Here is a 142,913-nt window from a genome sequence, read left to right on the forward strand (position 1 = left end):
CACCAAACCATGACATGAAGTTCAGCTTTAATAACACTCCCACAGCTCTTGTGCTCTTAAGTTGCAGAAGTGTCAGTCTTTTTGCAGTATATACATGTTACTGCTGGTTGCTATAATTAAGCAAGTATTTTGAAAATTAGGTAGGGAGAAAACCACATCAGGATTATCAAGCTGTAACTACCCAGTATTTTGGATTTTCATGTATCTAACTGTGAAGCAAACGATGGGGCTGCTCAGTACAACAACAGCTTTAACTCCAGCCTTTGTTTGCACAGCCTGGTACAGATGGTCCCTCTGTGAGCAATGCAGCAGTGCTGTGTGTGCTCTGTACCACTGCAAGCACGTTTATTCCACCTGTATGGCCCACACCTGGGGCTGTACTGCAGACAAATGTGAGTTTCTTCCTGTGTGTGACAGAAGAACAGCTCCCTGGTGAAGAGGGGCCAGAAGCATTGCCCCTGCAGCAGGTACAAGATGGGAACACGGGACCAGGATGTCACTCACCAAGCATAAGCTTTCTTACAGTAAAAGTGAGTGATTTTTGCCATTTGATCCACACTGCTTACTAAAAAGGGCCATTTCCTTAGACTCCCCTGTATGTTTTTCCCATGAGTTCATACCCAACAAAGTCCATGCTTTTATGACTCAAGTACCAATAGACTTAGTGCAGAAACCTGCTGGCAGCAGAACCAGCACAGAAACTGAGTGGCCTCAAAAGGCAGAGCAAGGGCAGATATGTGGCTCAGAAGGACAGAGCTACAGAAAGACACTGGTGCTCTAAGTGTGAGCTGCAGCTTCAGCTCTGCAGTTCCTGCTGTAGGGATACCTGCCCAAAAGGCTTCTTCACATAAGCACATGGCAGGGCTTCCCAGCATGTCCTATCCTCTCTGTCAGATTAGTAATAAAGCTATCAAATGTTGTAAGGTTAAATAAAAAACCAACCAGACAAAAAAAAAACCCAAAAAACCAAAAAAACCAAACAAATAAAAAAACCAAAACAAAAACACAAAAACAAATGAAAAACAAAATAACAAAAAACAAACAAAAACCCCCAAAATAAAACAAGATGCCCTTAAAACAGAGTACATTTTCTTGACATGTGCTCTGATGGGCCAACCTCCTCCCAAGCTGTGCATGAGCTTCTCCCAGTTTCTCAGGAAAACAACCTTACAAAAACGGACACTAAGTGGTGCTAAGTCGGTAACAGGAGAGAACAGCCTCACGCAGGCCCCAGGAACGATGGAAGGAGTACACTGTCTGCAGCAGTACACTGGAGGGCAGCAGGTCATGAGGTGCCCACTGCCACAAACAAACTTCATCCCAGGTGGGGCAGCTGAAGGCTCAAGGTAAAGCTGGTGTCCGTGTGCTCTGTGGGAGGGAGCTCTCTTTGTTCATGGAAGGGATGTGTCCATGTGGAAGGGATGTGTCCATGTGGAAGGGATGTGCTCAGTCTGTGTCTCTGCTGACCGCTTTACCAGGGTCTGTGGCTTGAATGGTTCAGGGACTGGAGCTGCTGCTGGGATGCCCCCACAGCCAGGGCACATTCCCCGGGCAGTGTTTGCTGCTCATCCCAGGAGCAGGAGCAGCGAGGGACTGCACCAGGACACCCTGCTGCACAGGTGCCTTCCACCATCACACACCTGCGGGCTACAGCTGAAATGTAACTTGTTCCACAAGTACCACACGTGGTAACAGCTTGTTTGGGAGATGGGCAAAAAGTGTAATGAAAGACATGAACACAGAAAAGAGCACTCGATTCCCAAGAGTGGTGGTGTTTGCTTATGTACATCCGCATGGATGTGGACTGCCTCTGTCATGCCTAACAGGTTTGTTTTTCAGGTCTTGCTCTGCACATTTACATGGTTTGTTGGATTTTTTTCCTGCCACCCCTGCACACACAAAAAAACAGATTGCCAACGAATTGCCCTCCACTGCTGGGGACCTTTTTGAGTACACAGTTGCTTTTAACGTTTAATTAGGTCTGATAATGGAATAAAATGTTCTTGGCACACAGAGTGCCTATAGCTCAAACCTGAGCCGTATTTCTCTCCTTGCAGGGTGTCAGCACCCAGCAGTGTAAGGACACCCGTCAGATACCTCTTGTTAGGGCTTTGTCAGCATTTCTGCCATCAACACAAATGATTGCCAGGGAGCTGCAGCTCAGTTGCAAAAAAAAAAAAAAAAAAAACAAAACCAACCAAAAAAACCCACCAAAACAAAAAAACCCCACAAAACTGTAGGCTACGTTTTAGCATCGGGGGTCTCGTTCAGTTGCGGTTCTGAGGGTTGTTTTCTGACAGCCTTCCCCGTGAGCACACAGATGCAAATAGCAAGCGGCGCCGGGGTGTTCGTCACCGATCAACAGATGAAGCTCTTGCAGTCACACGCACAGTAGCTGCTTCTTTACACTCCCGTCAGCTCACAGATTGCTTTAGGCCACAATAATATGTTTATCATATGTCTTAGCGCTGCCTTTTTTTTTTTTTTTTAAGACTTAATAAATAACTGGCAACAACCCTCAGCTGCCGTGCTACAAACACAAGTCCTTTCAGCTGAGACACCTGGCCGGCGCTGGGGACTCCGCACAGGTGCGGGGCTGCTCCCGCCGCTCGGCCCCCGCAGCGATGCCGGTGTTCGTGCGGGGCAGCCCCGGCCGCAGGTGGGGCAGAGCCGCCCCTTCCCCACGCGGGACGAGGCCGCGGCTCCTGCCGGGAAGTTCCAGCGAGGGGCGCGGGCGGCGGAGCCCCCCCGGGCCGGGATCCCGGGCGCTCCGTGCGCGGCTCCTCGGGGCCGCCGAGCCCTGCGCGGGGACCCCCGGCGCGGTGACAGCCCCGGCACCGCCGCGGCACCGCCCGCCGCCGGCCCCGGGCCGGGCGCGGCCGGCCCAGCCGAGGAGGGAGCTGCCGACCCCGCCGCCGAGCAGCGCCGCGGCCGCCCTCTCCCTGACTGACTCGGGGAAAATCATTGTTTGGCTCCGGCATTAGCTACATTCCAGCGGGACGCAGCGCCCAGTCTCCTTCCTCGCATTCCTGCCCCACACAAAGGAGTCCCTGCCTCGCCGCGCCCCGCGCCGCGCTCGCCGCGCCGCAGAGCCCCTCCGGGCCGGCCGCCGCCTTCGCCCCCGCCCGGGGGTGCGGGCGGGCCGCGGCCCCAACGCGGGGCGGCCGCCGGGGGCGGCGGGGGCAGGGACCCGCCGAGCGCAAATTCCTCCGCGCAGCGCGCCATTGACTGGACCGAGCAACTTATTTAAGGCTGGAAAGTGACACAGGGGCGCCTCGTCTGCGCCGGCCGCGCTCCGCCGGGCAGCCCGGCCGCACCGAGCCCAGCGCCGCGGCGGGGATGCCGCCCGGGTGACCGCCCCGAGCCCGGCCGCCGCCTTGCAGCTCTCCGGACGAGGAGCCGCGTCCCGCCGCTGCCCCGCCAGGACCGCGGGAAGGGGCTTTCTTTTGGGCTGCTTTTTGTGTTGCTGGATTTGGGGATTTTTTTTTTTTTTTTTGCTTTTTAGCTTTTTTTTTTTCTTAGCTTTTTTTTTTTACTCTTCTTTCTCCGCTCCGGGCTGCGCTTTCGCGGAGAGTTCACCGCCCTTCCCCGCCCCGCGCCGCCGGGCTCCGGCAGAGCATGGAGAAGTACGAGGAGGACATGGCACTGAAGGCCACCAAGTTCATGGAGGACCTGTCCCTGTACGAGCCCTGCCCGGAGGGTCCGTACGGCCGGGGCGGCCGCCGGGACCTGGTGCTGCACCCCGACCTGGAGGAGACCAAGCGGGTCATCGCCGCCCACATGACGGCGGAGCAGCGGGGCCGGAAGATGAACGGCACCGCCGCGCCGCCGCCGCCCGCCGAAGGCTTCCCCGCCGCCGCCCCCTGCGGCAAAGCCGCCCCGCTCCGCGCCAACGGCCGCGCCGCCGCCGAGCCGCCTCCGGGAGCGGGCCCGCCGTGCTGCGAGGAGGGGCTGTGCACCCGCTCCGAGGTGGCGCTGCCCTGCTACAGCGGCTTCGCCGACAAGGGCAAGCGCTACTCGGCCGAGGGCTACCGCTACGCCGCGGGCAGCGCCTACGAGGGCGGCTACGTGGCCAAGGGCGGCGGGCGGGCGCCCGGCGGCCCGGACGGCAAGTTCGGCGCCGCCAGCCCCCGGGCCAGCCTGGCCGCCGCCGCCTCGCCGGGCCCCGGCGCCGAGCACGGCAAGTTCTCCAGCCCGCGCTCAAGCCTGGGCGGCGCGGTCGCGCTGCCCTACGAGAAGTTCTCCAGCCCCCGCTCCAGCCTGGTGGTGCCCGGGCAGGACAAGTACGGCAGCCCCCGCGCCAGCCTGGTGCAGTACGACGGAGCCGCCCTCAGCCCCCGCTCCAGCTACGCCAGCACGGCCAGCGACACCAGCAAACACTCCAGCCCCCGCGCCAGCCTCACCGGCTACGACGGCGGCGGCAGCAAGCCCAGCAGCAACCGCACCAGCGGCATCAGCATGGGCTACGACCAGCGCCACGCCAGCCCCCGCTCCAGCACCGCCAGCCAGTACTCCTGCACCGCCAGCCCCCGCTCCAGCTACTCGGACTCCAGGTACGGCCCGCCGGGCAGCGCCGAGCCCGAGGGGGCGGGCGGCACCGGGCTCGCCCTGGCCAGCCCCCGCTCCAGCCTGTGCGGCCCCGAGGGCCGCGGCTCGGCCGGCCCCGCCGTGGTCAGCCCCCGCTCCAGCATCTCCAGCCAGAGCTCGCGGAGCTCCCGGGGCTCCATGAGCGCCTATCCCGAGCTGCAGCTGCCGTCGCCCCGCTCGTCCCTGCTGGGGCCCGGCCTGCCGGAGGACGGCGCCGTGCCCGAGCTGGGGGACGTGTACCACCGCATCCATGCCCAGTCCCCGCCGCGGCACGACCCGCAGCACCCGGCCGGCGCCCCCGAGCCGCCGCCTCCCTACGCCTACAGCCCCACCAAAGGCTCCGCTTCGGCTCCCAAATTCAAGCTCCCCTACCAGGTGACGCCGTGCCGGGAGAGCGGCCCCAGCCAGGCGGAGAGGCGGCTGGAGGCGCTGACGCTGGAGCTGGAGAAGGAGCTGGAGATGCACATGAAGAAGGAGTACTTCGGTGAGTGGGGCGGGGGGAGCGGGCGGCTGGAGGGCGGCGGTGCGCGGGGCCTGCCGAGCCGGGAGAAGGCGGGAGTGCGATGCCCGGGGCTGCTCTGGACCAGGTGCCTGCTGAAGTCTCACATGGCCACAGACCCTGTCTGGTGTCCGAAGCGCTTGCACCGTAGTTCACTCCCGGTATGTGAACTCTATCCCGTCTCTTCCTAACGCGCTTTGCCGGGATGTTTGCTGCTTCCCTTTCCACGTGCGGCTGGGAGATGAGTGCCTGACGTGTGACGAGAGCTGCTTGTGTACCGAGGCTTACAGCGACTCTCGTTTGTCTCCCTTCCTCACGGGATGCTGAAGCTTCTCTGCTAGCCTCCACCATCCAGAGGATGTGGTGTTTGCGATCCTCAATCTGTGGTAGCGTTTGTAGATGACGAGTATGGCTGGTGGGGCAGTTCTTAGTGCCTGGTTCAATGAAATCTTTGTGCTAGTTCAGAGTACCTGTGGGAGCCCAGCATTGTTCCTGCCCCACGAGGCCTTGCAGGGTGTGCTCAGCACACAGGGACATCCCTGGGACCACAGGGAAGCCCTTGGCCCTTGCTGAGGTTAAGTCGGCCTGTTGGTCGCCTCCTGAATTTTTGTTGCTTTTTTTATGGAAGAAAAGTAACTTCTTGAAATGTGTATGTTCTTGAAATGTGGATGAGTGCACGTGTTTTATAGCCACAGTAGTTAGATTAGGCTCTGCTGCCTTACTTTGTACTGGATGGCAAAGGCTAAAAACCCCTGTGAAAAGCTGATCCCGGGGTGTGCGATCCTGCCCTGGCTCACAGAGCTGATCCCGGGGTGTGCAATCCTGCCGGGCTCACAGAGCTGATCCCGGGGTGTGCAATGCTGCCCTGGCTCACAGAGCTGATCCCGGGGTGTGCAGATGCTGCCCTGGCTCACAGAGCTGATCCCGGGGTGTGCAATCCTGCCCGGGCTCACAGAGCTGATCCCGGGGTGTGCAATCCTGCCCGGGCTCACAGAGCTGATCCCGGGGTGTGCAGATGCTGCCGTGGCTCTCCTGCGCAGGTCGGGCAGCCCTCGGGAGCAGCTCGATCGTTCGCTGCCCGAGCGTGGGGATGTCAGAGCTCCTGCAGCGCAGGGAGGGAGAGGCCTGGGAAGGTGAGGATGAGCCAGCCCCATCCGAGGCCTTTGAGGCAATGGTTACCTCCGTGCTTTGTGTGCTGCCGGCCCCGTGCGCTCCTGATGAGGATGGAGCCGTGTGTCACCTCGGTCCCTGACTCAGTCGGTGCTTTTGGCGCAGCACTGGGTGCTCTGCAGGGAGGGAAGGAGCTGCAGGGCTGCCTTCATTGTCTGGGAGAGAGACCTGGGCCGGCCAGTGCAGGTAGCTGAGTGAGCAGCAGCCTCTCTAGCAGGAAAACCTTTCTGTAAACTGCAGCGGCAGAGTTTCTCCGAGCTTTTGTGCCCAGACAAAGGGGGCTGAACGCAGTGCTTTTCCTGCCTTCCTTCACCCGTCATGGGCTGATAAGGAAGCTGATGGATCACCCGCGGCATGTTTGCAGTGCTGGCACCTGGCTCGGTGCTGGGGGACGCTGCTGAGGGCAGCTGTGGCTCCCTTCGGAGGGGGCAGAGGCTGCGTGGGGCTTGTAACACACGAACTGCTGCAGGAAATGTTACCCTCAACATTCCCACGGTCTGCGGTGGGAGACTCAGGAATAAAATGTGAGAGTAAGAACAAGTTACCTGTCCTGAGCCTCTGGGAGGTGTTTGCAGTGGCCTGGGAAAGCTGAGGGTGCGATCAGGGGCTCCAGGAGCAAACGTGGGGAGTCTGTGCTGGGGATTGATTTTTGTGTTTCTCAGAGTTTGGCTGTTGCAGGTGCCCCTGCTGGCAGGGATGCTCCCAGTGCAGGATGAGCAGTGCCTGGGCCTGGGCAGCCTCTGTGCTGCTCTGGAGGCTCCTGCTGTGGCAGCACCGAGGAGTCACTACTGTGACTTGCACCCTGGAAGCAGATGAAACCCAGAAAACTGGGCTGCTTTGGAAGAGAAACTTGATTTCTGTGAGCTGCTGAGGTTTTGATAAATCCTGGTGGATTTGATCCCACCTTTTTGGTTCAGATGATCCATGTGGGTTTTGGCTGAGCCAGTGCATGAGAGGCTGGCAGGGCTGACCATAGGCTGTTGGGTCAGGGTGAAGGAGAGTGAGAACAGAACAGGGAGAAGTCTGGTTTTAGTTTGACTTTGAGGGTGTCTTAATAAAATGAAGCAAGGAAAATGCCTTGGTTTTCACTGCAGTTTGTACATGCTGAGCTGTCTGCATAGCACTGGTGAGTGGCACCCCAGAGGCAGTGGTGGGTGTTCTTTGGTGCCTGTGGAGAGCAGAAGTGTTGAGCCAATAGGTCCAACAAAGTAGAAGGGACAGAGATACTTTACTGCTTCTTAGTTAGATGAGCTCAATTGTTTAATGAGTAAATGCTGATTTGAGGACACCAGGTATTTACTGTGCTCTGTGTCCTGTCATCATGTTGTGTTGTTGCCTGCCCCCACACCCCCAGTAAAATTAGAAATTGAGCAGTGTGCTATTTTAGAACTGAGGTCAAGGGACTGGCCAGCTCTGCTTGGAGGAGGAGCAGCCCTGCCCTGCCTCCATGCTGGCTGTGGGTCAGTTTGTGTGAGTGTGGTTGGTGCTGGCAGGCCCTGGCTGCTTTCCCACCCCTCCCTCTCTGCTTCAGGAGGGAGCCATAGTCTGGGACAGATAAATAGGAGAGGGGGAGAAGTGCAGGGTCTGATCTCCAGAGAGGCTGTGGGGCAGCCAAGGCAAGCAGGGTGCAAGCCCTCAGGTCTCCTGTGCTGCTCTGCAGGCTGACAGTGCTGTGCTGGGAGCTTTGTTTTACTGCTCCAGCTTCTCCACCCTCCCCTTCCTTCTGCCAGGCTGCAGTGCATCTGGAGGAGAAGGAAGATGCCCTCCTACCCTTGGTTTAATCTGAATAAAGATGCCAGTGCTGCCAAAAGCAAGGCTCTGCACCTGCCCAGTTGCACAGGTGAGGCACAGCACCATTCCACCTCCCCGTGCTCCCTCCAACACCTTGCAGCCACCTGCACTCACTGATCTGACAGAAACAAAGCCTGCAGAGGAGGAGGGAGAAGAGGGAGGGTTGTTGGGGCTGGATTGGTGAGCTGCTCCAGCTCATCCTTGTCAAAGAGATGGCTGGGGCTGACCCAAGGGTGCAGACAGGGCTCCAGGAAGCCAAGACCCTTCCTTTGGCAGCAGCTGAATTGGGTAAAGCTGTGAGACTTTGTTCCCTTGTAGCTGCTTCCTGTGCATTCCCTCCAAACCTCTTCCTCCTCCACCCCTGAGACCTCCTGTATGACAGTTTGGTAAATGTGCTTGGTTTAGTGGGAGATGCTGAGAAGTGAGGTAATAAAAAAGTACTTTCACTCATTTTCATAACTCTTTTGAGCTGAACATTGATATGAGGTGAGGTAGAAGTTGTTTCAGGCATGTTTTTTAAATGGAATGTTCATCCTGAGGTGTCAGCAGGACATTGGTGGGTGTTGGAAAGTCATGAGCTCAGGCACTGTCTTAAAATCTGTTTTCTTTGCAGAATGCATCAGTCTGATGTTTAGGTGTTGGAAAAAAGTGTGAGGTTAAAGTTGTATTTTGGCACACCCATCCAAGTCATGCATCCTTGTGGGACTGACTGTAAACCTGTGGCTTGTCACCTGCCAGGCAGGGAAAGGTCCCAAAGCACTTGGGCTGCTTGGCTGCTATTTTTGCAGCAGATCTCTCTGTGCAGTGGTGCCAGCAGTGCAGGGTGGCTGCAGGGCTGCAGTCAGACACTGCTGCAGCCATCCCCCCGCCAGGGCTCTGCTCACCTTGGCCCTGGTGATGGAATCCAGCACCAGAAGTGACTTCATTGTCACCTTGGCCTCTCCTGAAGCTGCAGGAGGTGCCTGGTCCTGGGGAGGTGGGGAGTGCAGCTGCCTCCCTGTGCCAATCCAGAGAGAGCAGCAAGGCTGCGGCTCTGCCTTGTCCTTCAGCTGCCCTTGTGCAGGCAGTGCCCTCGCTGCTCCCCATCCCTGCACACCCCGAGCCTGCCCCAGCCCTGGCTGCCAGCTCAGCCCCCTGCCCTCAGCTGAGGTGCAGAACAGAGCTCAGACACGTGTGCTGCTCCCCAGTGAGAACAGGAGATCCTGTCCCAGAGCTGCCACCTTCCCTGCCTTCCATGGGCAGCTCTGTGCTCATCCTGCAGGAGCTTTGCCAGGGGAAGCAGGGCTGTCTCTGGGGACACAAAGCCTGGATTCTGTTAATAATGCACTCCTCAGTTTGGCACAGCCCTGGTGGGTGGCCTGGACTTTTGAGAGCTCTCTCTTGCCAGAAAGCCACCCAGCAGTACCAGCACATGTTGGCTGGAGCACCACCAAGAGGCAGTGCTGATAACACGGGGCTGAAAAGCCTTTGGCTTGGCAGGTGAGGGAAGGGAAGACTGGGTGAAGGGAGGAAATAAATCTCTAGACCCATCCAGGCTCTCTGCCCTTTTTGTGCATAGTCAGCCATGTAAATCTGGATTTGAGCCCTACAATATGCTCATGGATTCAGAGTTGTATGTTTGTGCTTGTTCTGTGTGTGCAGGTTGATGTGATGGAAGGGTGTTTATGCAAGTGAGATCAAAATTAAGACAGGTAACAGTGGTAAGTCTCTAAAAGCTTACACAGAGATGAAATTTGAAAATTTGAATGAAATTTAAGATAAGCTTGCAGTTGGTGAGTAGAACACTTGAGAGATTTGCTATGGAGTTCTTTTCAGTCTTAGGAATTCCTGAAGGTTTCTCTGTGAAATATTAGTTCTTTCCTGTTTCCATCAAAGTAAAGGTGTAATCATTGATACATCATATCATTTGGGGGATAAGCAGAGGTTTATTGTCTGGTAATTACTTTATATTTCTCTTTTGCTGGGCTTAGAAATTCACTCAGTGTTGGTAAGCAGTTGATGTCCTTCAGCATTTGCAGTTGGGGCTGCCTGGGGAAAAAGCAGCCTTTGACAGGCAAACATTTAAACAGAAATAAACTCCCATGGTGGGATCCCTGAAATGCTCAAACAGGCCGTGTACCTCAGAGCTCTGCTTTTTTATAATCTCCCTGTTACAGCTGGAAAATCCATTGCTGAAGCTGATTTGAGAGTGGTCAGGCTTTTCTGGCCAAAGAGCAGGAAAGGCTCCAAGGAGGTGCTCAGGGGGAAGGGGCAGGAGGAGCTGCTGGGGTCCCTGTGGGGTGGCAGCATCCTCGGGGCCACCAGGAGCCTGTCCCCTGAATGAGCCAAGGAAATCATGGTCAGAGTGATAAAATCTGTAGCTGGAACATCATCCAAGGGAGGAAGAGTAGAAAGGTGAGGAGAGAGAAAGTAGAAGGAACTGACATGGAAAAAGCATGGGGTAACAAGTGTACAGAGCTGGGAAAAGGGCATTTTGTCTGTGGCATTGAATGTACTATGAGGGATGCTCCTGAGATGGTTTCTTGCAGTCCCTGGTAGCCATGCACATCCTTATGACTCTCCTTGAAGCTGGGAATTGATATAATAACAGCAGGGGAGAGTTGTGGAGTATGTGTGGTTTTGTTTTATTAGATACTGGAAAATGTAACATGTACAATTAACATGAAATGAGAATTTGGATGGCTGTAACTTGGATGGAAGCCTATGTTATGAATGGGGACAAACATTTTCTTATCTTCAGTTGCAGGACACTTGGCTGTGGATGGGATATGGTTTGATAGCAAATGGTCTTTTTGTTTCTTTTTGTTTCTCATGCTTTTACTCTGTTAAAAGTAAAAGCACTGTGTGTAAGAGGGCAAGGAAAAAACCCTTTTTCCAAAGAACTGCCACGTGTTTGATTGGGGTGAGGTCCCAGGACAGAGGTTTGTGGGGTGGTGCAGGTGTGAGCGCTGCCGTGCTGTGCCTGGTTTGTGACCCCTGCGCTGCCCCAGGTCTGGGGATGCTCCTGTGGGTGCCCAGCAGGGTGAGGGGAGGGAATCTTGGCAGGGGCTGAGGGGAGCCTGTGCTCAGCTGGGTTTGGAGTGGGAATGCTGTGAGAAACACTGAGCAATTCATTGCTCCTGCTCAGCTTTTTGGGCTCTCACAAGCTCCAGGCCAAGGCTGTGGTGCTTCCCTCAAGGATAAATCCCAGAAGTAACATCAGGTTTTTAACCATGCCCTACCCCCTCACCCCCCAAAAAACCCCAACCCAATCAGCTCTGCCCTCTCAGGTGGGTCAGGGAAATCCTGAGCAACACTGGAAGTCAAAAATGGTTCTGTGGCAGAGTGGAACTTGCATTGGCAGTTGTTTCCCTCACCTCCATGCTGGATCTTCCCCAGAGATTTTTGGGTGTGAATGTCCTGTTTGAGCTCCAGTCACTCACTGGGGGTTCATATGTGCTGGTGTGAAAACTGGGAGGAAATCCCAGTTGAGTGACTTTAATGGGTTCAGTTTGCAGAACAGCAGTGCTACCCTGCTGTGGAGGAACAGCTAACTGTCAAAGTAGCTGAGTTTAGAACTTGATTGAAGTTGGGTTTTTTTCAGTGGAAAACATCCCTGAAGTTGTATAATTTTTACATCTAAAATGTGTAAATGGTACAAGTTTGTGTGCTACCACTGATGGCTTCATGGCAGCAGGTCTAGGCTGAAATCCTTAATATCCACAGTTAATGAATTAGGATGTAATGGCTCTTAGCTGTGTGGATATTGGGTGCTTAGAAAACATTCTCCATGGAAGAGAATTTGCCTAATCCTAAAGTGATTATTTTTTAAAAATGATAAAATGATTATTAAAAAAGTGCCCAAACTTGGCAAAGTAATTTTCAGGTATGTAATAGGATTGTTCAGCAATGGAAAGAAAATAAACTGGCAGTGATAAGCCAGGTAGTTTTACTAAGATCAGAACGTTTATGCAGGTATTTAATAAGCTCTACACTTGGCCTTCTACCTACATCATATGCCCCAAATATCTCAGGGCAGCTTCACAGCACTTTGGTAGAGTCTGGTTGATTGTTAGTATAATTGTTAAATAGTTAATATGATTGTTCAATAATTTCCTCTTCTGTGGCTGGAGAAACTGAGTGTCTTGGAGTGTGATGTGGTGGTTGATTTTTGTGCCCACCCTGGACAAAGGGCCTCCTCTGGGACAGGGCTGTGTGCAGTAAAGCAAAGCTGAAGCAGCCAGAGGATGGGATGCAGGAACGTGCATGGTCTGTAAGTTTTGTTATGAGCTTGGAAGGGCTCCCTTTGGAGGGCTGTGTTCAGCTGCCTGAGGGGTCCAGGGTACCTGGGGCTGTGATGTGGCATTGCCTGGAGCTGCTCCAGGGCTGTGACAGTTCTGGGGCTCCAGCAGGATTCCTGCTGGCTTATTAACTTCAGCTCTGAATAAAATTAGCAAATGTGCCAATGATCAACCAATAAATGTGCTGTTTGGCTGGACTCTTATGCCATTTTCAATGTGCCTGTGTGGGTGCTTTCTCTGGAAGTGGGTTTTCTGCTTTCTTTTTTATTTTCCACTGGAGCAGATAGCTCCATTCTGTGGTATGTGTTATCTCTTCTTATTAACCTCACTGGGTTGTTCTGGCTCCCTCTCAGCATAGCCCTGCTTGTTACTGTGCTGAGACTGAGCACAAAAAGCAGCCAAGCAAGTCATGTATCTCTTCCAGCTGGAGTATTTCACATTGTCTGAAACTTCATTCCTTGTTTCTTGGAGCAGTTTTTACTGAATCTCTAAAGTCACATTTATGGTTCCAGCAAACTTTTAAGAAAAGGCCTGTGACTGATGAAGGAACAAACCCTGCACCCAGAGCACAAACACTCAGTGAAGCTCAGCTGAGAACTCCTGTGCACAATGTGGAGGGGCTTGCACAGGGACTTGGCTGGGGGTGAGGATTTATTATTATATATATAGGGTGATATATGTGTTATTTATTATATATAGAGAGATATGTGTTATTTATTATATATAGGGTTATATATGTTATTATATACATAGGGTGACAGATGTGTTATTTATTAGATATGGGGTTGTATGTGTGTTATTTATTTTATATATAGGGTGATATATATATAATTATATATATATATATGTATATGTATAGGGTGACACTTCTTCTCCAGCATCTCAGATTTGGAAATTTCTTATTGGCAGGCTTTGCATGAAGGCCTGTGGGCAGTGGGGTTTGAGCTTCTCTTCTGTGTGGCTGGGGCTGGGCACAAGGGCCACTGTGCCATTGTCCCCCTGTCCCACCCTCTGCTGCTGTGGAAGGGGCTGCAGTGGCAGCTCTGCCTGGCCTGGTAAAAACCATCATGGGCTGAGCTGCCCTGGGGCTGCCCTTGTGCAGGGGGGCTCAGGGACCCCTGATGGGCTTTGAGCAGAGAATTGGGTTCCTCAGGTCCAGGGATGGAAACCAAGTGCCTTGGAAAGAGGGATGGGATTGGGCTGCAATGACAGCACAAATACCCAATGATCTCCCCCAGGAGATGGTCTCCAGCCTTCATTGTGAAGTGTTTAATTGCAGGCAGCAGCAGTGAAGTGCATTTGGTGCCTGTGAGGGTTGATGTGTGTTTGGGAGTGAAGGCAGGGTGCAGTGGTACAGAGTGGCAATATCAGAGCTTGTCATGAAGTAGGGAGTGCATTAAATGGACAACCAGGAGGTATTTAATAGGTTACAAAAGGTCTTGTCTCATGTGTGGTATTGCTCTTTTAAGAATTTGGCTGAACAAAGCTTGTTTCAGTTCAGAATGTATTTACAGTTTTTTGGAAAAGTAGATGGCTGTTGTGGAAGGACTGCTAGGGACTTTCATTGTTTCCCAGCCATCCAAACATTTATTTAATTGGTGAACTGTTTCACTGCTGACACCTCAGAACTCCTGGAAAGAGAAAACAAGACGTTTTCTTCCTTTAATGTGGTCACTTGAAAAAATTAGAAAATTTCAAAGTTAAAATAAAGAGAAACAAAAAGCCATTCCTAAATGCAGTTTGACAGTTGTGCATGTTTAGATGCTCCAGCTGGCTTGGATCAAATTTCCTGTGGTCTGAGGAGAGCCTGTGGCCTCTCCCAGGCATGGGAAATACCCTTTTGTTCTGGTGGCCACAGCACAAACCTTTCCCTGTGCTGCAGCTCCTGGGCTGGGTGGTCCTGCTGCAGCTCTGAGCCTCCCTGGGTGCTGGCCCTGCCCCAGGGGGCACAGGCAGGGCCGCTCCTCCTGGGGTGTGGCTGGGTCAGGTGCTGGTGCAGGACAGCTCAGGGATGTCCCCAATCTCAGTGCCACTGATCTGAGGCTCCTTTCTGTGGGCGTCTCTGCAAGGGCAAAACTGCAGCATGTGTGGGTTGGAAACCTTTGGGATGGAGGGGTTTCTGACCAGGTGGGAGAGGAATGATAGTGACTGTGATAAAGCAAGCATGGGCTTGGCTGAACTGAGCCAGCCCAGGGCTCTGCTGCTGTGGCTGTTCTGCTCTCTTGCCCTTGTGGATGTGGCATTGCCTTCAGTAGTGTTAGAGCAGGATCTTGGTTTTCTGTGTTTTGCTGGTGTGAAATTCCTGCTAAATCCATTTGTTTGGGTCAAATGTTGAATGACTGGAAAATAATCACTGACAGAGTGGTTCTGAGCAAGGGGATAGTGACTAAACTTTGTCACTTAGCTCTGGTTTCCCCTGCTCACAGGAGTGTGTTGACCTGGCCCGTGCTGCTCCTGCTGCCCTGCCTGTTCCTGTCACCACCCTGAAATGCAGCAGGATCAGACCCTGTCTGTGGATGCTCTCACCTGTCCCTTCCCTTCCCTTTGAACCAGCAGAGTTATGGAGAGCATGTTGATTTTGGGCTTTGTTTCAGGAAAAAGGGAAGAAGCAAAAGATACTGGAGTGCAATCTCAGCTAAGGCAAGACAGCTGTGTAGCAGGCAGTGGAAAGAGCTGTAATTGGTAAAATCTTGGACTCTCTGTGTTCTTCTGTGTTGTGGCAGTTGCTGTTTACCTTGAGCATCCCAGATGTAGGTGCATTCTCAGGTGTAGGTGAGGCAAACTGGCAATTCCTCAGGGAGCAAGGCAGAGGTTTTGATGAATGGCAATAACTGTTGCAGCTCTGTTTTTTTTGTTTTGGTTTGGTTTTGCCAGGCAGTTATGTGAAAATTTTCTGCAGTTGGGGCTTTGCCTATTTTTAATCAAAGCCACGTTTCCCAAATCTAAACACTCAATAGAAAACAGACCTGCACACCAATCAAGTGTGTTAGAGCCCATATTTGGAGCTGGTTTCAGAAATAAGCATGTAATTTTTTTGAAGTGTATGTCAGTAGCTGGTTGTTTTGCAAAGTCTCTTGGCCTGCTGTACCTGTTCCTGGCTGGAGCAGGGCTGGGCCTTGGCAGTGCAGCCCTGCAAAGCTGCAGTGGTGCAGAGCAAGTGATGCACTTGCTGTGCTGGAAACCCCCCATGACCTGGGGGCAGACCTGGGGGGCTCAGCAGTCAAGACATCTCAAAATAAAATTAATGCAAGGTATTTGGAATTCTTGCAGTTTTATTTAGGAGATGGAGCACATCTGATAAACCCAGGGCTGCCTCATGAGTGACAGTCCTGTTGAAGTCATGGGTGGCATGATGGATTTGTTTCTGACAGCTGGGAGTCATCTGGAGCTGTTTCCAATACAGCACAGAGATCAGGCAGTGAGGAAATTCACACCAGTGCTTTTCCCTGGCCGTGTTTGTCTGCCTGGCCCCTGCACCTCCCAGCCATGCCCACATGGCGTGGTCCCAGGTGTCCCCCCTGCTTTGTGCTCTGTACAAGCTGTGTGCTGTTTGCCTGGGAACCTGGTACTGCAGCAGGTGAATACTTGAGGCACAGTTTGCAGGGAATGGGTGACTGTGAGCAGGTGGAGCCAGCCCTGTGGGACTGTGAGTTCTCCAGCTTGTACAAAGTCACTTCTGGGCCCAGAGCTCCCAGACTGCTCCGCTCTCAGGCTGGGGTGGAGGCTGTGTCCAGATGTGAGTTGTGCATCCTCTGCTTTTCCTCTTGTCATCTGCCCAGAACAGGGGTCCTTAAAGGAATCCAGAGCTGGAGAGGATGTACAGCTCAGCTCCAGGCACAGACAGGGCTGATGCACATGAACTGCAGTTGTTCCTGTTCTAGGGATCCCCCTGGCACTGCCTGTGCTTAGTGAGGTGCTGGGGCTCTAAGGGCTCTTTCCATTTTATTCCTTTGGTTTCCTTTTTCTTTTTTTGCAGCAAAATAAAAGGTCCAGCCTATTCTTACTTAATGTCTGAAATGCTGGCAGTCACCAGGTGCTAGACTCAGGTGCTGTTTCACAAACAATTAGAAAAAAGCTTGTTTTGCTTTGCTGGAAAGAGAATCTCCCAGTCTTTCCATGTGTTGGTTTTGAGGGAGAGCCTCCTGTGTGAGGGTGGTGGCAGTGACAGTGCTGGGGAGTTGGCTGCTCATGGAGAGTGGGGCAGCAGCATCTGCAGCTGATCCCTGCCAGTTCAGAGAGAGGGCAGAACTCAAATCCACAGCATTTTGTTTTGTAAATGTTACTATATTCTAAAACCTTCAACTCTGAGTTTTCTACCATGTGATGTTACATACTTCTATTTAAACTACATAGCCATGATCTTAGTTCTGTCATTCCATTTTGGAAGCCTTCTCCACGTCCTCAGGTCAATGCAGTGTTCTCCTGGGGGTCAGTGCCAGGCAGCACAGAAAGTCTGAAATTCTCAGGAGCCAGGGCTCCAGCAGCTTTGGGCCTGGGGCTTTGAGCCCAGCATGGATGAGGTTTGCCCCTTGCAGGAGTTTCTGGCAGAGTGCAGATGTGGCCATTCACTCACCAAATCCCACATTGCCTGAGAGCAGTGGGGCAATTCCACATGGGGTGGAATAACTGGAGTGCCAGAGCACACCTTTTAACAAAGCAAACCCAAGAAACCCCCCTGACCTATTAGGAAAATGTATAAAGAGAAGGGATGGCTTGGGTTAGGCTGGAATAGCCTTGCATGCTGTGTAAGAGCACAGAGATGGTGGCTCCTTTGGGAAAAGGCTTTCCCAGCCCCTCTTTCCCACCTGGGAGGAATCCAGGCTGGTGAAGAACCAGCCCAGAAAGGGGAGGTGCACAGAGCCCGTCCCAAAGAAAACACTCTGAAGTTGTGCCAAGTGCAGACTTGCAAATCAGCTTCCTGGTGTGCCAAGTGTGTGAAGCTCTGCCTTTCCCTGCTTCCCACCCTGTTCCCACCTCCAGGGGCTTTGTCTGACTTCCCCATGGGGGCGGCAGGAGGATGGAGCAGGGAGCAGCTCAAACCCATGTGGTGGCCCAGCCCTGGCTGGACACCACATCTCACTCTGACTGACTTCTGTAACTCACCAGAGGGGAATAAATGAACCCCACAAAACAAAACCCCTGAGCTGAAGGACAAATCCTGGACTCCTTTGTGGCAGAGCTTCCTTTGAAATTACTGGGTGTTTTGCTTGGTTGGACTGGCAGAATTGGGAAGCCTGGGGTGAGATTATTGCAAGGTCAGAGAAAAATGCATTTCAAGTCAGGGGGGAAGGACTTAGTTTCGTTTTTCTGACAAAGTACCCCTTGAATAGTGAGCATTGATTTAGAGCTCTGCTCCCAGCTGGGTCAGTGCCTGCATGGGCAGTTCCCAGCCCTGCCCCAGGTGTCACTTCCTCCAGCTCTCAGCCCCTGTCCTTGGTCAAGGGTGACGTGCACTGGCTAATCCCAATGGTCAGAGTTCCTCTCTTCTGCTCTTTGGGGTGGGATTGTCCCTGCTTTGACTCCTGTTCCCTCTCAACATCCAAGTGCAAGGTCTGTGTGGGCTTCTTCAAGGACTTGGCTGCTCTGGTCCTCAAGGTCGCTGTGAACTTTGCTGTGATATTTGAAAGCAGAGAGGAAGAGATGTGCAGTGTGTGTGTGGAGGAACATCTCTTCAGAGGGTCAGTCCCTCTGGGAGTGCCCACTGCAACTGGCTGCTCACTTGGGGAGATTCTAACTTAATGTTCCCATACAGTGTGGAAAAGGCAAGAGAGAAGTTTGATTAAAAAAAAAAAAAAAGAAAAAGAGGGAGTCTGCTGAGAGTTCTGGCAGGTACATGGTAATATTTGCTTAAGTTTCTGAGAAATGCATTATTTCACTTTTATTATGAAGCTTATGTCTGTGTATTTGCATCCCCCTAAGTGTTCTCTGGGGTTTTGCCATTTCAAGGCAATGTCTGTTGGTCCAGAACTGCCAGCACATGGCTGAGCTGAAAGTGGAATAAAATCACTTTGTTTTTAATTTGGGCCATTTTCATTTTGATCAGGGAACCAAATGATGGGGCGCTGTGAGGGAATGTTAGGTCATGGCTTCAGTTTTGCTTGTGCATGTTGTAAATTTGATTGGGAGTGCAGTGAGATGAATGAGAGTGTGCCCTTCTCCAGAGACAAGAGCTGCATGCCCAGGTGACAACCATGTCTAAAAAAATCTCCCTAAAGAGTAGAGTTAATTCTTGCTTTGAAGGAAGATCTGGGAGCTGGATGTGCTGCTGGTGCAGGCTCAGTTCTTCATACATCCTTTCCTGCTGGAACTCTACTGTTCTCCCTAAAAAACCAGCCAGAAAAAGTGCCCAAAAGTGTCCAATTAGCCTGCAAATCAATTGCTATTTGAATTTTTGGACCATGCAGCTTGCAGTTGCTCACCAAGCAGTTGACTTAAGTCAACAAGGGTAGGTGTTGTCTCGGGTCTGAATTCAGTCAGACTGACTCCAGGCGCAGTGTGACCACTGGGGAGCAAACAGTGCCATGTTTGTGCTCATGCTGCAGCCCAGGGCAGGGCACAAGCTTGGAAGCACCTAAGAGAGGGAGGAAGGGAGCTAAGGATGTTCTGTGCAGGCTGGAGAACAGAGGTCAGAGCAGGTGACAGTCCACAATAGGACTAAAACAGTTCAGATGTTCTGTGAGAGCTCCGGGATCAGGTCATGAAGAAGTGGTGGCAAGTGTCGTGCAGGGGGCAGAGTGTGGAGCCTGGGGACAGCCAGGATTTCAGGGCTGAGCTGGAGAGCTGCAGGTGCTCCTGCTGCCAGCTCTGAAGGGCTGGGTGCTGGCTGGGATCTCAGCCTGGCTGCAGAGGACAGGGAGCAGCAGCTCCTCCTTGGCCACTCCTGTGCCTGCTGGGCCAGGGAAGGGATGTGTGTTCCTCCCTGCACAGCCATTCCTGCCAGCCTGAGTCACAGCTCCACTGCAGGACAAAAGCTGTGGCTCCACCAGATGAAAACCAATGGGGAACAACCATTTGGAGTGATCTCTTCAGGGTTGATTTTTTTTTTTTTTTGCTTTTTGCTTTGCTTGAAGAAACATCTCTCTTGCAGGGGTGGGAGACAACCAGAGAAGACGTTTTGTGACTGGTACCAGAGTGAGGCACAGTCTGCTGTAATTGAGGATCAACAATGATTCCTTCTCTAAGAGGGACAATTGGCTCCTCTGGAGGAATTATAAAATCCTTCATCTCTCAAAGGCACCAGTGGGAGAAGCAGGGGATGTGCAGGCACCAGCTCAGTACCAACTCTGTACTTCACTCTTACAGAGAAAGCACAGTAAAGAGTTTCATCATTGATTTTGGTAAAAGCTGCCCTTATTTTCATGGATATAATTACAGAAGAGGTTACAGTCATCTGCAAACAAAGGCTCTAGTATTTTTTTTAAGCAGAAATAAATTTTAAAGCCCCCAACAACTAAATTAATTCTTTTAGCTAGTTTTCAAAAGATAAGTTTTGTGGGTTGTGTTAGTTGCTTTGTTGGTTTTTTTGCAAGGAAGCCTTGAGGAACCCATTTCTTGGTGAATACAGTGAAAGGAGAGATTCCAAAAGGGCTTTTGTGCAATTAAGGGAATGTTTGCATTAGGTTGTGCTGCAGTGATTTAACACATGAGAAGGAAAAATCCCAGCTGAGTGATTTACACATGGATCTTGAATGTTCTGATCAAAGGTCAGACTCAGAAATGCATTTATGCTTATTTTTGAGTCCAAAGAGAACCCAGTGGGGAGTTAAATCTCTAAGTAGGCATTTAATGTGTAAATATTCACAGGTAGCTCTTTACTTAGCCATGTCATTTTGCTGTGAGTTTAGACAGGGCCAGATTTACTTGGAAGCTGAAGCCCAGACTCTCTAGTACCTACAACAGGAGAGAGCATTTCTGTGGACTGAACTGACTTTGGATATTTCATATATGAATTCTGCATTTTACTGGCTTACAGGAGCTCTAAAGTAGGTTGGGAGAAGTGAAAAGGGGTCAGGAAAACTGGCTGATTTTTCAAGGCTTGCAGTCTCCAGGTTCAGGAATGGTCCATCCTGACATGCAGGAAGTGGCAAGAGGCCTGCATGGGTGAGCAAGGGGCTCTGAAGAATGAAATGGAAAGGATTTGTGTGATATGTGAGGGGTGGAAGCAGGGACAGCTGACCTGGGGGAATATCCAGAGACACAAGGCTCAGCTGGAGCTGGCCCTGGTGAAAGCCAGGGAAGTCAGGGAGTGCTTCTGCAGGTATGTGAGGGGAAGGAACTGCAGGGAAACATGGCCAGAGGTGCTGGGTTGGCTTTCTGGGATGAAAATCTTGGGGAATTAGGGGACAGCAGTGGTGCTTGATCTCAGCTTTAGTAAAGCTTTTGATGCTGTCACCCATAGCATCCCTCTGGACAAACTGGTGAGTACAGGCTGTGAGAGGGACTGAAAAGTGGCTGAGCTCAGGTGTGACCTGCAGGATGAGGCTGAGTTGGAGCCAGACACTGGTGGTGTATTGCAATGTTCACAGAGGTCCCAGGACAAGGGAAGAGATGAGAATCTTGCCTCCCTGTTTCAGAAGGCTGATTTATTATTTTATTATATATATTATATTAAAAGAAAATGATTTATAAAAACTTACTAAAAGAATAGAAGAAAGGATTTCATCAGAAGGCTAGCAAGGAAAGGAATGGAATGGAATGATAATAAAATCTGGTGACTGACCAGAGAGTCTGAGACAGCTGGACTGGGATTGGCCATTAATTAAAAACAACCACATGAGACCAATCAAAGATGCACCTGTTGCATTCCACAGCAGCAGATAATTATTGTTTATTAGTTTCTGAGGCCTCTCAGCTTCTCAGGAGAAGAAATCCTAACAAAAGAATTGTTCATAAAATATGTCGGTGACAGTGGTGCACCTCAGCAGTCCATGTTCTGCAGCCAGCAGTGTTTGACATCTTCATTAATGATGGGACAGAGTGCCCCTCTAGCCAGGCTGTGGATTGTACCCCCATGGAGTGGATGTGCTGGTGCTCAGCAGGACCCTGACAGGCTGCAGAAATGTGGGAATGGGAACCTCAGGAAATTCAGCCCAGGGAAAAGCCAAGTCCTGCAGGTGGGGAGCCACAGCCTCATCCAGTGCTGGGAGCAGCTCTGCAGGAAGGCCCTCTGGAGTCCAGGCTGGGTGTTTGGCAAAGGAAACCACAGCAACTGGAGCTGGAGTTCAGGCTGACCACCCTGGGTCATGGATCAGAACCATCATGGATCAGAACCATCATGGATCAGGACCACCCTGGATCATGGATGAGGGCCACTCTGGGTCATGGATCATGGATGAGGGCCACCCTGGATCATGGATCAGGACCATGCTGGATCATGGATCGTGGATCAGGACCACCCTGGGTCATGGATCATGGACCAGGACCACCCTGGACCACCCTGGGTCATGGATCAGGACCACCCTGGGTCATGGATCATAGATCAGGACCACCCTGGGCCACCCTGGATCATGGATCAGGGCCACCCTGGGTCATGGATTGTGGATCAGGACCACCCTGGATCATGGATCAGGGCCACCCTGGGCCACCCTGGATCATGGATCAGGGCCACCCTGGGTCATGGATCAGGACCATCAAGGATCAGAACCATCATGGATCAGGACCACCCTGGATCATGGACTGTGGATCAGGACCACCCTGGACCATCGTGGATGAGGGCCACCCTGGGTCATGGGCACCCTGGAGCTGCCTGCATGTCCTGGTTGCCCGTGGGCTTGGTGCAGCCTCGGTGTGTGGGCAGTTTGCCCTCAGCAGCTGTGTCTGAAGCAGGGGCTGGGAGTGGGGTGTGCCAGCTTTGGCTCTGGTGTCCTGGGGGGACACTCCAGCTCCCAGCCAGTGCCCAGTGGAAGCTCCCTCTGTGTGCTGGGAGCCTGTGGGGAGCTCAGCTCTCATCCAGGCTTCCCAAAGGCAGCCCCTCCAGTGCCCACCTCTCAGGTGGATGCCCTGAAACCTAAAAGGGCACCAAATGACTACCACATACTTCATAATCAGATGTGAATGATCCTTTATTGCTTGTGGCATGATCCTAGTGGGAACCCCTGCTTTAGCCCTGCCATTGCACTGGGCTCTCCAAGGATGGGTCACAGGCAGCAGCTGAGGTGGAAAGGGTTGCCCCTCTCCATCACTTCTTTGTTCTGCTGAGTGTTTTAATTAAAACCAGATAGAGGAAAATTTCTCACAGTGTTTCCAATTTTTAGTGGTTTCACCTGCTGTTGAAAATTGCATCAAGACAAAATGGTAAAGGGATGATGCAAAGAGGAATGAATGCTCCTTTTAGTGGCTATGAATAGAGCTTCTCATATCAGTTAAGTGTTGACTTATAATTATGAAAAGATTATAGGTTTCTGTTATTTTTTAGCCAGTCCTTTAACACATAAATTAACTAACATTTCATCACTTCATGTAACCTTTCAAAACAGAGGAGGGAGGTTTGGCTGATGAAATTCATAAGATCACATTTATTTGGAGATGTTTACTGTAACTAACAAAGTGAAAAATTACCCTTTTCTATATGCTCACTCTTTCCCTGGTTATGCAGTTGAGGAGGTGATTTTTGCTGTTTTTCTAGAAAGACTTTTAAAGAATATTTATACCAGGGGAGTTTGCTCTTCAACTGTGCTTTAGTTGTGTTTTTGTAGGAGTTGCTAGAAATTCAGCCACAACTCCTTTGCTGTCTCATGGCTGTGGGTGGTGGAGCTGATGAGTTACTAAATAAGAGCTGTTTGGGTGTTGGGGTGCCAGGAATGGGTGGGAAGAGCATTTTGAGTCTTGTTCCTCCCTTGGACTGGAGTCTGGCATTGAGCTTCCAGGAAACAGAGTCCATCTTCCAAAAACCCTCCTGAGGAGAGGATGCCTGTCTGCCATCAGTGGGGAGGGTGAGCCTGGAGAAGGCACCAAGGTAATTCTGGGAGCTCCTGTGATGTGTGGCTGGGTCCTGCAGCTGCTTTGTGAGGACAAGGCTCAGTGCACAGGGATCATGAGCAAAGAGAAATCCTTCCCCCCTCAAGCAAATTGCTCTTTGACAGGAGCCACTGAGGCCAGGGTGGTTCCCTGTTTGCATCTTGGTGCCAAGGGCTCTGTGTTCTCTAGCAGCAGCAGCAGCAGCTTAGCACTTCAGCTGGGTGGCTGCAGGTTTCTCTGCAGGGCTTTGGCTGTGGAAAGAGCAGGTGATGCCAAACCCTGGCACAGGTGGGGGCTGCCAGGGACTCTTCAGGCTAAGTCAGTGTCTTGGAAGTTTGTCCCTCAGTGTCCAGTTTTGCAGGGCAGCCAGGCACTTGTGTCACTGGTCTGGTCAGTCTGTGAGAACAGAAAAGGTGGGTGGCAAAAAAAGTCTGCCAGCTCTGCCTGCTGGCTTGTCACTGGCAGGGAGAGAGCTCATCACTGGGGGCACAAGCAGGTTCAACATGTGCTTCCCAGCTGGGTGTTGTGACCATACCCATTTCATACCTTTTTCATCAGAGAAAACTAGCACTGTTGGTTTTCCTTTTTTTTCCCCCAATTTTTGCCCTTTTATACTCACTTTGCTCCTGTTTGATGTCAAGATGACAGTCTAGGTCAAAGTAGGGGAGAGGGATGGTCCTGGGTGTAATATTTGTGCATTTCTGGATCATTCATTGATACTGTTTGGATGTGGATCAAGTGTGTGTTCACATTTGTGTTGAATTAGCCAGACAGACACATACCTTGGAGTTCATTCCAGCTGCTGGAGAGCAGACTGTTACCTGATCCAGGACTGACAATATCTGATCCAGCAAAAAGTCAAAGCAGTCCAGACAGAAGATACCTGACCTAGTAGAGATCCCACCAAGATGAAGCTAACTATCAGTACTTTACACTGTGTGGCATCTTTTTCTATGGTACTGAGGGTTGTAAAGCTGGATTTATTCAGGTGCTGGATTTATTCAGCTGCTGGAACATGGCCTCCCGTGCTGCTGCCCGTGTCAGTGGAAGGTTCAGTGTCAAAGGGAGAGCTGTCCACTCCTGCAGCTCTGGGTGGTGCTGGGGGGAGCCAGTCCCTGAAGGTGAGAGTGGAGCTCAGGCTCTCCCATGGCTGTGGGAAGCTCAGAGTTGCCCTCTTGCAGGAATCATTGCAGACAGGAGTCTGACAAAAGCCTGGAGAGCCCCTTGCCCACCTTGGGTCAGCCTTGCAGAGCAGCTGAGCACATGGGCAGTGTTGATTTTCTGATTTTTACTTTTCCCCCCAGCTGAATTCACAGGCAGGAAATGAGCCCACATCTACAGCATTTAGTGCTGCTGTTTCCCAAAGGTAGAGGAGGCAAAATTAGAATATCCTGTTTACATGTCGTTCAAGCTGTGTTTGAGCAGCTGTCCCAAGGGTTTTCAGCTTGCTGGATCAGGACAGGCTTCTCCTACAGTCTGAGCATCTTCCTGTGTGAGTGGAGAGAGTGGCTGCCTGCTCTGAGCACCTCCCTACAGCTCAGAGGGGCAGCTTCTCACTGTCACCAAGCTGAGGCTCACCAGGTCCTTCAGGACTAAAGGTGGGAGAAACCTGTGGCAAATTACTTTCTGAAATGGTTGTTCCTGTGCCTTACAGGAAGGTACATTCCTCCTCCTGATGTTCTCAATGCATTCCTGAGTCACTGGACTTGAAATGTCTGAGAAAAAACTGGTTCAGAGGGTTGAGGTGACAGATTTTTAGTTCACTTCCAGCTTAAGTGAATAGTTCAGTCTTTCTCACTATTACCTTGGTGTAATACCTACCTACAGCATGTTTGTGTTTGAGCAAACCCATTTATGCTTCTGGGCATGCTGAAGGGCCTCCCTGGGGCAGGTGTGACCTGGGAGAGGTGTCAGCACCTGTGTGGGGTGGGTGCTGGCCCTGGGGGCTGGGAGCTGCTTAGTTTGTAGCGTGGTGGTTACGTAATTCCTGCCTTTTCCAGGCTGTCATGCTCCTGCTGGAAAGAGAGAGTTATCTAAGAAAATAGCAAAGTGCACCTGGAAACTTTTAGACTAGTCTCCTTGTTTAACCATGAGCCCATGTGAAATAGCAAGGCAGCTGTGATATATGACCTTTTTCTGCCATATATTACAGTGATGACTCATCTGCAGTGTCAGGGAATGCAATGTGCAGTCTCCAGGCTGCTCTGTGAGCTGAGCTCTGCAGCTCTGACATCTCTGGAGTTCAGGGTTTTTGGGCTGCATCCTCCCTGCTTTCAGTATCACTGTTCTTACCTGCTTGCACAGTTTCTGTAAGCTGAGGTATTTAAATTGTTTCTGTCTTTTCCATGTCATCTCAGAAGGTTTTTTGTCTGAAGACCACAGAGGTGTCAGTGACACATTTAATATATAAAAGAGCCAAGACAGAAACTAAAGGTGACTAAGAACATCAAAACTGGAAAAGGGGGCTGGTGCAGTAGGTTTTGTGGCTGGTTCTGTACTGTGAACCCTGTCACTTACATAGAAAAAATCTGCAATATGTGGGCAAATGTACTATTACAGGTAGGAAAGACAATGGCCATATGAGCTCTAAATATTTAGTTTATTGTTATTTGCTGTAATAAAACTGTCTCAATGTCTCTAAACCTGTCACTGGGAAATCAAACTTAATAAAAGCTTAAATAATACATAAAAGGTCTATAATCTGACTTTGCATTGTGCCAAAGTCTGAAGTAATGGCATGGCCAAGCATCTCACCCCAGAGTTCAGGTGATCCCAGCTGGTTTAACCAGCAACTGGTATAAATTGCAGTATCCATGATAATTAAAAACCAAGTACAAGTTTTTTGGAAAATCTCTTCTATCTCCCCCTCTGTGAAGCTCCACTTCTTCTGTTGCCCATAGTATTGGGATGTGCAGAGTGAAGGTCTGCCCTCTTCCTTGTCAGTCTGAGAGATGAGCTGGGCTCAATGCCCCTGGTGCTTCACACCAGCTCCCTAACAGGAATTTGCCCAGGAGCACTGTGGAGCTTTGGCTGGTGGGATCTGATGAGTCTGGAGTGCTGCAGGAGCCTGGCTCAGTTCTGCTGGCTCTGGGCAGCTGTGCTGCTGGGTCCTCCTCTGCCAGCAGCTGGACCAGCTCCAGTTTTTGGCCATAGCCTCTCCTCCTCTGCTTGTACTACCCTGCTGGAAATTCAGCACTCCTCAGCTGGCTGCATTATAAATGTCATTACACTCACTGTGCTCCAGGCAGAGTAAGTGTGGTTGGAGCTGAGGGTCTTGTTGGCTGTAGGAGGGCTCATGTTCACAGCAGGACACTCAGGTGCTCAGTACTGGAGGGGCTGTAGGACAGGAAAGTCTGATTTACAGGCTTTCCCTGCAAGTTATTCATTCCCAGTGGTGCCCTCCCCAGCTGTATGTCTCCTTGCTTTGACAATCCCAGTCATCACAAGGTTACTTTTAGAAACAGGATTTTTTTCTGTCTTTATTTTTGCTTTGGTGCTGAAGTTATTTGCAGGTCCCCTTGTGCTGTGATTGTCAATGTGAGCATGAGCCTTGATCACTCAGCTGAGCTCTGAATCCCAGACAAAGCCACCCAAAGTTGCACAGCCCGTGGAGCAGCCAGGGGAACTCTTCTGTCTTCTGCTTCAGTGCCTCAGTGGCTAAAGATTTCTCTGTAAATGCCAGATAAGGAGTATGAATTACCCTGGAACTGCCATGCAGTGAATGCAGCCAGAGCAAGGAATGAATATTTTAAAGCAAGCAGAGTGTAACTGAGGGTGTGGGTATGGATGGGCCGTGCTCGGCCTTGTGCCATCGCTCAGGCACCAGGGCTGGGCCCTGCAGACACTGGCAGTCATTTCATGCCTCAGAGCAGTAATTTCACATTCTGTAGGAAGCAATAAGCATTTGCTGTGCTGGCTTTGGGCTTTCCCTGTGTGATGGGTGGCTGGACTTTAGCAGCAGCAAATCCCCTCTGGTTTGCAGCAGCTGCTGCTCGGGGCTGAGAGCGGCTCCGTGGCCTCTCCCTCTGCGCTGCTGGCCTGGAGCTGGCTTCACTCACCAGCACAGACATGCCCTGGCCTCAGAGCTGCTGAACCAGGGAGGGTGGCATTTGTGAATTGTTTCTGTGGCCCTCTGTGCTCCCAAACACTTGCCCATTACCTCACCCTGTGTGTGAAACTCCAGCAGGGTTAAGGACAGAGCAGGACAGGCAGCACCTATGGCTGCTCTCAGGTGAGCAGAGTCCTGCTGGCAGCGCTCATCCCTCAGGCAGGTAGGGCTTGGCACTGTCACTCCTGGAACTGCTCCCAGGGCCTTCCTTTGTGGCCATGACCTCTCCCAGCTGCTTTGTCCCACACAAGCCTTGTTAAGCAACAGGCAGAGTAGAGGTAATGAAAGGTTTTCCAGAACCTAGAACTTTGCTTCTGCAAAACTTCTAGTGAATGTGAACTTTGCTGCACTTGTAACCAAACATAAATTATTTCAAATTTTGATTTTTCTGAGTAAAGTTCTACACATGCATCACTCCTGTGTATTAATTGAGTAAAGCCTCCTGTAGCACGCAGGCACTGAAGTGATGGAGATCTTTTTAAGTCAGCAGATGCATATCTCAAGGGCCTAAATAGTTTATTTATTATTCCTTGAGGACGAGAGTAAGGTTGGGGGCAATCACAACAAGGTTTAACAGTAACAACCAGAAGTTTCACAGTGCACAGGCTGCTTCTTGCCTTGCTTTGCTTAAGCTGTGATTTGTGTTAGGTGCTGTGGCCCCTGTTCCTCCAGTGTGGTTCCCTCCAGCACAGTCACTGCAGGGAGCACATGGGGACTCCAGCCTGGAGCTGGGGCTGTGTTGCTGGATGGGGTCAGGTGTGCATGGGCTGGGGCTTGGCAGGAGAGCCTAAAACATTTACTTGAGCATTTCTCACTGTTCTTAGCCTGTCATTTTCAACCTTAATTCAAGCTGTGGTGTGTCCTGCTCTTCCTGGGGCAGAGGCAGTGCTGGTAGCTCAGCCAGGCAGTTCCTCCATCACTCCCAGCACAGGGTGTTGCTGCTGAGCATGTCCAGGTATTTATTTATAACTTGTGTGTACCAGATTTCACATTAGATACCGAATCCTTGTAAGGACTGTAATCCATGTGTATGTTTCTGGCAGGTGGCAGATGCAAGCCCTGCAGTGAGAGCTGCCCACGGTGAGAGGCTGGGCGGGTTCCTGGGCTCCTCCCCGGCTCTGCCCCTGCAGGTGCCTCGTGTCTCCTCCCTGTGCCTGCCGGGGGTGACGTGTGTGTGTGTTGGAAGATCCCTCCTCCCGTGGTTCTTGGAAGGAAAGGAGCATTTTTCTCCCCTGAAGTCACCTCTTGGATCCAAGCTGCCCGGGAGCTCAGCAGGTGCTGCAGCAGCAGGGGCAGAACTGCCTGGGCTGGGGGCAGCTCTGGGGCTGCCCTGCTCACCTGGCTTCTCAGCAGAGCCCATCTCACAGGAGAGCAGCACCTGTGTGGGATCACAGGCTCCAGGCAGTGTGGGAGCCCCTCCCCTGGCACCTGCAGGTGTCTGACACAGCCCCTCACAGCCCTCTGCTCTTGGTGCAGTTTGGCATCTGGTTTGCAGCTGAGGCTTCCCTCCTTGTTTGCTCTCCCTGCTCCACGGCAGTGGGTGTCCATCTCCCTGCCCCTGTGCCATGGATGGGCTGCAGGTGTACAGAATCTTGTGTGGGGCTTGTGTAGAGATGGTTTTCCTGTCTGAAAGAAGAAAAGGGGATTTTGCAGTGGCTCAGCACGATGTTCATCCGCCCTTTTCCCAGCACGGCAGAGGCAGGGATGGAGTCATCTGTGCCATGTGTTAGTTGTTAATTTTAGCTTTACCATAACTCTTGATGACAGGGCTTGGTTGTTTCCTACTGTAGGCAGCATGTAGCAGTTATCCTGAGATATGGTGGGGCTGCAGAGCAGGGAGGCTGCAGCTCATCCCTGGGCTGTGGGGCTCAGGCTGTGGATGCTCCCACAGCTGCTGCCTGCTGCAGCTCAGAGGCCACGTGGTGCCATTTCTCTTGCATTTGTGCTAAACCTTTCAGGTTATAAAAGGATGGCTTCAGGCACAGGCTGAATTCCACCTGTGTCTGAGATCAAAGGTGGTTAAATATCTGCCATGATATGCATGGCATTTATCAGGATATTTCCCTAATTCTGGCTGCCTGGTAAAGTCTGTATGAAGGAGCAGCCTGTGCTGGCATGGCCAAAAGAGCATTACTGGATCTGATGTACAGGTCCCAAACTGAACTTCTTGGAATGCACAGGCTACTGCAGGGAACTCTTACTAGTACCAGCAGGCTGAAAAATAGGTTGTTGCTGATACCTTTGTAATTATAATGCATTGCATTTGGTCTCAGGTCCCTGAGCACATCAGAAGGTCCCAGTGTGATCTGCTGTGCTGTGGGAGCTCCCCAGGAGCTGTGTCTGTGCTGCCATGCAGGGCTGGAGGCTTGCTGCCCCATGTCCAGGGATATGTTCTCACTGATGTGATCCAGCTCAGCCAAGTGCAAGGTTGAAGATGTGGGGAGCCCTGGCCATGTGCTGGAGTGCAGCAGGGAGGCTCTGGGAGCTCCTTCTCTTCCCAGTACCATTTTGTTGGTGGTCCTTTGCTGTGCTCCACAGAGTGTTTGTTCAGTCTCTGCTCTGTTTGGCTCAGTGCTCAGTGAGGGTGTGAACCTCTCTCCACCCCAGCCAGGACTGCTGTGACCCTGCTCCTGCCTCAGCCAACCTCACGGCAACTTTGAGTAAATGCAGCATCTTGTAATGTATGTTTCTGGGTAGACACACCAGGTCTGTTGGAGAGCTGATGACCTGGGCAGAAACAGCAGCTGCTGTGTTAAAGATCTGGGTACAGCTGACTGCTCAGAATTGAGCTGTCAGGAGGGGCAAGGAATTGTATAAAGGCAGAAGTTGCTCTGAAATCATGTCAAGGGAAGTGTCAGAAACCAGACACGGTTGCTCTGCAACAGAACATTCTTCATAGGTGGTTTAACAAGCCTTGGAATTAAATCTGGGGAGGGGGGAAAAGTGATGTAGCTGTTATGTCAGGGCTTCACAAGCCCACAGTGTGCAGTCTGGGCTGTGGCTGGTGGAAAAGCAGACCTGAGCAGCCATGTAATCAGGGCTTCTCCTTGGCAGCTATGAGCTCACACTAAACTCACACTGCAGCTGCATATATATTTTCCAAAATAGCCTTTTGGAATTTTACATACACTTTTTTAGTATGCTAATCATCTCTGTGGTCATTCCTTCCTGGAGTTAATGACTGCTCTCTTGGAGAAAACAAGTTAACAAACTGACAGCTGCTCCTAACTAATCACTTGCTTGGAGAGGCCAGTGCAAGTTTAGCATCCACAATAAATCCTTCTTTTGCTTCTGATGGTTCAGTGCAGCAATGTCAGAGAAATGAGGTAATAACCTGCATTTATCAAAGCAGTTTGGGCTGCAGTAGATTTGTGCACAAGAGACCAGAGACAGAATTGCCAGAGTTACAGACTGTGGGTTCCTGCTCTTCTTTGAAAAGTTTTAAGCGTAGATGGGAAAATGTAGTTGAGTTGGCATAACCTACCAGGCAGGCAGATCATCAACAGCTGCCAGGGCTGGCATTCAGAAGGCGGCCAAGGAGTGCCCAGGGAGCTGGGGGGCTCTGAAGGGGCTTCCTCTGTCCCCACAGCCAAGAGAGAACCGAGACTCGGAGCAGGGTGTGGTGCTGAGGTGGCACCAGCTTGGCCCAGGTGTGACCCTGGGGCTGTGCAGCCCCTCCTGGGCAGGGCCCTGCAGAGCCTGGGATGTGCTGGGACAGAGAGCAGGGCCTGGGCTCTGTGCTGCTGCCCAGAGGGAGGAATTCCTGCAGCTGCTGGCTCACAGGACACCTCTGCCAGGCACAGTGTCCACAGTACCCATCTCTGATCAGTTAACCTTTAACTCATGGCAAATAGAGGATGTTGTCCATAACATTTGGTTACAAATAAATGAATAGACTTGGCAGCCTTGGATAAGGCAACAAATGTTCTGAAATTTCCATTTCTTGTGTCAGGGCTGAGCTCACCCAAGGACTGGCATTTTCCTAACAAGTTTGCAATAAACTGATGGATCTGGATGGCAGCTAGTTTGTCTCACTAGATTTAGCTTGGGTAAACTTAATGTTAATCTTAAAGTTATAGTTTTTTCTTCCCTAAATTCTGACATCATGTTTAAAATTTTAAAAAATATTAATGGATGTATTGAATTTTGAAATTCATAATTTCATTTGACAAATAGTCTAAAATGGCAACATTGTGCCAGAATGTTGAGCTAGCTAAATGAAAAGCTAATCTCCCTTCATGGCATGAAATGAGGCAGTTAAAGGTATAAACACCAATAAACCCTGGGATTTAATGAATGGTCTTTCCATTTCAGTATTGGAATTTGTAGTACAGGAAAACTGCTTTTTTTAAACTTGCCAGTGTCCCAATTAACCTGATCCCACTCCACAGCTCACACTGATGGCTGTGTTGATGCTGCTCTAAACTGAAGCAGTTCAGTTTTGGAAAGGTTGTGTAGCCCTGGGCTGGCATGGCCAGGTTTAGGTGCTGGGGGGCTCTGTGAGAAGCTGCCAGAAGCTTCCCCTGTGTCCAGCAGAGCCAATTCCAGAGGCTCCAGGACTGACCCACCCCTGGCCAAGGCTGGGCCCCTCAGTGACAGCAGCAGCACCTCTGGGGACACTTGGGAAGGGGGAGGAAACCCCCTGGAACTGCAGCTGGCTGAGAGCAGGGAGGATGTGTGAGAGGAGCAGCTCTGCAGAGCCCAGGGCAGGGCAGGAGGGGCAGGAGCTGCTCCAGGGGCTGGAGCTGAGGCTCCCCTGAGCCCAGGGTGCAGCCCAGGGAGAGGCAGCTGAGCCCCCCCTGCAGCCCTGGGGAACAGCAGGGACCAGAGATCATCCCCTGCAGCCCTGGGGAACAGCAGGGACCAGAGATCATCCCCTGCAGCCCTGGGGAACAGCAGGGACCAGAGATCATCCCCTGCAGCCCTGGGGAACAGCAGGGACCAGAGATCATCCCCTGCAGCCCTGGGGAACAGCAGGGACCAGAGATCATCCCCTGCAGCCCTGGGGAACAGCAGGGACCAGAGATCATCCCCTGCAGCCCTGGGGAGCAGCAGGGACCAGAGATCATCCCCTGCAGCCCTGGGGAACAGCAGGGACCAGAGATCATCCCCTGCAGCCCTGGGGAACAGCAGGGACCAGAGATCATCCCCCTGCAGGCCCCACACAGGAGCAGGGGGTGCCTGGAGGAGGCTCTGACCCTGGGAACCCCACACTGGAGCAGCTCCTGGCAGCACCTGTGGAGAGAGGAGCCCAAGCTGGAACAGCTTTGCTGGCAGGAGCTGTGAGCCCACAGGAGAGCTGGGCTGGAGCAGCTCCTGAAGGACTGACTGCACCCATGGGAAGGGACCAGGCTGGAGCAGCTCCTGAGGGACTGACTGCACCCATGGACAGGACCAGGCTGGAGCAGATCCTGAAGGACTGACTGCACCCATGGGAAGGGACCAGGCTGGAGCAGCTCCTGAAGGACTGCAGCCTGTGGAAGCTCTCACACTGGAGAAGTTCATGGAAAGATGTCTCCCAGGACAAGAGAGGGATGCCTGTTCATGATATCCTGATCTTCCCCCATAGAACTTGCATTTTTATTTTGCATGTAGTTACACAGAATGTGCACAGCAGGGGAGAATTCTGAAAAATAAAAGCCTGGTTTTGTAGTTCTGCAGTTCTTAGGTGTATTAGCAGTTTTGTGGGTGCCAATGATTAATGCCAAGCTTGTGTATGCACTTGTAGAAATAGAAGAACACAGCAGTTTCTTTAGACCCGTTTGAAACAAAAAAAAAATCTTTGTCTTTATTTTCTACTGTAGTATTTTAAAAATATCACCAGCCTTGTCCTGATGGGCTGTCCTGCTAGGATTGAATAGAGACCTGTGGACACCTCAGAGGAACTTAAAAATCAGTAGTCCCAGTTGTGTGAGAGGAAGACATGGATTCCACAGAGTTTAGGTTCTTCTTCATAGGGATACAAAACCAAAGTGATCCTTGAATTAATTCCCTTCCTTGGTTTGAATTTAGAGAGGGTATGAATAGGTAGAAATAAGTGCACAGGCAAAAGACTCTCAAAAAAAAAAAAAAACAACCCCAAAACTTCAAGGAAATAACTTTAAATAGTCCCCAAAACCAAACCATTCCCAAAAAACCCCTTTGTAGAGCTGACTAAAATCATGACCTTCCCTGTGAGTTTGCCATGTGTAGAGCTGAGCTCTGACTTGTTGGCTCCTGGTGCTTTGGCCTCCTGAGGACTCCATGGGAGTCATCCCTGGCATCCCCGGGAGCAGGGGTGGGCATCAGGGGGAATTTCTGAGCCCACTGAAGCACAGCCTGAATTTCTGCCCTGGGACCAGAAGGAAGGCAGAGGCTTTGCTGCTGGGGGTGTCAGGTGCCAGGTTGTGTTGATGAGGTTACATCCTCTGCCCACAGGGAATGAAACAATTCCTAGGTGTGACTGACAGATCCATTTTCCCAGTGGCTTTCACTGCAGTGCTTGGTGTTGTGTTTGTGGAGAGGGCCAAGGAGAAATCTTTTGGGTTGGACTGAATTGTTGTTTTATCAGTGGTTGTTGAATGTCATGTGGAGGAGCACTTTGTTGTGAAGGTCTCACTGAATTATTCCTTGGGCTGGCAGAGTTGTTTGCAGAGTGTGTGGATTTCTCTGTCCTTTCTGGCTGCACCTGCCTCCTCTGGGTTTCTGTCTGCAGCCAGCCTCAGCCTCCCTGCTTTGAAACACCAGCAGAGGCTTGGCCCCCCCCTTAATTTTGGGTTGATTTCCATGCATTTGTTTCACTGCAGCCGCCTGCTGCTCTCTTGGGTACTTGAATCTATTCAGAGTGAGGAGCTCATTGATTTAGGGTATCAATGGTGGGGGTCTCCTGGGTGTTGTGAATCAACAGCCTGGAGCTGTTCTTAGGAGCTGTGGAGGATTTTAACTTTGATTCTCTTTCTGCTTTGTAGGTATTTGTATAAAATGTGGAAAAGGTGTGTATGGAGCGAGCCAGGCTTGCCAAGCAATGGGCAACCTCTATCATACCAACTGCTTCACCTGCTGCTCCTGTGGTAAGTCACATCTGCTGTGCCCTTCTTCTGTGCCTTCCTTTTGAACCAGTGGGCGAAGTGAGACCTCATCCTGCCTGCTTCCCCAGGCACATTTCCCACACAAGGCTCCAGCTTCAAAAATTGGTTTTTATTTGCCATCTGTAAGTGCTCAGTGGTGTTTTCCTAAGCAGCAGCCCAGAAAAGGAGTGTTTGGTTGTTTGAAGGGCTGCATTTACAAAATGGCTTCAACCTGGCTGTTAGGAGCACTGTGTGCTTTAAATCACTTGTGTTTATGGAACTGTACTGTGCATGTATCATTTTTATAGAAAAAAAGGTAATTTTGTTTGGCCAAAACCATATTTTTGTCACTTTCATTTGCAAATGCAAGTCTAGTCAGGCATGTGTATTTGTCATTTCTGTGTATACACAGTGCTCAAAAATTGTTCACTTACGGTTGAATGTGACAAGAACAAATAGAAACTGTGTGTTGAAATGTCTTATGCTATTACAAGATTTTATTTTTGTGGGGGAAAACCAGATGATAAATCACTGTTTCCTCCTTGCTGTTCTCAGGACCTTTTTAGGTTTCCCTTTTAATCTGAAAGAGATGTTTCTGTGTGTGATTTGGGGAAACCCTGGCTTTGCCAGGGGAAATGGAAAATTCAGGGCAGCATTTTCAGAAGTGTGCCTTAAGTCAGGCATTGTGAACTTAAGTTGGAGATTTCCTCAGTGTCTTGTCTGCAACTGCTGAGAGCTCACAAATTCCCACCAAGCTCAAGGGAAGTGTGAGAGCTCAATTTTCAGGAGTCAGGTGATTTTTCTTGTTTTATGCACTCATCTAGTGAGGTTCTTTATATATGAAAATATTTGCCTGGATTTGGAAGATCTTGTTATGATAAAGATACACAGCAAAGGATTTATTCTAAGCAGAATGTGCTGAACACAGATTGTTTCTAAAAAGGATTAATTAAGGATTAGAAAAAGAGTAAAGTATTATTGGCATAGAACCAAATCAGTTGATAATCAGAAGAACATTGTAAAGTTCACTTCTGACAGGAGAATTTTTGTCTTTTCTCCTGAGATTTGTACTGATAAATATTGGTTTAAAGAAACCTTCAAGCTGAATGTAGAATTTAGTGACTTTTCTAAATGACTCTGGATCATTACCAGCTGCAGGGCTGAACTCATCTCAGCCCCTCAGGGACTGCTCATGGCTTTGCTCAGGTCTGACTGTGAGTTAGCTGTTTTGCTGGCTCCCAAAGTGAGCAGCATCCTGCTTAGCAGAGGATTACAAAATAGGATATCAGATAATGTCTATCCACAGCATTAACCTAACCTAATTGCATGGGTGAATTCCAGCTTCCTCTCTGGGGCAGAAATGTTGTTTTTAAGTACTCAAGCTGCATGTTTGCTACCATGGGGTTCTGTGTGCAGGTCACTGTTCCTGACAAAAATGTATAAGGGACAAGAAGTGTATTTTAACAGCAAAATACAAACACAACTCAATTATTGAAGCACATAACAACCTTTTCTGACTGTTGTGGAGAGGTGTGTGTGGCCAGTGCTCACCCACCACGGGGCAGCTTGAGACATGTCCACCTGAGGCATTGCCTGCCCCACCCTTGGCTCCCTGGAATTTGGTGATTCAGGCGCTTCCCGTGAGTCACCCCAGCACAGGGAGATGCTCCAGGTTGTCTTCTCAGCCTCTCTCTGTGCTGCTCTGGGCTGGAGGCCCCACCAGCATAGTTCACCAGTGGAAGGGCTTGGATTGAATGTTTGCAGCCTCTGGTACAGCCCTGTTGGCAGGGGAGAGTTTGGGCACTGGAGAGGGGCTCAGGCAGCTGAAACATCTGAGCAAAGCTCAGCTCAAGGGTGGGTCCAGAGCAGAGCTTTTCCTCTCAGCTCTGAGCTAGGATCAACATGAGCCAGCTGGGAGCAGGGTGTTGCATTAACTCTTTCATTTCTCACTGTGTTTTGGGCTGTGCAACCCATGGAAAGCCCAGAGTGGTTTGGTACAGTGCCAGTAGAGCCAGACCCTGGGACCAGGGTGTGCAGGTTCTGTCTGTGGGAGCTGCACCCTTGAGAATGGGGCTGAAAGGGCTTTGCAGGAGCTCAGAGGCAAAACCAAATGGAAGCTTCTCAGAGGACTGCACTTCATGACCAGGGAGTTCATTTTGTGACATTGCTGGGACCTGTGTGAGAATCCTGAGCTGTAGGTTTGATGCCCACCTTTGGATGGGTGAGAGTAACCAGAGAGGGCCCAGAAGAACTTAAATAGATGATTAAAGGCTGGAGAAAAGCTAATCATGAGAGCTCAGTGTATTTTGGGTATCTGAAATTGTGGGAGGGTCATGTGGCTGGAGCTTGTAAGTATATGAACCATAAAACAGCATTAGAAAGTGGCCTCATATGTACTAGAGACAAACACAAGAGAAATCTTTCCTGGAGGCTGAAATTACACAATTCAAATAGGAAATCAAAGACAGTTCGTCTGCAATGAGGATGATTAACTGCTGGAACAAAACAGCAAAAGAAGTGGCAGATTCTCTATTCTTTTTTGTTTTTAAATTAAGACCAAATGTCCCTTTGGAGAATGTTTTAAGCTGAGCCAAGCTTTAGGTAATTGGGTGATCATTAATGATCTTTGTTAGGTGAGAGGTCACAGCACTCACTGCTGCTCCTTCTGAGCCTTGACAGCAGAGTAGAGAAGCCCATGGGTTCTCTCTGCCTGAACCTGTCTGTGCTGTAGTTCTGTGTGTGTTTATGTGGTGGTTGGACCTGGCTGGACTCCAGGTGCCCACCAAAGCCCCTCTGTCCCTGCCCGCCTCAGCTGGATGGGGAGAGGAGAGATAAGGAAAGGCTGTGAGTCAAGATAAGGGCAGGGAGAGCTCCAAAAAAATCTATTAACAACCAAATCAGAGTAGGATAATGGCAAATAAAAACTGAATCTTAAAACAGGTTCTCCCCACCCCTCCTTTCTTCCTGGGTTTAACTTTACTCCCAGCTTTCTCCACCTCTGCCCTGAGTGGTGCAGGGGGATGGGGAATGGGGGCTGTGCTCAGCTCATCCCAGGTTGTCTCTGCTGCTCCTTCCTCCTCAGGGCAAGGGCCCCTCACATCTTCCTGTGCTCCAGTGTGGGGTCCCTCCCACAGGGGACAGTGAGCTCCTTGAGCTTCTGCAGCCTGAGAGCTTCCCATGGGCTGCATCCTTCAGGATCTCTGATGATCTCTGGTCCATGCTGTTCCCCAGGGCTGCAGGGGATGATCTCTGGTCCCTGCTGTTCCCCAGGGCTGCAGGGGGATGATCTCTGGTCCCTGCTGTTCCCCAGGGCTGCAGGGGATGATCTCTGGTCCCTGCTGTTCCCCAGGGCTGCAGGGGATGATCTCTGGTCCCTGCTGTTCCCCAGGGCTGCAGGGGATGATCTCTGGTCCCTGCTGTTCCCCAGGGCTGCAGGGGGGGCTCAGCTGCCTCTCCCTGGGCTGCACCCCGGGCTCAGGGGAGCCTCAGCTCCAGCCTCTGGAGCAGCTCCTGCCCCTCCTGCCCTGCCCTGGGCTCTGCAGAGCTGCTCCTCTCACACATCCTCCCTGCTCTCAGCCAGCTGCAGTTCCAGGGGGTTTCCTCCCCCTTCCCAAGTGTCCCCAGAGGTGCTGCTGCTGTCACTGAGGGGCCCAGCCTTGGCCAGGGGTGGGTCAGTCCTGGAGCCTCTGGAATTGGCTCTGCTGGACACAGGGGAAGTTCCTGGCAGCTTCTCACAGAGCCCCCCAGCACCTAAACCTGGCCATGCCATCACAACACAAATTAGAAATGTGAGAATACAAGCACAAGATTGCCTGTCTGTCCTTTTTTTCAGTCTGTCTTTTTTCCCCTCAAATAACAAGAATGATCTGAGGTCATCTCCAGCAGTTTTCAGTTTTACTTTCAACTGAATGGTTGTAGAAAATAAAAGGCAATAACCAAAGAAAAATAATTCTGCACCTGAAGATATCTGATTTAGATAAGGGCTCAATACTTAACCAGCTACAATTAAAAAATAAATAAAATAATATTTCAAACCCTTGGGAAAAGTTGTGGTTTGGAGACCACTCAGGCTGAAATGTGATAATGAATGATGGAGCCTCCAAGGCCTCATTTCATCACTTGGCAGGGAATGTTTTCAACTCAGCAAAGACAAGTGCAGTTGTGCAGAGAAGTGGAAATTCTGCCTGAGTCAGAGCCCTTTCTTAGGCACTTCTTTGAGTTTATCTTCAGTTCCAGTGCCAGGTGCCATCTGTCAGGGTGTCCTGGTTGAAGAGGGCAGCGTGTGCCAGGCCAGCCCTTCCTGAGCCTCCCCAGGAGCTCCCAGAGCCCTTTCCCACTCAAACTGATGCCTTGAGAGGCTGCCCCAGAGCAGAGGCTGACAGAGACAAAGAACAAAGCAGGGATTTATTAACAGGATCTCCTGCATGGATCCACCTTGGGCAGCACAAGAGCCCAGCCAGGGCTGCACCCAGGATGAACCAAAATGGTCCCAAAATGCACGAGCGCTCCCGGGGTCTCTCCCTTGGATCAGTTCTGCTCCATTTGCATCTTGCAGTTCATTGTCCAATTCCAGCTTTAGCCCATGCAGTGCCATCCTTGTTTTTCTCTCTCCAGCCCACGGGGTTTGTGCTCTTGGGCTGAGATTTGGGTCATTTGTCCTTGGTCCCCAGCTGGAGCAGGAATTGTTTTGTCTCCTTGCTCTGTGCACAGAGCTCACCATCCCCTGATGTGAAGCTCAGAGTTACACACCAAAGCAGCACAGAATCTGGAATCTAAGGCATCACCACCATTGTTTATCACATCATTGCTGGGGGGTTTGTGTTGCTTGGAATTAAGAGGAAACCCAAACCCAGCCTCTCAGCCTTGGGCACATCTGTGGGGGCTCCAGCCTCGCCAGTGTAGAGGTGTAAGGATGGAATGGGGGCTATTGGGGTCTCCTGCAGTGAGGGTGGGTCCCTCTTTGAGGACATGGATGGGGAAAGAGGAGAAAGTATTTCAGGTGCACAGTAAATAAGCAGGAGACTTCTGTCCCCTCTAGACCTTTTGGTAAAATGTCTCAGATGGAAAGTCTCTTCATTGTCTTCTGAAGTTCTGGCAATGTTGGGAAAAACCCTCAGTAATTTATTGATTCAGAGTTGTACAGGATCTCCTCACAAAAGGAGAGTTCAGCAGTAAGCTGAGGTTAGAATTAAAATGGAAAGGAGGAGTAGATGACTTATTGGACATGTTCTGTGTGCTGCTTTTCTGCCTCTCATTGTGTTCAGTGGGTGCTGGATGCCTGAGCCTTGCTCCTGTAACTGAGCAAGTTCAGCATCTCAGATCCTTGCTCTGTCAGGAGATTTTTGCCAAATCTCTGTGAACTCTACAGCATTCTGCCTAAAGCCATGCTCCTCAGATAGCTTTTATCCAGAGGTCAAAGAATTCTCTTCAGGTAAGGTAGAAGCCAAAGTGATCTGATTTCCTGAGATCAAGTATTTCAATGTAGATCTTTATTCACAATCTCTTAGAAGAAACAACTGAAGCTTGTTAGGATGGTTTTTAAATGCAGATTCTGTCTCAGCCCTGACACCAACAGAATCTCTTCTAGGCCTTGATTCAGCAAAGCACTTAGATTTGTTTAAATATGTTATATTAGTCATATGTAAAATTGCTTTGCTGAATTTTAAATAACAGATATTAATTCAGGCAACAACATCATCTGTCCCTTCTGCTAAGTATGAAATCTTGGCTTTGGCAGGAGTTCAGTTGCAGATTTTGCTTATGGAAGACAAGAGCTGAAAAATATCTGCCTGAACAGCTCATCATCTAATTCCTCCTGGTAGTATTTCAGGGCATGACAGGATTTCTTGAAGGATAATTGCTGTAATGCCAAACTGCTTGTGTGATCTAAGTGCAGGTGAACAGTTGCAGGAATTAATGCACTTTGGTTGATCCTCATTAAAAAAGAGAATTTCCCAGGCACCTTCAGTGTGCAGATCATAAAGTCATCCACAGTGTCTTTTCAGGCTGAAAATTTTAATCCAGAGGCAATGATGGCAGAAACTACAGTAAGAGGAATCTTTACAATGAGGAGTATCAGTTTGCTGTTTGTAACTCAGAGGGTGTGAGGGAATGAGCTTTGGTGAGGGAATGCACTTTGCAGAGCTAAGGGTTGGAAGGATCTACTCTCAAAGCTGAGATGTATTTCACCATAAACACCAGGACATGTTCTGCTCTCCTCTGTGGAAGCAAACCCTTGAGCATGCGATTCATCTTAATTGGAGCTTTTGCTGCTGGTTTTGAGGCACAGAAAATCATGGTAAGATCAAGCAGAAGCTTCAAGCAACCTGTAGCATGTGAGGGGGTGCAGCTCTCACCTGGTGGCTGCTGGCCAGCCCAGAGCACCCACAGGGGTCAGGCAGCACTGCAGCTTTGAGGGACACCTGGTGAAGGTGTCACAGTTCAGGTGATGATGGGCAGTGCTGCTGCCTTTGTTCAGCCTTTACAAGCTCATCCAGGTCTCTGGGAGGGGATCCCAGGGAAGGCTGACAGAGCTGCTGGTTTCAAAGGCCCACGTGGGACAACCACAGTGGCAGTGTTGTTATTATTGGTATTATTACCCTGAGGGTATTGGGAGCACTTCTGAACCAGCCCGTGCCCCCAGCTGATGGGAAAAGGGAGTCAGTTCATGGCCACAGTCACAACCTGCCTTTTCACTTCTGTCTGAGGCCACTCAGTGCTCCTGGGTGTAGATGTCTATTAATAGGAGGTTGCTCATGTCCCAGAGAAGTTCCTTGTGACACTGGAATTGGTCTCTTGCGTATTTGCTGCCCCAAGTTGAACCTTTGTTTGCTCTTGGTGGCAGTAAGGCACAGAACATCTTAAGGAAGCTGTGTCCCTTTGGTGTATATTTCCAGCAGTTGGTGAGTTTTTTAAATACCCAAATTCCCAGTGGAAGGTTCATTTTCAATTCCTATTTGTTCCGTCCCACAGTGTATTTATAAGTTTGGCATGAGTCGCTGTATCCAAATTGCACACTGCCAGTGCTTGCTTTGTAGCTGCAAATTAAACTGTCTGTAAATGTGACTTTCCCATAAAATGAAACAAAATTCAGTGTCAAATCAGTGAGCTCTGCAGTGTCTGTCCACCAGCGTTCAGGTTGGTAATCACAGTGGTACAAACGTGTGTGTTTGTGTCAGTGGTTCACCCTTGGTGCCTCATGGCTGACTCTCCACTGACTTACTGCAGGTTCAGAATCTGCTCATCTTTCTGCAGCCACTTTGTGCAACTCTTCTGGGCATCAGGGAAACCCAGCAGGAGCCCTGGTGGAGAGGGGCTCGTGGGCATTGCTGTGAGGGCTGTGCAGTGCCAGGCTGCTGGGTAGCTCATGTCCTTGTGTGCTTTTCCTGCCATTTTCAACCGCAGTTGTTGGCCTGGAGCAGGCTGACGCCTTGGGGTGTTTGGCCTGTGATCCTGCCAGAGGCACTGGCTCTGGTGCTTGGGGGCCAGGCTGAGGAGGGGCTCAGTGCTGTGTGGAGGAACATCCCTCCCCACCCCTCAGCTCACACCCAGCTCATCCAGCTCCAGCCCGTGGCTGGAGAATGGAACCTGGGGCCGCCTGGGGGTTTGGTGGTTTCCAGGCTGTGACTGGGGCTGCCAGCAGGGCTGCTGTGTGTGGGGCAGATCTTTAGAGATGGGATTCCCAGGAAGAGCCGAGCGCTGTGCAGAGCTGGGAGGTTGGGTTTGGTGTCTGTGCCCTGGCTGTGCCTGGGGCAGGCACTGGTGTCACTGAGACAGCTCTGCCTGAGTCACTCTGCATCTCTGGGGTGAGTTACAGCCTGTGCTCAGCCCCACACTCCCCACCTAACCCCCATCAGGACGGATGGATGTGAAGCCATTCCCAGTGTGTCTGCAGCCCACCCCAGGGCAGAGCTCAGGACAGGGAGGTGCTCGCTGTGAAAAGGCAGTGGATGGCAGAGATGGCAGCTGCCTTCACATGGTTGGGCTCCCCTGTGCAAGACTGTGAGTCTCAGCAAAGGAATATAATCTTAATTTGAATTTAAAGTCAAACTTGGATACCAGCCCATGTAAGAGCCCAGGTACCTCTGGGTACTGATTGCTAGAAAAATGTTTTATCTTGTTCTTTGGTTAGTCTGATATTATCCCAGGCTTCAGAACAAAAACAACGGGAGGGAAAAGGGTCATCAAAACTGTTTGAGATGGGATAGACACAAGAAATTCTCCTTTATTTAAAATTCATGTAGTTGAGTTTTACATTTTAGGATGTATTTTGTATTTCTCTGCATTGCTGTCTGAGCTACCTGGGGCCATCTCTGGCCCAGCAGGGCACTGATCTGTGTGCTGGGCTGGAAATAAAACACTCATTGCTGGGTCCCTTCTACATACTATGCTGGAAACATTATGTCATGAGATGTTTTCAATTCTGTGTCTAATTTAAATTTAGTTCAGCTCTGGGAGGGAACCTGATTTTTTAGGGGTGGCTCATCTGATTGCTTCAGTTCCATGGGGGCATCCCAGATATTGAAGATGCATGTGCTTGGCTGGGGGAGGGTGTCTCTTGGTACAGTGCCACTCTTCTCTTTAGCAGCAGTGGGGAGAGCTGGAGGCTCAGCCCCAGGGAAGGGTGGTGGGATCAGTACCTGGCTGCCAGGGAACTGGGAAATGCTTCTCTATTTCTGATGATCAGAGGGCATGTGATCAATAATTGGCTGCTGGTTTGTCTCTGTCTCTTTGTTTCCTTGAAGGGCTGTAATTGCATTCTGCTATTAATGATTCCAGCAGGAAATACATGGCTTTTAATGGGTGGGGGTTGCCTGGCAACTTGTGATGGAAACTTTCTTCTGTGTTCATTGACTGACCATAGATGTATTCCTTCCACAACATTTTGTACTCATAATGTGGAACCATTCACTGATGGCACCTGTGATCCTTTCAAGGGCTGGAAAACACGTAAAGTACAAAAAATATGCTCTTATTTAACAAGGTTTCACTCTTTGTTTTTTATTTCTGTAAAAATTCCAGAGAATCTAATCATTTCTTTGCATAGTTTTGTGGGTCTGAAATGTCACCTATGGTCTAGAGTAACAAGATGTCAAATTTCCCCATTTCCTTATTGGCATCTTTTATCCAGGTCTCAATGGTCTTCTCTTAAACCCACATCTTTTGGGTGTTTAGTCTTCCCTTCTACTCTTTTTTTTTTCCTTTCTTACTTTCCCCTCTACCCATTTAAAATGTTTTCTTGGAACACACCTCAGTTTCTACAAAGGAAGAGATTCCCTTGGGCTGCTGTTGAGTTGGTCTCTCAAAAGGGAAGAAATCCAGATAATCCAGAACAGACACAGGCAAGTCACTGACTCTGTCAGCAGATGTTTCTGTTTCCCATTTCCAGGTTCTGTGATCTCTAATTGTTACAAAAAAACAGGTGGAAGGAAAAAGTGGAGAAAGGAATGAATTAAAGGAGAAACACAGGGTGGTTTCCTGTAGTTCTGTTGAACTGTTTCTCCTGTATGTTTTCCCTCTATATTTTGCCAAGTGCAAAAAATGCTTCAGTGGTGTCCTTCATCTTTACCCATCTGAAAACTAAACCTTCAAACTAAACTCTGAAATAATTTCTTATGTAATATAGATCATCATCAGTTCTTCACCAAAAAGTTAGTTCCATGTCCACACATGCAGTTTATCAGTTTTGTCCTTCAGCACTTTGGGAATCCATTCTCCTGCCCGCAACCAGCTGATGGTTTCTTGCCTGGTGCCTGTCTCAGTGCATTTTATCCTCATACAAAACCTGTTTATGTGTATAAACACATTCAGGCTCCTGTGTGTTTAGCCTGTCCTAAAGCCATGGATCATCTGGGTCTTCTCCTGGCATTTGGGTGACTCTGCACCTTTCCTTTGCCCAGAGCTGATCTCACCATTGCTGCTCCTGACTGACCAAACTGTGGGCCACCATTGCCTGATTGTGTTCCTGCTGGGTTGGGAGGATTGAGCTTCAGTTTTTGTCTCTGAGGCCAAACTGTGGGAAGTTTTCCATTCCCCATGTGTTGTCTTTTCCTTCTTTGTGCCTGCATTTGCTCTGCTGTGTCTGCTCTGCTACTGAAGAATTCAAATTTTCTCACAGTTTTACATCTTTTGTTTTCCATCTCAAACAGGCACAATGGATGACTTTAGTAAGATCTTAACTGCATGTCAGTACCTTTTTCTCCAGAAAATAGTGAGCTCCTCTGGCACTGTTTGAAATCTTACTGTACCCTGGTAATTTCCTGTTTTATGAATATCTTTGGCTTTTCCTGGAATTCCCAGTGCCTAAGGATTGCTGGGAGCTCATCATCCCCATATTAAGGAAGCAGGATTATACCACTTTGCAGCTATGGAGACTTCAGTCTGTCCTTCCTCACCAGCAAACCTGCTTTTCCAAACTTCAGAAGAGTTTCCTGTTCTTATTCCTATTACACATTTTCCTGCTGTTTCTAGTCTTGGCCTTGTTGCTGTCATTCCCTGTGGCAGTGCAGGGACAGGACCTCTGCCCTCCTGCCAGGCCAGCTCTCAGTCCAGGCTGCAGGCCCAGCCTAAGGAGGACTGGAGCTCTTGGCAGAAATCTGGTATTTGCTGCTTCTGCTCCTTCACTTCCCGTGCTGTCTGACAGGGGGGCTCTGGCTTTGCTCCTCAGCCATGCCCCCTGTCCAGGCTGGGTTCCAATCTCATCCTCAATTCTTGTTAACTGCTTATTTCCAGGGAGAGTTGTCTGTATGGCCTGGAAACACATTAAGTTCTCACCAGAAAGCAGCCTGGGTTTCACCTTGCAAATTCATTTTACAGATCAAAGGTTTCCACTGCCACTCTTCACCTTAAGGATGCTTTGACTTCTTGTGGGTCTAGAAAAGCTCTTTCCCATAAGATTCTTGCCATGTACAAAACAAAACAAGATTTATCTTTTTTCTTGTTTTGCTTAAGTTTGTCTTCACACTTACAAAATATACAGTTGCAGCAGACTTCAGCACTTTGTGTTTGAGGCTTTCTTCTGGCAGAGGACATTGGCAAACGACAGAGGAAAAATTCTTAGCTGAGAGGATTGGTAGGTTGGTGGTCACCAGGGGTGGATCAGCCCAGAGAGGCAGAGGACAGGGTTTGGCCCCACTTCCTTGTCCCCTTGGACAGATCACTTCTCCTGTCTGGCCTGGCCCATGTGGGCATAATCCTGCTCACCTCCCTCACCTGGGTGCTGCTCTGCTGCTTTCCATGTGTTGACATTCTATAGAGATCCTGAGGTCAAAGCACTGGAGAAGGGAGAAGCTTTGTAAATCTTTCAGCAATTATTGTTATATCACAAATGGATGCATTTGCTGGAGGAAACACTTGCAGTGTCTGGCAGCCAAACCATACAGCTGCTACTGCATGCTACTGAAACTAATTACTTGCTCAAATAATGCATATTTACAGTTTATGGGGGACCAGTTTGAGGATTATATATCATTAAATAAATGTACTAATGCAAGATTTTTAAAAGCCTGCTTTCCCAGCACTGCTCCCAAGAGCCCTGAGTGCCTGGGCCACGTCAAAAGCGTTCCCATTCCTCTGTCCAAGCCCAATGTTGTGTTTTTAATTTATTTTCAGTATCCAAGGAATGCTGTCTCCAGTATTCAGAGGACTCTAAATCGGATGTGAGACACAAATGCACCAGAGAAACTTATCAGAGAAACAGGCTTGGCGTGAAGCCTACATAAACAACCATAAATTTTTCTCATTTAAATGAGAGGACTCGGGAGGATTGGCCCATTAAAGCAGCAGTGGGCTGGCCTTGGGCACCAAGGAAAGTGCTTTGGTAACCCCTGGTATTTGACATGACCTGAATGCTTTGCCTGCCTATAAACTTACTGTTACAGACTAACCAGCTTGGTTCTGGTAAATTCACTTCTACAGGTCAAAGTTATTTACCAGCAGGGGATGTTTTCTCCTCTCCTTGGACTTCTCAGAAAATTTTAGTTCGTGTTAACCCAGGTAACGAAGAGCTCTTGTTTCCAACCACCCCTCGCTGCCTCACTCCCTTGAAACACAGAACAGGAAGAATCTCAGTAAATTCAATCTTGGCCAGAAAGCTATTTTTCTCCCTTGCTTCCAATAAATATCTCATTTCCTGAAAATCCTGACTTTCACCAAAACTTCTGGGACTTTCTAGATTTATCATCACTCATGGCTAAATCCAGTTTCAGTTGGTGTAGGGTAGTCAGAGTTCATGGAGGGCAGTGGGAGCTCTGAGCTGGGCAGCAGGAGCTTCTCCCATCAACTGACAGTAACCCTGTGGTTTGCCCCAGGTGAGTCTCTTCCCTGTAATTTTGCAATATGGCTTTGATTGTGAACACCATGCCAGAAACAGTAAGGAACTTTTTTTTTTTTTTTTTTGGTGAATTTTCTGTTATTTTACCAGCATGAACCCTCCATGTGGATGCCCTGCACTGAGCTGACACAAGTAAAAACAGGCAACAGCAATGCTTGCAGACTTGATCCCCCAGTCCTGAGTTAGGTACAGTAAATGCTTTCTGAAAGGGAACCTGCAGCAGGCCCTGCTGTGCCTCACCATGCTCAGTGCCCAGCCCATCCAGACCCAGTGCTCCTCCCTTTATGGGGATCAGGCTCCCTGTGGCAGCTCCCAGCACTGGTGTCTGATGGAGCAGAGATCATGGGCTGTGCTCCTGGTGCTGGGCTGGAATCAGTGCTGGGCTGTCCCCTCTTGCTGACCCACCCTCTTGTGGGGGCCCACCTGCTCTCCTGGCTTCAAATTAATGAGAATTGTTTTCTTCAAGCATGGAGAGAGCAGGAGTGCAGTAACTTCAGGTGTGGTTCTGTGTTCCTTGCCTGTCCCAAACATCCCTGCAGGCTCAGGGCAGGCAAGAAGTGAGGAGGGAATGGTGTTGAGGCTCCTCTGGAAATGGTGTCGAGTGTTTGCTGGACACCTGGGCCTCCCACTCCCTTTCTCACGGACATTGGGGACTTGAGAACAGGTTTTGTCCTGTGGTCATGGGCCAGAATAACCTCTACCATTGATTTGGGGTGCTGGGTGCTCAGGGCTTCAGCATTTCATTTTACTTGTGTCAGGCTCAGTGCAGGGCATCCATGTGGAGGGTTCACACAGGTAAAATAACAGGAAATTCACCAAAAAAAAGAGTAAAATAGTTCCTTACTGTTTCTGGCATGGTGTTCACAATGGCTATTCCAGGGCAATGAATAACCCACCCTTTACACCAAAGTGGCAAAGAGCATTTCAGTCCCTGTCCCGTGTCCTGCAAAGCCAAGTGACAGGTGAAGATGTGGCTTCAGTGTGGCTTTGTGTTTGTGTGTGACATGGCTGGAGGGGCCTGTGGGGCAGGAAGTGTTGCTCATCCTCCCAAAGCATCTTCTGCCCAGTGGTTTGTCGAGTGCTCTGGTTCCCTCGTGCTGTTTGGGAGAGGCACTTTGGGGCACAGGGTGCCCGGGAGGCTGGTGACCATCACGGCCTCTGCAATGGGCTTAAAAACCCCAAGGTGAACTCCATTGCTTTTGAAGTAACTGGGGCCCTGTCAAGCCATTCCCAAAATCCCCCTTGAGTGCTTCCTGCCTTGTGATGTTGGGGGCAGGCCTGGAGGACCAGGTTTCAAGTCTGACAGAGACCCTGCCTCTCCTCTGCCCGTTCATGCCATGGGGTGCCAGTGGCACAGCAGTGCTGGGTGCTTGGTGAGAGGATCCCTCACTGCTTTGGGCACTGTCCTGCTCTAATTGTGTCCACAGGCTCCTTTGATGGGTGCACAAACCCTGTGTTCCTTCCCCTTCCTGTTCAGGGCCCTGTGCACCTCCTGACGTGCTGTTACTGCTTCTGCCTGTGGCCCATCCCCATCCCTGGCCCTGCCATCCATCCCTGCTGCTCCTTGTGCCTTCCCTGGCCCTGCCATCCATCCCTGCTGCTCCTTGTGCCTTCCCTGGCCCTGCCATCCATCCCCTGCTGCTCCTTGTGCCTTCCCTGGCCCTGCCATCCCTGCTGCTCCCTGTGCCCTGCCATCCATCCCTGCTGCTCCCTGTGCCCTGCCCTGGCCCTGCCATCCATCCCCTGCTGCTCCTTGTGCCTTCCCTGGCCCTGCCATCCATCCCTGCTGCTCCCTGTGCCCTGCCCTGGCCCTGCCATCCATCCCTGCTGCTCCCTGTGCCCATCCCTGGCCCTGCCATCCATCCCTGCTGCTCCCTGTGCCCTTCCCTGGCCCTGCCATCCATCCCTGCTGCTCCCTGTGCCCTGCTCTGGCCCTGCCATCCATCCCTGCTGCTCCCCCATCCCCATCCCTGGCCCTGCCATCCCTGCTGCTCTCTGTGCCCTTCCCTGGCCCTGCCATCCATTCCTGCTGTTCCCTGTGCCTGCCCTGGGCCAGGCAGGCAGAGCTGGGGAAGGGCTTCCAGCAGTGCTCCCTGCTCGGGATGCCCCCATGGGCTTGGTGCTTTCTCCTCCTCTCCACCAGCCCTCAAGTTGATTTTTTCTTCCCTAAACCCTTCCAGCATTAACCCTTTGTTTACCAAACGCCTGTGAGCTCACACTCTGTTTGGAGTAGGGGTAGTAAAAGTGAATGATGGGCCAGGCAAGAAACAGGCAGGGAATTGGAGGAGAGGCACTTTGAAAGTGTAAGAGCTGTAAGAAGCCTGAGCAGTGGCTCTGAGTCCAGCCAGCAGGGCTGGCTCTGCTGGTGTGGTGACTGTGCCAGCACACAGCCACCAACACCTTCCAGCTCTTCTGGCTGTGCCTGTGCAGAGTGAAAGGTGTCCCATTTAGTGCAGATTTAAAAGCAATCTTTTAGCAGTCATTTTTGATTACTCACTGTCACATCTCAGCAGTTGTCTGTCAGTGTGCTCTGAAACACAAGTGTGCCATGTCCTGCCATTAAATTAGGTACAGGACTTCAGTCACACAACTTCCCTGCCTGCCTGGGTACTCTGCACTGTTGCTCTTCCAACTGCACTGCCTGCAAAATTTTTCCTGGAAGTAATGCAAATAATTTATTGAGTGAGTCACTGGATTACTGACCTTAGGAACCATAGCAGTGTAAATTCAGACCCATGGAAACAATTTGCTGAATCAGTATTAACAGTACAGTGCAGCAGTCTCCAAAGTGGGGTGCAAGCCCCCCAGACAAGTGTTCAAGATGATCCTTTAGGGTGCAGGAAGAAAATACTTCACATGTGGATGTAAATAATTTATAAATATATAAATGTACATGTATTGGAATGCATGTGCAAACAACTTTTACTGGCAGAGGAGCACTAGGGGAAGTCCCTTGGACTAGGGGAAGAAAGCCTAAAGAACACAACAGCCACCAGAACTTGTTCTGCTGATTCCATGAGTTATTTAACAAAGCAGAATCTATGCACTTGGGAAAATAAGGCTGGAAATCATCTACTTAATCTCTTAAGAAAATATGTAGGTGAAAGCCAGAGATCATGTTTCCTAAGCCTTGTTTTTGAAGGGATGTTATTTTTTTATTACCCTGTTTAGATTCAAGTAGCAAATCATGCCCGTTGTTCCAGTGTGCTGTTCAGGCCCTGCTGTGTGAGCCTGGTCCATGGACAGGGGCCTGTGGCTGCTCTCTCTGGAGTCCTGTGGGCTTTGGGTGATGGTGGTGAAGGTAATTTGGTTCACATACAGAGATGGCAGCACAGGAGCTGGCAGATTGTACATTGAAACCTTGAGGAGGTTTCAAAATTTGCACAAAGGGGAAAGTCCTTTATCAGTGCAGTTCTGCAGCTGATCCTGTGCAGTTGTGAGTGATGAACTTTGGGGTCACAGGAGCATTTGATGTTTGTGGTTTGTTGTATAGCTGCTTCTTCATATTTGCTTCTAGAGCCTTTTTCCCCCAGCCCAAATATTGAGCAAGTGAACAGGAAATGCAAAACCCAAAAAGCAGGGGAAGCCAGAAAGAGTGACCAGCTTTGATAGGAGCATGGCTGAAGGCAGGGGTTTGCAGTGTCTTAGTCACCAGTGGCTGTAGTGGAGAGCTGATGTCTCATGCTGGGTAGAGAAGAGAGGAAGGAAGTGGATTTAGCAGAAAATTGATTGCATCTACTTGGGCTCTTTCCAGCTGAATCCTGAGTTAAGTACATTCATCCTGAACTAATCGTTGTGGAGAATTGGCTGAAATCTCACATACTTCTTAAAAGGAAAGCTAAGCATTAAAGGAACAATATCCTTATTGTACCTGAGTGCCAAAAGAAGTGAGTGTACTGTCAGGAGCTGTACCTATTCAGCCCTCTGGCTTGGGAGCTGCTTGTGGTTTAGTACTAATGTGACCTGTTGCAGGAAGCTGTGGTCAGTCCAGCACAAAATACCAAGGGCAACCCAAGGAGGGCTGATCTTTGATTAGATTTCAAATTGGCTGAGTAAACCCCAGTCCGTTTCAGTAATTGAGTACAACTGTGATTTTGTTTTGTTTTGTTTTTCTTTGCAGTATTTGCAAAGAATACTGGAATATTGTCTAGAACACATATCTAAGGCCCTAGTGAGGTTTTGTTCCAAGTTACCCAGGATAAATCTGAAGTAACATTATTAACATCAATGTAATTGTTCACCAGCGTGGGCAACAGGAGAGTTGTTCTCTGTGCAGGTCTTTTAAATTTACAGCTAAATAATCTAAACCCAAAGAATGTCCCTCAAAACTAGCAGATGCCTTAATACTTTGTCATTCTGAACTTTTATTTTTCACTGTGTACTATCCTCTCCAAGTTTTCTTTGTGCTTCTGGACCCAAGGACAGTCCCTGGCACATTCTTCCATTGTCCCATGAAGAAAAGGGTTAAGCTTTGCTCAAGATGCCATTTCTAGGCACTGTGGCTCTTAACAATCTCGCTTTATTGCAAAGATTTCTCTCAGGGGAAGGGGGATTGAGCACTGTGAGCTGGTGTCAGCAGCATGGGGTGCTGCTGGTGCTGGCTGAGCTCTCTGGCCAGGCTCAGCCCAGCCCTGCTGGCTGTGGAGGAGCAGCGGCAGCGCCTGCGATGCTGCTGGGCTGCTGCTGACTCACACGGTGCTGCCTCTGCAAATCCATTCTTGTTGTGAGACAGCACAGGAGAGAGTTTAGGGGGGAAATTGCTCATCTCCCTTGAGGCTCTCCTGCATGTTGCCACAGGACTGGGCTGTGTCCACTCCTTTTGTTCAGCATACTTTATTGTGTGCCAGGAGAGGCGATGCCGCGGCTCACTGCATGTGAAGATGACACTCAGCAGCCTGCCTGCTCTTCCAGCTCTTGTTCAGATTTCTCTTCATCTGCTCCAGAGCCTGGCTAAGCTGGGACTTTTAGCTGAGGCTGAACTTGAATGGAGAATAATGACTTGCAGGAAAGAGCCTGGTAGCAATGGTGAGGGGTCTGCAGTACCCTCAGTCCAACAACCTCACCCAGAGTTTGGTGGCTGTCAGGTGGAGCCTCCAGTGGGTGCTTGCCCTGCTCTGAATGTCCACAGGACAAAGGACCAAACATCCATCTTCTTCCTTCTTTTCTTCCTTTAGTCTTATTGGAACACAGTAGCATCTTCTTTTGGATGTATTCCCATAGGAATTGCCTCCCATTGTGTTTCTCAGCAGCTCACCCCTCACAAAGGCTGCTCAGGACCTTGGGGCAGTGCAGAGCTCGGGAGGTTGGTCCTGTTCCCCTCAGGGAGATCCCACAGTGTGAACTTTGATTCAGGGACTCAGTTCCATTTGTGTGTCCCCACAGCTGTGTTGTACAAGGAGGACCTGAGCAGAGTCTCAGGATGCTGCTAGGTAAAAACAACAGTTGTGCTGGAGATGTGCATCCCATTCATACCCAGGTGCAGCTGAAGTTTCAGACTTTGACTTGCAGAGCTCTTTAGTCTGGTGGTGATGACTGCAGAGGCTGCTCTGTTCTCTAGGATGCAACAGAAGCTTGAGATCAGCAGAGGTTCAAAACAAAAAAAGAGAACAGTTCCTACAATGCACAGTGAAATTGTGGGGCTCTGCCACAGGGACCGCTTAGAGGCCAAAAATATAAATGATCTCAAGACAAATTTGAGAAGCATTGGCCCAGTGGGGCTATTAAACATAATAGTTATGATGCAACCTGTGGTGCAGGAAGGCCTGAAGTGCTGCTGGAGGCTCAGAGGTTATTCCTGGGAACACTGGAGCTGTGTGAGCCCTGTTTGCTCCTTCCCAATGAACTCCCAGGATGCCAGGACAGAGGGATCCTTGTGGCTGCCATCGTGGTGGCTCCTGCTGGAGGCTGATGGCTGTGTCCTGCCTGGAGGGCTTGGGATGGAGTGGGCTGCACCATGGGGATGGATTTACTCTGTCCTAGAGTGGGCTGGCACTTGGACCCCGGGACAGTGTGATAACACAAGGACTCTTTTAAGCCCTGGCTTACAGGCAGCAGCTGGAAATCTGGAATTCTTGGCTGATAAGGAACAAGAGGCTGTGATGGGATGGTGAAAGCTTCCCACAGTGGAAACTACCTTGGGGGAAGAGCTACACCCCCTGCCCTCCCAGCTTGTTTAGTGCTGGGGAGGCCTCTCATGGTTTGGTGGGGGATTTTGTGTTTGTAAACCCAGCCCCGGGGGAAAAAACATTAAATTGAAGCACGCTTGGAGCTTTATTTTACGTTTTCTTGTGTTGCCACTTGCTGGCTTGTTAAGTAATATATTTTAAGACATATGTTAATATATAGACCCAAAGTAGCTGTTAGATCAATGCAGGCAGTTGTATTTCTGATTTTAAATATATACTTGGCTTATGTTTTGCAAACCCTTTTTCAGCACAAGTTCTTCTGTTAGAGCTCTGTGGAAATAATTTATGTGTTAACCCTGAAATTGATGGGTGGTATGGGATAGAATAAATATGTAAGTGGGAGAGAAAGGAAACATCTGCCAATTTAAACTTTAGCAAATTATATGGAAGCTTGAAAGTATCTGCTAAGTTTATAATACAGTCTGCACAGGAATGGCTTGCCAGAGTGCCAGAGGTCAGAGAGCTTCTTGTCCCTGCAGCTTTAAGCAACCTTTCAGTTAAATAACCTGACCGAGGAGTAGGAGGAGACAGAAAGGAAGAGAGAATTCCACACTAGAGTAAACATGGCACGGAGATTATGGATACCCTGCCAAGAAAGGTGGGGTTTTCCAGCAAGGTAACAAAAGATATTGGCTATCTATCTACACAATCCTGCTGGAGGCTGACAGCTGCAGGCATGCAGCAAGGTTGGGGCAGAAATGTGCCCTCCATAGTTCAGAGTGTGCCCTGCACAGCCCAGAGTGTGCCCTGCACAGCTCAGTGTGTGCCCTCCATAGCCCAGAGTGTGCCCTGCACAGCCCAGAGTGCCCTGCACAGCCCAGAGTGCCCTGCACAGCCCAGAGTGTGCCCTGCACAGCCCAGAGTGTGCCCTGCACAGCCCAGAGTGTGCCCTGCACAGCTCAGTGTGCCCTGCACAGCCCAGAGTGTGCCCTGCACAGCTCAGAGTGTGCCCTGCACAGCCCAGAGTGTGCCCTGCACAGCTCAGTGTGTGCCCTCTGTGTCCAGCAGCCACTGGGGGCTGTGCTGGGCCGAGTCCCAGCAGATGTGCAGTGCAGGGATGCAGGGCTGGATGCAGGGTTGGATGCAGGGTTGGATGCAGGGATGCAGGGTTGGATGCAGGGATGCAGGGCTGGATGCAGGGCTGGATGCAGGGTTGGATGCAGGGTTGGATGCAGGGTTGGATGCAGGGATGCAGGGCTGGATGCAGGGTTGCAGGATTGGATGCAGGGTTGCAGGATTGGATGCAGGGTTTAATGCAGGGCTGGATGCAGGGTTCAATGCAGGGTTGCAGGGCTGGATGCAGAGATGCAGGGCTGAATGCAGGGTTGGATGCAGGGTTGGATGCAGCAGAGGAGCCCCTCCCAGGCACAGAGCTGTTCCCTTCCAGGCTGCCACGGGCCAGAAGCCCAGGGAAGAGAATGAATTTTTTCCCTTGGTCATGGTGGCAGGTTGAGTAAAGTGCAGAGCAGAGTGTGGGGTTTCCCTCGGGCTGCAGACAGGTCAGTGGTGGGTGCTGGGCTTTATGTGCTGGGGCACAGCTGTGAGCCCAGGCAGCACAGCCTGCAGAACAGCCCAGAGGAGATAGATGATAATTGTATGGCACCAGAGTGTGCTTTTGTGAGAGTGCAAGTAAGAGCTGGGCACCGGTAATTGGGAGGAAAAACAGTGAACAACCATCTGCCTGGCAGGGCAGAGCCACGGGGTGGAGAGGAGAATGAATGCTGACTCTGTAGCCACGGCTAATTCACACTGAAAAGCTCAGTTTTGGTGTACAAATATGAATTGGTATAGGGACTTCAACTAGAGAATGTTTTCCAATTATTAAATTGAAAATAATTTATTTAAAATTAAAATTTATGGTTTTTAACAATTTTTATGCTTTTTCCGCTACAATATTTCTCAAAATTGAATCTCCTAATCTCTTTAAAGTCTTCATATCTTGCTATGTCTGCCTACCTGATGATAATATTTTATTAGAATTTGTTCACAGACTCTGAATACTCTTTCCTGAAAGAACCTATGTAAAGGGAGAAAACAATACACATCCTGTACTCCACCTTCATAGGCCTCCAACATACGATGCCACCTTTTGTTTGCAAGAGTTTAAATTTCAAATAAAATCCCAGCATTCTTTTGAAAAAAAGGAAAGGGCCTCTCCCCTGCTTAGATTGTCAAATCCCAGACTAGCCTGGAATTGAATAGGCCAAGTCAGTGACCTCAGGCAGAAAGAATGTTGGTTATTTACGTAGGGCTTCTGCTATTTTAGCAGCAAACCTTTTCTTCTGAAAGGACAATGTATACTGTTTTGTGTTTATGGCCGAGTAAAAAGCTTGTACATTTGAGATTTGCATCGTAATAGCCTTGTAACTCAATATACAGCATCCTCAAAAATAGCAGTGCAAGGCTCTGTTTTGTCTTAGCCAGTGCAGGTCTTTAGAGGCTTTTACAAAAGTTCTCTGAAAAACCGACCTTAAGATTCAGCTGCTTACACGTTTGCTTTGGTGGCTTTTTTTTTTTTCTTTCCCTGGAGTTTTGCTTTTTTTTATAACCTAAAATTACACGTGGTTTCTTTAGGAGCTATCAGGTCAGTGCTCAAAATATTTTGATGCATCTCAAGCAAAGCTGTGCCTGCAGCCTGAAACCAGGAAAACGTGTGAGTGTGTGTGTGTGTGCAGTCCAGACACTGAGCATTTTTCCTGAAATAATGGGAGATCTTTACAGGCATTCTGGCCTGGTGGATGAGCCTGCAATTCCAAATGGTTTTTAAAGTGTGCCTTTCTCAATAGATCGTAACCATGAGGAGCTATTGTGTGAGCAAAGCACACATTTAGGATCCAATCCTGCATTCCTTAAAGTCAATGGGAGTCTGAGCGTGAAAGGAATGCAGGATTGGGTCCTGGAACAGGGGAGCAAAACTGTGTGCCAGATTGCTTTGAAAAGAAGAATACAGCACATCCACAGTAGCCACTTTTAGTGTTTCAGATTTCAAACGGCTGGAGTCTGTGAAAAGTGGCTTCTGCCAACATGCAGTATCTTCTATTCAAAGGAATTTGGCATTGATTTTTTTTTCTTCCCCTATCTTAAAACCCCTGAAAACCCTAGAAATTCACCCCTTCTTTCACAAAGCCTGAGCATTATAGGAGGGGAGGGGGCCCTGGCAGTGGGGGATGGAAATCTCTCCAAGGCCAGGGGCTGGGCTGGAGCTCAGTCCCCTCCTGGCACCCTGGCTGCGCTGGCAGCTCCACCACGGGACCCAGCACCGAGAGCTTGTGCTCCGTGGCTTTGTGTGAGCCCCCCGTAGGAGCCCGAGGAGAAAAATTTAATTAACAGTAATTGAGAGGCTAAAGCAGCCTCGGTTTGCCCTGCTCACAGTGGGTGGAGTGGCAGAAGCCCTGTGGAAGGAAAGCTCTGTGCAAGCCAGAGGGAGGGATGGGGAACTGCAGGCCCAAACTCACATGTGAGTAAAGGAGGAATGGCAACAAATAAAGAAAAAGTATTAGAAGCTCTTATTTTCTTCTGGCACATCCTCAATTCCTAGGCAGGCAAGCCTCCTCTACTGCTGAAAAGGAAACAACTCTCATGAGGGAAATTCTGCTCCTGTTTTAGCCAGAGGTGTCTGGGCAGAGGAGGTAGCAGGGGTGGCTTGTTATTACTTAATGTTTTCAATTATTTATTGGTTTTGTAAAACTTGGTATTTCTCTTGAAGTTTCAGCTCCTGGACTCATCTGGTGATTTAAAATTTAGCTTCCACTGTTCAGAAATGGTGTCTGTCCAGCCTAGAGGTTTGTGGAGAACTGGTTTGGGTTCTGGAGGTTCCACTTGCTCTTCAGCTCTTGAGTTCTGTGTATCCCAGTTCCTCATCATCAGGAGGTGTCACACAGAGGAGGGGACAGGCACTGCTGCAGGTGTGCCAGGGGTTGCTGGGCAGGGGTTCCCACGGGGATGCTGCTGTGGGCAGGACCTTGGGAGCACCCTGGGCTTGGAAAGTGCCCTTGGTGCACCACAGAGCAGCTCAGAATCCAAGCAGCCCCAGACCAAGAGCCAGGGCACTTTGCAAAACAATAGCCAGGTTTGGCCTGGCAAAAATTCACATTTCACTGAGCAGGGATGGAGAGCCTGGCAAGGGGGGCAGTGGGCAGGCAGAAGCATTTGCTCAGCTCGAGCCACCTTGGGTCTCGTTCCACTCGCACGGGGCTTTGGGCAGTACATGGGAATTTTCCTGCACTGTTAAGGTAGCTGAGAAGTATTTGAGCAAATGTTGTGCATTAATCCTCTGTGTGTGTGTGTGTGTGTTTACATGTCACTGTGGTCTGAAGGCTTTGGGAGGCTGTCACTTGAGGTGCTGGGATGAGACAAGTCCTGGTGCTGGTGTCACATCAGTCACTGCAGAGATGGCATCTGAAGCAGTTAACAAGCAATTAGGTCCATGTTTAATATTGCTAACTAAAACAGGCACAGTTCTTTGGTCAGCCAGGCATGAAGAGCTCGGGCTGCCACGCTCAGGAAGCTGAGCAAGTCATGGGCCAGAGCTCCCAGAGCACAGAGATCTCACTGCATGTCCCCTTAGCACTGACAGTTCATCAAGCAGGAAGGAGGAACAATCTCAAGGAGAGAATCTTTGTGAGATGAATTTTTTTTTCCTCCAGAAAGAGCTGTTAAAGAAGGATGCTGTGAATGTGTTGTGCTGCTGTGAGACAAGTCAGGAGCTCCTGGGTGTCCTTTGGCCAGCAGGATCAGGCATGGCCGTGCTGGGGGCTCTGGCAGGGCCCTGGAGCTGTGCAGGGCAGGGACAGCCACCCTGCCTGGTCCTGCAGCTCCCTCACCTCCTCTGTGCTGCACAGCCATGGCCACAGCCAACAGGAGTGGCAGCCTCTGAAGTGATATTCCACAGTGTTAACGTGGGCTGTTCAGACTGTTAATTAGCTCTGCTTTAACGAATTTCCTATCTTTAGCACTGGCACCTACCACTGAACTCTTGGATTGTACTCCATATGGGAAGGTTTAATTACATTTTGTGGCTAAAATAGTGTCCTTGTTCCACACAGCTGTGACATTAGAAATAACAGGACACTATCAGTCACTCCACTCTTTGTCCCCTCTCACACTGAGGCTTTCCCACATGAAGTTAAAGGGGCCCATGGCTGTTGGGGGTGCTGGTGGTGAGGGCTGCTGTGCTGTGGGTTTTTCAGCACGCTGTAATCTCTGGGATGCAGCAGGCATTATCTGGGAGGAGGGCTGGGGCTGCAGCATTCCCATGATGTCAGAGGGGAGCTGTTTGTGTTTGAGCAGCGTCAGGCACGGAGACAATGCAGCTTCTCACATGAACTTGCTTACTCTACAGTGCTACTAAATCATGGTTACCAAAGGGTTGTGTGTTTTCAATCATCAAAGTACTTAAAATATTATAATAATGCTTGGCACTTTTCAACTTCAAAGCATGCTGCAAACAGTAATTAGGTCTAATAACCCTGCTGTGACAGTGAGACATTCCTATCTCCTGTCTTACAGGGCCAGGGGGGTCAGCCCCTGATCCGGTTGCATCCATCCTGTGTGAGACAGGAGATCTCCCAGTGCAGGCTGTGATTGATAAACTGACCTCCCCACAGGCACATAGCCAGGGCCAGCAGCAGCAGGGAGGGCTCAGAGGATGCTTCCCAGCCTAGAGGGGAGGGGGCAGGACACTTGCAGTGCTCTGCTGGGCCGTGTCCCCAGGACTGTAAAACCTGGGCTCGTTCACATTTTCTTCCCTGGAGTCCTGGAGCAGCATTGGAAACAGCATTGGAGAAAAGTTTTTACTCTGTCTTGGCTTCCTGGCTTGGTGTGCTTTCACCACCCAGCAAAGCACTGTGGAGACTGGGGAGAATACTTGTGGACAGCCTGTGTCAACTGGGGGTCATTTTTCCTTTTGCAAGCTGTCTTTGAGTTGTTCCTTTGATAAAGGAGCAGCTCTCTATTCCTTCTTTTTAGTTTATGACATGTAGGAGATAAAAATTGTGCAGGAAGTAATTGATACATTTAAATAGCAGAGACTTATAAACTGGTTAAATGTCCAAACCACTGTTAAACACTTTGAGACGGTTCTGCTTTAATTTTTATTTAAGAGTTCCACAAACCTGCATTCTTTTGGCTGTTTGTCATGTTGGTTGCAATCACCAGTTGTGATCAGTCCTTGGGATAGAGTAATTTCTAGGTTTCATTTAATTATCTGCTAGATTATCTGAATGTTTGCTGGAGTGTTTGTGAGGTCTCTGCCTCCCACCCGAGGTGGTGGAATCCCTCAGCCTGGTGCAAGGTGGAGCTGTCAGGAAATGGAAGTTGCTGGTTTGTCACGGGCAGTGCAAAACCTTTGTGTTCTCTGGGAAAGCAAGGCTGAAAGCACTCAGGGGAGAAGGGGCTTCCCCCCAAGAGCTGCTGCTGGTGTCAGGAGCCTGCCCACAGCCGGGGGCTCCCCTGTGCATTCCCTGCTCTGCTGCTGCAAACTGGTCTGACAGGGAATGCAGGGGCAGGGTTTGTGAAACCCCACCCCGTGAACTCTGCCTGGGCTGCTCATTGTCATTCTAATGAGCCGGCAGCAAGTTGCATCAAGTTCTGTCAGAAGCTCTTGACTTTTTTTGTTTCAATATTATGAAAGCAAATAGTAACCAGGCTTGGCTAGACACAGCCATTCAAAGGGAAGCCGAGCAGCAGGGCCTGGGTGCCAGTGGGCAGGGTGATGTCACCTTCCCTGGCTGGCCAGGTGCTTGGCTCAGCTGGCCAAGGGAACATCAGGGGGGTTTAATTTGTAATTCCTGCCTAATTGACAGGAACAGATTACAGCTGCACAGAACAGGCTGGTGCTGTGCAGGGCCCCCAGTTGCTCCAGGACCCTGAGAGGTGAAGCCCCCTTGTCCAGCACCTGGAGCTTGGGCCAGGCCTCCCAACATTCCAACATCCCACCATCCCAACCTTCCAACGTCCCAACCTTCCAACGTCCCAACCTCCCAACATTCCAACATCCCAACATCTCAACATTCCAATATCCCAACCTCCCAGTATCCCAACATTCCAACGTCCCAACATCTCAACATCCCAACATTCTAACGTCCCAACATCCCAACATCCCAAAATCCCAACATTCCAACATTCAAGCATCCCAACATCCCAATATCCTGACATCCCAACATTCCAACGTCCTAACGTCCCAACATCCCAACGTCCCAACATTCCACCATCCCAACCTCCCACCGTCCCAACATCCCAACATCCCAACCTCCCAACCTCCCAACATCCAACATCAAGGTGTTGCACCCACCCTGCTGCCCTGGGGCTGGGGCCACCAGCACTGCCTCTCCTGGGGTTTCCTGTCCCCCGGCTGCAGTTGCCAGCCCTTTTTCCCTGGCTGCAGTTTGCTCATGATGCCCAGGCACTCTGAGGGTGGTGTCTGACCATGTTCAGTGCTGTCATTTAGTCAACCCTTCCAGAGGGCAGTGGAACCTACACTTTTGCCTTTATTTCTAAAAGGCAGAATGTAGAAGCCAATATAGGCAACCATGGTTGTTTGAGTGATAACTTGCTGTTTCTTGTTTATGAGATAATTATTGTACAGTCCCTGAATTAAATTATTGTAAGGTAAAAGGCCTGTCAATCCTATTAATCATTGCCAGTAATAGTCATTATCATGTGAGCAAGCTGCTTGCCTGCTTTATGAGTTTAGGCAAGTCAGTTCCCTAATAGGTGTCTTGTTCTTTTTCAGCTAAAAAATGGGGGAAATGGTATTTTCCCTCAGTTTTGAAAGGTTTTGCTGGGAGTGCAGTGTGCTGCAGAGGTGGCAGGTGTAGGGCAGGGAGAGCAGCTCTGTGTGCTGGGCAGGGCTGATGGGGACACTCACAGTGGGGCCAGGCACAGGGCAGCTGAGGCCTGATGTGTCTGAGAGGCCCTCCAGAGCACTGCCTTTGCCTTCTTGGTTTGGATCAGAGGCTTCCCCCTCCATCCCAGTCCAGGGAAGCACTCACCCCACTGGCTCCATGCTGTGCCAAGGAAAGAACGGGAGCAGAATTTGTGCCATTCCCACCAACTCAGCACTGGCAGGCTGGGCCTCAGAGTGGGATGTTGGGGTCTTCCTGTCCCATCTGCAGTGTCTTGGGAGATGCTGATGCCTCCTGCACTGGCACCTTGCTCTCCTGCAGAGATCCTTCAGCAGCCCGTGCTGGGATTTGTCCCAGATCTGCCCTGCTGCTTTCTCAGCACAGTGGGTGTGTGCTGGGGTGAGGGCAGAGCTCCTTCCCCTGCAGCAAACACCCAGCTCCAGCTGAGCACAGGGAAAGAGCTGCTCTGGCACATCCAAGGCACCCTCTTCTGGGTGGACACTTCATCTCCACCAGCTGAAGACAAGTTGTGTGCCAAGCCTGGATCTGACAGACACATGTCCTTTACAAAGCCATTCTGGCCTCTTTCCCTTTTTCCTTTCATTCCATGTACTTTACCTTTCCCTAAAGAGGTTTAAAAACAGCTTTGACGAGCAGGAGGGAAGATCTAGATGTGGTTGCTCCTGCATCAGCTGGGAGAGTCCCAAGGTGCTTTGACGAGCAGGAGGGAAGATCTAGATGTGGTTGCTCCTGCATCAGCTGGGAGAGTCCCAAGGTCCCCTGATTGCTGTCCCAGCCCTGTGCCTTGCTCAGGCATGGCCCAGTTTTACCTGAGACTCTCAGAGGGGATGAGCACATTGCCCAGGTCACCAGGGTCCTGGTCCCCACCAGAGCCAGCAGGCAGCTGGAAAGACAAACAAGAGCAGACTCCACCTACCAGCAGTATGGAGACAGCAGCCTGTGAGATCCACAGCCCAAGAATGTGCACACAAAGGAAGCATTTCCCTCAGCCACGACAGTGAAACCACCAGACAGCCACATGCAGCATGTGATTTCCCAAAAGCATCAGCCCAATCCCAACTCCTCTGTGCCACACGCTGTTTCCCAGGATCACATCACAGTGGCAATGTGTAAAAGGCTCTTCCTTCCAAACACTGAAAATTAATCATATTTTCCTCAGTGTTGTTTATGGAAACCATGGGGAGCACTCCTGCCCCTGTGAGCCGGCTCAGTGTGCTGGCCCTGGGTGTCAGAGCCTCCAGGAGATGGAGATGGGTGCTGATCAAACCCTCCAGGAGATAGGAGCTGTTCAAACCCTCCAGGAGATGGAGATGGGTGCTGATCAAACCCTCCAGGAGATGGGTGCTGATCAAACCCCCAATAGAGATGGTGCTGATCAAACCCCCAATAGAGATGGTGCTGATCAAACCCTCCGCGGAGATGGGTGCTGTTCAAACCCCCCATGGAGATGGGTGCTGTTCAAACCCTCCAGGAGATGGAGATGGGTGCTGTTCAAACCCTCCAGGAGATGGTGCTGTTCAAACCCTCCAGGAGATGGGTGCTGTTCCTGGTGAGCTGCAGGACACATCCAGGCTCATTCCATGGGGTGAAGCTCTGGCAGTGATCTGGATCAAGAATTCCTCTTGCCCTCTGCCCTGCCCAGTGTGGCTGCTGGCACAGCCTGGAGCAGCTGCTGCCCTCAGGGGCTGCCCAGAGCTCCCACAGCCCAGAGCTTTGGCCACTGGGACCCTGGAGAGTGGGAATGAGGTGAGCTGGGATGAGCTTTCCCTTCTCACTCTCTGGTTTTACACTGGTGAAGCTGCACTGCTTTCAACAGAGCAGCTCTGATCTGCTGAATCTACAAACTGATTGTGCTTGGTGGTTCTTGAATTCCTGCTTTGAATCCTTTCTGTTGGGACTCTCTGGAGTCTGCTGTGCATTTCTTCACTGTAAAGGGAGCACCAGGTACTGACTGTCACAGGCTTTGTCAGTCAAAGGGAGCCATCAGTTAATGACTGTCACAGGCTTTGAGTTCCACATGGGCTAATGAAATGGCAAATATCAAAACTTGAATACAAACTCTCCTGTTTTCTGTGTGATTTTACTGCCCTTCCCTCCATCATGTGTGCCTTGTATTGCTTTAGTGTTGCAGACACCTGCTGTGGGGTTGATTATTGATATTTTTGAGGGTGGCAGGAACACCCATATGCAGAATCCTTTATGTTGCCCTTTGGAGACAAACGCTGCTGCTGTGGATTGCAGGGGATGTGAACCTGCTGGGATTTTACCTGCCAAGAAAATTGTCTCAATTTGCAAAGGAGCCTTTTCCCCAAAATCCATTTTGAGCCTGGATTGCAAGTTTTTCAGGGATTGTTATCAGCTGGGTTCCATAACCTGCACTCAAAGGTGACATTTAGTAGGCACCTAAGGCAAGGTTTGGTACCTGATTTGGTCAGGCCAGATAGAGCCAAGGCCCTGACCCTCAGCCCTGGCTCTGCACGGGCCCTGCAGGGATGAGAGGGCCAGGAACAGAGCCCAGGGACAGGTACAGGGACAGGGGGTGTGCTTTTCACTTTGTATCCTGAACACCTGGGTTTGGGGATGAAAACCAAAATTCTGATGGTCCTGTGCTTTAACAGGGAGAAGACTGCGAGGAAAAGCTTTCTACAATGTCAATGGCAAGGTGTACTGTGAAGAAGACTTCCTAGTAAGTAAGATTTCAGGCATTTTTTTTATTCTTTCTTAAACAAACTGTGCTTTTATGTTGGCTTATTTGCTTTGAGAGACAGTTGATGGTGTGGGGCCTCCTGGCAGTGGTGGAATGGGGAAGCATCTGCCATGGACTCCTTGGTTTGAGGTGGTGGTTGTAAAACCAAGAACATAATTGTCCATAAGCCATCAGAAAGTGTCAATTGTGAGAAAAAACACTGGAGCTGCTCAGGCCTGGGACTTGAATTGCAGCCACAGAGACTCTCCTGCCAAGGCTGAGCTGGAAGTGCAACATCTGGGGAATAGCAGTGCTCAGAGGAGGGATCAGGGCTGCTCTGTGCTGCATCAGGGCTGTGCTCAGCATTGCTCTGTAGGGGCACAGTTTAATCTCTGCTCTGCTCTGCTCATGGGCTCTGGGGCTGCCCTGGGAGCTGCTGCCCATGGAGAGGCAGCTCAGGCTCCCTCCCTGCTCACAGAGCTTCTGTAAATGCTTTACTTTAATAGAGACTCAGGCAGGAAAGAAAAGATGAAGCCTGTTGCTGAGCTGTGTTGTTCCAAAAATAAAATATTCATGCAATTAAGGGTGAGAATTGTGCAGTGCACCACAAATGATTTGAGAAGTGCAGACCATTTAGAATTAAGATGAAGAGGATGGCATGGCTGGGAATTGCAATTAGAGAGCAATGATATATTTTAGCTTAGAGGAAGATGAATTGGACAATCAGTATGTTGAATTAATGCCACCTTATTTATTGAAATACCATTAATTTGGAGGCTTGGGTCCTCCAGAAGACTTTCCATTTGTAATGAATATATAATCATGCTGTTTGCAAAGGAATTATTCAAAGTATATCCTACAATAAAATTGTTACTGGCAGTTCAAAGTGCACAAATGCATTTGTCATCAATGCAATGTATAAAAATCATGGAAATTCCTAAAATATAAATTGTATTTGCTTTCATGTGTTACACCTTTACTGTGAGCTAGAGCCTGTTGGAAAAGAAATTTTTCTGTTGTGCAGAAAATAAGTATCTTGTAATAATTGAAACTTGTTCTTGTTTTGCTTGCATTCTGGAGAGGAAATTCTTTTTTCTTCCCTGCTTTTTTCAGCTCTTTCTTTACTGTGTTTCTGCAGAAGCACAGGGAGGGGGAGAGGAGATGGAGTGTGAGAGGGAGGGGCTCAAACCTTTGAGATTTTTCATTTGAACTGTGTTGGAATGTACTTTCCCTGTGATCAAAACCTTTCATCCAGACTTAATGACATGATTGTTGTTATTAGCTTGTAATTTCAGCCTAAACACAAGAATTTGAAATCTAAAAATCTTAATCTTTTGGAGAACATTCAGTTTTCATGGGGTGGAGGGGAAACTCTTTAGTTCAGGCATGTTCTGTAGTGGGTTTCTGAAGGAAGATGTTTGCAGAGATTTTCCCAGAAAAACTGACATTAAACACTGGATAGAAATAAACTTTCTGCAAGTTAGGGAACTGTTGGGACACTGAAGGCATAGATTTAAAAGCCCAGGTGTGTTTTAGCAGATCCCAGTAGCAGAGGGATGGGGGAGAAGCAGATGGAGGGACACTGTGTAAGTCAGCAAAGAAACCAAACTCTGATGTGATCCCTGCTTGTGGCAATCCTGCTGCTGCTCAGGAAGTAGCTGCATCTTCCCTCAGATCCCCTGAGCAAATGTCATAGCAAGAATCCTAGGAATTGTATGGTGGCACTAATGAAATCAAACAACCTTGCCTGTTTTAGAGTTCTGTGAACAGGGAAAGCACAAAGCTGTTCTCAAAGTTGAAAGGAAACAGGCTGCAAAATAGCCATTAAAGAGGAAATCATTTTAACTGCTTCATCTTCCCAGGTCTTCCTCTTGAACACTGGGAAACCCAATCCTTTCTAGGAAGAGGCATTTTCAGTCCAAAGCAGAAAATTAAATGACTTTTCTGTATAAGTGAGAATTTCAGTCTCTACCATGACTCAGTTCTTTAGTGCAGCTCCCTTTGGTGCAGCAGGATTCCCTGCTGCCCCCATGGTAGTGGAATGGTAGGGAAGTTAGGGCAGGGGGATAAGAAAAAGATTATTTCAGTTTGGGAATGTAAGCAGATCCAGTCTAACTGCATTAGAATTGTATTGCTGCTAAGAAAATGCTGCCTGCCATGGTGTCCTGCCTCTTTCTGGGCTTTTGTTTGTCTGGGAATCGACCAGGAGAGTGGGATGCTCCTGCTGGCCTGGAGTGGGGTCACAGCTCTGTGCTCCTGCAGCCCCACAGCTGTGACAGCTTCTCTCAAACATGGCAGGGGCTGGAGAGCAGAGCAGCCTCAGCAGCCACGGGCAGGGGGCAGGAGGGGCAGTGCTGTCCCACAGGGCCCTGGTGACAGCCAGGGGAGCACAGGAGGGGCAGTGCTGTCCCATGGGGCTCTGGTGACAGCCAGGGGAGCACAGGAGGGGCAGTGCTGTCCCATGGGGCCCTGGTGACAGCCAGGGGAGCACAGGAGGGGCAGTGCTGTCCCATGGGGCCCTGGTGACAGCCAGGGGAGCCCAGCAGGGGCAGTGCTGTCCCACAGGGTCCTGGTGACAGCCAGGGGAGCACAGGAGGGGCAGTGCTGTCCCATGGGGCCCTGGTGACAGCCAGGGGAGCCCAGCAGGGGCAGTGCTGTCCCATGGGTGACAGCCAGGGGAGCACAGGAGGGGCAGTGCTGTCCCATGGGTGACAGCCAGGGGAGCACAGGAGGGGCAGTGCTGTCCCATGGGTGACAGCCAGGGGAGCACAGGAGGGGCAGTGCTGTCCCACAGGGCCCTGTGACAGCCAGGGGAGCACAGCAGGGGCAGTGCTGTCCCTGGGGCTCTGGTGACAGCCAGGGGAGCACAGGAGGGGCAGTGCTGTCCCACAGGGTCCTGGTGACAGCCAGGGGAGCACAGCAGGGGCAGTGCTGTCCCACAGGGCCCTGTGACAGCCAGGGGAGCACAGGAGGGGCAGTGCTGTCCCATGGGGCCCTGGTGACAGCCAGGGGAGCACAGGAGGGGCAGTGCTGTCCCATGGGGCCCTGGTGACAGCCAGGGGAGCACAGCAGGGGCAGTGCTGTCCCATGGGGCCCTGGTGACAGCCAGGGGAGCACAGCAGGGGCAGTGCTGTCCCACAGGGCCCTGGTGACAGCCAGGGGAGCACAGGAGGGGCAGTGCTGTCCCACAGGGTCCTGGTGACAGCCAGGGGAGCAGGGGCTGTGTGAGCCTCGAGGTCCTTCAGGCATGCCCAGACTGAGAGCTCGATGCTCCCTTGTTCCTCACAGAGCCACCGAGGCAGCAGTGCCTGGATGAGCCCCTCTTGTGCCCCCCAGCAAGAGGGGAACTGCAGTCCTGTCAGTGGGGGACAGAGCTGGTGGCACCTGGAGCAGGGCTGTCCCCTTGCAGGGAGGGCTGTCACTCCTGCAGAGCTCTGTCACCCCACTGCTGCCTCTGCTGATCCCATTCGTGTGCTGCAGGTGCTTCTTCCCTGTCACCCCTGGAGGCACACTGGGAATGTCCACAGTGATTTTGGGGCTGCAGTGAGTAGCACCTGCACAGTGATGGGCAGAAAAGCTGAAATGGCTCTTGAAGTGAACAAATGCAGAAAATTTTAGCGAAGAATGGATATTATTTATGGGTTTCTTCCCATTGTAGCTGCTAGAAATACTGAGCATCCTATAGATGTCAGTATTTTATTTCTCCTGCAAAACCACATTTTGCTGTGCCAGACCAGCTCCAGCTGGAACAGTCTCCAGAGCTGCAGTCAGGGGCTCAGATGGGATACCTGGTTCCTTAACTACCACTCACTCCTCACAAATCAGCTCTTCCACTCAATCAGAGGTGGGATGTGGAATTCACTGCAGTGTCACCTGTGGTCCCTGAAGCCAAGACCTTGGAAAAACCCATTTTCTGATCCTTTCAGATGTTTGGCTCTTAGAAGAGCCCTCCTTGGCTGAAGTGTCTCCCTCGAGGTCCAGCCAGTGCTGGGTCCAGCTGCTACATAGGTCTCTTCTCTTCTCTTTTCTCCTCTTCTCTTCTCTTCTCTTCTCTTCTCTTCTCTTCTCTTCTCTTCTCTTCTCTTCTCTTCTCTTCTCTTCTCTTCTCTTCTCTTCTCTTCTCTTCTCTTCTCTTCTCTTCTCTTCTCTTCTCTTCTCTTCTCTTCTCTTCTCTTCTCTTCTCTTCTCTTCTCTTCTCTTCTCTTCTCTTCTCTTCCCTTCCCTTCCCTTCCCTTCCCTTCCCTTCCCTTCCCTTCCCTTCCCTTCCCTTCCCTTCCCTTCCCTTCCCTTCCCTTCCCTTCCCTTCCCTTCCCTTCCCTTCCCTTCCCTTCCCTTCCCTTCCCTTCCCTTCCCTTCCCTTCCCTTCCCTTCCCTTCCCTTCCCTTCCCTTCCCTTCCCTTCTCTGGCCATGGCTCCTGTGCAGGTGGCATTTGACCACAGCACGTTTGTCACCTTAAGCACAGTGAGCCCCTGAGAGCTTTGGCTGCCCAGTGCTTCCAAAACATCAGGGAGGAGCTGCTGGCATCAACCTTTCCAAATGTTCCCCTCTATTGGAAAAGGGCTTTTGGTTTGTGGACACAGGCCAGGGGTGAGCTGCTGCTGGTGTTATAGATGGATAATGAGATGAATGGAATGTGAATATTAAGAGAAGTTTTAGTGATGTATGGTTATGTTATTGTGGTTTAGATGGCCTCTGTTCTCCCCACAGTTCCCTTTCCCCCTGTATTGCTGCCCTCAGACAGCCTGGGCTGTCTAGCACAGGTACAAAGGAGCTGCACAGGTGTCCCTTGCATGGGGCAGTGGAGAATGGAAAAGCTTGGGGTGCTCAGGGGGTGGGCATGGCAACACCTGAGCTCCAATGCAGTGACAAGAAAGCAGTCTGCACTGATAAATGGCACAGAAGAGCTGACTGACAGACCTTGGGAGGGGCCAGGGCTGGCTGATGCAACCCCAGGGGTATAAAACACTGAGCATCCATGTTGAAGATGAACTGACAACATGGTATCCACAAGGGGCAGTTCCCAGCACTGCAGCTTTTTCCTTACGCAGTCCTTTGTTGTATTTTTGTCAAGGTTTAACAAACCTTTGTAAATTTTCAAAGTGAGCAGTTGTCTCTCACACTGGTGCTCCTGGTGGGTGCTGTGGGGCTGCCCCAGCACAGCCCCCACTGCCCCTGCCAGGGCCACAAGGCACATCCTCCTGGCAAGGAGTTTTCCCATGTTTGCTCCTACTGAGGGCACATTCTCCACACCAGCTGGTTTAGTTTGCTCTGTCTTTGCAGGGAAGAAGTGTCAGAAGTTTTTTTCCCCACTTGTGCAGTTGTAGGTGGGCAGGGGATGCCGCGGTGGGGCTGGGAATGGATGGCTGGGGATCCCCTGCACCTGGAGGATGTGGAATTCCTCTGTCCCCCAGGGTTATTTTTGTCAGCCTCCTGCTGCCAGCCCTGATTAGCTGCACATTCTGTCAGTGCTTAAAGCCTTATTGGCTTATTTGGCTTTGAATGAAGTGAAAGAATCAGATTTTAAAAAATAAATACATGGATAATTCTACAGATAATTCTACTTCTGCCCAAGAGATTGCCTGATCTGTGCTATTTCCAGGAGGATACTGCATGTGTGAGGAGCAAAAAGAACAAAACCAACCCCTCACACTTCACATTGCTTTGCTTTAGCTCTAAGGAAGGTCCAGTTACTCCTTTAAATGCCACCTTGAAGTAACAAGTCCAGCAGTACCCAAGTCTTGCCCCAGCCCTGTTAGGAGCTGTTATTTCATGAAAGGAAATAAAACAAATGACAGTTTAATCCTTTCCTGAAAGCTCTTTGGACACAGATGGCTAACTAGCCATAACAGAGACACTGTTCCTGGTGAAGTGAACAAAAAATAAATGCCTTACTGTATAATAAATAATCCCAGTCAGATGTTCGTGTTTCATTTCGTTGATAAATTGCTGCATAATCAGGGGTGAAGGAAAAATAATTTAAATTTGTCTTTCCTTTTCAATGCTTAAATATCACGTAAAGAATTTTTTTTTTAAATACTGTTTTGCTTGGCAAAAAACACTTTAAAAATGTCATCAAAGCAGCCTGAATTTTAGATCTACTATCTATCTCTTTGCTTTTTTCCCTCTTTTTGATAGGCTTACCCTTCTTCTCTTGAGGTAATGAACATTATTGAGTGGGGGTCCAGTAGAGGTTAAGAAATGAGAGAATTTCCCTCGAGGGAGGAGATGAGAGGGAAAATGAACCTCGTGACAGATGTTAGTTACATTGTTAATGCACTACTGGAAGAGGCTCAGATGCTCTGGAAATAACCTATTACAGACACCACAGGCTGCAGTGCACTGCTGTAAGGTCATCCCAAACCTCCCCTTGTAAGATTTTCTCTTTCACTGTCTTAAAACTTTGCCAAATTTAATCATTTAGGCTGAACTTCTTCGTGCTAGGTTTTTGCCTCTGGCTGACTTTGCTGTCATTAGTTGTTGAAAGTTTCATCTAGAGCTGTTCATCCATTTCAGTGAGTAAGACTGGAGGAACTCTGCCCATAAATCCTCCAAGAGAAAGGCTCTAAAAGCTTCATTTTGCACATGGCAACCATAAAGACACTCAGTGCATTGCAGACCTGCAGGAGCCTTTGGGTGTCCTCTCCCTGCCCTCCCCAGGAGGGTGCCCAGCCCCAGAGGGCTGTGGCAGGAGGGGAGCAAGCAGCCCAGAGCCCCAGCAGAGCCCCAGCAGAGCCCCTTGCAGCCCTGCAGGCTCTCTCCAGCCTTCCTTCTCCTCTCCATCCACTCTGCTGGGGCTCTGGATCCCTTTCTCCCCTACCCAGCCACTGGTTCCCAGCCAGGACATTTCTCTTTGCTGGTCTCTGCAGTGCAGGAGTTGGAGTTGGCTACTGAGGACACAGAGGGCCTGGTCTCACATCCACAACCAAAAATGTCACAGTGAGAGCAGAAATGCAGAAGTTGTCAGGGTGTGCAGGAGGCAGCTGGGAAATGGAAATGCTCAGCTTTTCCTGAGGAAGGGACAGGATCTCACTCAGGAGGCAGGTGGGAAATGGAAATGCTCAGCTTTTCCTGGGGAAGGGACAGGATCTCACTCAGAACAGCTGGGAAATGGAAATGCTCAGCTTTTCCTGAGGAAGGGACAGGATCTCACTCAGGAGACAGGTGGGAAATGGAAATGCTCAGCCTTTCCTGGGGAAGGGACAGGATCTCACTCAGGAGCAGCTGGGAAATGGAAATGCTCAGCCTTTCCTGGGGAAGGGACAGGATCTCACTCAGAAGGCAGCTGGGAAATGGAAATGCTCAGCCTTTCCTGGGGAAGGGACAGGATCTCACTCAGGAGCAGTTGAGGGATGGGCAGCTCATCAGAGCAGAGCTTGCACCTTCATCTCCTGGAGCACCAAACACAGCAAGACCCTTACCCCAGCCAGGGCCCCTGGGCATGGCTGCAATGGAAATATTAATACTAATGAGGCTTTTCTTCTCAGTTTGTGCACATGCTGTTTTCCAGGGCTGGCAGTGTGGGAAATGGCCTGTCCCACTTGCTGGGGCCCTCAGAAGATAGTTTTTATTTAGTGTAATGGAAGCTGGTGTCAGCTGGAGTCAGAGGTTTGATTTTCCATCTCAGTGACTATAAATGTTTGGAAGTCCCCCTTGGGAGGGAGCCCTGGGACTGGTGCATTAGTCAGAGAGCCCATTTCTGCTAAGTGAGACTCAGAAAAAAACAGACTCAGTGGCAGAGGTGAATGATTGAAGTTGCAGCTTGTGTCCATTTCCTATCTGATGGGAATCACAGAGACCATGGGGTTGCAGATAACTGGGAGGATGTTGTATGGAGAGCAGACAGAGAACAGACAGACAGGGGAGTTTATTGATAAGTTTAAAGAATGATGGAATCAAAGCTTAGAAAGGGATTTGCTGCAATATTCCTGATGTACAGAGGCATAAGGAAGTCTGTGAGTGTCTTCAGGGTGCTGGTTGCTCTAGGTTGGGACAGAAGGTTCCAGAGTCAGCGTTGCTGTCACTGGAAACAAAGGCAGACAGTTTATAGCATGTTCCTGATGGGGGCACGAGGCAGTGCAGTCCTGTTGCTGCTTGTGTATCTCTTGCTCCAGCCCCTCCCTGCCAAAAACATTTGAATAATTTTCTTCCTTAGTTTTCCCTAAGTTTGTAATATGCCAGCAGTTCTGGGTGTGTTTTACAAATGAGTTTGACAGTAATGATGATTAATTGGGGTATTCAGAATTGAAGCATTGGGTCAAACCTACAGGTGGGCTTAAAATTCAAGTTTCATACTGTGAAGGGATATTGGTCAAATATTGGTCTGCCTCTGCACTGTGGACTTGGATGTGAATCAGCATGAAGAGTGTGTAGAGCTGACAGTTTGGGTTTGCCTCTTATTGCAACACAACTCCAGGGTGCTGTATCCTGGATCAAGAAGTTTCAAGTCCATTGAAGCTGGTGGGAGAGTCCCATTGTCTGCAGAGGCCATTTGGGTTTTCTCCTGGGGATTCTCCCCAGAGGACAAAGTTTCAAAGCTGGAGAGAAGCTGAGGGTGCAGGCTGGGAGCACCATGTGCAGGACTCACACAGGGCTCACTGGGCAGCCCTGGGGCCACAGCAGAAACCAGCTGGAGTCCTGGGACACCTCAGGTTTATGAAAGAGCAACACCCAGGTGGTGCCTAGGCCCAGGTGATAGCACAGAGAAACATAATGCAGTGGAATTTCAGAGTGTGAGTAAGGTCTGTGCTCAGCCTTTCTGAACTGGGCTGCAGGTTGTTAAAGGAGTTGGAGGAATCATTCTCTGGGACATGGCAAAGGAGACAAGGAGAGGCAAAGTCAGGCTTTTTTCTGAGATGTATCCCTGCTCACTACCTTTTGTAACTCTCCTGTGTGTTACATGTGCTGGTGGAATGTTGGAAGAGGCTTTTACCAACTCCAGTTGGTTTCATGCCAGATAATCACTCCACTATTTCCTCTTGAGATGGTGATCCAAATAGTCAGACTATCCATTTTCCTTAATATTCCATTGAAAAGTAAATTACAATAACTGAAGCACGCTTAAAATAACTAGAGCCCTTTCTAATGATGTCTTAATTCCTGCCAAACACTTGTAAGCAGACAGCATTAATTTTTTTCTATGGGAGGGTTAGAAAAAGACCCATGTGAGAAAGTGACATGTTTCCACTTTGGGAATAAACGTTGGTATTAGCTGCTGTTATGTTCTGCATTGAAATCTCTCAACAACTGTTTTGAATAAAATCCAGATAATTTTTGTTCCAGGAAGGTAGGTTCTTGTGTAAACAGTTTGTTCAGTGTATGTTTTGCAGTAGATGGTAGCAGGGACAGTAAACAACCTGCAGCAGTTACAGCCCTGTGCAGTGTGAAGCTTTACAGTGTGAATCAGGTCAGTAAATGTTGGGCTCTGTAATTTGATCAGAGTTAAAGCTGTTGATTCAGCCTTTTTTCTTGATCATTATCACTGTGATGCTCCCACAGGAGTTTGTTTAAGGAAGATCTAGGTAAGAAAATCATTAGTGGCTCCTAATCAATCACACAGCCTGGGTGAGTGCTCTCTGTAGGTGCTGTAGATGTACATGGCTGGGCTCTTCTCAGGGGCTGTAAAATGGCAGAGATCAGGAGCAGCTGAATTCCTGGCTCAGCTCTGTGCATGGCCTGACCTCTGCTGCCTCTGTGCAGAGCATGGAGCCCTCCTTGCCTGTCCTTGTCCTTCAAACACAACAAAGGGGAAAGACAGAAGCAAGAAGGCAAACTGCTGTGTGGTGTTTCCTCACAGCCAGCAAGGCAGAGTCCAGCTACAGGGTAGGGTATCTGAAGGGGTTTCAGCTGGATGGAGAGTAAAGTTCTGGACTATTTTCCTTTAGTTAACCTGCCAGCTGCCATGAGGCTCCTTTATCTCTGAGCCTAAGAAGGCCCCATTTTGTCCAGTTCATTTTAATCACTGCATTGGAATATGTGTGTAAAAACAACAACAAAACCCCATCTGCATGAAACCAAATTTGATATTGGCTCCCTCTCTTAATGTGATCCCATGAATTTCTTACATTGTTGTGTCTCATGTAGTAAGGGTCCCATGCAGAGAGCAAACAATGCAGCAGTGAGAAGACAGATGCTCTGCTAATGGGAAACCAAGGAGCAGAGAGTCTGTGAGGGATTACAGGCAGCCTGGGGTTGGAATACATTATTAGCATAGCACCCAATTCAGAAATTAGTTTTCAGAATTAAATGCCTGAAGCATTTTGGCAAAACCTCCTTATCATCCCACTCAAAGGCTCTGAAAGTGTGAAAGGGAGGAATCTCAGGCCTGGGCTGGGCAGTGGGTGACTGTGCAGTGCTGCAGCAGTGAATTGGAGATTTTACAGCTTCATACCATTGCCAGGGCAGCAGCTGCCACACCCACTGCAATGTAACCACTGGCTCTGCTTGCACAAACCTTCAGCAGGTTTTGGACATCCTCATCAAAGAAGCACATGGGCCTGAATGAGATTCCAGGCTCTGTTTCCAGGAGGAAGGTTTTGTTTTGTGGAGTGCAGAACAGCAGGGAAGAGCAGCAGCCCCTCCTTGGGCACAGTCAGGCATGGCAGGGAGGAGCTTTGGCTTTTCCAAGGCCTGACATTGCCTAGGGCAGAAAGTTTGGGTCCTGAAGCCTTTTTCAGGAGCGCTATTTTCTGAATGTTTTTCTTTTGAAAATCATGATGGGAACATCAAACTTTAAAAGACCCTGGTAGACAACCAAGGTTTGCTACAGGGCTGAGAACAGGCAGGAGAAATTGTTTCTCATAGTACTTGGTGGGATTATCCTCCATGCATAATTGTTCATTGTATGCTCAAAATTCATTGTTCATTTCTTTTAGATATATTGCATATTAGACAGAAGAATTATAAATCCCAAGATTATCACAGGAGGATACTAACAGGCCTAAATATTCAGGACAGAAGGGGTCTTGTTTTCCTCTTACATTGAAACAAAGACTCTTGGACAGGATCATTAGAGTTTTTTTGGTTTTTTGTTTTGGTGGGGTTTTTTTTTGGTTTTGTTTTGTTTTTTGGGTTTTTTGTTATTGTTGTTGGGGGTGGGTTTTTTTGTTTTTTTTTTTTTTTGTCTGATAATCAAAGTATATTGGACAGCAAACAAAAGAAAAGTTCAGCCAGCCAAGTTTTCTACTTTATTTTTACTCTGCTATTCTAACATAATTAACAAATTTCTCAATATTTATTTAGCTTCCCAGAGTCTTATTTTATATAAGTATCATTGAGGAGGTGAATTACAAAGTCTTCATTTGTGCATATAAAATGAGATTTTATTATCCTGGTAGAGAAGACAAGGACAAGGTAAATAAGGGAGAAAACAGTTGAGACTAGACTGAAGAAATCAGGAGAAATAATAGGCCAGCTCTTCAACTTGCACTTTGTTTTCTTTGCATCCTGGTGTATCCAGCATTGTACTGCTGAGTCACTGAAGGGAGAGTAATTTCATTTTCAGCTTTGAATTTAGAGCTGGTCTTTTAATAACAACTTCTCTCAGTGTTTTTCTATGTGCTCAAGGAGTATCTGTAATGAATATTAGGGAGAGTTCAAAATGACACTTCCCATTTGTTGTGGATAGAGTGTCCATAGGCTTCTGCCTGTTCCCACCCAGACTGACATTGGTCTGTGTTTACATCACTTTACTGCTCTGCCAACAAAATACTTTTTTTAAGAAGCTGGCACAGAGGGAACCCATTTATAGAGGAAGGCTAGAAATGAGCCCCACATTGCTGAAATCCTGAATGGAAACTGTGCCTGTGAATGCCACAGGAGCAGGAGCCAGAGCTGAGATTTGGCTGCTCCATGAGGGTCCTGCCTGCCCGCCTGTGTCACCTCAGTGCTTCACCTCAGCCTGTTTCTCATTCTCCAGATTGGGAATGGGGGTTCTGTGCTCAAGAGCTCCTTGTACTCCTCTGACTCTGTCAGTAATGAGCAAGCTCTGATTCTGTGTAGCAAAACCTTCTCCTCTCTCAGTTACCTGCTCACAAGCTCTGGGGACCAGTGCTGCTCCCTCCTGCCGTGCTGGGAGCCCACCCTGGGAGGCTCCTGGTGTGCTGAGACAACAAAGAGGCTCTTCTGCCTCTTCTGCCTTGGCTGCAGGCTGGAGCAAGTCCCAACTCCTCTCCCATTGCACACACAAGATCTGTGAGGGTTGTTAATAATCAAGTGCTTCAAAGACAGATGATGACAATTTTAATTAGTATTTTAAGACTTTTAAATTCTGCTTCTAAAATTCAAAGCTTAGTACAGTAGCTCTATTTGAACACTCCACGTTAGGATCAAACAATGCAAAGAAGCAGTTTACAGTCAGCTCCAGAAATGTTGAGAAATTGAGCATTTATTGCTTTTAGCAGCAGTGCCCACAGTGCTGCCATCCTGTAGAAGCAGTGCTGCTGGGCTCAGGCTGTTACTCTTTTCCAGCCCAAATAGATTTAAAATACAAGCAGACCTGGATCCAAAACCCTGATGTCTCTGAACCAGCCCTTCAGTCTGTCTGGGATTGACCCTGTGACCAGGACAGAGGAGTGTCATGGTAAAGGACAGCTCCCTGAGCCTGGGAAATATTCTGTCACTGCTGTTGCACTTACTGCCATTTTGCAAAGTCTTCTTAATGGGGTAATCCAGTTCTGGATGTGTTTGACTAATAACAATTCTCTTGTTAAAAACAAATCATGGTTTTAATTTAATAGGGTTACTTACATAAAGAGTGATTTTGTGTCAGCAAAGCCTTTCTTTCTGACAAACAGTATAATTTATGACAATCTAGTTAGCAATAAATGCCATTAATCTGACCACTATGCCATTCTCTTCCTGGGGAATAATGTCCCCTCTTAATCAATAGCTGGGTGAATGCTCCTTTGCATTCCTTATCAAATGACAGCCAGATGGTACTGGTAAATTCATTCCAGCAGGGTTTTAGAATTAGCTGGATTTGTGCTGCTGTTAATCCTCTGCTGTCTGTGTCACTAGGAGCTGCCCACCTGTTTCAGTAAGCCTGGGGCTCCCAGCCCTAGGAACAGCCAACCAGAGGGTGACTCAGCCATGGGGCAGCCAAGAAACATCCCAAGCAGTGAGACCTTTTCCTGCATCAGTAAGAAAAATGAAAAAGCAAATAAAAAGAGGAAAAGTCTTGCAGCAATAGCCAGCTAGGACTGCCCACCTCTGTATTTGTTCCTCAACACCCTGATCTCTTCCAGGGAAGTTTCTTAGTCCTGCACAAGCTGTGTTTCTTAGGGCATAGTGAGATTTGGGTGTGACAGCTGCTATATCATTTACTGACTTCTGGGCCCATCAAAGTGTCTGTGAGACCTTTTCCTACATAATCACTTTGTTGCATAGCAACAATAATTTTGTCTCCAACCTATTGATTGATAACATGTAATCCCCTCACTCCAATAAAAAAGAAAACATATGGCAGCTCCAGGCAGGGAACCACAGGCTTTTGATGTGAGGGGACAGTTAATCCCCACTAAACCAGGGGGGAATGGAGCAAGACACATTCTGTTGGGCTCAGAGGATGCATTAGGTGCCTGAGCCAATTAACCTGTGTTCTGGGAGAGGAGCCTGCTTTACATTCATCCTCCCCTTCCTCATCTTTTATGTCGTGCAACTGAAGCACATTTGAGGTGAGCTGTGCTAGAGGAGCATCGCTGTGCAATGCCCCAGGGGGTGGGCACAGGCAGGATGGTGCTCACACAGCTCTCAGCTGACATGGGCTGCAGAGGCCCCTCAAACACCAGTTTCACAGGGCTGGAGTCCCTCAGAAAGATGTCTCTTGTTTGTAGGTTGTGGTTTGCTGGGTCACTCTGATCACCTGCATGGTTTTTCCATACCTCTAAACAGAGGGCTAAAAGCAGACCTTGGCATCTGAAACAGGATCTTCTCTGGGGACAGGAGCACAAAGTTAAGGTCAGGACTGCTCAGGCAGGGAGCACAGAGCTTTGGTCCCAGGCAGACTCAGCCTCTGGCTGTGCCATGCCCTGGCACTGCAGTGTGGGCTGGCACCATTGTTCTGAGGTGCCTCCTGCTGCCCACGCTGTGCAGCCAGCCCAAGGCCCTGTGAGTGCACTGCTGGATCCTTCCCTGCCTGGAAGGCTTGGTGTCCACAAGGCAGCTAAATCCCTCTTGGGCCTGGGTTCATTTTTCTAGCTTGCAAAAGCACTGAGTGAAATGTGGGTCCAAAGTCTGAGGTGGCTGATTTGAGCAGGCTTTGGGAGGTGAGTCCTCTGTTATTTAAAACAACCACCAAAAGAGTCAATTCAAGCTAATTTCTGCACATCAAACACAAACTTTCCATAAAGACTTTTAAAACATCAAACTTACAATAATACTGTTACATGGGGAATCTCAGTGGAAATATTGCAGTGGATCAGAAGGCCAAACTGCTCTCTGAACATGCTGCAAGAGCTGAGTGAAGGCTTCTGAGTCACTGTCTCCCAAACCTGTGTCATACATAGCACAGCCTTCACCTAAAAGGTATTTCTATGGCTAGAGGAGTGGCTACTAATGATCCTTTCTTTTCTGTCATTTTAACAGTATTCAGGTTTTCAGCAAACAGCAGACAAGTGCTTTGTTTGTGGACACCTCATAATGGAAATGGTAAGAGACCTAAACTCCTAATGACAGGTAACTTGGGAAGTGCACTGTGAGACATCTGCTTCTCCCTGCCCAGTATTGTGTTTTCACTGCTGTCAACATAGGTTTTGCAACTGAGGCAGTAAATAAAAATACCTTCATGCTCCATTACTACTATTAGGGGCAGAAAGTTGGGCTTCTTAGCTACCTAAGAATATGGAAGGCTATTACTCTGCCATTTGTGAGGTAAAATAAAATAAAATTTTAATAATAAAGGGGGAAGTACAGCAGAGCTTTGTATGAGAATAGGTAAAGGAACACAGTGGGTGTGCTCTGTAAGACAGTAGATAACAAGAGCTCAGTCATGTGGGTGGAATCTGGGATAGAGCAGAGAGGGACATTATCAATAGTCCTGAGATTTTCACCTGCTCTGTGACTTGCTTTGTTTACCCTCTGTTGCTTGCTCCACGTCATTTAAAATGCATTATTGCCACTGGGATTTTTAGGGAGCCAGCAATCAGAGTTACTTTTGTAATAAAAATAAAATCAAAGAGCTTTGGGTTGGCCAGATCCTACTGGCATCCTTTCAGGGGGTGAAAGTAAGAAGAGTTATGTGTGCTCTTCCTAAGCAGAAATTCCCAAACCAAATGAAGTGGTTTGCACAACAAAGAAGGGCACATCCTGCAGTGTATCTGTTTCTATCTTGCTTTAAAGTGTGCATCAAGCTCAGTGTGCCTAAGAGAAGTAGCTGGTGTGCTGCACAGACAGAGGTTCAGTCAGAGCTGGAACAGGGACTTCACTAATGAGGATTCTGGCTCATATTCTGGCACCACTGGTTGGACAAGGATATTGCTCGTTTTAGCCCAAGAGCAAATCTCTGGAGTTGTGTCATGCTGGGAGGGGGAGGGTATCCTGACGTGCTTGCTTCAAGCTGGCCCTTAATTGAAGAATCCCAGGCAAGAGTCCATAATATCTCACTGGTGGAACTCAGTAGCTGCAAGCTTGGCAGGTGCTTGCCTGCCTCTCTCCCATCAGCAAGTGTGCTCTGACAAAAGGAAAGAGCTCGGGGAGCTCCAGGAATTCAGCTCTCCTGTTTGGGTAATTCCAGCATGCTCCTGCCTGGGAGCACAGCCCAGCCCTGCTGAGTGCTGGCCTGGGGCAGAGCTGGGGCTCTGCAGGGCTCTGCAGGGCTGGGGAGGAGCTGCCCTGTGCTCAGGGCCTGTGGCTGCACAGCTGTGCCAGGCTGGCACCACAGCAGCAGCAGCAGCCCCAGCACAGGGACCAGCTGCCTCTGGCTCAGAACAGCCTTCCCAGTCAAAGAGAGTCTGATACCACTGAGCTACTGGGCTTTATCAGAGAGGGGAAAAAAGGTTAAATTAAATTGGCCTTTTTTTCTGCCCTTCTTTCCTCTTGGTTTGATCTTTATTCATAGGATCACCTATAGTGCCATGGCACCTTGGTCTGTGCAGATTTTTCACCTCAAACTTCCCAGCAGCTCCAAGCTGAGCACTGTGCTAGCAGCTGAAATTTTGAAATTACCTTCTAAAGATACTTCTTACACCCAAAATGTATGGAATTGATCTTATAATCTGTTGAGAGCTGCCTGAAAGTGATAGCTGTGTCTCACTCTTCCCAGGGGCTTGTTCATGGGCTTGCAGCATCCTCCAGTGCCACACTGAGTGTCACGTACAAGGATGTCAGGAGTGGGGGATCTGTTCTGTAGTAGTGCAGCCAAGGTTGCATCAGACCTTTCCCTGAAACCTTGAAAATGCAGTAGGGTAGGTCAGCATGGGAACAGCCTGGGCAGGTGCATGGATCAGTATCCAAACACATGGATAGTGGTGGAATTTTATCAGAAACCAATGAGCCCCTGTGACTAAGTGATAACCAGTCAGTAACTCTGGGAGATTAGGATCCTTAGTTAATAGAGAGGCACCTCTTTATTTGCTTGTTATGTTATTTAACTTTTTGAGTAATGACCAGTTTGGATTCTGTCTGTCACAGCCTGTCAAGTTTTGTAAGGTAACTGTGTATCCCAGTACCTTGTATTTGGGATTTCCCCAGAGAGGGTCTGTGAAGCCATTTTTAATTTCCATGGGCAGTACTGGCCCTGCAGAGCTAAAGCTGATGGGCTTAGTCTGATTTTCAGCTCTTGCTCTTCCTTGGGAGCATATTGAAACCCACTAAAATAAGCAAGCTGATTGTTTTAAGAGGCCCCTTGCTGACAGATCTGCAGAGTGGTAATTTCATCCTGAAGTGCTTTTCTCACTGCCATTATTAAGAATGAGAGAGACACAGCAGTTTATGGGGAGACAATATCTCATGTAATCATGCATCCACTTATTTTGTTGTTTGCCTCACAAGATCTTACAGGCCCTTGGCAAGTCCTACCATCCTGGCTGCTTCCGCTGTGTGGTGTGTAACGAGTGCTTGGATGGAGTCCCCTTCACTGTAGATGTGGAAAACAATATTTACTGTGTCAAAGACTACCACACGTGAGTACACAAATCCACTGCATGCTCAGCAAACCTACAGTAGTTAAATCATTGATCTAGTTATAAGCCTTGTGATAAGCAAAAAGGTCACTCCTGTTTGCTCAGATGTCCCTCAACTGCTTCTTTCACGTGTTGCATTTGTAAAGTATTTTAAGGTTTGTTAAGCAGTACCTTCTGGGCCCACTATGGCACACAGTGGCCAGATGAGGCTGAAAATCAAATTGTGTCAGAGGATGGGCTTATGGGGCTGTTCCTCTGCTTCCTTCAGGACTACCAACACTAATTACACCAGGGCACTTCTGGAAGTGTTGGTAGGTTCTGCTGGCTGTTACAGGAGCAGAGGCTCTGGCAGTGCTTGACTCAGTGTAAGTTTTGTTAACTGACACAGAACACAGGTAATAAACAGTTACTGGCAGAACAATCTGAGCCTTACCTGACAAAAGGTAGAGGTTTAAGAGATTGCTTTTGGAGTCTTTCCTAATTCCACTCAAAGGCAATGGGATCCTGCTCTTAGCTCAGTTAGCCAATAACTCAGTTATGCAGCAGGAGTAAATCACCCTGAATTCAGCTCTGTTGGTGCCAATCTGGGTGTGTTACAAGGACACAGTGAGTGTTGGCCCAATGACAAAATGCAGCTGTGGACCATAAGCCCATCTGTGTATTTACCTGGGAGAGTCTGGCCATGATCAGCCCCTCTCCTGTTTAGGACCCATGGTTGTGTCTTTCTGATGTCAGAGTCCCTAAGTCAGGAGCTGCTTTGTAGTCAAGCATCAAGGCTCTGGAAGAATTTGAATGGTTTTATAAATAAAGGAAGGAAAGAAAAATGGCATATACAGGAAGAGGGGTGGATTCACTATGCCTCAAGGTTGGGAAGACCTAAACAATAAAGTTGGGATAGATTAGCCTTTCCCAAATCTCCTTTTCATTGAATATCAAACAATTAGAGGCATTTCAAATCCTGTGGATCTCCATTTTACTAAAAACAAGGCATGATTAGAATGGCTCTCTTGCTTCTGCTTTTTGAAGATGCTTTAAATGTGATTGGAACCCTTTCTTCTTGCACCCTAGGGTTTTTGCACCAAAATGTGCTTCCTGTAACCAGCCAATCCTCCCAGCACAGGTAGGTGTTAACATGCACTGACTCCTGGGGAAAACAGCTGTTGGCATATGGGCACTTTCTAAAAACACACTAAAGGCTTCTCCTTCCTCTCCAGAATCTGTACCATGTTAGATACTAAATTAAACACAGTTCAGCAGTGAAGTCACTCCCAAACATTCCCAGAGGTTGTAACAGTCATACTACTCCTACAGCATAGTACTTTTTATCTTTAGGGTGCTTTCCAGGTCTTCATTAATCTGTTAGAAACTTCATTTAATCGAAAACACTGACTGGGGCTCCAAGAACAACTCAGGGAGTAAAACCCTTGAAAAGGCATCTGATGGTTACTGGCCCTGTGAGAAGGTCACACAGTCTGTAGTCCTGAGGTGGCATTTTTGCCATTTCCATTTTGAATGGAAGTTCTTAAAGGGGTTAAAAAGGCAACAACAAAAACGGAACCAGGTGAAACCTGCCTGCCAGCTCAGCCTGTGCTGACAGTGTTATTGGCACAGTTAGCCCAGAGTGGGGCTCCCTGGTGCTCTGGTGGGTGCAGGACCCTCTGAGCTGCCTTTGCTGAGGTCACTGACCAGCTCATTTGTAAGCAAGGGCCTCAGCATCTCCCTGCTTTTCCTCTGTCATATTTACAGCACCAGAGCTTCCCTCCTGTGAGCTGCTGTGCCCCAGTGAAGCCTGATGCTAGAGCCTCTCACATGCCCACCTCCATCACTCTGCACATTAGTCTCATTTGTCATTAGTATTTCTGTTAATTGGCCAAGTAACCAAACCCCAAAAAACCTCATAAAGGCTGAACTGCTGTCTCATGGGTTGTGAGGAGAAAACCTTTGTGTAAATGTCACTGAAATTGGGTCTTAAAAAAGGATTCTTTTTTCTTTTCAAGAAAGAAAGAAAAAGAATTAAAAGGCAGTCATAGTGCTGACTCACCTGACTAGCAGGACACACTCCATGTTCTTACCCTGGGAGATTTCCTGGGTTAGTTCAAGTCTGGCAGTGCAGGTGCTGACTTGCCCACAGCTTCTCTCAGACACAGTCCACATCATATCTGGTGCTCTAACCACACCTGGAACTGGAAACAATGCAAGGCAACCAATTTAATGAGCTCTGTCTTCAGAGTGGATCAGGAAAAGAGCCTGTGAGGTTACAGAAGGGTATGGGCTGCTCTGCAGGCCTGGGGCTCAGCCAGGATTGCACAACTCTGCTGAGGTTTGGCCTGTGCAGGTAATTGCCTGCCAGACTGGTATGTCAGTCCCTGTGGGGACACACAGTGACACGTGCATGTGCAAAAGGGCTGTGCAGCAGATGGTTGGAGAGGAACACAAGTTCTGGAAATCAGAGCAGGATGTATAGAAGGGAAAGTTACCCAATGAGCAGGTTTTGGACTGGTGATTTGTTCAGATCCTGGGCGCCCTTGGAAGAATAAGTGATTTCAAGACTGATTTGTTCCTTGAGCATGAGGCTTTGGCTACACTTCCCAAATGACCTGTGCAGTTTAGATGTGCCAGAGACCCAGACTGCTGGTGCACAGCTGAGGAGTGGTGCAGGGCCGTGGCCAGGGCCAAGGCTTTCAGTGGCCACAGAGCTCTGCTGTGTGGGGGCAGAGGGGATTCCCCCAGGGACACAGCTCCCAGACCAGCTGGGCACTGCATGGAGACTGAAAAACACTTCTGAGACACCGCTGTCACTGTGTCCTGAGACACCACTGGCACTGTGTCCTGAGTCACCACTGGCACTGTGTCCTGAGACACCACTGGCACTGTGTCCTGAGACACCACTGTCACTGTGTCCTGAGACACCGCTGTCACTGTGTCCTGAGATAGTGCTGTCACTGTGTCCTGAGACACTGCTGGCACTGTATCCTGAGATACCACTGTCACTTTCTCCTGAGACACCACTGGCACTGTGTCCTCAGACACCACTGGCACCGTGTCCTGAGACACCACTGTCACTGTGTCCTGAGTCACCACTGTCACTGTGTCCTGAGATAGTGCTGTCACTGTGTCCTGAGACACTGCTGGCACTGTATCCTGAGATACCACTGTCACTTTCTCCTGAGACACCACTGGCACTGTGTCCTGAGACACCACTGTCACTGTGTCCTGAGACACCACTGGCACTGTGTCCTGAGACACCACTGGCACTGTCTCCTGAGATAGCACTGTCACTGTGTCCTGAGTCACCACTGGCACTGTGTCCTGAGACACGACTGGCACTGTGTCCTGAGACACCGCTGGCACTGTGTCCTGAGTCACCACTGGCACTGTGTCCTGAGACACCACTGTCACTTTCTCTGTGCTCCCCAGGGCTCCGAGGAGACCATCCGGGTGGTGTCCATGGACAAGGACTACCATGTGGAGTGCTACCACTGTGAGGTGAGTGCCAGGCCTGGCCTGCAGCAGGGCCTGCTCTGGGGGGGGACCTGCTCTGCCCTGAGGGGGCCCTGCTCTGCCCTGGGGAACCTGCTCTGCCCTTGGGGCCCTGCTCTGCCCTGAGGGGGACCTGCTCTGCCCTGGGGCCCTGCTCTGCCCTTGGGGACCTGCTCTGTCCTGGGGAACCTGCTCTGTCCTGGGGAACCTGCTCTGCTCTGGGGTTACTGCTCTGCCCTGGGGAACCTGCTCTGCCCTTGGGGCCCTGCTCTGCCCTGGGGACCTGCTCTGCCCTTGGGCCCTGCTCTGCCCTTGGGCCCTGCTCTGCCCTTGGGGACCTGCTCTGCCCTTGGGGACCTGCTCTGCCCTTGGGCCCTGCTCTGCCCTTGGGCCCTGCTCTGCCCTTGGGGACCTGCTCTGCCCTTGGGCCCTGCTCTGCCCTTGGGCCCTGCTCTGCCCTGGGGCCCTGCTCTGTCCTGGGGAACCTGCTCTGCCCTGAGGGGAACCTGCTCTGCTCTGGGGTTACTGCTCTGCTCTGGGGTTACTGCTCTGCTCTGGGGCCCTGCTCTGCCCTGAGGGGGCCCTGCTCTGCTCTGGGGAACCTGCTCTGCCCTTGGGGACCTGCTCTGCCCTTGGGGACCTGCTCTGCCCTTGGGGCCCTGCTCTGCCCTGGGGAACCTGCTCTGCCCTGGGGGACCTGCTCTGCTCTGGGGCCCTGCTCTGCCCTGAGGGGGACCTGCTCTGCTCTGGGGCCCTGCTCTGCCCTGAGGGGAACCTGCTCTGCCCTGAGGGGGACCTGCTCTGTCCTGGGGGACCTGCCCAGCCTCAGGGGACCCTGACTCACCCCCTGGGCTGCACTCCCTGCCTCTTGCCCCCCTGGGCAGGCAGGGCTCTGCCCCACAGCTCCTGAGGAAGACAAACAGGTGAATGCTGCCTGGGCTGGAAGTGGTGCTGCCATCACCAGTACCAAATTAGTTTTGGAGGGTTTTTCCCCAGTATATGAGCTTCAAAGCTGGGCTTGGTTTGTTGGGTTGAATTTTCTCAGTATTTCTGGATGGGGAGTGAGCAAAGAGTAGGTGCTAGTTGTCTTTTTCCTCATCTGTACAGTCTGTAGGGCTCTGATCTGGGGAGATTTGGATTTACATTGGCCGTGCAGGGAAGGAGTCTCACTGGAAGGCCTTTCTAGGGGATCTGGTTTCTCCATGCTGAATGAACATTGATTCTTTACTGGAAAAATTGACCAGGATATTATTGACTTTCTGTCACTTTTTTGGGAGTAGTTTCTTATTGTGCAGAACATTTAAACATTTATTACCATGGATCAAGTTGTGGAATTAGCGCTCTTGCTTCAGAGAGGAGACCTGAGTTCATCCTTATCCCACAGGCAGGAACATGAGAAGGGAAACAAACTCACTAAGCTGGGATCAGCCAAAAACTTCCCTTTTGCTGTAGGTTTGGCAGTCTGACACAGCACACAAATATCCACACAGATCTTCCCTGTTAGCACCAGGGGCAGAAATATAACAGTGCTGCCTTCAGGCACTGTTGCATGAAGGTTTTACAAAGAATCTTCTGACTGAGAGAGAAAATAACAAAATTCAGAGCATCTTGAAATGTTGTGTTCCTAAATGTAAGGAAGGCCCCATCCACTCAGCTATCTCCTTTCAACAGACACCTGATACTCCATCCATTTCTATTAATTTTTAAAGAGAAATTGGCACAGGAAATCACAGTATTTTGGAGAGCTGAACTTCCCTCCTCCTTTTCCCAGCTATTGCTTTGTGCAGGCTTCACCTAAGATGACAGCTCCCTCCCCTGCTCTCAGGCTATTGACTTTATGCTGGAATGTCCCACTGGGGGTTTATTTTCCCTTCTGTTTCATTATTCATTTCCCCATTTTGCCTCCCCATCAAGCTGCCTCCACATCTGCCCAGAAAGGCAGAGTGCATTTATGTACAGAAATCAGGAGTTAGCAGGGGTGGGTTACTGCCTGATGCTCTCACATGAGGCTCTCTGCACACTGCTGTCCCCAAATGCTGCTGGAAAAGTGACTGCAGGATTTTGAGGTACACAAGGGAGGCATGTGAAGATTTTAGCATGACTTGGACAGCCACTCCTCACCAGCTGCTGGTGTCACCCTCAGCTGGTGCCACGCACAGTCAGTGCTCAGGTTGGAAATTTGCAGCTTTTCTGTGTCATCTCTTTCTCGTGCAACCACTTGACTTCTGTGGAGGAGTTCAAGCCCTTTTGCAGATCACTGGAGCCCCATTCTGAAACTGGAACCCTCTGACAAGGCAGGCTTCCTGCAGAAAGGGAATTCAGGTTTGGAGAGGGAAGAAGATAGAAACACTTGGCACATCTGTAGGGCATCTGAAATTGGTAAATTCTAATTTTAAATCTTGTATAAATTGCTATAAAATCATTATATAATATGTAACAACACACAGAAAATTACCTTGGCAGATACTTAGATTAAGACCTCTCTAAACTAACACTCCAGTTTTAAAGCTTACTTTAAAACCCATTTTCAGTCTTATTTCAGTCTTGTAAAATTTGAGGATTTAAACTTGAGCTGTGAAAACTGAAAAATTGTACTCTCTATTCAGTTAAAAGTTTAGCATTTGTTTTCAGTACTAAAACCACCTATATACCCAGTTTGTTCTGTTTGGCTTTTTTATTTCTTTCTATTAAACACACAGATAAATACTCAGAATCTCTGGTTTCTCAGAACTGATCACTGTAATCATTTCTAAGTATTTAACATACTTGAAACATTAAACCTGAGTACCAAACTTCAGTGATTTCCAAATGCCCTCAGAATTACAGTGATGGAAATCAGAGTGGTCTCTGTTGCAGTGTACATAAGGGTCAGCAGGCAGGATCACTGATAGATGCTTCTGTTTATCTCTGTCTCTGTCTGGAGTTATGTGTCAGTCCCAGAGGTACCAGCATTTCCACTAAGGGTGGGCCACTGGCCTTAAAGTCTTAAAGTTCTTTTAATTGCAAATTAGAGAAAGTATAGACCTGCTCCAGAAGTAAGCTGTGTCACCTCTCCCCCCTTTTGCCCTCCCCTCTCATTCTCTGCTTATGCTCCCCCCATCTGGCTGGCTGCCTTGCTGCAGAATCAGCTCCTCCTCTGTTCAAGCCTCTTCCAGTTGTATTTGGCAGGGTCAGCCCCTGGCCTGCTTTTAGGCTTTTGGTTTGCATCACCATTTATTAGATGGAGAAGAGAGCAGAATGGGAAAGAGGGGTGAAAAAGGCTGGGCACTGCTGCAGCCTGTCCTGTTGGATCCCAGTGATGTCAGTGGTCAGGGTGCAGATCCCAGGAGCTCTGGGGGCTGCTGGCCTTGGAGGTGGGGGAGCTCTGGGGCCCTGCAGGACAGGGCAGCAGGGCTGGGAGAGGCCTGCCTGAGTCACTCACTGAGCTGGGATGTCTCTCTTCCTTCCAGGACTGTGGCTTGCAGCTCAATGATGAGGAAGGCCATCGTTGTTACCCCCTAGAGGGCCACTTGCTCTGCCACAGCTGTCACATCAGGCGCCTTAATATCAAACTGCCATCACATCCACCTCCCAGCTACCCCATGCATGTCACAGAACTCTGAAAGACATTTCCACGATCAAAAAGCCGCTGGAAAGAAGACAAAAATCTAAAGATTACTTTCGTGTTCCTTTCAAGATGAGGTTCCAGTAATAACCATCTAAACCAGCTATTTATTTTTTGAATCAGAGGTGAGGGGTCCTTTTCTGATCTTGTACATATGCATTCTTTTATCTAAACATTTTCACTGAGACACCGTCTACTTGAACAAATAATTCACCACTAAACTGTAACTGTAAATGGCAGCATTGCTAAAAACAATGGTACAAAGGGCTGTTCTGCACTCCCTGCTCTCTTCCTTCAGTGGAGATTTCACCCGAGTAAGGAGTGTCGAATTACTTTCCAAAAGTTAGCACCTTATCATATTGCAGCAAGCATGATAAGATAAATGCTAGCATTTTAGCTAGTTTTGTTGAATTCTGGTCTTAGAGAATACTTAGATTCCAGAAGCAGGGAATAGGCAGCAAGCAGGTGTTTTAGCCAGGGCAGTTTTCAGCAAGGTTAAAGCAGGGTGTTCTGTGAAGAAGTGTCAGGCCAGCTCTCCATGCTACAGGGTCCCACAGTCATCCAAAGATTAATTATTTGGCTTGTTCAAGAAATGTGGCAAGCCTCTGATGAAAAACCCACAGTACAGAGGATTGTATCCAAAAGATTGGCACGTGCAGGGTCAGCAGTTGCAGCCCTCTGTAATTGCTGGCTGTGTAGCCATGGCTTCAAAATGCATTCCTATCAACTGGACCATTTGGCACTTAGTAAAGAATTCGTCTTTCAAACCTGTTTTTTGTTCAGTAGGGTTCTCTGCAAAGGTACACTTGTCTTTATACTGCTTGTTTTATCCAAGACTTCATTTGTTACCAACTGCTTCATGATTGTATGTTGAGACATTATTAAAGAGAGGCACAGTGGTTTGGTATTACCTTTTCAGCTTTGTGTTCTTTTCAAGATTACTTTTCAACTGATTATGGTGACTGTCTTCATTGGAAAGCAAAGTGCAGTATGGCAGGAATAGTAATTGAGAGAGTCAGACCATGAAACATCAGTGTTTACAACAAGTGTTAGCTGTACATAGACTGTACACACTTTCATGTTTTGCATAAGCTTTTACAGTACCCTCAGACCTCTGGGGAGAAATATATGTCTTCCATATAGGAAGTTAGATGAATCTTTTTTTATGGTTTGTTTTTACCATGTGCTGATGTTTTACATGCAAATCACACATCTGTATGTCAAAAAAATTCCTTGCATTCTCACGAGAATTGACCCAGCCTTCCTGAAGCTGCAATTTATCATTGCTGTCTTTAACTGCATTCAAAGTTACAATAAAATAAAATTCTTCAGCCCCAGAGGAAGTAGAAATACCAGAGTGGATTCTTGGCATGTGTGAATTGGGCCATTTCCATGCCAGTTCCAGCACGGCAGAATCCGCCCGATCGTTCGGAAACGGTCCCGTGTTCAATCCAGCATGCAGACTGATGGAGTGACTTATTTGGCAACACCATTGCAGTTTAGTTTCTTATGCTCCATTGACTTTTTGAAAGCCATTTGTGGTGCTCTTGAAAAGCACAAAGAGCATCCAATGGCCACTAATTCCTAAGTGGAATAATTAACTCCCTTAACAGAACTTTTTGATAGTCTGGAATTTCCTTATGAGGAAAGGTGGGGGAAGGGGAACAGGAAAAATTCCTGAGAACTATTTTTTCTGTTAGTAAGGAACAAAAAGGATGCTTTCTGAACTTCTGCCAGACTTCCATTGGCCTAGATTAACCTGTCCTACTGAAGACTCCTGGGCAAAGTAATTTTGTAGTTAATATGTATCAGTTTGTAATTAACATGTTTAATGTGAATGCCAGGATTTGAAGCAACTTGAGTGCAGTCAGTGCCCCATTTCTGCACTGTGGCCCAAGAGGCCTGGCCTGCAGATGAGAGGCCAGGGGTGCACCTGCACTTCTGCATTTGCAGACACTCCCTCTGTGTCCATAGTCAGCAGCCCAGCCTCAGGAGGAAGTGGAATTACACGTGCCAGCAAATGCTGGAGAAAGGGGAAAAAATGTCTCAAACTGCATTGTATGACCAGGTCAATTCCTTCAGGTTACTACAAACATGGAAGGTGCCAGAGCTTCAGGATAAACTTTTAGCATCAGCTGCAATGGAGTGCATTTTCCATTGCAGGAGGGTGCTGTGGACCACATTTAGCTTTGAGGCATTTTCACTTGCATGTCTTCACATGCAGTCTTTGCCCAGATTAAGAAATCATTAAAATACATAGAGGAGGTTTGGGTATGTTCCTGGGAACAAATAACAGTTACTTGCTGAACTGGAAAAATGCTTTTCTCTACCAGTAGAGAAGCAAAACCTTCACACTGACAGTGGGCAGAGCTGGAGCTGACTTACCCTGGCATTCAGCCCATCCTCTGCCAGCACCTTCCTGAACACTTGGCCTCCATCAGGGCATCAGTTTAAGTTTCCAGCATACTTTCTAAGGGCCAGCACACTTTCAAACATGTACATGCCAGACCATTTCTTCATGTTTTGTTCAAAATGATCATCCTGTAGAACAGAATAATATTTCATTTCATTTGACATGCTGATTTTTCAGTCTCTTGTAGTTCTGTGCAGTTCTGATCTGTTAAGTGTCACCATGGTAAAAATTCTGAAAGGTAATATGTCAATATAGAATAAGCAATTTGTTTAAAACCAGAAAGCAGCAGCTGTTGTTCTAGTATTTTCTATAGACAGATGCATTCCATTACTGTATTACAAAGTGCAGCTTTGCTTTTCCAGCATTTACTATAAAAACTGGGGCTTGAGTGAGATTTGCCAGGTTTGGTTGGGTTTTTTTTTTTTCAAATCAAAGAGAAAAATAAAATCAAACCTAAAATAATGATGTGCTGTACTCTTTAGTGCTAGTGACAGTTTCTGCACATTTTACCTCCTGCCTGGGGAATAATGTAAATGAGAACTCTCATTTTAATGATTTTCTTACAGAATATTCTTACATTAACTCAGTTCAACACAGATGAAAACTTCCTAAGTCCGTTTTACAGTGCAGTTGTTCTTCAGAAGCAGTTACTGTACTGTCAGAATATTTCCATAAAGTCACATCAATAACAACCTGCTCTCATTTGCATCAGGGCTGCCCCTCCCACCTGGGAGGGGAATCCTCCCCAGCCCCTCCACAGGAGCTGCTGCAGGGTCCCTCCCACCCGAGGGCGACTTCCAAAGAAAGGACCAAAATCATCCTTTGAAAACAAAAGAATGCACTCAGAGAATGGAGCTTACACAGAGAGTTTGTTGGGGTTTCTTTCCTTTTCCTTTTACTTGTGTGCACGTGTGTGTATATATTTTGTAAGGTGGAGCTTCAAAAGGAAAACATGGTTAGAGGAACTCTTTAAGACCAGAAATTCCATAGTAGTAAAGTAAACCAAAGCTCTAAAGGAAACAAAAGCTGCTTTCTTGTGTTTCAAGAAAAGTTTAAAAGTTTGTGATTCATCCTGTAACTAATGCCGTAACTAGAGTATATAATTTGACTTAAATTAAGTTTTCATTTGAGAAATATTTTCATTTTCTTTAAAAGAATATAGTTTTCTTCCAAGAACTTGGACCAACGTTGATTTTTATTTTGTAGGAAATATATGAATTCCCAGTTTGTATATCATGTAACTAGTTTACATGCTGAAAATATACATTAGTTAACTATTTTTGTATATATATATCTTTGTAAAACCTTTCAATGTGCTTCTGTCTTTTAGTCTTTAGAGTTACTTGTGGTTTTGTGTTTCAGTGTTTGATTCCCTTGATTGTTGAAGAAAAAATTGGGAAATGTAGATTTATTTATCTAAAGAAGAAGCTACTTGCTATCATCTTAAGTTATTTAATATTAAAGTCAGAAGTTTCATTTAACCTTAGATGCTATAATCTGCTTTTTTCAATAAAGACATTTTGTAGTTATCTCTGGCTTTGTAGTCTGTTGCATGTAAGTATTTTATTTCATCTAGGTGGGCATTAAAACAATTTTCAGGAACCCTTGTATGCCTGCAGAAATGCCTAACTGATATTAATTGATTTCAGCTGCATTCATGAAAGATTTTGGTCCTCTAGTGCAAGTGTTACTAATTAAGGTCTAAAATGTGCCCACAGCTAACGTTCTGCAGCTGCACTTAGAAAAGAATTTAGTCACTCTGGCACTTTTTAATTAAGCTTTAACCAGTCTGGCTAGTTCACATGTCGGACAGTCAGTATTGAGGAACACTTCCTTTTCAAAACTCTCATTATTTTTTGGAGTGTTCCACAAGAGAAATATTTGCCTGGGCTATGAACTTAGCTCGAAGCACTTGGATCTCGGTTTGGGGAATTTTCTCTATATTCTTGCTAAGTCACAGTAATCCAGAAACTGTGGCCAGAGCTCTGATAGGATCAAAGAGATGCATGTTTGTCTGTTTTGCCCTTCTGAAGCTTTTTGCCACGTTCCTGTCTCCAGTTTCATGGCACAGATGGGAGCCTGGTCACCTTTACCTTGCCCAGGCCGTGTCCTGCAGGAGCAGCTGTGTCCATTGGGCAGGAGGTGCCTTGTCTCCAGCTGGCCAGGGGAGAGGACAGCAGAGCTCCTTCCTTGTTTCCTCATGGTCAGTGTCCTTCCTTTCCATCAGTGTCCTTCCTTTCCATCAGGCTGGGCAGGCTGCCCTGGTGAATGTTCTTCCCTGCACTGAGGGGCACACATCAAACACTCACAAGCTGCTCTTGGGGTGTGCAGCCACCCTCCCATCAGAGGGGCCTCTGCAGCTCTGCCACCCTGGCTTGGCCAAGCACAAATGACTTCACAGCTGGAAAAGAAACTTCCTGGAGGTTTTCCCACAACGGCTATTTTGGCAAATTTTCTTCTGCACAGTCAGAATGGAAAGAGTTACAGATGCCACAATTGTTTTAGGGACAGTCTGCACTTTGGTGCTTTGAAACAGATGTACCATACTTCTGCAGGGCCTTCACATACATGCTATTTTCTCACTCATTATTTTCAAAAATTCATTCAAAATGAGCAATCCATGCCCTCCTTGAAGGAAAAAAAAAGGCACAAAGACTGGCCAACTCAAAGCATTTTAGGAGGGCCTTACAACATGGGTGACACAAATGTACTTAATAAAAATTGAGGACATCTTAATGCAGCAGGAATTTACACCAACTCATAACCAACTGACTGAAAAGAACAGAGTACTTAAAAACCTCAACTGTTCCATGTGGGCCTCTGAGCAGAAAGCACAGACTGGAGAAATGAACACTGGTTCATGGCAGGGTGGGTGTGAGTCAGGCCCTGGCTCCTGGGGAGCACCACCAAAGGCTGCAGTGCTGGGTCCCTGGCACTCTGCTGGGTCCCTGGCATGGCAGTCAGCCACAGCCTGTGTGTTCTGGCACTCTTGAACCCCAAGGTTGCTAAACCTGGCGTGCAGATGATTTGGGAGAGCTTGGCCAGCCCTGTTCTCACCAGCCACCCCCAGGGCTGCAGCCCTCACCTTGCAGCTACTGCACAGAACCAGGATGTTGCCAGGTCATCCCAGGACTGAGCCAGAGACATGGAAACTGTTAGGAATGTGTGAACTGGGCTGGTGAGGCTGTCTTCAGTCCCCACAGTTCATAGAATAAATGAGGATGGACAATAAATAACTAAATAACTAACTAAATAAATAAATATATCATTTGATGCAACACCTCACCATCAACATACACACACAGAGCCAAATATGTGTGTGTACACAAATACAGAATTGTTTAGGTTGGCAAAGACCTCTAAGATCATTGAGTCCAACCATTAACACAGCACAGCCAAGGCCACTACTAAGCCATGTCCCCAAATGCCACATCCACACATCTTTTCTATCCACCCAGGGATAGTTATGCCAATGCTTGACAACCTGTTCTGTGAAGACATTTTCCCTGTTATCCTACCTAAACCACATCTAGCACAACTTGAAGTTATTTCCTCTTGTCCTGTCCCTGTTCCCTGGGAGCAGAGCCCAACAGTCCCCGGCTGTGCCCTCCTGGCAGGAGTTGTGCAGAGCCACAAGGTCCCCCTGAGCCTCCTTTTCTCCAGCTCCCTCAGCCTCTCCTGGTGCTCCAGCCCCTTGCCCAGCTCTGTTCCCTTCCCCTCCAGGTCTTTCCTGTAGCTGGGGTCCCATAGCTGAGCACAGCATTCCGGGTGTGACCTCAGCAGCACCAAGGACAAGGTGACAATCCCTGCCCTGGTGCTGAAGCCCACCTGGGCACTCCTGGGCTCATGTTCAGCCACTGTCACCAGCACCCCCAAAGCCTTTCCCTCGGCAGATTTCCAGCCCCTCTGCCCCAGCTGTTGCTGTGCAGGGGGTGGTTGTGACCCAAGGACAGGACCCAGCATTTTCCCTTGTTGCCCCTCACACTGAAGGCCTCAGCCCATCCATCAGCCTGTCCTGATCCCTCAGCACAGCCTTCTACTCCAGCAGGTCAACGCTCCCACCCAACCTGATGCCATCATTGGGTTTAGCTGAATTTGCTAAAACTGTGATCCCAGTTGGTGCAACCAGCCTCATGCTTGGGGCAGCTTGCAGATAAGAAAATTTGAAGGAGGAACTACTAAGGAACATCTGGAAATAGTGAACAAGAGCTACCAGACATGGAGAAGGAGACATCAGTCTTCACTAGGTGTCTAAGCTGGACATGAAAATGTCACTCTCTAAATAGAGGGCATTGGTTTCTGGAATAAATTGCAGGTCACTCCTCAGCCACCATTACTGGGCTCATCAGCAGATGATTTATGTATTTTAAAAGCTATGGGTTTCACTGTAACTTCTGATAAAACTCCAGAAGACAAAAAAATATTTCTTCCCGTTCAAAATTTGAGATCCTATCATAGAGCTTGATACAATTCCATCTCCTTACACTTTGAGACAGCAAACCCAAGTTCCTGTGTTGTTTAAGAGCAATCTCCTGTCTGCAGTACCTGCACTGCCCTGTGCTGTCACTTTCTGTCCCATCTGAAGACAATACACAGCATTAGACAGCATAAATCACTGTGCTCACACAAAGAGCACAGGAGAAGGACAAGCTGAAAACTGTACAAAAAGGGAGAAACCATGAGGAGATCTGGTTTTCCAGAAGTGATAAAGTACCTATCCAGCAACACATTTAAGAGCAAATTCTTAAAGGCTTGCATCACAGCTGAAAAAAGAAATCCTCAACCCCCCTCATTTGTGTGTACATGTCTGGGAAGCCATTGCCTTGGAGAACAAGGTCTGCTTTGGTTAGTCACAGCAATTCAGGCAGTTAAGTGGACTATCCAAAAAACCCCATGTTCATTAAATCTTTGGCACATTGAAACTATTGCAGGAATGTTAAAGCCAAATGATCAGTTAATTACAAGGCAAATGAAAGCCAGAGACACCCTCAGTGGCTGCCCTGGGAAGGGAACAGTGACACCACAGCTGCCACACGGTGACAGCAGGGCTGGCACTGCTGGCCCTGGCACTCTGCTGGGTCCTGCTGCCTGCCAGTGCTGGGGGCATTGGGACACGACAGGAAATCCCTGCATCAAGCTGTGCCTTGTGCCATCTCAGCTTTGCAGCTGAAGACTTTGTGAGTCACATGCAACAAGCATATCAGAGGGAAAAGAAGCAGTGATGAATTCTGCTCTGGAGGGTCAGGTGTTGGGGGGCTCTGGTCTCACCTCGCTGTCTTGACCAGAAGTTCTCAAAGCTCATGCATTATGGATGGATACACAAGAGAGTAGGGCAGAAGATGAAAGTGGCCTGTGTGGCAGGGTGCAGTGCCAAGCAGAGGAAAACAAGAGTTATCTGCAGTACCTGCAAGCCACATGTTTAACTGCACTTACCTGTAGCAGTGGACATGGATCCCAATTTTATTTTTTTTCACAGAGCTTCTTCAGGAAAGATCAGGACAGGCTGATGGATGGGCTGAGGCCTTCGGTGTGAGGGCCAACAAGGGAAAATGCTGGGTCCTGTCCTTGGGTCACAACCACCCCCTGCACAGCAACATCTGGGGCAGAGGGGCTGGAAATCTGCAGAGGGAAAGGTTTTGGTAAGAGGCAAGAGAAGGGGCTGGTGTCCTGCACCAGGCACTGCTGCCTGACTCCCAGAAGGATGGTGGTGACGCCCCTGCACACATGGCTCTGCCTGGGCTCACCTAGGAGCTCATCCTTTTTCTCACCTCTTCCTATGTCAGAAAGGGAATAGGGGAAAAAAGCATCACAGCTTTCTGCACCATTTACTGTCCATTCCTTCTCAGGGCATTTCCCAGCAAGGGAGAGGAAGCAGCTGGCTGGGCACAAGGCTGAAGCTCTCAGCACAGTGTCACTGTCACACAGGAGTCCTTCTGTAAAAATGGCCAGTCTTGGTCCAACAAACATTATGGCCACTTTAGGCACATTCTACTGCTTCTAGTGACATCTTATCTTGTAGAATGATTCATTTGCTACCTACATTCCTCACCCATAAATGTTACAGCTGCAGTTTCTTTGTCTTGTGGTTCTTTTATCACCCCAATACACTGTAGTTAATGGTAAAAGTGACAGACATGCAACTGTATCTAGATCTGCCTTTGCTTGGCTATTTCATTCTCTATTTAAAAGAAAATATTTGTAACCTTTTTTTAAAATTACTTACTCTCCTTGCAATCAGCTGCTAGCTGCTCACCTACCCACAGTAAATTTTCAAATCTCTAGGTAAAAACTTCTTTTTTAAAGCCAGAAAACCCTATTTTTAAAATTAGTAAATGTACTGACAGTTAATATATAACTGGCTCATCATTTTCCAGAAGCCACATCAGCATGGGGAAAAATTAACAAAAATATCTGTATGGAAGAATCCATGAATGCCCCTGAAAAGGAGCAGAAGTCCTTAAAGAATGTGTAATTCAAACAATCAGAAAAAAAGGAAGGTGGAGCAAGACAAAGTTTTCTTTTAATGTTTCTTGGATAAGGCCTTGAGCAACCTGATGTAGTGGGATGTGTCCCTGCACATGGCAGGGGGGCTGGGACTGGATGATCTTTAAGGTCTATTCCAACCCCTAAAATTCTGTGATTCCCATTTCATTCTGCAGCATACAGAAAAAACCCTGCTAAACCAAAGGCTCTGGCAGCCACCAGACAATGCTTTGATAAAAAATGATGTATTTCAGGGTAAAATGTAGCTGATGTTTTTTTCCCCTGCATTAATCATGATATCTTCAGAGGTGAAATATTTTCCTTTGCTGATGAGCCAAAAGATAGAGTGAAGTTAGGTAGCTACTGCACTGCAGTCAGTAGTTTCCATATCACCTTTCCCAAAAGTTTTATGGCTTTATTGGCACTTGGGTCCAAGGATCTCCTGCAGCAGGAATTTGCTTGCAGGCTCAGCAGGCCCAGTCAGGGAGGACAAAGGAGGGGGAACCACAGGCTGGTGTTTTCCTTGAGCTGGATCCTCAACTGCAGCCTTGTGTGTGAAGGTGCAGCCCAGAGAGAGCAGCAGTGCAGGGAGGCTGCTGCAGTGCTCAGCAGTGCTCAGCAGTTCTCCTGTGTGGAACAGGACAGACATGGCTGGGTGTGCTGTGCCAGCTGCCCCTGGCTGTGAGGAACAGCAGAGCTCTCTTGAGGTGGTGCATGAGCAGTCTCTGTGTTCTTTGTCCACATTCTCTGCAGTTTTCATCACTGCATGTTGTCCCTTGTATCTGCTTGTGAAGAGAGCAGAGGTTTTGTTGGTCCTTACAGTGCCTCCCACCTCAAAAGAGCCCCAATCCCAAATATTGAACTCACTGCAAATACTGTACTCAATATATACAACTAAAGATCCCACATGTGGAGGTGTAAGTGGGCTGAAGGGCTCCTGTGTGCAAAATTCTCCTTTTAGAGGGAAGCTGGTCACATCAGATCCACAGACAAAGGGTTACAGAGCATTTTACATGTTTCCCAAATTACTCCTCGGGGGCAGATGATAACACCACTTACATTTCCTCTCACTGTGTGTGACAGTAGTTACTCCTCACTCCCTCTCCAGCTGAAGTGTACCAGATTTCTTGTTTTCCAGGAGGAAATTCTCCCTGTCTGAGCTGCAGATCCACACCCAAGCACAGGCAGCAGAGGCAATGCCCACTGTGGCCATGGCAGGGCACAGCCTGGGGCCAGGCCATGGCCAGAGATGGGGACCAGACTGTGGGGCTGCTGTGGGGGTTCAGGATGCTGCCCCACAGCCTCCCCCAACAAAGCACAGCTCTGCAAGCACAGCAAGATGAGCCCTCCTTGGGTTTGCTGTGTTTGGGTCTTGGGTGGAAGAAAAAAGCTGCAGCAAATAGAACTAAAGGTGGACAAAAGGTGGGAGAGCCAGAGGTGACCCAGCCTGGGGCTGGACTGAGGTGGTCATTGCTGGGCTCAGCTGGTCACTGCTCAGCCTCCTGCATGGTGCCAAGTGCACCAACTTTGAAGGACATGGAAACGTCACCAGAGGCTTTTCCAGCAGAAATAGCAAAGTTGTTTCAGAGCAGATCCCCTTGAGGAGCATCCTGCGTCTTCCCCAGTGCTTCCTGGTGTGCCCAGCAGAGCCAGCTACCAAAGTGAGCACTGGAGAGGCAAGAACAGCACCTCCAGCTCCTCTCCTCCTCTGCTAAAGTGCCTGGGAGCTGAGGACCAGCACAAGAACTCAGGGAGCCCTCGAGGATGCGTGAGGAACCCTCAGAGCTCTGTGGGCTCCTGCCTGAGGAGATCAGCCATGGTTATCTGGGACACCATGGAGTGTGTGAGGGACCAGGCTGTGTGAGGGACCCTCAGAACTCTGTGGGTTCCGGCCTGAGGAGATCAGCCATGGTTATCTGGGACACCATGGAGTGTGTGAGGGACCCTCAGAGCTCTGTGGGCTCCGGCCTGAGGAGATCAGCCATGGTTATCTGGGACACCCTGAGTGTCCCCATGCTGTGTGAGGGACCTGCAGAGATCTGTGGGTTCCTGCCTGAGGAGATCAGCCATGGTTATCTGGGACACCATGGACTGTGTGAGGGACCAGGCTGTGTGAGGAACCCTCAGAACTCTGTGGGTTCCTGTCTGAGGAGATCAGCCATGGTTATCTGGGACACCATGGAGTGTGTGAGGGACCATGGAGTGTGTGAGGGACCCTCAGAGCTCTGTGAGTTCCTGTCTGAGGAGATTCAGCCATGGTTATCTGGGACACCATGAGTGTCCCCATGCTGTGAACTGCAGTGACCTCTGCTGAGCGCCCCCCCCCCCCAGCAAGGCCAGGTTTATCTGGGTAGCTATCTCATTTCTTTTTTTTTTTTTCCATTTTTTGATAGTAGAAGTTTCTGGAAGTCACTAAAAATAAGTTTGTTTGGGTTTTTAAGGCTGATTCGAACATATTTGTGTCGTCTTTCAAGATGGCACCTCCCCCTTGCGCCTACTTGACAACAGATTTGTCAGTCATGAAGAATGCTCTGTATGCACAGAAATATCTCGGGTTACTTTTCCCATAATCAAAAGAAAACAAATCCCAGAGCAGCCCTGGCAGCCACTTCCGGCCAGCACTGCTGCCCCCCCTGAGACACATCAGGCTCAGCTGCTGCCTTCAGAGGGCAAACAGGGGAATTTGCTTCCAATATAAAATTAGACACTGAAACAAACGGACTTCCTCCCCCCCTCCAAAAAAAAACCCAAAAAACCTTCAAAAAACCCAACAAAGAAAAAAACACCAAAAAACAAACAAACAACAAACAAACAAACAACAAAACAACAACAACAAACAAACAAAAAAAAAGAAACCAACTAATAAAAAACCCCTGGAACAAAACCCCAGACTCCAGCCCAGCTGCTTCTTCACTAAGGATATCCCAAGGCATCAGTTAGATGTGTGTGAGTGTGTGAGTGCTTGGCTGGACAAGGCAGCACGGCGGTTCTGTCCTGCCCTGCCCTGCTCCAGGGCTGGCTGGTGCTCCTGGCAGGAGCTGGCAGCCCCCAGCACCCTGTGAGCAGTGCTGGCCCAGCTCAGCTTCCAGGGTGCCCCCTGCCACTGCCTGCTCCCAAAAGGCCCTTCCTGATTACAGAGGATTGGCATTTAGAAGGAACTGCAACGTTTTTTACCTCATTATCCTCCTTTAAATCCCTCCCTAATACCTTCATCTGCTGCTATGGTTAAATGAATGTTGCCAGTTTGAGATGGTAACATGCTATGGCTACAACCTGTGTCTACCTATCCCACTTAAATTTGGACAGTGAATTTGAGAGAAAAAACCCTGGTTTTAATTACAAGAAAGACAGTCTTGCAACTCTACAAGTTTAAAAGTAATCACCAGTAAATCTTTCAGTATTGCCAAAATCTTGACCTAATGTAATAGCAGTTCTGCTATATGAAGAATTTTTCTATCTAGTACTGAAAGCTGCCCTTATTAAAAATGGAAAATGTAAAATGAAAAAAAAATCTATCACAGCCATCCTTAGCAGTACCACTCCTGCAGTGGGTTTACATTGCTAGGTATAAATTAAAGAGATTCCATAGGCAGTTTGCAATAATTTACTCAATTAGCCTTTTGCTTTCCCTGTCCATTTTATGTAACATTGGTGAGAAAATTGCTGGCTGCTATCTGGAATTGTTGAGGAAAGCTTCTGGAATGCTTTGCATTCCTGTGCTGGGGACCTTAGCAGAGCCCAGTGCCGGCACTGCTGGGTCTGCAGGGTCAGATGAGTCACTGCAGCGTCTCCTTTTCACGTCTGATCAACTGTGCAAAATCCTGGGGACAAATACTCCTGCACATTACTCTTATGTCCTGGGGATCTTCATTCAAAACCATTCAGAGAAAACAAGCATGAAACAAGGCTGCAAAGTGACATCATTTAAGAATTTCAGCAGAGTTACAAAAAACATCTGGGGGCCTAAACCAGCCTTTTGCTACCCACATACAGTACCCAGCACAATGGAGACCTCATGTATTACTGTGGCCCTGGACTTAGTGGCTTAATAAATAATTTCAGCAGACCTGCTAATTCATTGGATGTCTCTAGGCCTCTTTCCTTAAATATATGTATCATCACACTGGATGTGCCACCATGGAAATGCAAAATAAATGTTCTGTATCATCACATTTGTTGGTGTGGAGTTGCACAAATTTCACCCCAGAGAGCTCTGGAAAAGAAGAAAATTACAGTAGCTTCAATCACAATAAAATATTCAGAAGGTGAAGCTCAAACACATAAAGGATTCCAGTTGTGAAAGGTTTTTCACTGCTGTTCACTGTGAAGAAATACCCAGAGGCACCACTGAGCATTGTCAAACCCCTGCTGCATCAGCCTTTATGTATGCAGGATTCCACAAACCACTACACTGGGGTTTTATATTCATGTTTAAGCCAAAACCTAGTTCTTGTTCTTTGCTAATGAGACGGGAAGGGCATGGGCAGGGAAATGTTCTGACACCAGAGTATGGCAAAGAGCAAGGAGAGAAGACGGTGCCAAAGGAAAACACCTGCCTGTCTTTAATTTGGAGACAAATTGCTTCTCAGGGCTGGGTTTCATGAAAAACAGCAGCTGAGCACAGCTCCTGTTGGCCTTGGCAAAGTCACAGCCTGGGGACACAGCCAGGTCTTGGGACAACTTAATCCTCTCAAAGCTCTTGGTCCACGAGCAAAGCTTGGTGCAAGTCCCCAGCCCACCCCACAGGACACTTGAGGATCACCAGGAGTCAGGGACAGACCCCTGCCCTGTGCCCCTGGCAGAGTGGACACCCCTCTCCTGACCATCCTCATGTCCCTGTGTGGCCTCCAAGCAGCAGGAGCATTTGGAGAGCTCTGGAGCAGAATTACACAGGCAGGCTCTCCCTTATGTGTTCATGTCCCCTAAGCAAAGAGCAGCAATGCTGCAGCAGTCACAGCCCTTCACCAGCCCCTGTGGTGGGCTGCATGTCTACCCCAGCTCCACACAGATAAGAGTGTCTGCAGCCAGGGACAAGCTTACATAATGAAAATGCCTTCACTCCTTGATTTCTTAACTTTCAAAAAGATGATACTGAGGTGGAGGCGTGAAAACACAGAAGCCTTTCCATTTGAGAATCGCCCACTTCCCAACTTTTGAAATCCTTGTGTACAGGACACTGCAGAATGCCATACAGCCACCTAGTGCTGGAAAAAAATCACTTCCCCACATCTGGGACTGTCCTCTGCAGTCCCACAAGTGCAGTGGAGACCAAGTGTCCAGCAAGGAGGAACAAAAGCCAAGTCTCTGCAAAAGTCATGATGCACTTCCAGCTATGGACAGCAGCAAGTCTGAGAACAAAACTGATGAGCTGCCCACAGGAAACAGCTTTTATCCCAATAAAGACAGGGAAAGGCATCCCACAGATGACACAACTGTGGCTTCTGCTATCTGTGGCACATCTCCTCAGCACTCTGGGTTAGGCTCAGTAATAAGCAGATCTGCTTCTTTTCAAGGGTGCCCAAGCTGCCACCCCACTGCTGGCCCTCCCAACTCTGTCTTACCAAACACGTTGCTCTCTTCAGGGAACTACCAAGATTTTCTTCAGACAAAACCATCTAATTTCACAGCAATTCCCTGCCATGATAGGACTGAGACTCCCTGTCCTGATATCTAATCATGGCTATAAAATGAAAGCACAGCATGCTCCTTCCAAGTCACTTGCCCCCACATTCACCTGCTCAGGTGAGGTGGCACAGGCAGCTGTGCACTGGAACAGATCAGGGAGCTAATCTGAGTTGAAACTCTTCCAGCAAAAAGAAAAAGAAAGACAGGGGAAAAGGGTTTGCATTGAGCCAGATCCATTACCTGGGTCCTGTTCACAGCATGGGGAAACAGATGCTCGTGCCAGCAGGAGACTGGGGCAGCACTGGCCCCTGTATATGGAGCAAACTGCAGCCCCTGTCACCATGCCTGCCCCACCATGGCCAGGAGCAGCCAGCAGAAATCTGCAATATGCCCTGCAATGCCTCCAGGGCATAACCCTGATCAAAATCAGGCTGGTTAGTTAAACATTTCCCTGAAGCCTGTGTCTTTCCATAGCTTCTAGACTAGTTGACTGGAAGATCCCCACTCTGGATGCATGCCATTTGAATGCCATTGGAATATCAAACTTTATTGGGGGGCTTTCCCCTTAGAATTTGAAAATATTCTGCCACACAGCCAGCTAACTGGGTCCTAGAGAGATATGGTTTCTTGTTCTCTTGCTTATAAGGGAAACTTGAAATAAATTAAAATTATACTGGCCTCGTACTAAAGGTCAGCGTTGTGGGGAAAGATGACTTGCTCGGAATTCAGTCAGGAAGTTTAACACAAATAATCCAGCCTGAAGTTCTGTGAGAACAAGCCCCAGCCAACCAAAAAAAAAAAAAAAAAAAAAAAAAAAAGAGTGCTGATAGAACTAATTTAAGTATTAAATCTCTGTTTCCAACATTTTTTCCACTGATAAGCCCAGAGGATTTTAAAGCTGCCATGTGAAAAATTATTTAGCTAGGTGTGAAAGAGATATATATTGGTACCTTCCCAGATAAACACAGGCTTTTATCAGGAGATTTGCACAGGAATGAGCAGGAACAAGCAGGAGAAGGAACAAAGTGTTTTGTTGTGCATTACTGTGGAGATAGATTGCGCTGTACAGAGTGTCACAAATACTTGTGGTAAAGCTTTAGGCTGCCTCAAACTATTTTAGCAAAATGTTCATGCCATGAAAAAGCATATAAATAAAACCCAACAGTTATTTGCAAATAACTATTCTTTGTTAGTGAAGAAATGCCTTGCATTTGTACAGATGCCTTCTGTATCTGTAAAGCAACATTAGTCTCTATAAGGCTCCATCATAAATTACATTTGGAACTGTTCAGGACTTCCCTTAAAGTCTTTCTGGGCTTTCTCTATTCTAATCCCACTAGAAACAGGTGTTTAAAAACAGGTATTAGAATTAGTAAAAAATAGTAGATGCTCTACCTTTAAGTCATTACCAGCCTTGAAATGATGCCTTCAAAAAGAATTAGAAAGCATTTATGTTTTAGAGAATACATTTGTGTTTGTAGCCATGTAAATACCTATGTCCCTGTGGTTTTTTAATAAAGTCCACAGGGATGCAGTGGCTAAGGAGATCCCTCCCACAACTGAGGAAAAGATAAGAGCATGAGTTGATTCCTCACAGATCTGCACCTCTCTGGTAGGTCTGACTGAAGCCAAAGGGGCTATAAAGCATCTGCATCCAAAAATCTGCACCCTGACTCCACCAGACTGGTTTTGTTTTTCTGGCTGACCAAAAGCTGTTACCAGGAAATGAGCCTTTTGATCCCCTCTGCCATTTCAGAGCATTCAGTTCCACCAGTGAGTGGCTGCTCTCATCAAACTGGTTGTACTGGGGCTGGAGGAACATTAAAACCAAATGAGCTGCAGCTTCCTGTGACAGTCACATCACCCAGGGAGTGTCAGGAGTGAAACTGTCCTGCAGACAGAAAGGACAGGAGCAAACCAAGGAGTCTGCCTTGTTCTTAAAAGAACTTCCATTCATTTCCAGAGCTGCAGCAATATTCCATCCCCTTTGAAAGTACACTAGGAAGCTTTAAATTCACTTTCCATACCAGAATCTAACAGGACAACAGACAATCTATCAAATCCTAATAATAAAATAGCTTTCATGTTGTATAGACAAACACTTGGATAATTTTGCAGTTAAGAGTTACTGTGACCCACATGTGAGCAGCAAATATGCACTTGATGAACGTGAATGAGCACAATTCTCCCTCCAGGCTCTCCAGAGGTGTCTGCGGTGTCACCTGCAGCCCGGTCCTGCACGATCGTGACTCGCTGCTGCCCTCTTGATCCAGCAGCAGCTCCGGGCGGGATAAATAAAATACAGAATCCTTCTCCCAGCCGTGCCTCGGTCCCCACTACTCCACTCTCGGGGTCTTTCGGGTCGCTGCGACCCCGAGATTGTTCAAAGTCTCTTTTTAGCTCCAGTGCTTGAAGAATGACTGGGAGCTCTTCATTTCTGGGTCTCAAGGCTGTTTATTGTTCCTTATCTATAAAATTCTTTCTCCTGCCCTGCCAGGCCCATCCAGCAGGACAGTTCCAGGCACTCTGCCTGCCCCAGGGCAGGGTTATGTCTTTATATTAAAAACTACCTGTACAATGGTTACAATTCCTTCCCAATACCCATCACCTGTGTTAGACACTGAGCTTCTACTCTAAACCAATCTGTGAGTGCCACCAGCACAGCAGAAGATGGAGGCCAAGAAGAAGAAGGAGAAAGGCTGGACACACCCAGATCCCTCCATCTTGCCTCCTGAACCCCCATACCAAAAACCCTAAAATCCATTTTTCCACCCCATGATAACTTCACTATTATTCTACCTAAACTGTTGTGGTTTGCTGATCTTCATCTAAGGTTGGTAATTTGCTCCATGGGTCATAATCAAACCCACAGGTGTTCTGGGCTCTGTGCCAGGGTCTCTGAGCCCCTGACAGGGTTCCTGGGTGTCCTGGACAGCCAGAGGGATATGCTGGGTTCCCACACTTGTCTATCCTTTCTTCTCAGCAAGGATAACTCAGGGAAAGTTACATTTGGCTCAGAAGAAAACCCCCATGCCTGTATTCTAGGCTGGGGAAAAGGGGACAGAAAGCAGAAGGGAGCCACTGAGCACTCCCTCCAGAGACACGAGGTTTTGCCACCCAAGGTGCTGTAACCACACCATAACACGTGGCTGCTCCCTTTCAGCTCTAATGAAGCATCAGCAAATGGATAACATATCTACAGCCTCTCCCTTTCCCCCTGTCTCTGGGAGGCAGGTGCAGCCTCAAGGAAAGCTCACAAAATGGATTCAGATGTGACAGATTTGTAAATTCCCAGGCAGCTATGTGGAAAAGCTTGCTGCTGCCAAAAATGTGCTCTTTGGAACATCACTGAATGTCTTCTGTGTTTACAGCAACGGTTTCACTTCATTCAGTTCCTCAAGAGAAAGGATCAGAAGGACATCAAAGGAATATCAGATCACAGGGAGTTTAAATGGAAGTATCAGCAGCAGTGCTCTTGCTCCAGCTGGGTAGCAGGGAGAGCCACCTGTGAGTGCTCCCCCAGAGCAGCCAGGCTGCTTTCCAATGCATGTGGAACACTTCTTCCAATGGAAACCCATTCCCAAACCCCCCCAAATCTCAATTTCCTAGATAAGGTTGTATAATAAAGTATAACCACAATGAATCCAGCTTGGCCTTGAATGGGAGAGATCTTTTTTTAAAAATGGCTTTTGGAAGGTTAGTTTTCCTGTACCATATAAAAATATGAATTTAAGCCATGGTCACTTTATTTTTTGTTGACTTTCTTGAGACTTTTTTTTCAGCTTGTCTTGTTTCTCAAACCAGCAAAAATGAAAAAATTCCCTGAAGTGTCATTTTTAATGGTGAACATTAAAGGCAAATGCTCCTTTTGGCCAAACCCACAAAAGTTCCTTCAACTCTGCTCTTCACTTGTAATTAAGAGTCAGACAGTCTATTAGTTATTCTGTTTCATGATTAAGTCTACAATGTACTGAAAAATAAGAAACAGCAGTGCTAACCCAAAGAGTAACATTCCTTTCAAATCTTCATTTATATATGTCATCCCAGCAAAGCCCTTTGGCATGACTGTAACACAGCAGCAACCCCCCTTTTATGCCCTGTTTTTCCAACAAACCTATTAAACTTCAGGCAAATTAACTAATGAGAAAGCCTGGATGTTTTCTTGCTCTTTGCCTGTGTATAATGGCTGTGAAATAGAGAATGAAGTTATCAAAGATGTCTTCAATGACACCTCACTGCTGAAAGACAGGGACAACTCAAGACAGCAGAATATTTTGGGTTTCCCCCAGAACCCTCTTTCTCCAACCCAGGATATCAAGTAGAGTCCTCAAGTATCAGCTTAGCCTTAAGCCCATGGCTCAAGCTGTAGACAAGCAGAACAATCACCATTTCCAAGCACCAGGCCTGCCAGTTCCCTCCTGAGCACCTCAGCCCTGTGAGCTCTGCCATTTATAACTCATCACATCTGAGACAGTGAAATGAGCAGAGACCTGAATTAATGCCTTTTTCAGGATTCCCTTTGTATCTGTCAAGCTCTCCTTGTCCCCCAGGGAAGGTGAGGCTCCCCACAGCTCTGTGCAGCACTGTTCCTGCCGTGCTCCAGTTAAACCAGAGTGACAGCAGTGACACACAGCAGCTGCCCCACAACGTCCCCTTACTTCCATGGGCCTGGCAGAGTCTCCCATCAGCAGCTCCCTGCTCAATGTCACATCACTTTTCAGTTCACTCAGGGCTTTTAGAATCTCCAGAGCAGCAGTGGAGGCATACAAGGGGGAAATAGTAAACCTCCTACTCCTGGGTTACTTGTGCAGTTTTTAGGGTACTTTTTGCCATCTTGGAGGAATAAAATAGTTCAGAAGGCCTCTTTTCCCATCCTTCCCTCTTCCCCACCAATTACTAATGAAATCTTTCCATAGCTGTGAATGTTTCATAGGGCTTATGAGGGGGAGTAAACAAACAAACAAATAAATAAATAAAATCTAAGGAACACTCCCCTCTTCCACATTCATTTTTTGCCATAGCCACAAGCCCTGAAATGATACAAGGATGGAAAAAGGAATTCAGATATTTACAGGGGGCTTATATAGCTAAAGCTCAAATACCTGCAAGTATAGCCCATGACTATACAGACTGCAGCCCCAAGAAGTCAGTTGCATGTAAAAAGATTTTAGTTGCTAAATCAGACTCCAAGTGAGCTTTTAAGAGTTTCCAGAATTTGTGCTCAGATACCTTCCTCCTTTGTTTTCCAGTCACTTTGCTGCCACTTTGCCATGCCCAGTCCAGCCAGAGCAGCCTTGCAGTGGCACAGATACCCTCTGCAGGACAGAGGGACCAGGATAACCTGGGACATGTGCTGTGAAGGAAGCTCATTGCAGCTCTCCCAGCACACTGCCTGCTGCCACGAGGAGCTCAGCCCTGTGGGCAGTGGCACACCAGGTGCCCAGCCCTGAGAGCCAGATGAGCTGGCAGCACTGCTGGCTTTGCCTGAGGTCCCTGCTGGCAAAGGTCACCATGGCTCATTTGCAGGGCCCAGCCCAGCCCAGTCCTTCTCTTCCCTCCCTTTCAGATCCTTGCATGCTGTCCCTCCTGTGGGCAGCCAGGGAGCACCACAGCTGGCCTCACCAGCGAGGTCAGCAATGCTGAGCCTTCTTTCCATCCCAAAGAGCTTCTCTGGCCATATACAAACCTTCAGTGACCTGAGCTATGCATATCAGTGTTTTCTTGCTTTGCTTGTAGCACAGCAATGTGATAATATAACCAAAATTTGTATTGTGCCTTTTTGGAAATGGGACATTTCTGGCAAGCCAACAGAATCCTCTGGGGAAAAGTCTCCCACATCTCTGCTTGTCTCCAGGGGTGCAGGCACAGACCAAATGGCACATCACAGGTTCCTGTGCAGGGATCACTGGTGTGCTCCATCACAAGACAAATCAATTCCCCATGACTGAGTGGAAAATCCTGGAGACAAAATGGAAAGGTACAATCAGTAATTTCCAAATACACACATACCCCTCCCATACTGGTTTTTATTTGTTTCTGCATGCTTGACCTTCTGAAGCCTCACTTTAGAAATTGAAACTAATTCAGATGTTTTTATGAAGCTTAAAACTCCCTTTGTTATAGAGAGGAGCTTCACAAAGGTCACAAGGATATCCCGTTCATGGATCAAAGCATCCCTTGGCAAGTATTTGACAGTGGGTAAATAATTTCTGAGCAGAAGCCTGGCTGCTAATTTCAACTATATGAATACATTCTTGCAGGATCTAGTCCTCCTGATTTCTCACCGTGAAAAGAGAGACCTGATGGAATCCAGGCAGCAATGAAGCTGTTGGTGTGGGACTTACCCAGGCAACACTGAGCATGCACCTCTCCCAAACAAAGCAAAACCCAGGTAAGGGCTGCTAGCAGCAGAGAGCTGCATTATTTGTAGTTACACTGGCAATCCTCCCAAGGAGCTGGACAGCAGCTTGCAACCCTGATCACTCACCTACACTGGGAAAGAGAATGGGGAGCAGGATCTGTGCACAGGACCAGGAAAGCACTGCAGCTCCACAAATACACATATCAAGTGGATATTCTGAAAGGAATGAAATAGATGTAGAATTCTTGTTAAATAGATCTAGAATTCTTAAGGACTGCTATAAAGTTTCATATGAAGAACATCAAGAACTCTTTATCTCAGTTAAAACTTCTCATAATGTTGCAGGACATTTTGCCCAGGCCTGCACACATACTGAGAAGAATTCTCTGCAGTCTTTTTATGGCTACAAGCAAGCCAACACCAAACCTCAGTGCTGAAGAGTCGAGGAAATGACAACAAAGATGAGAACTGCATTTTGAAACTTCAGCCTCCCTCCAATTCTGTGCAGAACAAATTCCCAAGGCTGAGATTTCCAAAAGGAATAGGGCTCAAAGTGCAAAGGGACATTTGTTTCCTGGTCTGCTATCCTAAAGTTTGGGAGGGAGGCAGTGTGGGTTCCTGTCAGCTGAACACAGAGCACTGCCTGAGGAGTGGGGACAGGGACACAAATGATTTGTTGATGTCTGTATGCTGACTGACTCTGTGGTGATGGACAGAAGGTAAGATCTAGAAACAGATGTCTGTAGAAAGGGGAAAATACAACTCTGGATGGGCAGATTAGAATAGTTACTACTTCTGTAAATCCAACTCTGTCTCACATAGGACTCCTACTCAAGTAATATCAGTGAAGGAGGGTTTCTGAATGAATTGAACTACAACACAAGGTCTTTGTGGCTTTTCCTGGCAGAATTCCAGCCTAGGATGGGCTTTCCATGGCAGTGTCCCCACCAGTGCTTGTGAGACAGCTGAGAGGATATTTTGCACTGGACATTTATTCCCTCCTTAAGAACAATGATGAGGTTAAAAGGGAACCATTCAAGTGGACATAAGCACTGCACTTCAGCAAGCAAACTTGGTGTGAAGATGAACCAAGACCAAGATTTCCTTCCCAATAGCAAAGACCCTCACAAACCACATGTGAGAATCACACAGCTGATACTTAAGAAGGAAAGATTTCTGGTATAAATCAATAAAGTTACAATATTATCAGCAAATGTTAGAAGTGAGATTCTCATGAAATTTCTGTATCTGACCAAGCCTTGATCTGAGCTTCCACAGGGCTGCTGGCCTTAGACACCAGCACATCCCTGCTGTTCCCTTCCTGCATGGAGGATTCAGAGTGGTGTCTTGCTGAAGTCAAATGACACCACAATAACCTGTAAGCTGGCTCTCCAACACCAGAAAAAGATAATATTACCCCACTTAAAACCTTAATCAAGGCTTGAACCTGGCTGGGTGACATGTGCATTTACTCCAATTCCAAGGGAGGTACAACTTAAGAGCGTTACAAGTCCTTCATGTCAGTGAACCAAATAAAAAAGCTTTATGTTATGATTAAGTTTTATGTTATGATTAAGTTATGATTAGTTACTGGTACACTCTTTTTATCATCCCACACCATTTTTTGCTCAGTTAAAGACAGCTGACAACATCTAGGAAGACACAGCTGACAAATACTACAATATTTTCTGCAGTTCAAAATTCAGTGCTATTATTTCACATCTATTTTCCTTCCTGGTTTTCTTGCCTCAATTCTAGCTCCTTTCATGACTTCAGATTCACTCTTTTGGAAAGCAGTCTGGGCAGTAATTCTAATCTCACTCATTTCCCAAAATGACAGCAGAGCAACACAAGGTCTCTTTCTTGACATTTCCAATGGTGGAGGCTGTGGGACACAAGGCTTGCAGCACAGAAATCACTGGCACAGAGGGATGAGCAAGGTGGCTCCAGCCAGAAGGTCCCAAGGAGCAGCTGAGCACTGATAACTCCCACAGAAGTCACACTCAAAGGACAAATCCTCCACACTTCATGAGTAGTTTGACTCAGTCCTAACTGGAACCGATCAAGGACAAGGGGAGTTTCTGTGACAACCACAAAGATCTGTATCTTGCACTTGTTTTTTCTTTTTCCTTAGAACCACACTGCATAAGGAACAAAACATGGATGTTTTGGCAGAATTCCTCTCAACGAACAGAAATGGCCATCAAAACCACAGAGAGCATGATGGGGACTTCACTGGGATGTGGGATCTCCCAGTTCAAGATTTCTCTTGCCATATTGCAGAGACCTGGACTGAAAATCTGCTTTATCTCAGACACAGCAGGCACTTGTTTTCCCATGTCCCAAGTGCAAGCAATCCTTCTTCTCCCAGTATTTCCTCCTCCATCTCCTGGTCCCAGAGATGCTCCAGTAAAGGAATGCATTTTAATTACATTTTTTTTCAGTCCCAAATAGTCTGACAATCTCTAATCTTAGCATTTTTCTTCTCTCCTTTTTCCCTGGGGCCACATCACTTTGAATTGTGCTGTGTGAAAAGTTATTGTCTTGGATACAAAAGCACAGACAGAATATTTATAATACTTAAGAGACCAGTGAATTTCTTGGTTGCTGGTCACGGAGAATCACTAGATAAAATCCACATGTACAAGCAAAACTAGGGCAAAATCTTAGTTTTAAAGTTAGCAAGAGCCTTTTACCATGTATATTAAAATTAACTAACAGTGACTTTTGGATCAGTGAATTCCTTGCAAAGGTACTCCTTGCACGAGGGACAGTGCCTGACACAGACCCACCATGTATTTGGTACAATTTATTGTTTTATTCAGGAGAAAAAAAATCACACTGTGTTAAAAAAGCTGATAAACACACACACTTTCAAAAATAGATTTCTTAAGATGATATTATTATCTTGCATCACAACTAAATTTTAAATGTCACATTTATATGGCCATTTCTCAGGTATTGGTATAACCAAGGAGAAACCATAATACCACCAACAGACAAATATTAGTAGAGAAATAATATTACATTTGGCAAACAGATAAGCATATCAAACAGTTACATTTACTGCAGGAGTGTTTGAATACAGGTTTCCCACATGGCAAAATCTGAAAACACCTTGCATTCCAAGTGCAGCTGTTCTGCTATTAAGTAGGAAATAGAGTTTTCAACTAAAATCCTGTTAGACATGTAGGGAAAGTTTTGGCAAGACAGATTGTTTTCCATCATTAGATGAAATTTTGAAAGCTGTTTCCTAGTGGAACATTTCACTGCAAATATTTTGGACACTTTCATGTGACTTGAAAGTCAACTGAGATCCATGCTTGCATCTCTTATGGTTACAAGATAAATAGCAGAATTCTGAAGATAAAAATAGCTCTCCTTCCCAAGGCAAAACCTGGTTTTCAGAGGGAAAAATGCTAAAATATTTCACAGGAGTAGATGCATCTATTTCTTTTCTTTAAAGAAGTCCTTTATGTAGTTACAGTTATGCAATGGCCTAATTTAATGTCCAAGGTCTAATTTAAATTGAAATTCATCTCCCAGAACATGAAAAAAGGCCAGTGTCTATGTTTGGGTGTCTGGTAGAAGTACAATATCCCCTGAGGACCTATGGTAAGGACCTTATTGTCCCTGAATACCTGAGCAGGGCAGCACATTCCTTGCCTTGGACACAAAGTGATGCTTCTGAAAAGGCAGAGGCCAGCCCGGGTGTCTGCTGCGCTGCCATGCGCTGTCACACACAGCACTGCACTGTTTGCACTGACTGCAGACACCCCTCTGCCCCTTCAGAAGCTTCTGCTGCCACAGGGTGACATTCATCTCCAAGGGAAGAGCCAGGGGCTGCTTTGAAAAATGGGAAATCAACAGCAGGAGCAGATAACTGCCATGAAGGGCTCTATCATTCTGTTAGAAAAAAGCAACCAAGCAAATGAGCAAAGCCAAGACTTGAACACATTGTGTTTGTACAGCCTCAGGATGGGAGGCAAATGAGCTGCTCTTCCTGGGCTGGGAACCTTCCTGGGCAAGGGGGAAAGACAGAGCTGATTCCTTGCTGATGTTCAAGGCACACACAGGATTCTTCTCTCAGCAGTGAACTTTAACCATGAAAATCCACCTGAGTAACTCCTAAGTCAAAACCAGACCTGGAGCTTTCTATAAAGCAATAGAGTCTTTGAAAACATCAAACATAGCCCTCAGTCAGTGCAATGAGAATACAGTAATCTTTCCCAGAAATTTATTGAATTTATCAAAGATTTTCCAAGGATCACAAATAAACATCTTTTTGCAAGTTCAAAATGGGTATTTCCCACAGAACAACTGCCTTTTCTACCAGTTGTGCCCCATTCTAAAATCAGGTGGAAAAAGTGATAAAACCTAGGCTGATCCAGAGATAAAAAATGGGATTTTTTCCCCCAGTAGGGATTTAATTCCTCTCACATCTTAGAGTATTTTTAACAGCCTTTCCATTGCAGGTTTTAAGGGGTTTGTCTCAGATCTCAGGACATGTAAGATTAGCACTGCACTCTCTGAGCAAAAGCTGCACTCAGATGACTGGGAGATGTCAGACAGGGACATTTCCTTGGTGTTTTGGGGCATGGGCAGCTCAGTCTCTCCCCTTAGAGGAGAATACCCACACCCAGGGCAATGCCAGATGGCTGGAAAACACACAAACCTCTTAAGGCTTTCCAAGCAAGCCATCAGAACAGATAACACCAGAGAATGTCACAGCCAGGTGGTTTGCTGGATTCAGCTGTGCTGGGCATTCCCAAGCTGCACAGGCAGCCCCAGCTGTGTGCTGAGGGGTGTCAAGGTTAGCCCTAAAGAGTTCCTAGGAAATGGGGGATGTTTGGGGTGTGCCAGGCAGCAGCTGTGCCCAGGAGAGCAGAGCAGGACACTTCAGCAGGACTTGGCTGAGCTGGGGGACCTGACAAAGAACAGAAATGGAGGTGGTGCCCAGTGTGGCAGGGGTTCACATCACTGGGGGTAGATGTCACTTCTCCCATCCTGTGCTGTCTCAAACAAAAGCTCTGGGGCCAGATTTCAAACCAGACCAAGTACCTGGGTCTTTCTTCAGCACAAAAACTTCTTCATCTGGAAAGAGAAACAGGGAAAGACCTCACAGTTGTGTTTGTCAGACCAAGGAGTGCATCACAGCCCAAACCATCCATCTGTGGAAGAACACCACGGGTTTATTCCAATTTGTACAGACATTATGGAGGCCACACACTGGCAAATCAGTGCTGCAGAGGAGCCCTGTCCTGGGCTACATGAGTCAGGCTGCTGAGAACAGCACTGCAAACACACCCACTCCTGGCCATGGAAGCCATCTGCTCACTTGGGAAGAGATGTTCCTGTGACACCACATTCTTCTGGTGTGCTGCTCAAGGAACTAACAGCAGCACAAGGAGTGGGACTTCTCTGTGGTTTACAAAACAAGAAGGAAAAAAAAAACAATCCCAAAGAAATGTATGACTAATATGATATATTAAAAAAAAAAAAACACACAAAAATCTCTCCATGACAAGGTTTATATAGATCAAAATAGTAAACAAGAGCTGCAGCATTCAAAGTAGATCACAGACTCTGGAAAGTCAGCTTTAGCTCCCAGTATCCTGACAGAAATTAAACATTTCCAGCCATACAGAGGCATTACTGACAATCTGCAGCTAACATTCTCTTTTCTAAGAGATTAGCTCAAACTAAAAACTGTATTATATCCAATATTCATCTCTATAACCACTGAGGATTATGAAGGGCTTTGAATTCTGAGACTACTTGGAATCAAAGTCACTTGAAGGAGCTGGGAGGGAAACATCAGAGCAGCTCCTGCCTCCTCTTCCTCCTCCATGTGTGCTCTCCCTGGCAGCAGAGCTTTCATCACTGGAAAGCAGATTTGGAAGGAAGTGCTCACACACCAGGGATCCCAACACCAGGTGTGGCCGTGGGGGACCCACTGGGAATTCAGTTCAGGCTGATATTTATGGCAGTGTTTGTGCTTATGCTAAATTACAATTCAGAGGGTAGAATTGCAGTCACAAATCTGGGAGCTCCTTGGGAAGACAATGATGGCACCATTCCCATTTGGTGCTAGACGTGACTTCAGTATTCAGAATTGAAAATGTGTCCAATGAAACAAACAAAACACTCACTCAAAACCCACTGCAAACATACAGATGTGAGTCACTATGTCCTAGTGCACTAAAAAAAATCCCAGACATCAACCATAACCATCTAAATACCCAAAACCCATCACAACAACCCACAAAAAGAGAAAGCATGCTGATTAAAGTATGTGCTATTAATTACCCAGAGTGGGACATGATATAAAAAGATTCATCTCAGCCTACTAGGTAACATTACTCATGCCTGCATGACTGTTACAAAAAGCTGTTTGTAGATATGAAAGATTTACCTGGAAATCAACATGATAGCTCCCATAACTCATAGCTATCTTATTGGATTTGGGATGTGAGACAGCTCAGAGAGCAAGAAGAAAAAGACAAAAGAGATCATGTTACTTTGCAGCTCCAGCTGGATGGTAACAGAGTCTTTCAAACAGAAAAAGAGAGAAAAGGAGTCTTACATGCACCTTGCAGTATTTATGAACAGCTGGGCCCAAATAAACTTCTTTATGCAAACAGGCACTTGAATATGTAAATCAGCACTTACACAAACAGATCTCCATGTGTACAGATATTTTCCCATGAAAACTGCTCCTTTCTTAAGCCAAATCTGCTCCCATTTAAACCTATGGCAGAACTTCTTTTGACTTCAGAGGAAGCAAGAATAGAAACCCAACCTCTACAAAAACATTCTCAAGTTTGTTTGGGGTTTGTGTTTGAGTTTGTTTTGCTGTTTTCTTTCAAACAGACCTACATAGGGAATGGTCCATCAGCTCAAAGATCGTTCAGCAGTAGGAATAGATTTATGGGAATTTATTTCTACAAACTTCTCTCAATGTAAGGTCAGAACAGCTTTCACAAGTGCCTGTTTCCTGTAGCCTGCACTCATACTTACATTGCTGATGCACCCAAAGGCCCCAGGAGGTTTGTCTACAGCTTCAGAAAGCTGAGAGCCCTTTGCATTTGGGATTCATTCACATTTTCATTCCAGAGAATACTGTTATATTTTAACCATAAAAACCATCAGGTATTCTACTTCTATAAAGACTTTGGCAGAATTCTGGTGTGTCAAACACACCAAAGCCCAAGAAGGTAAAACCTGGCCATTTGTCACAGCTACCTTTGCTGAAGCTCTGCACACCAATACCAATTTGTTTATTCATTTCATTTCTTACAACCCTTCTTTACTTTTCCAATCTATAAACACAGTTTTGTCAGTGCCTAAAAAGTACCCAGGAAAAGTGATGCATGAAACACAGAAATGCAGCAGGTTTCCCATGGCTACCCAAGCTATGAAGTGTTAGATCAGGTCTGTGGGCAGTGAAATCATAGCACCATTCTCACTGCCTTGTGGGAGCAATAATTCTGGGTGGTCTGTAACACTACAGCTCCCAGCCCCTGAGATAGTATGACCATGTTGTCAAGTAGAGCCTCTCTAGGAGTGCAACTAGGCTGAGGCTTTTTGACCTCATAGATAAATAGGTTTTGTTGAAAGCTGCTCTATTATTTTTCAGATTAGCTTGGACTTGCATTTGGTTCATTCTCTGCCATGGGAGTGGGAGAAAGCGAGGCCTTGAGATATCCAGTACATGTTTATCCAGCTGCAGTAGCTTGATTCTCAAAGTATAACTGTCAACATCTCCACTCCCTCATGCAAATCCAAATTTGTAAACAATCCTAATAATTCCTCCTCCCTGTTGTTCGTTGTAGTTTTGCATTCCTGACTGAGCGGCCGCAGGACGCGAAGCACCGAGAGCAGCGCGAGTCAATCCAGGCTGACTGTGGTGGAAAAAAAATGTACCCAAACCATGGGCTCCCAGAACACACTGTTCAATGCTAATTTTAAATCTTGAAAAACAGTGCCAGTCTGACATCAGTGTGGTATTTTTTCATATTTTCTAAATAATCAAGAGAAACTGTGTTGTTTTGGGGGTTTTTTTAACATTTGATTCAGCTTCCATTCCCTTGTGTAAATAGCCATAGAACATTTATCAATTTTTTTAAACTACGTAAACAGAATTGCACTTTGCAGGCATTTTTCTACCTCCATAATTCATAAAATCAAATTTCTTTATCTAATTTATCCACAGTTTGTTTTTCCCAGCTATGCTCTGCTGGAGCAGAGGGTCAGCAAGTCTCCCTTCAGATCTCTGTATGGTGAGCAGGCTGAACGTTGCCATTTTCCCTTTCATCAAAACCTCCAAAACATGGAGGGCATGGTGCACTGTCACTGAAGACATTTCATTCCAACCACTGTAAAAAGCTCTTGCTAGCATTTATTTAGTTTCAGCAAAGACCTGATATTGCAAGTATTTATACACAGGCTTAATGGGGAATAGCTTTAAAGCCTAATGATCTGCCAAGCCTAGTCTTGCACATAAACATTTGTAGCACAAGGGATTAATAGCCTCAAAATGAGAGAGAGAGCTCTCTTTAAATGTAACTTTTTAAAGATCTTGTTAAGATGTTAAGACAAATAGTTCTTTGAGCAGCAAAATAAAATACTATTTCTCATAGGGTTTATGTTCCAAACTGAAGTCCTCAGAGGATACTTTAATGAATACAGTTTTTCCCTCAGAAAAAGTTAAAGTTCTTTCTTTCTTCTCCGCAGCTATTTTCACATCACTTTTAAGAACAACCAAATTTGGTTAGAAGTTGGCCCAAAATTCAGAAGTTATAAGGGGACTGATAAAGTAATGTCAGAAATCCTGTCTCTGGCATGATTTCCTTAGGAAAAACCTTATTAATGCCATGGAAGTCTAAAAAAAAAGCCCCAAGAAAACACCTGTGTTAGACCTTACCAAACCCACAGTTGTAAAGGAGTTGTCTAGTCTGTGTAAATGGAATTAGCAGGTGAAAACCTTAAATTTACATCCCTATCCTCATCTTCTCCACCATTATTTTCCTTCTTCTGACATGTGATGATAAGGCAGTTTCATTAATTTCACTCTTTCCCCTCTCCCATTATCATATCATAGAGGTTTCCACATTCTCTCTGGAGAAAGCACATTTTGGGTTGTCCATCTGCCAGCAGTCTCTGTTGCTTCCTCTAGAGCTGCCGAGGTCCTGAGCCCCCAGGTGGCTCCCTGTAGCTCATTCCTTCACAGACACAGGGACATCTTAAGGCCACAGGCTGTTCTGCATGCTGCTGTCACCAGATTTGCCATCTGAATAAAACTGCACCATTTGGACCATAAATAATAAAGTAAATACCATATTCACAGAGCTGCCAGAACTGGCATAAAGGGCTGCTGGGGGTTGCATTTCCTCTTTTCCTGGTAAACAGCAAAGGACCTACTGTGCACCAAGCACTGAAACTCAGTCCAGATTCTCTAGAAGCTGAGGAATTGGAACCAAGTCTTGTGGGAAGGAGAGGCAGGATATTGCCTTCTCCTCCTGGACTCAGGGGATTGTCCTGCAGCATTCAGTGACAGTAAGGGTGGAACTCGATATGAAAAGAATCACCTCAAGCTCCCAGGTAAAATCACTCAGGTCTGCCTGGCTCACAAGGACAGCACACAGGGCTGGTGCTGCCCCTGGGGCCTGACCCCTTTGCACTGGCAGAATGGGAAGCCCCATGCAGCAGTGGCTGACAGACTCCACAGAGGAGGAAGGTTACAGCTTCTCCAGTTTCAGTTCATCCTGAAAACAACCTGAAGCTGATCTGTTTACTCAGATATGCAATGGGCCACCCATTCTCCCCAACAGTATTTTTATCTCTCGTTCTTGTCCTTGAGTTCCTTTATTGTTGATATAAATATGGAAAGGAATTTAAATTATTTCTACTGTGTGAAGTTTTCAAATGACTATTTACTGTTGCAACTTCATACTCTGCTATCAGGCCCAATTTCCTGGCAGTATTTGTCACTACTAATCTGAAAAACCTTGCTCTTGGCACACCATTTTAGTAATTGTTGTGAGATTCCACCAGTGATGCTCCCAAAGTGACGGTGGCTGTGCTCTGTAAATGCAGGGTTACACACACAGCTTTAAAAGAGGCATTTACAAAGGGCAGGGACTTGACACACAGATCAGGCACAACACCATTTGCAGACCCACTTTGGCAAGCATCAGGTTGTGTCTTTATAGTTTGTCCCTCACATCTCCTGAGAAGCAAGATCTTCAAAGAAGATTCCAGCCAGGCAGCGAGCCGTGACTCCGCTTCCTGACGCCCTGCCAGCCCTCCAAAACCAAGCTGGGCTCTTCTGAGTCATCTCCTGAAAAATGAAAGATCTCTGTCAGAGTAGCAGAGCTCTGAAAAAATTATTTCTAGGACATTCCCACCAACAGACATCAATCTGGTGGTGCTTCCCTGCACAGGGAGGGCAGGCAGTGTGTCAGTGAGGCTCAGGCAGCTGCTCTGAACTGGACCACGGCAGTGAAACACTTCCTGAAAATGCTTTGCTCCCCTCCTCATCCACCTTCCTGCCCTGGGGAGGGATGGACATTGCCCAAACACTCAGCCCCTGCCTCACCTGACTCAGAGCATGTGACTGGCCCCCAGCAGTGTTCATGAAATGAGAGAACAGCAGCAACCTCATAAATCTTCATGAACATGAACGTGTGTCCTGCTCTGCATCCCATTAGTGACTAATGTTTTTAAATAAATAAAAAATCTCAATGACACCTGGACACCAGCCAGTCCCCATTTTCTATCCCAAAAGGCTGATTCCTTATTCAACCAAATATTCATATATGAAAAACAAAATAAGGGTGTAGATCTTTAGAGAAACTAATCTCAAGTTCCAAAAATGATTTTTAGAATCAGTGAATGGTTTGGAAGGGACCTTTAAAGGTCATCAAGTCCAAACCTCCTTCAATGAGCAGGAACATCAACAAGCTGGGGCATCTCAGAGCCCTGGCCAGCTTGACCTTGAATGGTTGCAGGGAAGGGGCATCCACCCCCTCCCCAGGTATCCTGTTCTGCTGCTTCAGCACCTTCCCCATGAAACCTTTCTGCCTTGTATCTAGGCTGAAGTGACCTTATTTTAGTTTAAAACAATTACTCCTTGTCCACTCACTACAGATCCTCCTAAATGTCTGTTCCCATCTTTCTTGTAAGTCCCCTTCAAGTATTGTCAGGTTACAAAGTCTCCCCAGAGTCCTCTCTAAGCCTAAATATGAGGCAGGATTTTCTTTTTAAAATGTTTTTATTGTACTTATTAATGTAGCTACATAAAACTCGAGTTTCTCTTTTGTAAATAAAATCTTGATGGTTATTTTCAGTAGGACATTTAAAAATTATTTTCCAGGTTCCTACAAATATTTTGGATTAAAATTTGGGATTTCTGTGTTACAGGAAAAACCCAATGCAAAGTGTCAATGGTACAGAACTACATGTATTACATTACAGGAGTTTAAATAATTATTTCCTTTAGGTTCCAAGGTAGGCATACAGTTACTCTGGGAAAAACTCCTGCAGTTCTAGAAGTTCAAGAATTTTCATGCAAAATAAAATGTAAACATTGTCTTGTTCAGATATACTTGGGAGTATATTTATTTATTTATATTAATACTAATTTTATTTTAAATAGCTGTGAAGTCTATTGAGTTGTGACAGAAGCTCTTATGGTATTTTAATGCATTTCTTGTAAGAAGTAATGGGGTGTACAATAACAGGAAGAGATCTTTTAGATTGAGGTATTCCAAACAATAATTTGTGTTTCTAAAGTTACATTCTTCTGAAGATTTATTCTTCTGCAAAGTTTCACTAATGCTCATTTGCAGGGGGGGAAATTCTATTAAGAAATTCTTACAGAATTCAATAATTCCGAAAAGATTTTTCTATTTAGGAAATGGTAAATCAACTAAATTTATTTCAAAGTGCATTTGTAGTGCCGGAGGGGGACAAAGGTCCCTTAACATCAGTGTTTCCTCTGTGGAGAGATGAATTCCCTGCCAATGTCGGTCAGGTTCTGCCGGGTTTAACCATTTCAGGCCGGGGGCTGGCATTGCCCTGCGGCAGCAGGAGCCACAGGACAGCCCGAGCAGGGAAAGGGCCGCGCTGCCCTGCCTGGGGCAAAGGTGCAGCCAAACCTGCACCATTTACTGCAGCACAGCAAGAACCTGCGGGGCCACTGTCAGCTCAGCTGCTCCTGACTCCTTGGGCAACCCGGCACCCTTCCCAAACAAATTGAATGGGGTGGGTTCAAGTTCCTCCAGAGCAAAGCTTGACCTGCTCCGATCCGCGGCAGCGACGGCACGGAGCCGCTCTGCCTCCCGTCCCCGGCCCGGGAGGGCCTGAGCTGCAGCTGCACTGCCAGGGAGCCCTGCTGGAACCTGCTCTGAGAACCTGCTCTGAGAGCCTGGTCTGCTGGAACCTGCTCTGAGAGCCAGCCCTGCTGGAACCTGCTCTGAGAGCCTGGTCTGCTGGAACCTGCTCTGAGAACCTGCTCTGAGAGCCTGGTCTGAGAGCCTGCTCTGAGAGCCTGCTCTGAGAGCCTGCCCTGCTGGAACCTGCTCTGAGAGCCTGGTCTGCTGGAACCTGCTCTGAGAGCCTGCTCTGAGAACCTGCTCTGAGAGCCTGCTCTGAGAGCCTGCTCTGAGAACCTGCTCTGAGAACCTGCCCTGCTGGAACCTGCTCTGAGAGCCTGCTCTGAGAGCCAGCCCTGCTGGAGCCTGCTCTGAGAGCCAGCCCTGCTGGAACCTGCTCTGAGAGGCAGCCTGGCTGGAACCTGGTCTGAGAACCTGCTCACAGAACCAGCCCTGCTGGAACCTGCTCTGAGAGGCAGCCCTGCTGGAACCTGCTCTGAGAGCCTGCTCTGAGAGCCTGCTCTGCTGGAACCTGCTCTGAGAGCCTGCTCTGAGAGCCTGCTCTGAGAGCCTGGTCTGCTGGAACCTGCTCTGAGAGCCTGCTCTGAGAGCCTGCTCTGAGAGCCTGGTCTGCTGGAACCTGCTCTGAGAGCCTGCTCTGAGAACCTGGTCTGCTGGAACCTGCTCTGAGAACCTGCTCACAGAACCAGCCCTGCTGGAACCTTCTCTGAGAGCCAGCACTGCTGGAACCTGCTCACAGAACCAGCCCTGCTGGAACCTGCTCACAGAACCAGCCCTGCTGGAACCTGCTCTGAGAGCCAGCACATCACAGGACAGCAGGCAAACCCTATTCACTGTAAAGTTCCTACAGGAACCCCTATTCACTGAGCCAAGCTGCAAGAAAGGAGATTTTGTTCACTTTTGTTGCTTAATGTGAAGATTCAAACTGACCTTAAGTCTGAGCTATTTAGAAAACAGTTCTCTGGGTTTCAAATAATAATTCATACAGAAGAATTATTATTCTCTATTCTATAGAGAAGAATGGAAAACATTTTGAATGTCATTACCTTTTTCTCTCCATCACTGCCTGCACAGAATTGAAAAAGGGTACAGTAGCACTGTAGATTCTTATTTTAAGCCAGGTTCTTGCCAAAAAACTGTACTGCAATGCTCCTGTTATACTAAAAGTACATAAATGCCAAGAAACAAAGCTGCATGACTGTGTTTGTCCCTCAAAAAAAGGAATGCTTCTTTTGCCCTCCAAAGTTTTGCCCCTATTCCTTCCTTTTACTCTCATTATAATTTTTGCCTCCCTGCGATGGCTGAGATTTCTTTCTAATCTTTCAATTACTCCCCAATATCCATTGTCCCAACCCTCTACATTTGTCCTGCTTTACATGCAGCCCATGTCCTGCAAGCATGTGAGGAGGCCAAATACCAGGCATCTTGGCACAAGCTAATACTTTACACCTATTCACAAAGGGAAAACATTCCTCTTTTCTTAAGGAAGAAGAAAAAATAAAAAGAAGAGGGAGCAGAGCTCCACCAAGTACTCATAGCAAAGAGATGAAGTAATGTTTACACCCACCATTTCTAAAACATGTCTGGTCCTTTAATAATGACCTGTCAAAGCTGAAAATTAAGAGTACACAACCAGCAGCACACTTGATCCATTATTTTTCATTGTTATGTATACTGTAGCTATTTCCTTAGCTCCTGGAGCTGTCCCTTTGTGCTGGCTGCTTCCCTTCCACAGAAGAAGAGGTTTCCTCAGGAAAGGCCCAGCCATTGGAGGGTGGCCCCTGGCCACAACCAGTGCTGCAGCACCTGAGAGCTTCTCAAAGTCCTCCACTGGTTTAGTCCCAGAGCCAAACCCTCAGAGCTGCAGGGAGAGAGCAGAGGAGTCATCAGAGAGCACTGGAGCAGTCTTGGACAAAGGGTCTCCAGCAGGGGAGGGCAGGTGGAGAGTGGCTCTGGGCCAGCCAGGAAGGGGGAATGCCAAGCAGGGAGCAGGAGCAGCGTTTGCCTCAAGAAAGGCCCAAGTGGTAAATGAGGTGGGAGCTGGGGTAAATGGGGTAAATGAGGTGGGAGCTGGGGTAAATGGGGTAAATGAGGTGGGAGCTGGGACCCTGGCCCAGGACTGTGGAGGAGGAGAACTCTGCCCCTGTCCCCTGGGCAGCCCTCCAGGCAGGGCAGCACAGAGCAGCTCTGCCAGGCTCCAGCCTGGCACGCAGCAGGGAATTTGTTCTTCCTCTACCCTACTCTGCCAACAAAGCTACCACAAGCAGCGAGCCAGAGAAAGAGCTTTGTCCCAGAGTGTGAGGGTTTTACCATCAAAGTAGCCTTTTATTGCAGAATTCCTTCTTATGAAAGAATTAATTACCTGCTATCCGGTCATGAGCTTTATTTAGGGGACAGGAAGCACAATGTTATTCCCCAAGATTCAACAAATTATTTTTGAACTTAAACAAAATTCTCATTACCATCTTCATATTTTCTTATTCTTCTTAAAATTGGATACTTTGCACATATGAACCTGGTTAAGGCCTCCCATGGGCACAGCAACATCAGCTCATTGATTGCACAGCTGAGGATGACTTTCTCTGGGCATCATAGACAGGAACCTAAGAGGTGTAAAATCTCTCAGCTAGGAAACCCATCGCAAAAATATTTACTATGTCTCTTTTCAGCTCTGAATTTTCAACCCACTGTAATATCTGATATAGTTTCCTTCCCTTAGATTGCAAGACAGATTAAGCCTCTTGTCTGTAGAATTTACAGTGTAACCAATAATTAGGTGCCTTGGTTTCATTTTTTAACATCACCAAAACATGCACTACTTGCCCTTCTGACCCAAAGCACCATTTGTGAGCACAGATCAGTACAATTAATTTCTTTCATGACCAAATCAATACCATATCAGAATAATTCCACTCACATGTTTCAATCCTCCCAAGCAAACACATTCACTCTCACTGACACTCAGACCTACTGGACAGCAATTATTTCTCTACAAAGTGGGGGAAAAAATCCTCAACACATAGCTGGGAGCAGCAAGGCCTCTGGCCAGGGAGGCAGAGTAAGGCAGGCAGGGACCTCCAGAGGAGCAGCACAGTCCCCCAGGCTCTGAGCAGGCAGAGCAGGCCCAGTGGCACTACCTGGGCTCAGCCACAGCCCTGCAGCCACCAGACAAGTCTGCAGTGATGAGGCAGGCAGGGCCAAGGGCAGGGTCAGCCAGGCACGCACACACACACACACACACACAGTCTAACCTGGGCAAGGAGCTGAGCTCAAGTGGGACTCCTAAAGGGAGAGAGGCCCCAAGAAACCCTCTCACAGGTTTTTTTCACACCAGCCTGAGCCACAGTTACACAGCTGGCCTTGATCCCAGCTGAGGGATGGGGAAGAGGCTGCTGGCCCTGCCACACTCAGCACCTGAAATGCACCTCCTGCAGCCCAGAGTCCCACAGCCCTCCCATCCTTCTCTCCTGTTTCATCATCACCTCAACTGTACTCCTCAAATGAACTCTGCTTCTCCAATTTTTAACCAGGCTAGCTTTTACATTTGTATTACACACCAACTGGCTGATTTTTTGAAAGCAATATGACTGCTGCAATATGAATGTGAAAGAATTTGGCCCACTGATGTTCAGGTGCATCGTGGGCAATTATAAATAGGATTTGCTACTAACATTAAAAAAAATAAAGACAGCATTAATATTTAAATAGGAAAGATACAGTCTTAGTATCAGCCTCACTTAAAAAAATCAAGCAAACAAACAACAAAAATCCCAACCCCAAAAACCTATGTTTTTTACACTAGTCCACGTATGTGAAGTTCAGGTGAATTCTCCTGTACAATTGCCATTTGCCTGTGTTCCACAAATACATGGCAGTGTCTGAGAAAGCTGGTGGTTACATCCTTGACTTTTACAAATGGCATAACCATGCTCTCAAGCACCTTGAAGAAGAACAGCAATGTGAAGAACAAGCCAGGGTTTATTGCTGGGTCAGGCCAAGTCAGCAGAGGGAGGTGTTTCCTCCAGGCTGGCACTGGCTGAGCACAGCTGTGAGAGAGCAAGGCAGCTCTCAGGTGATGCAAAGCAACCAGAACCAGGGCACAGGCACCAGCCTCCTCTCTCCATTTGCCCTTGGCAGCAAACTGAAATTTGAAACACGCTGCCTGGAAGATATTTCTGCCTACTCCTATTTTCTAGTATTGAACGAGTTTTTTTGTTCAAAGAACATAGACTTTGTTCAAACCTGACATTTCTGTAAAGCTCTACATTGTTGTGGTCTTGAAAAGAAATACTTTTAAAAGTTAAAAGAAGAGATTTCTTGCCAGCTGGGATTTATTATTACATGTTTTTAAAAATATTGTCTGAAAGAGTTCTGATAATCTTGTGGCTATAAGAACTGCACAGTTACTATAAATTATACAAATGACAGTATAAGGAGTACACTGCTCCACAACAGTGACCAGTTTTCACAGCCAGACTGACATCTCTAAATCTATTTCAAATTATTCCCTCTTTAAAGGTTTTTACTGCTGTTCTTTCCTTAACACCTCTGTATTATTAAACTGAAACTCAGCTGAGCACAATAAAGGACTGAATTAAAAATGGGGAGTGGATGTCACGTGTCACAGTTAACAACTTATTATCTGGCAGTCAAAAAGCCTCTCCTGGCTCAGCCTTCCCTCAGGATAAAGACTCCTGGGGAGTCCCACCAGTAGATCTTGCAGTCAGAGTTCTCCTGCAGGCAGTGAGGGGATGAGAGTGGCACGAGAGACTGTGCTGCCCCTTGTGCCCTGAGCCCACTCCTCTCACTGGCATTTCCTCCTCCTGCCTGGACGAGGCTTTCTGGGCCAGGCCTTGCTCTGTTCTGAACTGCTCATGCTGGTCACAGACATTGCCCCACTTGGAATGCACATTTTATACTGTTTAACTAGAGGCTCTCTTTCAGTAACAGTGTGGGGGGTTGGATTGTGCACGAGAACTACAGAGCCCACCAAGATTTTAAGGACAAAATGTATTGAATTACTAAAGACAATTTCCACAGAGCTCCAGCAGCAGTGATACAAGTTTTCTCTCCCAGTAAGCTTTGATAATTGCAGGCAGCCAGATAAGGATCACAGAGAGCCTGCCTGCTGCTCCAGGGAGGGGTCAGGTTCAGCACAGCTCAGAGCTGCTGCTGCTGCTGCACAAGTACACACACTCCTGAAACATCCAAGCAGGCACTCATGAAATGCCTCCCTCCAAAACAAGCCTCAATCCTGCAGTTTGCATGTAAGGTGAACAAAACAGCTAAGAATACATGCAGTCTATGCTGAGTGAAAAAATACTGTTTGTCTGCTTTTAAACCAACCTACCTTGTATCAGTTTACAAGCAAAACAACCTCTATAGCAAGTGTTTTTGTTCATACAGTTGTGTCTGCAGCCTGACCTTTGCTTGCATAGGGCCTGACTTGAAGAGAACAATAAAAGCCTTCTACAGTCACCATTGAGGGGGGAGAACTCCAGTTCAGTGGAATAGTATAGGAGTTTGCATTCCTTAATCATATGATTCAATATACAGAGCAGACTGTATTTTAAAATGCTACAGAATTGTACAGAGCAAAACCAGAAAGCTAAATTGGTCCCATCTAAAATCCTTTATGTTGGTGTACAGTCACCTCCCAGCTGACAAACACCTACCACCAATGTTAGCCATGTCAGGAGCTGGGTGACTAAAGGAAACCAGAAAATAAGCATCACACTAACCCAGAGGTGAAGACTTACAGGAACAAAAATTTAATATTTAGTCTTTGTCTTTTTACTTCTGAGAAAGATTTCTAGTACGACCATAATTTCTATATGTCAGCAGAATGCACAGATTGTTGCAACTTGTTATACTTTAAAGAGTATTTGCCAGCTGGGGAAGGAGCAGGGGTGTTTTAGGTTTTGATTTTTTAGAAACAGTAATTTCATTTTAGTACAACAATCTCTGAAAGACAATGAATATGTGCTTGTTAATAAAAAGCTTTGGTCCAAGGACAAGAGCAAAGATGATCTTATGAGAACAAAGGTATATGGAGTCCATAAACCACACTCTGCTGCAGCAAGGCTGGGTGGCATTTGTCATTTTTCTCAGATCTATTTTCCTGTATGTTTGGTAAAAGGAACCCTTTGTAAATGCATTGATAACATGGCCAAATGTATATCTGCATTGTAACAGTAAAAATCCTGGGTTTTAACAATGATATGCCTTTTTCCTCCCAAAAGTGTAAATCAAAATGATTCTTGGAAGAACTTGGCCTTGTGTTTCCAGGTACTGTATATACAAATACAGTTGAAAAACTCCATAGGTCCCTGCCAGATATTAAGTATATATTGTCAACAGATGGCTTTGATAAAACCAGCCCCAGTCTCTACACACACTCACTCAGTACTGGCTGGCTCCTAATACATTTTTATCTTTAAAGTCTGAAGGCCCTTTGGAGTGCATTCTGTACTCAGGGGAGCACATGGCTGCATGAGGCATTCAAACCCCAGTGGCAGTGACCCCACATTCCAGCTGGCTCCATAACCACCCCCTGGCTCTGCCCTTGCACACAGAACACCTGAGCATCACCATCACCAAGGTCACTGGGACAGCTCCCCTGGGCCCTGCCAGCCTCACAGGCTGGGATTTCCACCCAGCCTCTGTGAATTCACCTTTCCATTAGAGTCCAGCACTCACCCCTGGGAAAACAGCCAGCCTGGAATCCCTGCTCTCTGTAAATCTCTTTAACAAGGACCACCTCGGTCCCCAGGGCAGCAGGGGCAGAGCCCCAGGGTCCCCAGGAGAGAAGGGCTGTAAGATGAGTTCTCCAGAGGGACTCTCAGCAAGCAGGAAAAAGCCACAGGCCAGCCTCGATACAGCAATCAGTGGAAATGCTCCCTTGTTAGAGAATTCAAGGCTGGCCTTGGTTCTCTTAGAAACATGATCATGAGAGGCATGCACGTTGGAGTTGCTGTTTCCTCGAGCATTTTCGAAGATGCAGTCTGTTTACTCTTCCAGTGGAAAGATAAGCTTCTTTAGAGCTCCCTCTGTTGAAAAACAGAAGGAAAACACCTAAATGTTAATTCTCACAGCAATTTCTGCAAGGACCGACCATTTTTGTATGGGATAGGAAAAAAGAGAACAGGTTATATGATATAAAATGAGTTTTATTAACTTATTTCAGGTGATAGTAACCCTAGGAGAATATATAGGTATATAGGAATATATAGGTGTCATAAAGAGAGAGAAAGAGATTTGAAGCTCTCAGAATTGGTTTGTTTGGGTTTTATTTCCACAGTTTTCAAAAAAATTTTTCTCAGTGGCAGACTCTGAGCACATTGGGATAAACTCAGCTTTAGTGTTCTGTTCATTATGTGTGGGTTGCACTAGGGGTGCATATGAGCCTGTGTTTGACAGGGCTGGTTAATTCAGACTAACAATTGGAGAGAAATGTTAGCAGAGGCCTGAGCACACTGCAGGTGTACACAATGAGGTGCTGAAATGACTGAGGAACCTCACCCAAAGGACATGAAGAAGCCTGCACTGTGACAGTAACTGATGTGACATTTTAAAAGGACCACGAGGTACCTGATGTTGTGCTTAAGGCAAGAAAACAGAGGCACCACCTTGGCTGTGAAAGTAGTTTGAGCACAAAATCCAACTGGATTGCAGGAGATTTACTACACAACAGACCCAACACCCCGAAATGATATTTTTACCTGTGAATTTTTTTAAAAAATAGTAATTTTATGTGGATTTATGCCACATATGGAGATGAATTATTTTACTCAGTCAAGCCTACCTTCTGTGTTGGTACTTCACAAGCTTCACAGCACATAAGGAAACCCAATTCAACTGTGCTCAGCTCTTGTTTCTCCCTCTGCTCCCCAGGCAGGCTTCCCTACCAAGCCAAGAGCTGAACCTACCCCATCCCAAATAATGCTCTCTACCCATTTTCTCTCCAGAAAATATGGAAGACCTAAGAGTGTCAGCACCTTTCCCATGAGTGGAACCAGAGACAGGCACACTTTAATTTACAGCTATAAACTGAAGGTAACAGCTCCTACTGCATGGCCCAGCCAGGCACACACACCGAGTGCACATCACCATGTATCCAGACAAACCTTCAGGTTAGCTCTGCCAGCTGAATTTAATATTTGATATCATTTAATGTGGAGTTGTTATAACAGTTATCACCCAGAGTTATGACACTAAAGGGAGATACTGTCACTCACTACTATCTCATGACCACAATAAAAGAAAAATGAAGGCAGGCAGAAGAGCTGTGTGGCACCAAAGGGTGGCACTGCCATCTCCATGCTGTTCCACCTGTTCCCACAACACACAGGGACACTGCACCTCCCACTGGAGTCCTGAGCACGGTCCCAAGGGGCTGTGTGGAGTGGGTGCTCTCAAGCACACCTCATCCTATGGCAGTTCCACTGCTCACAGATCAATTTTTCTTCCACTTTCTACCACAAGCTTAGGGTTCAAATTCTCCTTAGTGGTTCACCAACAGTTGTTCACTCAAACACCACATTTTCTATTCTCTGATGAAAGACCAGGAGCCCAGAACCATTGTCCCTCTGGGAAACACCAAGGGAACACCAAGAACTGGGAAACAGGTTTGGTCCCAGCAAACCTGTTTGGTTTGCTGGGACCAAACAGGACCTGTCCAAAAGAAAAAGTGAAGGCCAAACTAGAAGTAGTGTCTGTTTCTCCAAAATGGATGACTCTGGAGATTACAGAGGCTCTTCCAGCTCCCTGAGCAACCTGTGGTGCTGGTGAGTGTCCCTCAGAAGCAGTGTTTGGCCACTGCCACCCAACAGGCCAGGAAGAGCAAACATAAACCCCCATTGCCCCCACAGGGCCAAATTTGACTGGAAAAGCAGCATTAACATTGCTGGTATCCCCAGGTTAGCACAAGCATGTTTTTAACAGGGAAATAATTACCACATCAGAGCATACAGTGCAATTAGCATTAAGGTGCAGCTTGATTTGAAACATATCTATATAGCAAGAGTCACATCTCCAAAACCCACCCCACTTGATTAAGTGATAGGGATATTGCAAGGGTGTAAACAAGGCTCCAAACCTTTACTCTGAAGCAGATCATGCATCAGGTCCCACCACTGTTGTGAAATTTTGATGGTGCTGCATCAGTGTGGCTGCTGTGTTTCAGGGCACCTCCAGAGCTTAGGTGAAAGACAGGGGAAAGAGTGAATGCAAACATTGTGGAGAGGGTTGAGATTTTTTCTCTTTGCCTTGAAAGAGACACAAATAGCTGAAGGCTCGAGGTCACTGGAGCCCCCCAGCAAGTCTTTGTAATAATAGACAGCAATCTCCAGGTCTGCAGGTGATAAGCTATCATTTCTCAGAAATATTTTCTATGCCTCCTGCTGAGCTTTTCTGGCATTCAAGGGACAGATCAATATTTGGTATTTTCACTGCGCTTGAGGTGCTATTGTTCTTTGTATCTGAAAACAGAGTAACTGTTCAGATGTTTATAAAGGTAGCCAGGGCAGCATCAGAAGGAATGCAAACCAGAAAAAAAACTAAAATATATTAAAACAAGTGAAAAAAAAATCTTCAAACTCAAGGTTAGTACAAAGGGTTCTGCCAAAACAAAGAAATACTTTATTTCCTGAGCAACATATAGAGGAACTGTGAAGTGTGCAGTTATGAGCTACTGATTCCCCCAGTGAAATTATATCTAAAAATTGGAAGTGAACCCAAACCAAAGACCATAATAGGGTTTGCTTTATGTCTTCAAGGCAGTATTATTAGAATGGCATTTTTGTAGATTGAAGAACAGGTGTTACATATTCCCCGTGTTATAGCTAATGGCCTTTAGGGATTTCACTCACTTTTGAATGAATGAAGCCTATTCCAGGTTACATGTGACATGTTTAGCAGAGAGAAGGACCAACAATGTTTGTCTGCTTATCAGTTATTATCACACTTCACACTACATTTTATTCAATTGCCCTAAGCAAATGCAACCCATGTTTTCCTCAATGTAAAGTGAAAAGCTCCATTGTTGGAAAAAAACCCCAGCACCAAAAAACCAAGACAAGCAAGGGGGTCTGCCCATCCCAAGCCAGTCATTGAACTGCTCTGCACTGTCTGGGCTTTGCAGACAAGAATGACACCACAGAGGTTTCTGTTTCCTTACCAATGTGCAGCCACCACAGCAGCAATGCTGCCACCTTGTCGGGCAGCAGCCACCACTCAGACTCCCAGTTTCACATGGCTACAAATGCCTTGGCTCTGATCAGCAGTTGCTTCAGATGTTTTAGAGATGTGGCAGGAGTGCACATAACCATATATAAAATGGTCACATACATACATACATGTAGCATGTCTGTAAATTACAGCTCAGCCTTCAGCCTCAGCACCCACTCTAGCTCAGTCTCCTGTCTCCTAGGTACCCTGTTCACTACAGTACAGAAGGAATGAGGTTAAAACATCAGCTCTGAAGAGTACAGACTACAATAGATGGCTAACAGAGAAATTAATATATCCATTTTTAGATATGGCAATATTCCATCATTTTTTGTGTCTGCTTTCAGCTCTGTAGCATATGGAAACACAAGAGCAAAACAGAGTATAAAGGAATTAAATGGTTTATCATAGGCTGCAGGAGAGCAATAACTCAGTCTGCTGAGACCACAGGCCCCTAAAGCCAGGGTCTCTGGGGCTACCCAGCCTTGACCATGCACCTGATGCTGCTCTTCTCTACAGCAGTCAGTGAACTGTTCAGAGAAAGTCCCCTCAGCTATGCAGCCTGGAGCTGCATTTTGTGGCACTGACCTCTCTGGAGGAAGGCAGTGTTTACTCTCTTGAAGTCTGCTGTGCATTAAAGGTGATCAACAAGCAGGTGCACACTGCTGTGCAATCATCAGTCCTCAGCTCTCCCCTGGACATGGAGGAGGTTCATGTCTGCCATGTGCTGCTGTACACTGACAGCACAGGCTGGGGAACACTGCAAACTCCTGTTCTGGATCCTGAGGAGAGCCCCAGCCAAAGGACCACGGAGGTCCCTTGCCAGTGCTGGGGAATGAGCAGTGACAAAGCTGATCCAGGCTGTCCCAGCACCAGGCAGAGCTGGCTGTGTCTCCCAGGGCCAAGGCAGGCACAGCACATGCCCTAGCCTGGTTCTCTGGGCCTTAGCCCAGCTGAGAGGCCGTAGAGATGAGTCAGCCTCACACAGAACAGGTCCTCCCTCTCATCTATGTTTGAGTGAGGGGAGAGCCTAACCCAAGAAGAAACAGTTTGGTGACACAGCTGGGAGCAAGCAGGAAGATCTCACCAGTGAGAAGCAAACAGCAATGGTGCAGCTGCAGCAGCAACAGCCCCTGCAACCAACCTGGCTGCAGTTCAGCCCTTTTAACCATTTCAGCAATGGCTCCACAAACACAATGGTCAATGGAAACTCATCCCTCATGAGCTGTATTTTAATGGCATCACACAGGCTTGGTTCCTGACAGTAGCCTTTTTAGTACCTTTACCTATAAAATGGAAAAAAAATTTCAAGCTGTTTGGACATTAACTCCACAGATGACACATCCATTTGAGAATGGCAAATAGTAATGAGAGCAGGGCTCCAAGACAAACCAGTTGCTTGACAGAGTGGCTGTGTGCACTGTGAGCAGTCAGATGTAAGTCTGTGCCTTGGGCTGAAAGCTGCAGGCCACTCCTCCCTCCTTGCTGGGGTGGTTTGCAGGGGAGGCAGCATCCCATGAAGCACTATGGCCAAAATGACCCAATCCTCTGGTCACAAAGTGGGAACCCTGCCTAAAGCAGAGATTACATATTCCTGCTGCATATTCTGTTGGTATAAACCTTGAAAAAAAATACCATACTTCTGATAACCTTAATTCAAGCAGGAACCATAAAAAAAGGATAGAAGATTCAGGGTTATGAGGCAATGTCAAGTCCCAATACAAGAGAGCAGGTGTGAGGCTGGCTGGTCTGCCTTGTTTAGTCTTGTCTGATTTAAATGTGGTCTTTTAGTGTTAAGGAGCTTGTGGGTTTTGTGCCATATCTGTGCTGTACTCCTGTTGTCCAAAATAAGCTAGGAAATTGCAAATATTTCTCCCTTTTACATACAACTTTTTGGGACTTGTGGTGGAAGAGTGAAAATTGATGGCTTTTCCCCGAAGCACCAAACATTTTATAGAGTCAGGTCATTCATGCTCTTCATGTTATTATATGCCTTTTATGACCATATTGTTAAGGGACAGGATAATAATTGTTTTGTCTTCTTGTGTACTGTAGTGCATAGTTTGCTTTCCAGTTAATCTGGGAATGTCACTTAACAAGTTTCACGTTAATGCAAGAACCTAAGACTAGAATAAAGGTTTCACTCCAGATCTCTTTTCCTGGCACTTCACTGCTTTTGATCTTTTATATAAGATTAACAGTTTGAAGTTTGTTATAGGGCGTGTTTTGCAACCTTGCAACCTGGTAGATAAGTGTGAAGTGGGTGTTCTAAATTAAAAAAAAATTCTAGAAAGAAAAAAAATTCTAGAATTAAAGAAAACCCAAACACATGGTGGCAGTGGTCAAGGCTTGATGAAAATGTTTAAATGTTTTCTGCTGATCTTATGGTCCTGCTTACATGAGCAGAACAGTATTGTGACATTCACTGTGATCACAAAACCTTCAGGTTTTGAACAAGCTGTCTAATTTTGACCTGATTGCTTCTGTGTCCAGTCAGGTCAGGACAAAAGAGTTTCTTTAATCCACAACAGGGAGTGGGATCAGCTAACACTAGTCAAACTCCTGACAACGGTATATGTTGGGTAATAAAGATACAGGCAAAGAACTTACTCCTCATAAAGGGAGTTCCCTTTGCAGTGCTGTGAGGAACACAAAGAAATCCTGTTTTGACTGGTTAATTGAGCAAACATTCCATCCTGCCCTAAAATATGCTTGCTATGCTTTTTCAGATTTTTTTTTCAGAAGCGTATCTCTCCTTAGCATGGTCATGTCTGCACCAGTCTGAGGAGCAACTGCCTGTTCAGCCCTGGGGCTCACCTGCTGCTCCCCCACTGCTGTCAGGATGGATTTCTTTAAAGAGAGTGTTGGCTGCAGCAAATCACTTCATGCAGTGGGAAAAGAAGACTTGAATATTTACCACTAGATTGGTTGTGTGGCCTGCTCCCCAAGCTGCTCCTCCCTTGGCTGCCCCTCGGTGCCATCCATGGCACTGCCAGCCCTGCCTTTGCTCGCCCACCTCTCCCAGAGGCGCTGGCTGAGCCCTTTTCCACCGGGTGCTGCTCTGCCTTTCTCCAGACAAAACCCAAGCCTCCTCCCACCACTGGCACAACTCCTCAGAAGTTCCTCTTCCCTCATCTCTCTGGTACTGCAGCTTCTCCCCCTCTCCTGCTGTGCTTTTCCATTACACACAAGACTCCTTCGCTGTCCCCCTGGTCTGGCCCCTGAGCCTGCTGTCCCCCTTCCATGCCACCCTGTGCCTGCATTCCTGCCCCTCCCCACAGCCCTGCATCCCCATAAACATGCCAGGCCTGGACCACGTTGCCAGGCTCTCTGTTTTCTGTACTGTACTCTTGACATGTTTTCAGCCTGATGCAAAGCTTATTCAACCAACAGAAAGAGCTGCTTTGACTTTAATGGACTTCACATGAAGAATTTCGAGTAAGTCTGCACAGCAGCACAGAAATAACAGCCATGTTGTGCAGAGATACCCAAGGCAGCTTTAAGCTAATAAGGTTGGATCCATAACCATCTAACCATACAGGGAGCTCAGTACTGGGTAATTTACCCTAATGAACTGTAAGCTTGTCAAAGGAGAAAGCCTGTGTTTGCTTTAGTCCAGTTCCAATTGAACATCACATGCCTGTTGCCTTTTAAGAAACATCTACTACTATTTAAAAACAAACCAGCACATGCCAAAATGATCTCTCCTTTCATATTAATGCAACCATACAGAGCAACTGTCTAAAGCATTCAATGTCTCATGGTCAATTCTCTCCTCTCATCTGTCTTCTGCAGACTGAACAAACATTACACGTACCTACAAAGACAACATTTTACAAAAGGACAGGAAATATGGAGTACAAGAGAATATGTGATTTATCTATCAATTAATTAGGGGTGGGAAAAAAGTAACAAATCCTTTGTTCCACACACACAGAGTGCTCTGCCTTTCAATCTAAAAAGCTGGTATTACTATATCCTTTCAAAATAGGCAAATAAGACACAGGACTCCCCAGTAAAGGGCACCATTTTTCCCTTGGAAGCCAGAGATTATAACACCTGTAGTCTTAAACAAGAGGCTTAAACAAGTTCCATGCCATGCCTCAAAAATCCCAAAGTGGAGCTTGCAAGCAGCTACTCAGGGTGAGACAGCATCCTTTGGAACTGCTCCTTTCCTCCAGGTGATTCCTGCCACAGGTTGCTGCTGGTTTTGGAGTTTTTGCTCCTCAGTGACCACAGACTCTGTAATCAGTGATAGCCAAAACTTAGGAGAAGCAAGAAGTGGAGTGTGTTGAGGAAATGTCTCCTAAAACTCCAGCATTCCTCCGAATTGTGCTTCTCCATTGTCACTGTGTGACAGACGTGACTCCTGCCCAGCACCACGGGCAGCCTGGCCAGCAGCTGCAGGACAGCAGAGGCACCTCAGAGACACGAGCCCATCCTCAGTGTGCCCCTGCATCCTCGGCACCGCACAGCCCTGGGCAGGCTGAGCTTCCCCGGGGCAGAGGCCAACGTCAGCTTTGTGCCCTGCACGTCCCCTCCCAGGGGAGCTGGGCCTGTTGGTTCCAGAGGAGTTAATGCCAGGAACAGTGCACAGGAAGAGAAATGCCCTCCTCAGTTGTAGGATATGCACTACTTGCTTCAATATTTCCAGTCTCCCCAAGCAAATACCTGCACTATAACTTTGGGGCTTTACTGTGTTTTGAATATTCCTCTGTGTCTTTTCTGGTACCAGCTACAAATAATAGATCCAAAGTCTTAAGAACTTGCCTTGCTGATCTTATTTTTTAAAGTATAAAAACTCCAATCTTTTTTTCTAAATTGAAATATTAAGGTTTCAATTAACATTTTCTGGAGAGAACTGGTTCAAATATTTCAGCAAGCTTATCCTAGAGTTAAATCCTACATTTTGTCAGAGTTGTATACAAAGAGGGTACATACTCTTTACAAAATTGAGATTGTTGTACCTAATTTTCAAATCCCATCTACAAGGCATTTATACATCTTTAAATAACAAAATATAAGCAAAAAATACAATTTGTTTTCTATAACCCTGGATCAGTCTTGAGATCTTTAATAAAGTTAATGATTGTCTGTCTCCATAATTAACATACTAGCTGATGTGCCTCATTCCACCTAATGTTAATATTTTACTTTTGAGGGAAAAGCTTAATAGTGCCAAAATAAAATCCTGACTTGCTGTTTTTTCTCCAGCCACACAAACATAAGGTATTAGATGTAAGTTTAAAACATCAAATGACAATTACATCAAATACAGGTAGTAAAATAAGTAAGTAAGGACAGATAAGTTGGTTGTTTTTTTTTTTTTAAGTATGTAACAAGATTTTTTAAAGGGAAAAAATCTCCCACAGAGAGTTGAACTATATTTTGCTTCCAGTCAAAATACAGTTGGGCAGAGCAAGGTATGTTGTAGACCTGACAGGCTCTAACAGACCTATTTCCCACTCCAAATGAATTCTGGCCAGTGCAGTTCTTGACCAGGGCACTGATTTGCCCAATCATTATGCACACACAGAAATGCATTTCATCTAGTGGGCTCTGTACCAACCACAGGTGCCATCTCTGGGGGTGAGATTGCAGGATCAAGAACATGAAAACCAAGTTTTAGTGCTGTTCATGTTGGTTTCTTTCTACAATGACAGGCTTAGCAAAATTAGATTAAGTTACATGGCACAGCCTGACAAGAAATCTAATTAGGAAAACAAAGTGCACTGCAAAAATACAAAATTTCCTTCAAAAAGGATATGAGTAATCTCTGTTGCCAGCATTAAAACAGTGACATCTATTGTTCTTGTAAGCTTCCATTTATACCAGTGACATTACTGGTCTGTTTTGAGTCTAGAGTTTATGCTGGGGTTTAACACAGAGAACTGCCTGAGCAAAGCCTGCACCAGAGGACCCTGAGTACAACACTGAACCTTAACACTTGTCAGCTGAAAGCTGCATTTTCTTTTGCATTTTTAAAGATTTATACAGAGTTCAAAATTGTTTATTTTTCAGGGTGATATTCTCAAACACATTTATCAGAATTTTCTGAAATTCTGTTAAAAACATCCCAGAATTTTTACTTTCTACTCCAGGTAAGTTTGCAGCCCCTCCAGGGACAGACCTTCACAGTAGCTCTGTGGCAGAGCCCATCTCTATCTATGGTCCTTCTACACAGCCTTGTTTCACACTCTCCAGTGAAAAGGAAGATGAAATTGCTCTGTGCTATTTCAAGACTGAAGCAGGACTTTTCCAGTGGGCATCCCTAGGTTTTGCAAGAAGGAGTAATTATGCTGTTAATCTTGAAAACTCCAATGTTGGATCCACAAAGTATTTTGCTTCTGGTAACTCTGTCTTCAGGAAAAAGAACAGGAATGTAGCTGATTTCTAGAGTCAGGAGACTCAAGGAAATTTTTCTTAAATTATTTTCTCCAAATTCTAGATCCAATAATCACACTCTTCCTTCCCCAGATCCCCTTTTCAGTTTGGGTTAATTTCTAACCTGACATTGTGGAAGTCCAGGACACCAGGATCTACTATGAAACAAAGGCTTCAGCACACAGTTTGCTGTACTGAGTTAATTTTAAACATCTCTCAGTGGTTTTTTCCCCCCACAAATCACTTCAAGTAAATTTACCTTCACACTGACAGCAGTGACAGCACTTTGTCATCCAGCTATTCCTTCACTTCTGTGTATTATTTAGACCAAAGATTTTTAAATAGAGATAACAGGTGCTGAACAGAGTTATTGTACAGTTAATGGTCAACAGCTTTAGGAACCATCCCAAAACTTGCCTAGAGAAATTACAGGTGTGTACGACCGCATAAGGGGCATCTATACAGCATTTTGGGGCACTGCCACCCGCTCCGTGTTCACCAAGCCCCCCTTTCCTTGCAAGGATGTGAGGTCGCGTTGGATCACAGTTGGCAATTCCCCTGCAGCAGCGGGGAGCCCATTCCGAACCCAGCATTACCACCTAGCGGACACGGGCTGCTCCCTCCAGCCTCCCGCCGCAGAGCCTCACACGGCCCTCGGCTGATGGACCCAGCAGCGAGTGACCGGCCCTGCCTGGGCTTGGAGAATACTCCTTGTTCTGAGCACCCTGCCACGGCAGCCGCACATCAGGGAACCGCAGAGAGACACCTTCAAAATTCAAGCATGGGATAAATCAAATCTTCCAAAGTTATTCAGCCTCAGCTTGACACTCCCTGCCATTTTTCAACCTTTTCTTAGTGCTTTCTACTTTATTAAAACACGTAGCATTTCTGAACTCTGAAAAATACCGAGCTACCCTTCAAGACTCTTTGCTTTATAAATATATTAAGGACACTATTAACATGCTTTGGTTCAAAAGGAATGATGCCTTGTTAAATTTAAAACCACATGAAACCTAAAGTGAAAAGTCCAAAGTAAAGCATCTGGGACTGGACTGCAAAGCTATTTAGGTACCAGACTCCTGCTGATTTAGGAACCAACATACTTTGTAGACTAAAGCTGATTTATGATTCCCTTGGGGAATTCTGCATTTCATCACTGAATTTTCTGTTACCATAACACTTTGCTAACATCCTTATTCCCTGCTTTGCACCTCTCCTTGAATTGTTAATTTTCATTCTGCAAAGGCCATTAAGAGAGACTCTTTTTCTTCCATTTCCTTTCATACTGTTAGACTGCTTTGTGTACCTTGAATTTCTGCTACATTCCAATCCTATCAGTCTCCTGCAATGCCTGTAGGTTTATGGTGTTGTACATATTAAATGATTGCAAAAATTTAACTGAATCAATTTACAACTCCAGATTATTCTGATTTGGAGACAGCCTATTTTTCTTGCACTTCTATAATCCAGAAGCCTATGTTCAGATGGACTCATTAGAATCCCTCACAACTTCAGTGGATTTAGACATTTCTATCTAAATACCATTATCTATACCACTGCTGGGATCTCAAAGATCCCAAGCTTTTTGCTACACAAGCACTACTCCTTTTTGCAATCAGACTTCTTCCTATGACTGTATTTTATTGCAAAAGAAGAGCTTAGTGCAGTGCCTAAAATTAGGCAAAATTCCAGTGTTTTAACTGGACAGATAAATCTCAAAAAGAATGATCTGCCACTTCTAAATCCAAAAGCTTAAAGAAGTACATCAGGGCATATTTCCCACCACAGCCAAGTCTAGCAAGGGGCTCACCAGGAACTAAGGTCAGGTGCAGAGGTACATGGACATGGCTGTTACAAGGGGCACACAGAAGCACTTGGGTTATTTCAGGAGCCTTCAGTATTTTTTCTGTCTGAATGCTGCACGTTTCTGATTTAAAAGCAATTTTAATTAGATTCTACCAAGCACAAAATCTAAGAGCTGGGCAACCCAGCAAACTCCATGGAACCCAAAAAAATCAGACAACATTCAAGAGCAAGCCATGTGATTTCCTTCCCATGTCATTCTCTACTGCTGGCTGAATGGCACTGCACCCCCGGGTCACTGTGTGTCCTGAACTGGATCTTCACAGACTGCACTGTGAGGTGACCCTGACTGCACCCACAACAGCAGCACTTGCCACCATCTCACGTGTGGCTTTCCAGCACTGCCCACTGCATCCCTCAGCAAACAATGGTGCAGCATGTGAGGTTCTGCCTTTGAGCCCCAGGAGGGAACAGCTCTGCTCAGCCACAGCACAGCCAGGGCAAAGGAACCCTTCTTCCAACTGGTGCACATCAGCCAAACCCAGTGCTCTCTCTTACATCCCTTTGAGACACACAAACTTTTTCAGTTTGCAAACAGATATCTTTTCCTATTGGTTTTACTTTTCCCCAAAAAGTTTGGGTAACTTTATTTTACAGAATGCTTTGTTTTAGTAGAATGATCATTTACATAACCAACTGCAAGGCAAAAATAACAGAATACAATAAAAATACATTTTTCTAATAAAGTATAATTATTATGTGTATCATGGGGGCTAAACCTGGGGCTGAGCACAGCTCTTTCTGTTAAGGCCATACCAAACCCTGCTAATTTTCTTTAACAGGACTGGATGGAAACAACCATTGATTGCTTGCACCATGCCCAGCAGGGTACCTAAGCACTGCTGCCCTTCTGCACGGGGGCAGCAGAGCCCTCAGAGCTGCAGGAGCAGCTGCACGTGGAGCTGAGTGGGACAGAACACCAGTGCTGCCAGCCTTTGTGGAACAAAAGTTGTGTCAGTGGCCCCAGTACTGCAGCTTTGCCTGGAAAGCCTTTCAGAGGAGGTGTCATGAGCACAAAGACACAGAAACCTCCTGAGCACTTGTTTGTTTTCTTCACCTGTGAAGACACATGGGGAGATGAAGCTTTGTGAAACTACAGAATGTGAAACCCATGGATCACATAGTAAAGAAATCTGCTTGTCCTCAAATTAGCTCCCAGCTACAGCAGGCAGAAAGGTGACTTTGAGAGGAAAAGGGCATTTTGTGAGGCACCTTACTTCTGATGTGCAGATACTGGGCTATCAAAGCCAACCCTGCATCCACCACAGCCTGGCCACTGAAGTGCATGAGGAGGCCAGTGAGCCCACTCCAATTAGTGCTGTAACTTCAGTCTCTCAGAGAAACAAACTCTGCCCAGTTGGCAGCTCTATCCCAATAAAACTGCATCATGAACCGAAGGGCCTATATTAATTTATTGTACTGGTTTATCTACAGCAGTACAACCTGTGAGCATGCAAGGCTTTGGTGTGTATGGAAAGAAAATACATTTCCTCTGCAACAGTGGGGGAAGACTTAATTCCCTTAAAGTCAGCAGAATGACAGTGGGGGTGACTGAGGCCCAGTGCCTCTGATAACGAATATTCCTGTATCCCCTGAATCCCCTCGCAGACCAATTAATTACCTCCATACCCTGCTGGCGCATTCCAAATTTTATTTTTATTTCAAAATCAAAGTTAAATAACTAGAAAAATCATGTGGCTGAGCCAAACTGTGACTTTATGGGTTTTAATTTTTGAGATTAAAGTGAAGTACAAAGACACACCCAGTCAGCAAAGTCTGGAGACAATAAGATGTAAAGCAATCCTCCTTCTGACCTCACATTAACACAGAAATCACCCTACAGCATGCAAGTGTCAGCCAACAACGGCACCTACTTATTTCCTGTCAGCTTGTCCCTTTGATCTAACCTGATCCTTCTTCACTTTATTAAAAACGTTCTAATCTTTTGTCTTTGATCTCCCTGTAGGATTCTTCAAAGAGCTTCAAATTAGCAAACATGCAAACAACAAAAAAATGTACTCTGTATCTACAAGAAACAATGATGTGGGGAGCAGTTTCCTTCCTCAACACACAAGTTTAATGAGGGGCAGCATTTTAAAGCCAAAAGATGCCATAGTTATCTGTTGTTTATTGGCATTAGGGTGGATGACAGAGCCCGAGCTTTTTTACTGGGGGTGGTTTGCTCTGAAGGTGTAACAAGGCAGCCCAGCAGGGGTAGCAAAAAAGCCATGTGCATACTTCATTCAGCATGCCAGATGAAAGGATTATGTCACATTCAAGAGCAACAAAGAGCTCTGTTTAAGTTTGTACCAGGCTGGAACTGTGGGGCAGCCGTTAAAGACCACCAAGGTTTTAAATAAAACCGGACACTTTTAAGTTTTCTCCAGCTTTCCTTGTGGTAAATCCACCCAATATGAAGGGAATGTCAGTATCTCCCACAAGGAAGATCTCTGAGGCTTTAAAAGGGAAAAGACATTTAATGTATTTTTATACATGTAAAACCCATATGTCTATTTTAAATATCTAAGTATGACTTTTTTCTTATTAAAAGAATTAAGGACACCACCATATAATTTTTGTTCCATCTTAAACTTATTTAACAGCAAAATGTTTTCAGAAGGAAGAGCACTGCTACAGGATCTCTTTTACATCAGACAGTTAGAGCATCATCCATCTTCTACAACTTTAATTTAGCTCCAAAGGGATACATTTGAAACAAAATTGGTGCTTTTTTCTTGAATACTACTCACCTCTGCAAAGAGTTGTGAGGCCAGAACAGAAAGACCCTATAGGCTACACTGTAAGTTCCTTGCATGTGCATCTGCCTCTTACTGCAGATTCCTGTTTTTAACTCTTATTCTGTAGGAAGGTAGATCTGTAACCAGGTTGAAACAGCCCAAGATATCTTTGCCACATAACCCAGGTCACCCAAACTCCTCCTAGCTGCAGTTAACAATCCCAGGCACAGACCACTGTCTCCTGAGGTCAATGAGGCCTTTTCACAGGTCCATGATATCCTAGGTATGAATTCTAGGACAGCAGGTCTCCCCAGTAAAGTCTCAATCCAGTGGAAATATAACTAAGCAGGATCTGACCCAGCTGTACAACATATGGACCTTGGCCAGTAGTCCTTAGCCCATGCTCATAGCTCTAAGGTTAGAGGGGGCAAAGTCCCTGTACTCATTTTAATTTCACTTCTTTGTCATCCTAAAATCCACTGTGGTTCCACGTGGCAGGTGTGTGAGCTGAGAACTGAACATGACTTAGGCAATAGAACATTATCACTTCCCTGCCTAATTTCTTCCCTCTTCATCAAAAGTCAATTATTGCAAAACCAGCACACTCACCCAGCTCAAAATTATGTAATTCACGTTTAAAAGTCCATTGAAGATCAACACTGATAATTCTTTATTGAGAACTCCAGTGAGGCTCTAGTTGATCAGAGAACATTAGGAT

At 47.5% G+C, this 142,913-nt stretch overlaps 1 protein-coding gene across 2 annotated transcripts; it reads left to right on the forward strand.

Annotated features, from left to right (window-relative positions):
- The first annotated feature begins 2,818 nt into the window (after positions 1 to 2,818).
- On the forward strand, positions 2,819 to 91,645 carry WTIP (WT1 interacting protein). 2 transcript variants are annotated; one of them, XM_054640977.2, is made up of 8 exons: positions 2,819 to 5,071; positions 34,339 to 34,440; positions 63,437 to 63,504; positions 78,086 to 78,148; positions 80,489 to 80,619; positions 81,688 to 81,739; positions 84,037 to 84,105; positions 87,549 to 91,645. In XM_054640977.2, exons 1-8 carry the CDS (start codon positions 3,619 to 3,621, stop codon positions 87,699 to 87,701), a joined length of 2,091 nt encoding a protein of 696 aa, XP_054496952.2. In that variant the 5' UTR covers positions 2,819 to 3,618; the 3' UTR covers positions 87,702 to 91,645. The 2 variants fall into 2 exon arrangements, with proteins under 2 accessions (XP_054496952.2, XP_077041313.1); XM_077185198.1 differs by lacking the exon at positions 2,819 to 5,071 and adding an exon at positions 5,128 to 5,247.
- The last annotated feature ends 51,268 nt before the right edge of the window (positions 91,646 to 142,913 follow it).

This window comes from Agelaius phoeniceus, chromosome 12 (assembly GCF_051311805.1).
Source record: "Agelaius phoeniceus isolate bAgePho1 chromosome 12, bAgePho1.hap1, whole genome shotgun sequence".
Lineage (NCBI taxonomy): Eukaryota > Metazoa > Chordata > Aves > Passeriformes > Icteridae > Agelaius > Agelaius phoeniceus.

Bases quoted from the DNA above. Each gene is read 5' to 3' on its own strand.
- WTIP (XM_054640977.2), top strand. From the start codon at position 3,619: ATGGAGAAGTACGAGGAGGACATGGCACTGAAGGCCACCAAGTTCATG. The intron at 34,441-63,436 runs GTAAGTCACATC...GTGCTTTAACAG, and splicing joins CTTCACCTGCTGCTCCTGTG to GGAGAAGACTGCGAGGAAAA. The intron at 63,505-78,085 runs GTAAGTAAGATT...TCATTTTAACAG, and splicing joins ACTGTGAAGAAGACTTCCTA to TATTCAGGTTTTCAGCAAAC.